This window comes from Candoia aspera, chromosome 2 (genome assembly GCF_035149785.1).
Source record: "Candoia aspera isolate rCanAsp1 chromosome 2, rCanAsp1.hap2, whole genome shotgun sequence".
Lineage (NCBI taxonomy): Eukaryota > Metazoa > Chordata > Lepidosauria > Squamata > Boidae > Candoia > Candoia aspera.
The window spans coordinates 265296490-265422374 of NC_086154.1; the positions used below are offsets into that span (position 1 = coordinate 265296490).

The following is a 125885-nucleotide window of genomic DNA, read 5'->3' on the forward strand; positions in this document are numbered from 1 at the left end:
CGAGAGCCCCTCCGCGGCGCCTCCGGCGCGTCCCTCGGCCTTTCTCCAGCTCAGCCCTGCCGGTCCCCCGTCAGCCCAGCCGAGCCGAGAGTCTCCCGTCCGTCCCGCCCAGAGCGGTTTGCGGCGGGCGGAGCCTGCCGCGGTTCGGCTGCCGCAGGCCTATTTGCGGCGATGATGCATTCCTCGCATGCCAGGGTGGGGCACACCGAGCCCGGCCCTCCTTGGCGCAGCGCAGCGCAGCGCAGCGCAGCGCACACGGCTGCCCGCTCGCTTGCCTGCTTTAGGAGGGCGCGGGTGATCCGCGCGGGCGCCAGCCGGGTCCTCCAGCGCGCGCGCCCAGCTGCGGCGCAGCGTCGGTGCCCGCCGCCAGAGGATGCCCGCACGGTGAGTGAGGGTGGCGGGGGGTGCTCGCCGACCTCGCCTCCCTCCCCGCCTCCCCCGCTTCCCCCCGTGGATTCTCGCCGCGCGCAGGACGTCTTGTGGGAGCCCGGCGGCCTTGAGTCGGGCGGGCAGCAGCTCCGCCTTGCGCTGCTCGGTTGTTGGCCCGTTTGGTGAGGGTGGCCGCCAGGCGGCCCTTGGAAATGGGGCCACTTGCGGGCGGGAGGCGCGGCCCATTCAGACATCTGTAGCGATGAACAAAGGCGTGCGTAATCAGAACGTGGGGGGGGGAGGGCAGCAGTTCCTAGTGCTGAAGGCATTCGCGCTCCTCGCGGGACCCCCAGGCAAAGGGGAACGGCAAAGGGAGCCGCGTTTGTCCCAGGCTGGATCCGAAGGTGGCGATAGGATCCCGGGGAAAGGCGTTGTCCTCGCAGTAGGAGCGCGCGCGAGCGGCGTGAGCAAGAAGCAACCAAGGCGGCTCCCGAAAGCATCTTCTCTGGGTGTGGGAGGTGGGCGAGTCAGGATAACTCATGGAACCTCCATACTCAGAAGCAGTCTATCTGATGCAAGTGTATTGTGAACTTCTGTGGAAGGGCATTCAGCAGCATCAGGATGCCAGAGGCTCAGTGCATGTGATTCAGCGAAGCCAGTTCCTGCATTCCCAAACTTAGCAAGAGGAAGTGACTCAGGCCAGAATATCCTCTGATGCAGCAGTGTGGCCTGCTTGTGCCCCAGGAGCAGCTATAGAGGCACCAAAGGTTTTTTTTCTGTCATTTATTTATTAGCATTATAAACCACCTTTTCTCCTTACAACCCCCTGTGAGGCAGGTTGGAAGAAAAGAGACTGTCCCAAAGTCCCCCGCTGACCTTTCTCACTCGGGAACCTGCCCTTCCCCAGTCTTAGGGGGACCCTTTCATCCACCACAGGCTGCTTGGTGGATGAAATAATCCAGCATGCTGGGGCTGACCAAGCTGTGCCGATGCAGCGTTTCTAAGCGTCTGGCACACACGCAACCCACCAAGCAGGCAACCACAGGGAGCCACTTTCCCAAGGTGTCTGTGGAAGCCCTGAGGAGAGTGCACGGGGTGCCAATGGAAGGACTCATCAGGGCCTTTTCCGTGACCAGGTTGCCCTCTTGTGACGGAACAAGCCAGGAGGGCAGTCTGCCAAGGCCGGGACATGTGTTTGTGGGCATCTGAGGGTGAGAAAGAAGGTGAGCATCTCCTCTTTGATTTCATGCTGGTGCCTCCACCCCAGTACTTCTTGCCAATGCCAGTGGGCACCCAGGAAAGATGCTGCTGGGATGGCAGATTGGACCCCCCCCCCCCCACGAAGGCTCCTCTTTCAGTGGTTGGAGAATCTGAATCAGAGCTGGAAGGCCAATCCTAAAGAAGTTGCTCAGCCTCTTGAAACCTGCATTGTCCAGGACTCAGTAGCCATGCACAGCTAGGCACCTGGTTCATCCAGCAGGTTGAATGCCAGGCACCTGGGGGGGCTTGGGGTTTGCCCTGGGTGTCAAGACCCTAACCCTTTGCTGCCTGTCTCTTTGCCTCCTCTTTGGCCATGTGAGAATTCTGGGGCTGGCTGCGGCTGGGAAGGGCAACGGGGCAAAAGGAATGAGCCTGGTGGAATTAGAGCCCTCTTGGTTCCACGAGCCAGGAGGAGGATCTTCCCTTCTCTTCTTCCCGGCTGGAGATTCTGGGGGAGGCGGAGAGGCCCCCCTGGAAACCAGCTGTTGGGAGGCCCAACTGTCCCTTCTAGAATCCAGGAGGAAGGGAGGGGTGTCATAGCTATGGCAGCCACCTGCCTGCCTCTGGATCAGGGCCTGTGCTTCCCAATTCCTATGAAGCAACACATAAAGCAACAGTTGGGAAATGTCATCAGGGAACCATCAGTGGCAGGACCCTGAGCCCCCCCCGCCCCAGCTCTTTACTCCTCCAGGGAGCCAAGAAGGCCAAGTCGCTGGGGAGGGTGCCGAGCACCAGGAAGTCAGTGCAAGCAGGGCGCTGTGCGGGAACCACCATTCTTCCCTCCAGCAAAGGCACAAAACACGTGGACCCCCCTCCGGCCAGCCTGCATCCCTTGGCTGCCTGAAATGGATGGGCCAGGAATCTTGGCCACCGTCTTTGCATGGGGGGAGTTTATTTATTACATATGCAATTGATACGGAACTCAGTTCCAAAAAAGTCTCTGAGCAGCTTACAAATATGCAAAAGTAAACAATAAAGAATGAAAAATAACCAGCCAAGCCCAGGGCCGTCAACTTCCTCGCCATTGACAAATGAGGAAAACAGACCTCAGGAGGGACCTGCTGCCCCATCAGTCCCCTAAGGCTTTCCGGAGCAGCCCATCTCGGCAGCTTTTCTGGATGCCAGTGGAGTTGGTGTGGTGGGTGGGCGGGCAGGCCGGCAGCTGAGAGAGCAAGCAACTCCCCCTCGGGGTCGACCATCGCAGTCCCAGTGCCATCCCACAGCCTAAACCCCAACTGAACCCAGGCCAGTGTGGCAGACCCACCAGCCTCTCACCCAAGTCCTGTCATGGCCTGGGCCGAATTCACCTGTCCCCTGAGAGAGCCTCCTCCTTGCGAGGCCATGGGGTGTTCTGTCGGCCACTGGCCTTCCTGGGGATGGCCCCATTTTCTGGCAGTACAGGTGGCCCCAACTCCCCCAGCTGGATGGGCTGTCGGCCCAAGGTCACCTTTGGAGGAGCCTCGTTTAGGTCTTTCTGTTTGTTCAGCTCCTGTCAGGGTCTTGGATCTGGCTGCGGCTGGGCAGCCCCTTTCTCCCCTTTCCATGGGGCACTGGGCTCTCCCCTTGGCTGCTCCTCCTTTGCCTGAGCCCCCCGTGGAGCAGGCGCTTCCTTGCTCTGCCCTGGCGAGTGGCAGGACAGAGTGGGGGGCTGCTGAGCTGGCCGGCTGGCTGGAGTGGAAGTGCGATGGCGCCGGGAGAGAACCTGAGCACTGCTCCCTGTTCTGGGGGTAGGTGGGGGGACCCTGAGGGTCGGTGGGATGGCACGTGCTGCAAAGCCTGCTCATCTGGGACTCTGCGGTGTTCCTTTACCGGTTGCCCTTTTCACCCTTCAAGTCATCCACTGTCCCTTCCTCACGTGTCTTTGATTCTGTATCACTCCTCTAGCAGCTGATCCACTTTTGCACTGCCACGCCCCTGACTGGTGGTGCTCCGCCTTTGGCCGTGTTCCGCTTTAGTAGCGTTCTCAGCTTCTGCGAGATCTTCTGCCACCTTTCCTCAGGCTCCCTCGCAGCTGCTTGAGCATTTGGCCTTGTCAGAGAATCATGGAATGATGGAGAGAGTGGATCACGATGATCAACTGGTCTGATCCTCTGCAGGGTGCAGGAAACCAGTTAAACCATTCTTTGAGGTGAGGAATCCAAGCTGTGTAGGCAGTCTATTCCTGGGTTGTACAGATTTTATGTCGTCATGTTTTTCCTTTCCATCGAAATTAAATCCAGGCAGCCGCAACTTGTACCTGTTATTTCTGGTCCTCATTTCTATTGCAGTGGGAAGTAGTGTCTGACCATCTTCCCTGTGGCACCCTTTTAGGTACCTGAACACTGGTATCATGTCTCCCCACGGTCTTCTTTTCTCCAGCTGGACATCCCCAGTCCCTCCAGCTTGTAGGACAGGTCCTCTGTCATGTTCACTGTTTCAATGTGCACTGTACATCGTGACATTTCACATGCCATGGTGCTGACGCGCGTTTATGGTGGGAGCTGCTGTGAAACTTTGTGCCAAGCTCTGTATCTGTGGAATGTGTTTGGGTTATGTGGTCTACTCAAGGACTTTTCCCGCGGACCATCAGGAGCCGTTAGGAGCGCCTGGGATTGTGAGCCTGGGAAGATTCTATGGGGGGAGGGATCTCGTTTGTACCGAGGGTTTTTTAGTTTGCGTTTGGCGCGCTTTTTCCATTCTCAGCTTTCTTTGTGATCCTGCATACTATTCTTTAATAAATCAGATATCTTTATGAACCTGTTCATGAGTCTGATGGTGTTTTAGGATAGGCAATCATTACATCCTCCCGTCTCTGCATCATCTGTCATCCTCCTCTGAGCCCTTCTCCACCCTGTCAACATCCTTCTAGGAATGTGGTGCCCAGGATTGTACAGAGTGCTCCAGGCGTGGTCTCCCAGGGCAAATAGAGAGAAATAATGACTGCATGTGTTTAATGTGCTTCTTCTAACGTAGCCCAGAAATGCATTAGCCCTTCTAGCCACTGTCTCACACTGCTGACTCATGCTCAGCTTGTGGTCAATGACCACGTCCAAGACCTTTTCCAATATTGTGCATCTAAGCCATGAAACCCTGCCTTGTATGTATGCCCTAGTGGTCAGTGTGTTGTGCTGGGAGAGCCAGATTCATGTTGTCACATGTTCAGCTTCTTGTTGGTACCACACCCAAGCCCTTCTCTGACGTAATTCTTCCAAGCCATGAGACTCCCTCTGTGTGTGCGCGTGTCCTATTTTCTCCTCCCTAAATGAATGCCTTACATTCCTCCCTGTTAAAGGACATCTTGTTCCTCTCAACTCAGTCCTTCAACCCATCCAGGTTGTGTTCTGTCATCCTGGGTGTTGGGCAGACCTCCCACTTGTGTCATCCACAAATTTGATAAGCTGCCCATCAACTCTGTTATCCAAGTTAATACCAAAAATGTTAAATAATCAATCTCTGTGGGACTCTGCTGGCTACTGCCCTCCAATTGAGGTAGAGCAATTAAGTGTGGTCTTGCTGAGTGTGGTCACCTAGCCAGCTGTGGACCCACCAAACCACACTTCAACAGCTTGTCAGGCAGAATGTCCTGTGGAACCTTTTCAAAAGCTCCTGTATGTTTGAGTAGATCTATCTGCAACATTCCACTAACCTTTGACAAAGTGTCAAAGAAGGAGATGAAATTTGTCTTATGGGACCTATTTTTGACAAGGCCACATGGGCTCTTTGCAATCCTGGCATTGTCTTCAAGATCCTTACAACCAGCCTGCTTTATTACCTGACCTAATATTTTTCCAGGGTTCAATGGTAGGCTCACAGGGGTCCTCCTTTTCTCCTTTCCTGAAGTGGGGGACCACATCTGCTCTTCTCCAGTCTTCAGGCACCTCCCCAGTTCTCAAGGACTTCTCAGAGATACTGACAGAGATCGTGCCAGCTCTTCAGCCAGCTCTTTCAGTTCTCTGGGGTGGATTTCATCAGGGCCTGGGGACCTGAAGGCCTTCAGCTTTACCACATCCTTACAGACCACCAGCCTCCTCTGCTGTGGTCATTCCCAGTCAGTCCTACTCCAGTCACAATTTCCTTTGGCTGCAAAGACAGAGGCAAATAGGAGTTGGCTTTCTCTTGGTCATCTGTCAAGATCTCTCCATTCAGGATAAGCAGGGAGTCCATCCGCTCCTTTGTCTTCCTCTCACTGTTGACAAAGCTGGAGGACTTTGAAGGACTCCAAGCTGAAGCTTTGTGGGCTTCCCTGGTTGTCAGCCTTCCTTCTATTTCCAACAAGCAGCCTTCCTTAGCTTCAGCAACTTCACGAGCTGCCTGTTGTCTTCTGGTTTCCTTCTGCACTGGTGTTACTTGGGCTGCACTGTCCTTAACCTCTTCTCCAGAAGACCCAGACAGTTGCAATAGCTTTGCCCTTAAAGCTCTCCTCCCCTGGCAGAGTCTCTCTTGCATCTCCTCCCCTTTGGGCCTCAGGACGTCCAGCTCGTCTTGCTTGTTCCCAGACTGTGGGAATTGGTTTAGATGCATGTTAAGATCATGGGTTGGACTCGCTGTATTCAGCCTCCCCTTCCTTAAAGCCTGCATTTCCTTTGTGCTTCGTTTGCCAAAAGCACTTTGCTTTGCTGCTGTATCCAGTCCCTTACTCGCCAGTTTGTTACTCACCGCTGGCCTTACCCTCCTGCTCACCTGACCAGGCTAGCCAGCCATAGATGCACTTGCTAATCCCACCTTTGCAAAGCAGCCTCTCCTCACCAAAGCTTGCAGCCAAACCTCTGTGGCTTCCATCAACATTGCAACCTTGTCCAGTTCATTTCGCAAATGTTTGCAAAGAATCTGGAGTCTGACAGTGCCCAGGAGACATGAAAGACTGGAATGATGAAGGGGAGCTTTGCCTCTCAAGAGCTGCTGTCTCTCACCCCAGCTTTCTTTTCTTCTTGGTGATGGGGGTGGGGTGGACCGTTTCCATGTGGCTTGGGTGATGGTGGGGCATGGCGTGGAGGGAACGTCTTCTGTGGGTCTCTCATTGTGGTGAAAGTTTCTCTGGAGGCCAGAGGCTGGACTGGTTGCTGGGTCCAAGCGGATGACCTGCTTTGTGTTCTTGGTGGGGATGCATTGCCAGCTGCCTTCATTCTGTTCCTTTGCTGAAGTTGTTCGCCTCCGATTACTCTCCTGATTGTGGAGCATAATGGCACCCACGCCACTCTTCAAGAGGTCTCAGTGACAAGTGAGGGGTAGATGTGATTTTCCAGCTTCCAGTTCACCAGCCTTTGCTTTCAGAATTTCCACAGGCTGACCATGTACACAGAGTGGGCCCGTTTGTCTTCTGGGAGAGAGGCAGCGATGGCACTCCTGTGGCTGGTGACTGCCAGAACCCCATCTCTGGCAACGATGCCGTCCCTTCACTCTGGAGAAAGGGGGGGGGAAAGTAGATTTGCTAAGCTGAGAGCATGCAGGCCAGTGGGTTGAGCTGGTCATGCAAAGACTAACTCTGCTGCTTGGGGTGGCTTCCGCTCTCTTCCCAGAACGTATGAGGAATGTAGAGATGATCCTTAATGTGTTTGTTCTAGTTCTGGCCCTTCGTGGCCTTGTTTATTTATTTATTTTATTTATGAAACCAACTTATACAGCTGCCCATCTACCAGAAGGAACTCTGGCCTTGGCAGTTAGTATCTGTTTTGGTTGGAAGACAAATGGCACATCGTGGTGGGGTGCCACAAGCCCCACCCGTTTAGGGCATGCTAGCAAAGTCACAATGTGATGGAAATGGGTGGGGGGTGCTGCATTGGGATGCTAGCAGATGCTTTTGTCCCTCTGATCCACACCCCCGGCCCCGTGGATGCTGCTGTTTGTTCCCTCAGCACTTTGCAGGGACCAGGTGCCGCTCTCTGGTGCTCCTGAGTAAAGGCATTGCTCCGGCTGGGTTGGATGTTAAGGTTGTGATTCCACCACCACTGCTCAGCCTGGCCATGGGCATTTAGGGCTGCAGGCCAGACTGGGGCTCCCTTCAGGGTGGCCATTCAATGAGCTTTGCAAAGCCAGTCCCACGTGGAGGGAATGTCTCCTTCAGTTCCAGCCCAGAGGCCCAGTCCTTGCAGTCCCCTCTGGTCAGGGAGGGAGCGAGTTCTGCTGTTTCGCTACAGGGCCACCTGGAGGGCTCCCAGGAAGTGGAGGGGCAGAGGGGCTGGGCCGGTGGATTCGGTGCAGGCCTGCCGGGACCTCCCCAGGCATTTCTGGGGGTGGGGGGGCCTCTATGCCCCCCCACGCATTTTCCTCCTGCTGAGGACTTACTCTGGGGGGTGGAGGGCCCTCCCTTCCCCCTGCACAGGGGCTGATGGTTTCCTGGGGGAGCTTTGCTGGACCCCCTCTTCCCTCTGCCAGAGAAGAGGTGGTGCTCCTGCACCCCTTGGAGGGCCCCCAAGAAGGAGCTACATACATGGAGTAGTGGACTCTAGGAGAGGGAGGCTGGACCAGGCACAGCCTCGGGACTGTGGTGGGGAGGCTCTGGCTGGGCATTGCCCTCCGTGGCCTTTGGCGCCTCCCCGCTCCTGCTCTACCAGTCTTTGGGGGTGAGATGTTATTTTCACCTTTCTTCCCTAGCAGGGGTCATTTCTGCCCCTTGAGCAGTGAGTTGAGCAATAAGAGGTCTACTCAGGAGAAAGGGTTGCCCCTCCCAGCTGCAGGCTTTCCTTCCTGCAGCCTCGGAATCTGGTCTAAGATGCCCAGGCTGCACGGGCTGTGGGAGATGGGGTCAGCCGGACGCCCGCCAGGATGCAGAGAAGGCCGGCCAGTTTATTTTAAGGCTCCTACCCCCTGGGAACTGCCAGCCAATCCGTGCCTGCCTTGGCAGCCAATAGCCGGGCCAAGTGCCAGGCCAGCCAATCAGTGCCTGTTGCCAGGCGATAAAGGATGCCTTGCCCACCCTTAAGGGATACCTTCCTATTCTCCCCAGCGATGGAGGAATGGTGGCTTTCCTCCCTCCCGCGGGCTTCTGGCGGCCAACAGCCAATGAAGCCATCCTGCCTTGGGCCCCTTTGCTCAATGTGCCAGCTCAGGAGACTGTTTCCCTCAAGCGCAGGGCAGGAATTCTGTGCCGTTTGGGAAGTGGCGTTTCTTGTCTCGAAAGAGCCCCTCCCCATCCTGCTGGCAAATTGCTCCCACCTGTGGTGTTGCCCTCAGCGCACCTGGGGCTGTGCCTCGGATGGGGTGGCCCTCTTGCCCAGGTGCCCCTGCTACCAGTGAAGCAGAAAGTGACACCCTGAAGTCTAACCGTTTTGTTCTCACCGTGAATCACCGTCCACCTCTTTGATGGACTGGTCCTATTCCACAGCTGCACAGATGTGGAGGCTGGGGGGGGTTGATGGTGAGAGGGGAAGCCCCTGCGCTCCATCAACTGTGAGCACAAAGCAGTGACTGGGGGCAATGCAGATACTCTTGCATGGAACACAGGCAGCCTGATAAACGACCTGGGTCTTTGCTCAGTTTGGCATTTTACCTCGTGAAGAATTGAATTTATCCTGCTTTGCCAGGAGGTTGGCCTTTGTAATTCCTTTTCTTGTGGATGGCTAATTTGAGGTCAGCAAGAAATTGTCCTGCAGAATGAAATATCCTCCCTCTAGTTTTTGGATACGGCCAGTTACAATGACTGATTTCGATCAATTTTCTCTTTTGCACAGACATGGGCCGGTTTGCCCATGTCACGTGGAGCAGGGCGTTGCTGAGTGATGGTTGGCCAATGGCAGAGTTATGGCATCCTTTAACAGGGTTGACAGGCAGGGTCCATCCTGGGTTGGCTTCACCTCTTAGGACAGTTACTGGTTTCCATCTGTTCTTCGGTGATGTGCTGTGGGATACCACCGCTGAATCTGATGTGCCCTTATTTTCAGTCCCAAAATGAGAGCTGCTCAGAGTTGTCTTTGTTACTGAGGTGGCATACCAGTTGGCCGACCGGTTAATTCGTTAACTATGGGAGCAGGATCAGTACCTGGATCTGCATCCGTGGCTGGTCTCTCTGAAGGGTGGCCTGTGACTGTTGCGGGTCACGGGGTGGGCAGATCAGCTCCAATTGCTGTTTGAATCATCGGTTCAACTCAGGTCATTAGTCTGCTCTGACTGAGCTATTCAGCTGATTGGGAAAATCAAATGAATTTGATGCTTCACTTTGGAAACATCTCTTTGGATCAGTTTGATTTCCCAGGCTAATTCCAAAAAACTCCAAAACTGAGTTGGAGGAATCCAATTCAGTGACTCTGTTCAGCTTTCCATTTTCGTTCAGAAACTTAATACAGTTTGCTCAGAACTGGAGCTTTGCGCAGCCCTGCCCAAACCCGTTTCAGGGCAGAGGGCTCTCCGCGGGCGAGCAGCCCTGCCTCAGAGGCCTGTGGGAAGAAGGTTATTGGTCACGTGAGCGCTACTAGCTGGGAACTGTGGATGCCGCCACGCAGTGTGCTTTGGAAGGCCTCGGTGGGTTTTTAGATCTGCCCTCCCTTGCTAGCCACCAATTCATGGATCAGTGGCATTTATTTATCTTTTTAAACCGCACAGGCGTTAGTGGCTCCAGGCAGCGTAACTGTAGGTGCCATCGGCGTGTCCACGGCCTTTCTGCTGAGCCCCTTCTCTCATTTGCTGGCTTCCCTGCTTCTCCTCTCCTCAAGCTGCCAGGCACAGTCCTGTTCCCAAGCCCACCTGTGGCTTGCAGCCCGACAGATGCCCAGCGCCTGTGTGTTTCTGCCTGCTCATCGCCGCAAGGGAGCGGCCAGCCTTAATTTCATATCCCGAAGGCTCTTTCTCAAGGTCCGCCTTTCACAACCATGCTTTGTGCCTGGAAAATCCCTGGCCTTCCTCGGCCTCTGGGCCTGGTCTGAGCGAACCTTCCCCCCTAGGATTCCTCCCCTTTCCTTCTCTAGCACGCAGCCACAGCCTGTATCTATTCTGGAATGAGGAGGAGGAGAAGGAAGGGCCTGCCTCCCTGTCCGTTCACTAAGCATGCTGGCTGGCCTTTCCGTATTTAAAATCAGCCTGGATTTTTTGCTTCCCGGGTTTACTTCCGCACGGATATAATTTCCACGCCGTATAGTGTTGGATGGTCCAACAACCATGTAACTTCAGCTGCCTCCTTTCCCATACCTGCCATCCTAATGCTTGTTGAACACATTCAACTCAGGCAGGATGGCAGGCAGCCCTTCTCGTCCCCTCCCCAGTGTGAAGCTCTTTCCAGACCCACTTCCTGCCTTCCCTCAGTAGAGCAAGGAAGAACTTCCTCCTTAGAGGCTCACCTGCTCTCCCCCATGTCATGTTCACTGATTCAATGTAGTTTATACATCCTAACGTTTCCCATGCCATGGCGCTGACAAGCGTTTCTGCATGGGAGGGAGCTGCTGTGAGACCTTGTGCCAAGCTCTGTATGTGAAATCAGTACAATGGAACGAGTTTGGGTTATCTGCTCTGTTCAAGGACTTTTCCCGCAGACCATCAGAAACCGTTAGGAGCGCCTGGGATTGTGGACTTGAGAAGATACTAATGGGGGAGGGATTTCATTTGCACCAAGGGTTTTTAGTTTGAATTTGGCGCGCTTTCATCATTCTCAGCTTTCTCTGTGATCCTGCATGCTGTTCTTTAATAAATCAGATATCTTTGAATTCCTACTCATGAGTCTGATGGTGTTTTAGAATAGGCAACCATTACACCCCAATTATCTGCGGCAGCACCGTGTGGGCAGCACGGCTTGTGGGCAGTGGGAGCAGGAGCAGGGCCGTTTAGTGAGCTTGGGCGCAGCCTCGACAGCCCGCCAGCCGGCCGACCGGGCCGCTCTTCCCGGCCAGGCCAGCGAGCATAGTCGCCGCACCGTACAGCTACGGGCAGGCGCCGGCGCCCCTCTCGGTCCCGTGATCAGCTGAGGAGCCGCGACGCGCCTTTGCGCTGCCGGCCCGGGCCCAGCAGAGCCGCCGTCCGGGGCCGATCGCTCCGCTTCCGAGGTTGCGCGGCGACGGCGGCGGGCTCAGTCCCGGCGGGCAGACTCGGCCGAGCGGTGGGCAGGCCCGCGACGTCACGGCGGCGGCGGCGGGGGCCGGCGGAGCGGGATTGCGCAGCCCCGCCGCATTGCCAGGGATGCGAGGCTGAGCCTGCGAGGCAGAGGCGGCGGCGGCGGCGGCGGCGGAGGAGGAAGAGCCGGACGCACCGCTCACCCCGCGCCGGAGGGAGCCGCCGCAGCCGCGAGCCAAGGTGAGCGGGTCAGGCGGGGATCGCCCGCGTCCCCGAGGCGGTCCGGCCCGGCAGCTGCAGAGCCCGCCGCAACGCCAGGGCGGTCGCCGCTCTGGGAGCTCGGCTGCTGCCGGAGGGGGCTGCGGCGAGGCGGCGTGCCGGGGAGCAGGCGGGGAGCCGGCCGCTGCGGAGGGCTGGCCAGCCGGCCGCCTTTGTGCGTTGCTGCTCAGGGCGTGTCTGCGGCCGCCATTGCGGAGCCGGGCTGTCGGGGGCCGCTGCTGCCGCCGCCGCCTTCGGGCTGGGGGGCTCCGAGCGCGCTCTGCACCGCGGTGGAGGGGCGCTCCCGCTCCCGCTCCCGCCGCCCGAGCCGGGCATCTGCCAGGGGCGAGCGGCGCGGAGACGAAGGAAGATGCTGCGGCAGAGGAACCGCTGCTCCCCCGCGGGGAAGGGAGGCGGCGGGGCTGTGGCCGAGAGGGACGGCTCGGTCCTCCCCGCCGCGCGCCTGGAGGCAGACCTAGCCTCGCTCCGAGCCAGCCCCGGCGCCCGGCGCGCTCTGGCTCCCCGCCTGCGGCGGGAAGGCGGCTCCTTCCCCGGGCCCGCTGGCCGCTCGGAGGTGCCTTCGGCCGAGTAGGGGGGGGCGGGTGGCTCCTGCTCGCCGAGGGGCCTGTTCACTGGACCTTCACCGGAGCAGGGGCCAGGCCCGGGCTACAGCCGCTGAAGCCAGGAGGCTGACGGGGTGGGAGCCGGGGATGGACAGCCGTCAGTCGGCGAGGCTTGGCCTCCGATTTCTGCGGGAGCGTGGGGCTGGAGTAGGTGGCCTCGGGGACCCTGCCGGTGCTCAGCCTCCGGGCCAAAAAGCCCTCCTGCTCAGCAGCCACAGGGGGAACTGATGGGCAAGCGCAGCTTCCTGCAAGCTGAGCAGAGAGGGCTGGGCCGTTGCTGAGGTCTCCTCCCTCTGCATCCTCTTCTGTTGCATCCTCTTCTGTACCCCACTGTCAGGCTGGGTTCGCACAACCCCTAGAGATTTCCTATGGTTATGATTCAGCGTGTTGTGGGAATTAGACCATTAAACCATTCATAGGCCTCATTAATTGGGTCAGAGGCAGCTGTCCTGCTTTATCAGGGTTTGCCTCAGGCAGCAGCGCTTGGCTAGGCTTGCCTGGGCAGGAAACTAAGCAGCGTTGGGCTTGGTTAGGACTTGGATGGGAGACCACCAGGAAAAACCTGTAGACTTGACTAGGAATTTGGAAAAAAATCTCCAAGATGGTGACACACGGTTTCTATTTTTCTACTGAGAAAGTCCACAGATGCATCCAGGAAGGCATCACCAGTTGAGCCCCACGAGGGAACTTCACCTTTTAAGCCAGCTTTGGTGTTCAGTGCATTGTGTGAGCAGAGGCTGCCTGGCAAAGGTCTGCTGATGGGCCCTGAACCTGGAAACCAAACCGCTCTGGCTCTGCTCTCCAACTGTTGGACTGCGTGGCCCTGAGTCCTCCCCAGGAGGGTTTTCTTGGCCTTTGGAAGCTGCATGCAGGGGTATTCGGGTTTGATGCCCCTCTTCCAAGCAGGGCACGGTGCTTGTTTCAGGAGGGCAGGTAGGGCCTGGCAGCAGGCCTGCCGCCATTTGCCAGAGAGGGCCCTTAGGCCTCTCTCCCGCATGTGTATGTGCCAGAGAGTGATTGTATGGGGTGGACTGGCAGGGGGCAGGAGCCCAGCGGCTGCTCCCCATCATCAGCCACGTGCTCAAGGGGGAAACCAGAGATTGCCCCCTGCACATGAGTGCCCTGACTTGGCTGACATTGTACTGCGGTGGGGGGTCTGCTTGTGGCCCAGCGGCGGCCCAGAAGGTGGCCCAGTGGTGGCAGGGCTGGGGGTGGCAGGCGCAGGGGCAGCAGCTCAAGCCCCCCTGAAATCTGGCACCAGGCTTCTTGGGGCTCAGCCCAGTTGGCCCGGCTGGGGGCTGCTCTCCCGGGTTCAGATGGGCTGTGGCCCAGGAATGTGCCGCTGTGCACTGTGCTGCCTGAATGTCCCTGACCCACAAGAGAGGGCTCAGGGGTTCACGCCAGAGAGACTGGCTCGTTCCGTGAGCTGGGGTGGGCGCCTTGCATGGATTAGGAAGGTGTCTGATAGTGCAGGGGCTGTGCCTGGCCGCCCAGCCAGCCTCCCACTCTGAGCAGCCCAGCAGGGGCCCTGAGCTGGACGGGCTTTCCTGCTCAGGGCTCAGAAGAGAGCCAGGGCAGAGTCAGCTTTCCCCCTCAGAAATGCCCCTGGGCTGCCGGAGAGCAAAGGCTGGGTTGGAAGTGGCAGGAGGGGGGAGATGCGAGGAGGAGCCCTCAGCCCGGCCTAGCCCGGCCTTCCCTCGCTTCATTGGTATCTGAGGCATGTCCAGCCTGCGGCCGTTTCTGCCTGATCCCGCAAGGAGGGGCTGCTCCAGAGCTGACTTGTCCACAAAGGTCCTGCGAAGCCTGCCCGCTGCTGTGGAAAGAAAAGGAACAGCTTGTTCGGTGGCCCCAGAGCAGCCTTTAGGGGGCAGGCAGGAAGGCAACAAGGCTGCTCCAAAGCAACCTGCCAGCCCATGGCACCATGATGTTGCTAGCAGCCAGAGGCTGGCTCCCCTCTAGCAGGGGTGGGGGGCAGTTGGGTCATCCTCAGCGGAGCAACAGGCTTGGTCTTGACAGCTCTCCAGCCGCAGCATGGGGGGGGGCTGGCTTTGACTCTCCTTCCCCCTACGTGCACCCATACACTCCTGCACTGGGGGGGAAAGCAGATTCCCCCTTTCCTCCTTGGTGAGCAAACCTTTGGTTGGCTGCACTGAAAGAAAGGCGGCTTTGTGGGGAGGGAGCATTTGTTCTCAGAGCAGCATTAGGCAGGACGGATGTTCCCCATGGCAATTCCCTCCCCCGCTCCCGCTCTGTAGGGTTTGCACTTTCCACATTGACAAAATCAGATGTGAGGAGAGTGTGAACATCCCCAGGGTTTCAGTTGCTTTCTGCTTGAAAACCCCAAGTGATGAGGTTTGATCAGCAACTCCCCCCCCTCCTCCCTTTGCAACCAGGCCTTTTCCAGCTTGGCATGGCAGCCTCCGCCTTCTGGGGCAGGGACACAGGGAAGACAACTAGGTCCTCCCCAGTGGGCGGACTGGCTGGCCCTTTAGCCCTTAAAGCAGATGGATGTGCTTAGCTTTCAAGAGAAGCCTGAGGGGAGAGAGGACCACAGTCTGCAGCAGGTGGAAAAGCTCTGTGTTGAAAGGGAGGGCAGGCCAAGGAGCAGTCGGCTGAAATTAAGAGCAAGGAGATCTGGGCTGAATAGTAGGAGAAGGGATGGTAAGATGGCCTGGCACAGGGCAACAGTCTGTTAGGAATATTAGTGGCCTCCCCCACTCTGGAGGCTTTCTGATGACCCTTTCATGGGATGGATTCCTGCCCCAAGCCCGGCTGGTGGACTGAAAACTTCTAACTTGGATGGGCACAGTTCTGGAGCCCAAACTTAAAAGAAGCTGCAGTGCTAGAACTGGAAGGGGTGCAGAGAAGGGCCACCCAGGGATCCAAGGATCACACCGAAGGATTCAGGGATCACAGCATCCACCTCCCATATCCTGGCATCCTAGAAAGAACACTAGTGGAGGGAAAGGATCCAAAGAAGTTGAATGGGGGGAGATTTTGGACAGAGCAAAGGAAGCTGTTCTATATACTGTGCTTGCTTAAATTTTGGAACTCATTTCCACAAAATGGAGCAATGGCTCCAGATTTGTTAACAAAGATCCCCGAGACTCAGAAAACCCAAACATCCTAGTTGGCTAATGCTTTGTCAGACCCTGTCCAAGCGAGGTCCTGGGGTGTGCAAATCCCAGATGGGCAAGACGGAGAGGCGCAGCCTGCAGAATTATGTCCTTTCCACTGGGCTGGAGGTGAGCTCACTGAGTTGGCAGTCAGTGGCCCAGCATGATTGGGAAGTAGCTATTGCCTGGCCACACCCAACCTGTGTGGTGAAGGAACTCTTCTTGGGTTGCACAGTTCCTGGCTGGGCCCTCTCTTGAGTGACACAAGCAGGAGAGGGTGCAGATCCTCCGGTTGCGCTCAGGGCATCTGGCCAGCGCGGTGCATCCAGGCTCCAGCTGTGGTGCTGCTGAGGCCCATCTCTGCCTCTGTGAAGAGCCTTTTCTTGGCCCCCTCCTTGGGAAAAGGCCCTCCCCATGCCTGGCATCCGCCCTGGTGCTCTTCCCGTGGTGCCAGGTGAGCCCCTTTAATGGGACTTTGCCTGTCTGCTTCTGCACCCCCTGCCTCTCTCTGTGGCCGGGCTGCTCCAGCCAGGGCATTCAGCTGCTGCTGCTCTGGGTTGCCAGGGCCTGAGCCAGAAGGGCCTTTCTGCTGCTGGCAGCCGTGAGCTCTGCAGCCTGGGAAGGAGGGGCGCAGGAATCCCTGGAGCTGGTGGAGCAGGCCTTGTGCTGATAAAGTGGGTGAGGCTGGGTTCTTGCAGCTGCTGCTGAGACAGGAAAGGGCCACTTGGCCTCGCTGTCTGGGGAGCTCCCTGGTGGGCTCCCAGCCAGATGAACTTTGTATGATTGCCCTGTGTAGCAATGGCATCTTGTCAACCCTGACTGCCCTGTTCAATGGGAAGGGAGCCCAAGTGGCCGGAGGATGCCTCGGGTGGGCTGGGCTGGGGGGAGCCTGATATCAGATGGAGCCCGAGTGAACCCAGGAGGGCGCAGAGGCTGGCTCTGCCAGTAGCTCTCATTCTGGGACAGACTGTGGCAACCAAATGGGTACCAAGCCTGGCAGGGCAGATCTCACCATTCCTTCTTGTGAATTTAGAGATGGTCGATGGTGAGACTATATCTTGATGGTGAACCTTGGAGGGGGAGGAATATATGGATTGTTGTCATATCTGCCTGTTTGAGGCCATCCCAGGGGTAAGTTGGCAGGTTTGCTTGTCGTTTCCTGTCATGCTCTATCTCCAGTGGTGTAGTCCTGGGCCTGCTGTGTGCTTTGCCAGCTGCAGCAAAAGTCCAGCCTGAGCAACGGGTGATGCAGGCAGAGCGAGAATGCCACCTGCTTGCTCCTGCCCTAAAAGGGCAGACCAGGAGCCTCTGCTGCTCTCAGTGACAGCTGGGCCAGGCTCTTTCCAGGACAGAGGGCTCTGCCAAGTGCTTGCTTGGGTTTCTTGGTCCTGGCAGTGGCACTTGGAGGAAGTTCCCTCCTCTGTGGTGGTGCTCGTCCTCAAGGATGCTCTGGAGGCCACAGAGAGAACGATGGCACAGTGAATGGCCCCTAAATCAGGGAGCAGGTCTTGCTTTTCTTGGGAAAGGGGCCCTGCCTGCCTTGCCCCAGGCAGCATGGCTGTGCCGCCAGGTTGCCTGACCTTTTCCAGCGCAAAGCACAAGGGCTGGGGGGAGGCTGGAGGGCCCAGGCTTGCACTGCTTCCGCTCAGGATCTTCCTGTGAGGCTGTATAGCACCCCATGAGGACAGCCAGCATGGGGAAGGTACCTCGAAGGCGGGTTTGCCAGTGGTGAGAAAGGAGCCTTCCAGAGCGATCCGCACGCCTTTGACTTGACAGCTCCTGCCCGTCTCTCCTTTGGGGCTTGCTGGGCCAGTGGCTGTGAGCCCCCCATCTGTGCCTCTGGGGGTCTCCTCCTGGAGCCTTCTTAAGTGTCTAACTTCACTCCATACATGTGTATAAACCAATTCTCTGTGTTGTTATTCTTGTGCTGAATGTTATAACTACATAAATCTTGAATTGATGGAGACTGTATAGTTCCTAAAAAATGAAGGGTAATTGCTATCTGTTAGTGCTGCTGCAGCTTGCTTGCTTGCTTGCTTATTTATTTGTTTATTTTCAGGGAGAGAGATTTATGGGCTGGCAGAACAATGCCACTTCCAGTGATACACATGATCATGGAAGAGAGTTGAACAGCTCCCCAGGCCCCACAATCTTCATCCAATGGGTCAATGGGTCAGTGCTGACTTGGGGTTACAGTTCATTTCCAAAATATCTGAAGGGAAGAAGGTTGAAGAGGCTGGCATAGTAAATTTTGGGGGGTAGGGATGTTGTATTTATTTGCCATCAAGTTGTGGTCGACCCGTAGCTGCCACATAGATAGATTTTCTCAGTGACAGAAAGGAAACCTGGGAGGGGTAAGTCCGTGGGAATTGTAGCCTCACTCCAGAGCGGTCCTCCTCTTTTTCAAAAGGTGGCAACTCATATCCTGCTGCTCGTTGTTCACGTGTGATCAGGAGTCTGGCGGCCTGTTTTCTGGCTCGCAGACATAAGCTTTTGTGAGCTGCAGCTGGCTTCATGAGATGCCTGGCTTGCCAGATGCATCTGGTGGAGGGAGCTGTAGCTCACAAAGGCTGCTGCTTTTTAATGAAATTTAGGTGTTGGAAAAGGGGCTACCAGACTCCTCCTGATTTTTTGCCGCCATAGATTAACACGGCACTCCTCCTACATGGTTTGCATGTGTTTTGTTTCTTGAAAAGAGACTTTCCAAGGCTCTGGTGATTTATTTTTGAAGTAGGTGTTTCTAGGAGAAAGTCTGAGCTGGAGAGCCAAATTCAAGGAATTATTTTTGGCAAAGAGAAGAAATCGTTGAAAGCCTTTGGGGAGGCATCACCCCATGGGGCAGTAGCCTAGCTGGACGGCGGAAACCCTTAACTAACCTGGACGTTTATAGGTGGGAATGGAAGACATCCTATCCCCAAAAGGTTCAGAGGTGAAAGAATTAAAGAAAGTGGGGTCCAGCCTCTGAGGAACCCAAGGCTAATTTGGAGTGGAATATTCCCCAGGCAGTTTGGCTTTTGAAAAGAGGAAGGAAGAGCTCCATTTTGGCCTTTTTGGGGAATGGCACGGGGGATGCTTGGCCTCTTTTCCTGAACTGGGATGGGAGGCCTGGGAGGCAGAGAAAGCACGACCCAGTGGAGAGCCGAGTCAGGTGCTGGCAAGCGTCGGTCCCAGGTGGATGTGTTGGCTCTTCCCCTGGGCCGGCCGGGTCTGCCTCGGTGTGATGTGTGAGCTCCTGTTGAGAGACCTCCAGCAGGCGGGCTTGTCTTGTTCTCTCCTATTTCCTTTCTTCCTTTTGGCTGTGGAACCCTCGGCTGCTGTGAATCGCTGGCCTCTGTGAAACGGTACAGGCTCTCTTTAAATGTGTCAAGAGAAAGGCATTGCCCCTGCCTGTGGCAATGAGTTCCACAAGCACATTCTGTCATGCCCAGTGGGCTTCCGTGCCGCATTGCCTCCGCGTTACTGAGTGGGACTGGAACACGCCACTTTTGCTCCCTCCGTGAGAATGCCAAGACTGCAGCCACATCAGGGTTTGCCTGCTTGTGCGAGGGGAGGCCAGCTCCCTTCTCTCCACACATCTCTTGTGGAGGCCATGGCCAGCCGTGTGGGCAGACGTACTGGGCCACGATCGGCTTGCTGCCTAGCCCACGCCAGTTTGGAAGGACCCGCTTGTGCCTCTTCCTGAGCCAGGGCCTTCCTGGTCAGGTCATAAACCGGAATAGCCAGAGGAGGATGTGAGAATCCCTTGTGGGTCCCCCACTGTGTGTGGCACGAAGCAGGGCAGGGTACAGAGCTGCCTGCGCTGCCTGATAAGGCTCCCGTAGGTGGAGCTGTGAGAGGCGCCCCTGCAGAAGAAGCGCCTCCGGGTTTTCCTCTGGGGTGGAGTCCTCGATAGACTAATCAGAATCCTGGAAGGGGCTGCCGGAGCCTCCTCTGAGGTGCGGGGGGTGGGTGGGGGAGGGAGCCAGAAGCTGGCCTTGCCCTTGGTGATTCTGGATGTGGTTTCTCTCTCTGCCAGGTCTTGGGCGGCCTTGAGGAGACCTCTTCTGCCAGCCCTGCCTGTTCCCCAGGGCCCTTCCATGGGTAGCTTTAATGCCACAGGCGCCCTTGCGAGCGGGACTGAGGATGGATAGCCCCCCCAAGCTGACTGGAGAAACGTTGATCGTCCACCACATTCCACTGGTGCACTGCCAGGTCCCGGACCTGCAGTGCGGCAGTGCTCGCCAGCAGACCAACCCTTTCCTCCCTTCCGACTTGGGGGTCCGGCAGACCAGCTCGCTCCCCGAGGGGAACCCTTTACAGCAGGACTTGCCGGTCTACGGCAGCTTCCTCCGGGCATCTGACGGGGCTCTGGAAGAGGAGCCCGTGGGCAGGCAAAGCCCTCCCCCCACCCTGGCTGCCCCGGCGGCCCCCCAGCGGCAGAACCCCTTCCTGCTGAGGGACGGCGGCGAGGCCCGGGACCTCTGTGAAGACGACCCGGGGCAGACGTCCTTCCACCTGCACCACGGCCAGCCCGCCTTCCGCCTGCACGAGCTGGTGCTTCCCCCCTTCCACTTGCATGGCAGCAGTCGCCCTGCCGTGCAGCCATGGTGCAGCAGCAGCCGGGGGGACGTTGTTGAAGGCCGTGTGGGCCTGCCAGCCAACGAGGAGGCCCAGGAAAAGAGCCGCCTGGCAGCAGAATGCATGGAGCTGGATGAGTATGGCTGCCACCGCGGGGACCCCCCCAGTTTCTCCCTGGAGCAGGAGTGGGCCAGTGAGTCGGATGAACCGATGAACCCCCCGGAGGCCACCCACAGCCGGGCATGCAGCTGCTCTGGTTCCGAGCCGCAGCGCTGCCGGTGCTGCAGCCTCTCGAGCCAGTCAGAGCCTCTGGACCAGCAGATGGGCTACATCAGCGACTCCTCCTGCAACAGTTCCGACGGGGTCCTGGTGAACTTCAGCACCCTCTACCAGAGAAGGAACGGCCACCCTCACACCAACCTGAACTCGGGCAACTTGTCCTGCGACTCCTCTTCTGGCAGCCAGTCGGATGTTGCGGCCTTTTACCTTGATTTGCACTCCCCGTCCCAGGAGTCGAAGATGCCCCAAGGGCTGCGTGACCTGGAGGGGCCAGGGAAGGCCTGCGGGTGCCATCGCCCCTCTTCCCCAGTCTTGGATGCCAACTGCAACTCCTACCCACCGCTCTGCGATCCGTGCCCATCCGATGGCTCTGACCTCACTGCCTGCTTCCAAAGCCAAGCGCGGCTAGTGGTGGCCACCCAGAACTACTATAAGCTGGTGACATGTGACTTGTCCTCTCAGTCCTCTCCCAGTCCGCCTGGCTCTTCCATTACCAGCTGCTCTGAGGAGCAGACCAGGGGCAGCCCGGTCCAGCCAACCGAATATTACCTCTTCCAGAGGCCTGAGGAGAGTGACACGGACGGTTCCCGGGACGAGTCGCGGGAGGAGCCAGGGAAGAAGACTGTCGAGGGACAGGTCTACATCAACGCCTCCCCCCCCAGCCTTGTGGGGGGTAGGCAGCGCTCCCGGAGCTACGACCGCCACCTTAATCGCAGTCCCGCCGGCCGGCCAGGCTCATTGGAACGCATGCTGAGCTGCCCGGTCAAGCTGGGTGACAGCTCCTCCTTGGCCCTCCAGGGGTCCCCTCCCAAGCGCGTCACCTCCTTCGCGGAGCTGGCCAAGGGCCGGAAGAAGAACGGCTCCTCACCAACCGTTCGGACTGGCCGGGACTCGTCCCTGGAGTTCTCACCGATCCCAGAGGGCCAGAAAGACAGCTCCGTCTTTCTGGAGAATCAGGAGCAGCACAGCCAGAGCCTCCCGCCCTTGCCACCAGAACGCTCCCTCGGCCACAGCTCCGAAGGTGAACTCAGGGCTGCCGGAAAAGTCTCCAGCTCCAGGGAGGTGCCTTCCTGGAGGCAAGATGGGGCTGAGCAGCTCTTTTTCCCAGCAGCGGCAGAGATGGGGGCTGGTGCCGCAGGTGTCCTTGGCCAGAAAGACATTCGAGCCCAAGCTGATGGTAGGTTCCCCCCCCCCCCCCAGATGAATCCCCAGCGGCCTCCTTTCCATGGCTGGCTGAGGGAGAGCAAAGGTTGTTGTGGCTGTTGGGCCAGGAGAGGCCCCTCTCAGTTAATAAAGGGGCCCCAATACCCCTGCCAGGACAGGGCCCAGAGATACCCCATGCCAGTTGGCAGGGAAGAGCATGGAAGTTGCTGCTGGGAGCTGTGGCTGGCTGTCCTGGCCAGGGCCCAGTGCGCATCCCCAGGCAAAGAGCCTGGCTGTGCCCTTCAGCTCAGGTGTTGGAGTGAGTGCCACCAAGCGGGCAAGTTGAAAAGGAGGTTAGACAGATTCGCCGAGGAGGATGGTGGAGCTCCCCTCTGGCAGCGCCACAGTGTCCTTTGTTATGGCCGATTCAGTCGGTTGGACCTCTGTCCCATGTTTCCTCGGGGAGCTCAAGGTGGCAAAATTGCTTCCTCCTTGTGAAGGTGTTACCCAGGGAGCTTCCATGGTGGGCGTGGGGTGTGTGTGCAGAATTGAACCTCAGTGTCCCATTCCTACTCCACTCTTGCCCTGGCCGAGTACTCCTAAACTGCCCAGTGCACCTTCCTTGGGGCCTCAAGGCAGTCTTGTGAGAGTGGCCTGTGCTTGGCCCCTGAGCCTGATCCAGCTGCAGGGCTTTCTGGCATTCAGGATCCAGCCTTCTTGGTCTGTACGATACCTGCTTGGTCGACACCCCTCTGGGTCTGTGCTGGGACAAGGGCATGGGCAGGAGAGGTGGAAGGAAGTGCAAACGGCTGTTGTGAGTTTTGTGGGCAACGCAGTAAGTCCCCATGGCTGCAGCTGTGATGGCAGTATGCCCCGTGGGACTGGCTGGACAAAGAGGCACTCTGCAGCACATGGGGAGGGGCTGGAGTCATAGTGTGGGGAGAACATCTCAGGAGGCTTCTGATGGTACTTGGGCACCCGGAGAACAAGGGCAGAAAGTAGTTTAAAAAAGCAAGCATCTAAATTTCCAAAGAGATGATAGAAGAAGTTCATATAGAATGCCCATAGTTTTGATTTATTTTAAAACGAACTATTTGAATTTGGGTGGAAAAGCTAGCATCCTAGGGCACAGAATTAAAATTCAAATCAGTTTTATTAGGATAGAGAACTGAACGGAAATAATGACATGCAACGGGGACAAATGCAGAGTTCTTCAATTAAGAAAATGCACGTCCTAAGGTGTGGGATCTTCGAAGAGGTTCAGAGAAGGGCAGTGAGGACGAAGGGGATTAGAAATCCAGGACTCATCTTGGCTTGCTGCAGTGTGAAGTCACTCGGCAAGCTGTTGGCCAGGACATATCTGCACATCCTCCTGACACTAAGGTGGGAGGAACGCAGCACAGATGGATGGGTGGACGAGCCTGAGAGAGTGAAGGGCCAGGCCCAGTCTTGAGAATCACAGAGGGGGGGCCCTGATGCCCCCTAAAAGTCCTGAACAGAGGTTACACAGAAGATGATCAAGATCTGTTTTCTCTTGTTCCCAAGTGCAGGACATGGAGGAACCACTTTAAGTGGCAGGGGGGCTAAATGTTAGAAAGCACTTCCCAACTGGAAGAATGGTGGAACCAGGAATTGCAAAGAGGTGATGGGTTCACACATCCTAGTCCACACTTAGGACTTGCCCTACCTCGTTGAAGGGTGCTGAGAGAAGTGTGCAGTCCAGCTTCCTTTCCTCCCAGACGTTTCTGCCAAGGCAGGCCCCTGTTCCTGCATTTGGGGAGAAAGCAACCTTTAGCCTTGCAGGGGCTCCGGGATGGCCAGATCTGCAGCGTCCTCTGCCAAGCAGAGAGGGGCTGTCCTGCAGGACCCTCCTGGCTTGTGTGTTTTTTCACAAGGGCTGTGTGTGTGTGGCAGAGAGCGCTTCCGATGCAGAGAGGGCTAAGTGGGAGAGCCGGGCTTTGAGTGAGAACAGGCAAGCAGAGCTCCTCCTGCTGTTTGGGGCCTTTGGGATCAAATGGTTGTGGCGGGGCCTGATCAGCCCTGGACTCCCCGTTTCCCCTCGTTTGCTGGCTGCACTCACCCTGCCTGCTGAACCTGAATTCTCATCCTGAATCAAAACTCACCCAAGTGGCTGGAGTTGCCCAACATTCTAAGCGAGACCTAACCCTAACCACCCCTGCCAGCTTGGCCTGCTGGGTAGCCAAATCTTTGTGGCCAAATCTTCAGCCAAACTGGCTAAGCAGGTTATGCAAACTTGGCCAGTGATGGGGAATAAGCAGCAAGAGGCTCTCCTTGCACAGTAGGGGGGGGGCGGGGGGGGGGAGAGGCCTAAGAGAGGATGTAATCCGCTGGTCTGGGGGAGAGTAAAGTGTCACCTTTCCTCTGCATTCCCCGCAAGAATGTCACCCTGTCAGGCAGAACAATGGAGAAGGGCTGGCGAGCCTCACTTGTCTGGAGGCTGTGCAACCTGTTTCTCCTTCCCTTCCGCAGGCGGCGCAGCGGATGGCAAGGTCGTGCGCTACAGCAAGGACCAGCGTCCCACCACGCTGCCCATCCAGCCCTTCGTCTTCCAGCACCACTTTCCCAAGCCGGCAAAGGGCCGGGCCCTGCACAGCCACTTGGCCTCCAGCCTCTCCCAGCTCTACGGCCTCTCTGCTGCCGCAGCTGCTGGTCGCCCGGCGAGCCGGCCCCTCTCTTCTGCTTCCCAGTCCTCCACCTCCACCGAGGGGCCTCTGGGGCAGGGCCAGCGTTCTGCCGATGGAGCGGCTTCCCTCAGCGATGGCCGCACCAAGAGGGGGCCGGGGCCGGAGACCACCCGCCCATCCCCGCTGGGCAGTTACTCTCCGGTGCGCAACAACGTGCCTTTCTTCCAAAGTGTGGAGTCCTCCTGCTCGCCCACCCCGGAGACTCAGCCACCCCGCAGCAAGTCCTGCCCGGTCTCTGCCAACCTCTTGCCCAGCACCAAACCTTCCCCAGCTGCTGGCAGCTGTGCCACCCAGGGTGGTCCTGGTGCCAGTGTCTTGCACGAGGGCCCCTCGCCGATGGCCAAGAAGGATGACCCCACAGGCCCCACTGTATCACTGGCCAAGGACAAGCTCCTCAGCGGCTCCCTCCTGCCGTTGTTGTCTGGTGGCTGGGGCTTGGCCAGGACAGGGAGCCACAGTGAACCCCCCTGGAAGATGGGGTGCAGTGAGGCTGTCAGCATCGGCTCCTTGGGCATTGGCATTCCCCGGCCCCTCAATGGTAGGTGGGTGTTGTGGGGAAAGAACTTTGCATGCCCAGAATGTGAAAGTGCCTGGGGTAAATATGTCTGTGTGCTTGCATTCTGCCCCTTGTGGTTGGGGGTTTGGGGGGAGGGCCTGAAATACTATCTGTCAGTTCCGAGCCACAGAGGGGGCAGACCCTCAAAATGGTTGTGCCCACAAGGTAGCCCTCCCTCAAGGCCAGGCCAGCCTTTGTATTAGGAAGCCCTGAAGCAGTCTCTGGGCCCTGCCGGTCTGGGTGGCCATCCTGGCCAGCACCTGAGAAGGGGAAGGCTCCTCATGGCGGATCAGGCACCCTGAGGGGTCCACACAGACATGCCCAGTTCTGTGCGGTGGGTCGTCTCAGACCAGCATCTGGGGGGCTGAGCAACACCAGCAGTGCTCTGGGACGGCCCATTTGTCCCTCAAGTTGCCCTTCTGACCTGAGACAGGGCTGGGGGGTGAAAGGCCTCTGCTTGGCAAGCGGTCCAGGCCATTGGCATCTCCTTTGCCAGGCACCCTCCCCCACCTCGTCTCCACCGTGTCGCTGGCCAGGTTGGTCCCTGTGTGCATGAGTCTCCTGGCACGTGTTCCGCTGACTTGCCGCTCACTGCCCGTCTGTCCTTTTCCTCTGTCTTCCCCCCTTGTTCGGTTCCTCGGCCTTTTGTCCCCGACTGGCCTGCTGCTGCCACAGCCAACCACCTCTCTCTGCAAGCCCTGAAGTGGCGGGAGTATCGGCGAAGGAACCCGTTGGGGCTGGACCGCATCTCGGACCCGGCGGGGCTGACTGGCAACCTAGACTGGAAGCAGCCGGAGAGCAGGCTCCCCTGGAGAAACCCACTGCTTGAGGTCCCGGGGGCCTTGCCCGGTGGCCGCGCCAGCCTCAGACTCCACGGTAGGCTTGGCTGTCCTGGGCCTCCCCTTCCCTGGTCCTCTTGGCTGGTGGGCTGGTGGGCCTGGGGGGGAGGCTTCTAAGTGGCCAAGGGCAAAGGGGGCCACAGGTTTGGCTCGTGGCTCTCCGGAAGGTGGGGCTGCTTGTGGCGCCTTGCCATGGGGCTGCGAGAGGCCCCTTCTGGCTGGAGCCTCTGTGTCCTTCTGTGTGAGCTCCTCCAAATGCTTGGGGTGGGCGGTCCAGGCCCAGGCCAGAAAAGCAGCCTGTGGTGACTCATGGGCATGGAAGCTGGTGGCCCTCAAGCATTTTTACAGCTCCGTGGGCGCAGGGCTGGAAATTGGGAGCCTGAACTGGGTGCGGGCAGCACTTTTGTGGCCTCCAATGGCCGTTGGACACTGGGACCCTCCTGGCTGGCATCTGCAGGCCTGGCTGCTGCTTCTGCAGGGCGGGAGTTAGCGTGCAGCAGGGAGCAAGGCCCTCTTTCGCCCAGTGAGCCTTGAGGGCTATCTGGCCTCCAGGCTGCGCAGCCTTCAGCCTTCGGTGCCTCCAAGCCCAGCGGGGTGTAGGACTGGTCATCCTGGGAAAGTGGGTAGGCATTCCTGGAAACTGCAGGGATGCCTGGCCACCTTGGGATGGGGGACAGCAAAGAAGGAACCCTCCTTCTGCCTGCTGTGGCCTTTTCCTGCCTAGCTTGGCCATCATCCCAAATGCTATATTTTTGCAGTGGAAACTCGGTTGTTCCCTGTTCTTTCTGCAGTGTTAAGCCTTTGGAGATGCCCTCTTTTAAGGCTGGGAGTGGCAGGGGAAAGCCCTACCCAGGGCTTCTGGGGTGGGAGGGAGCAGCGAAGGCTACCAGCTGCTGCTTCCTTGGAACCCCACAAGATGCTGGCTGGCCGAGGGGGCTCTTCCTGCCCGAGCTCTCTGGCCAGGGACTCAGCAGGGGGAGCAGCGCCCCTCTCTGCCCAGCCCCTCCCCACAAGAGGCTCTCCTCTGGGGACTCTGGCTGGAGACCACGTCCCCTGCCCTCCATCTGCTCTGTTCCCACACCTGGGGTTGGGGTGTCAGTGGAGCCTGTCACATTTTTTCGTGGATGTGATCTACTGTATGTGGCACGTTTCTCTAAACCATACATTCCTTTCAGTGCTCTAAGCTGCCCAGAGTCTCTCTGGAGTCAGCAGCCTCAAAGCCCGATAAATAAAGTCCCCTGGGCATGACGTGGCCTCCCTTCCCCAATGCCTTGCAGGGCCGGCAGTGAAACAGCCACACCAGAGCTGCCCAGACTTCTTCCCTGACTATTTCTCCTTGGCTGAGAAACCGCCAGCTGAATTTTGCCTCTCCCCCGATGGCAACGCAGAGTCCATCTCCATTGATCTGCTGCAGAAGAAGGGTAAGTGGAGGGGGGGGGATGAGGAAGAAAGAGGGCCCGGAATGCTTATTTGTAGGGGCTGCTCTTGCCCAGGGTCTTTGTGCCCCTAAAGGCACCCCCCCTCCTGACTTTTCCTCTTGTATTTCCATGGAATGAGCAAGACGCGGCTTGGAGGGAGGGAGGGAGGGAGGGAGGGAGGGAGGGAGAAATGGGGGGGGCTCCCAACTGAGCCCTGTTGCCAGGACGGATCTGGGAGCAGGACTGTTCTCTTCCCAGGAGCAATCCCTCTCCGTCCCCTGTCAAAAGCACCGATTCTACCTGCGGTTTCTTACTGTCCAGGTGAAGGGAATCGTTTCCACAGGGGGGCTCGTTAAGGGAGGGCGGCTCCTCCTCCAGGAGAGCTTCCCAGCAAAAACAGCCACTGCTTGCTGAGGAGGAGGAGGGATGGTGGGAAAGGGGGCGTGGGACATCTCAGCTACCCTTGCAAAGGGCGGGTGCCATGGCATCCCCCAGCCGGGCACCTGGTGCAGCTGGGTTCCCTTTGGACCGCTTGCCAAGCTCCAGAGGATCGAAAGGGTTGCGGCCATTGCCTGGAGAGGGCCGTCCCTTGAGGGGGCCTGGAGGGATGGGACCCTTCGGGCAGGACAGGAATCCAGTGCGGTCAGGAGAGGAGGCACTAACCCCTCCCAGCTCTTTCCCAATTTAAGCCCCACACAAACATGTCCCCAGTCAGAACACGTGACTGTTCGGTGTGGAGGGGTGTGTTCACGAGTGGGACAGACAAGTTGCTGTGGAAGTCTTTGGCCTCTGTGGCAAGTGGCCCGTATTTGAGGAGTTCCCCGAGAGGAGGGGTGGAGTCTTCCCCAGGACCCACTTTGGAAGAAGGGATACGGGTCCCCGGGGTCTCCCACAGCTGGTCTGCACCCCTACATTTTTGGCCACCTCCCTTAAGACAAGAGAGAGAGAGAGAGAGAGAGGAGTTGGCTTGACCAAGCAGACCTTCTCCAGAGCCAGACGCGGGAGCACTCAGGAATGGTTGGAGCCAGGACAGGCCCTTCCAGAGTATCTGGATAGTAAGGGGGGGTGGGTGGGAACGTGAGGGGTCTGCTTGGCTGGGCAGCAAGTTCAGCCTCTCCTCTCCTCTCCACCAGGTCTTGTCAAAGCAATCAACATGTCTGTGGACCTCATTGTGGCCCATTTTGGGACCAGCAGGGATCCCGGCGTGAAGGTGAGCCAGCTTTCCTCTTGGCCCCTTCTCCCTTTAGTCCCTAGATCATTCCAGCGAGAGGTCTTCCCTGGCATGGCTCTTTAAAATATTGCCACCCATTGGCACTGCCAGCATTCCTGCCACTTCTTGGAGCAGTTGAAGGAGGCAGGGAGGGGATGGCCTTGAAAAAGGTGTGTGGCAGCTTATGTAAGCGTGAGCTCAGCCCCAAAAGAGAGGAGCAGGTGAGGAAGAAACTTGAGAGGGCCCCTCCTTGATTTTCTTTGTTGTAAGAGCTGCCAGGCTTTCAAGATTCTGTTATTATAACGTGCAACAATAAAGTAGCATTCCAGAAGTTCGTGTGGCCAACCTTTGAAGCCTGACGGGCAACCAGACCAGAATGTTGGGCCAGGAGCATGCCCCCTCCCCCTGCTCTTACTGCTGTCCTGGGGAGAGTGCTGAGAGGAAGGGCCTGGAATCTCCTGATTCCCCATCCAGGACCAGGGAATCTTGAGATGAAATCACAGCTCTTCTCTGATGGTCAGCTGCTGCCCCCAGCCCCATCAGGGACACTCTCCCAATGGGAACATGGGGGGCCAGCTTTGGTGCCTAGTCTGCTCTGTGGGTCAACCCAGCCTGTTCTGAGAGATGCCCTTCCACCCAGATTTTGGCTTCTACTTATAGTATTCCTGAGATTTGCATTTCTTGAGTGTCTTTGAACACCACCACCCGCTGAGGCCTCCAGCTTTACCTAGTTTCCTTGATCGCATTCAGGACTACATATTTCTCGTTTTACACTTAACACCCTGTCTTGCCTTTAAAAGGCTGGAACTGAGCAACCCATCCCAGCTCCCGCTTCAGCTGGGCCTTTCATGAGAACTCCCCTTTGACCCACCCCACTTGCAAGGAAAGCTTTTACCCCCCCACCCCCACCAAACCTTTCAGGTTTGGCCTGGGGGGTGGCCATGCCCAGGGTCCCACGCTCCGCTGGATTACACACTTCACAACAGAGGCAACCCAAAAGCCCCAGCTCAGCTGGGGGGGCTCCAGCCAGCAGATGTGTGGGGAAGGGGGGCTATTGCTGCTGGGAAGTCTGTCTGCTTCCTTGTTTTCCTTTCGGGAAGGAACGTGGGCAGCCTTTGTCTCCCCAACAGCCCGACCGCCTGCCCTCCTTCCTTCCGTGTGTTTCTCCTGCTGAAGTCTCTGGAAACTCTGTGGGAGGGAGGAGGGGGAGGGAGGGGCATGTGACGAGTACACAGGACCCAGGAGCTGCGTGCAGGACTGGGGGAGCAAAGGAAAAGAGGAGGTGTGGCCCGAACAGCTCTGACCGTTCCCCTCCTCCCCTCTGCTCTCCAGGCCAAGCTGGGGAACAGCTCGGTGAGCCCCAACGTGGGGCACCTCATCCTGAAATACCTGTGTCCGGCCATCCGGGATATCCTGAGCGACGGGCTCAAAGCTTACGTGCTGGATGTGATCGTTGGCCAGAGGCGGAACATCCCCTGGAGCATCGTGGAGGCCTCCACCCAGCTGGGTAGGAAGCCCTTGAGCCTGGCCTTCCCATCAGTCTGGATCTGCAGGAGCAGAATTGCCCCTTCAGGCGGAACAGGCCACCTGAGCAGACCCCGTCTGGGGCTTTGCCCTGCCCTTTGCCCCGGCCTAGGCTACAGCTCTGGGATTGCCCCGGTCTCCTAGCCGGGCCTCGCCTGCTTAGCTTCTGAGGCCAGCCAAGGTTGAGCAGGGCCTGCTGCCTGCTGGGACAGACCCTCACGGGCAAGAGAAGCTGGTGGTCCGTTTCAGAGAGGGCCATTGTCTGCCCAGGTTGGGGGTGAGGGCTGTCTAGGTGGCGAGTGGAGGAGACTGGAGTGAGATTATTGGCCTGGAGGACTTGCAAGGAACGCCAGGAAGGAAGGGGTCCGGGATCAACCTCTCCCTTCAGCTGCTTCAAAGAGAAATGCCTCCAGTCAGAGGCAATGGGGAGAAGCAGGTGGCATTTCTCAGCCTCTCCCCAAAAACCCTGGCTTGGAGGGGCAGTGTGGGGCTCCCCTTTTGGAACCCTGCTCCTGGGTGCTTGGGGGCTCCTTTATCTGAGCCCAAGTCAGAGCCCTTCATAGGGTCCTCCTGCAGGTCACCTTGCGCCAGACGCCCAGGGTAGGGTCGACTACCTGGGTAAGCGGGGATAGCCGGGCTGAGGGGTGGGTCTTTGGTGGGCCCTCCCTGGCTAGTTACTGCCAGTAGGGGCTTTCGGCACAGAGTGTCCTCAGTCCAGTCTTCCTCAGGGTGCCTCCTCACCCAGCTGAAAGAGAGACGTCCCGGGGTGTGGTGGAGGGCGAGAAGCCCTGGATGTTCCTCTCCTGGCTGATGGTTGGGGTGGCCTTTGAAAGAGAGAGAGGCCTTTGCCTCTGTCCGGTCTCCTGGAGGGAGAGGGAGCCCCATTCCTCCTCCTGGGATGCCCAGAGGCTACCCCTGGCCAGACCTGGAACTCGGGGGGGGGGGCAATATGTGATCTTTGGAGTGAGCTTTACATCTGGGGTACTTGGGGAGGCGTGAGTTCCTCTGGTTTTGTATGGTAAAGGCGGATAGGCTTTTCTCCGTCATTTGGAGAGCGCAGAGGAGCAGAAGGGAAGGGCGTCCTTTCTTTCAGGGCTGCTGGGTCCAAGCCACCGGAGGGGTTTTGAGTCCAGAGGCTTCTCTGGCTGAGCTTTGACAGCTGAGGGGAGGCTGCAAAACCCAGGAGGAAGACCCTCCCTGGTGTGGTTCAGCCCTGCCTGCAGCATCTGTCCCAGCTGCTGACCTCTGCTCACGGGCCAGGTGCCATCGGAGTAGAGGGTCTGCCCAGGGGTGGGGTTGGAGCCTGTGGAGGGCCTCGGGAGACACTGATTTAACCCTTGTGGACTGGAGTCCACTCTTCAGAAGTGGTGTCTATATTTGGGGACGTCTGGATGTGGACTGCGTGGGAAGAGCCTCCCTTGGCCTGAGGCTGAATGAATGGCCAAGGACCGGAGGTGAGCCGGAAAAGGTTCTTCCACTGAAGGCAGGAGACCGTCCCGCAGAGCTGCTGCAGTTGCCCCAAGTAGCCACTGGGTTGCTGCCATAGTCCTGAGCCTTGAGACGCCGAGCTGCAGGGCTGCTAAGCCCCCAGTGCCAGGCAGCCTCCCTGGGAGGGGAGGGACCTTCGTGCCCACAGGTGGCCTTCCCCGTTCTCTGATCCCCTTCCTCTGTTGCAGGCCCCTCGACTAAGGTCCTGCACAGTCTCTACAGCCGAGTCAGCCAGTACCCGGAGCTCACCAGCCACAGCATGCGCTTCAATGCCTTCATTTTTGGTCTCCTCAAGTAAGTGAGGCTGTTTCCACCTGCCCCACTGTTGGGATTGGGGGAGATGTTGCCTTTGCCTCTGGGAAGGAGGAAGCACGAGGGAGGGGTCCTCCCTAGAGGATCCCACGTCATTGGGCGAAGAGAGGGCCAGAACGCCTGAGAAAGAGAAAAGCTTGGCACCGGGCACCGGGAATGAGAGAGCCTCCCTATAGCAAGGAGTGTTCTCCTAACCCTAATGGTGAAGTGGGATTTTGTGCCGATATGAGGCAGGCAAATAAAAGGGCCAAACCTGCCGCAACTCTGGTGCTGTCTTGCTCCAAGGCTGGCTGTTCCCCCTGCACCTCTCTCTGCCTCCTGCCAGCTTCCCTGGCCGACTGACCGACTGGCAGGGCTGAGAGTTGCTGCGGCAGTGAAAGAAAACTAGAAAGCAGTTAGGACCACCAGGTGAATGAGGCTTATGTGGCGCATCAACATGTGTCAAGCACTCTGTTTAAGAGAGAACACGCCCAGGAAGTTTCCAGTTTAGGGTGTGTGCTGTGCGACCATCTGTTCTTACGCCAGACTAATCCTCCTCAAACTATGCTGTGTTTAGTAAAAGTGCAACGGGATTCTCTATCCTTAAGCAGGGATGCAGGACTATATTTAAGTTTGTTCTTCAACGTACCAAGATGCTTCTTTATTCTTAAGCAAGCGTGCAGTTGCACATGTAGTTACATACATACATAGTTTAGGCTGTGGTGGTGGTTATTGTTATATTATTAGATTCTTATCCCACTTTTTTTTCATATATATTTTGGTCAACTCAAGGCAGCAAACATTCCTAGCACTCCTGACACCTATTTCCCCCACAACAGCAACCCTGCGAGGTGGGTTGGGCTGAGAGAGAGGGGCCAGCCCAAGGGCACCCAGCCGGCTCTCGTGCCTCAGGCGGGACCAGAACTCTCATACCACGCCTGGTTGGCTCTTGGGCTGAGAGAGAAGGACTGGCCCAAGGTCACCCAGCTGGCTTTCATGCCTCAGGCAGGACTAGAACTCGCAGCCTCCCGGTTTCTAGGCCAGCACCTTCGCCGTGACACCAGCTGGCCTGGGGCATGCCATTCAGCATCCAGAGCGGACCAGAACGGCTTTGAATCCCGGAACGGCTCTTCTTGCACCCTGGCGTTCCCATGCGCTGCCTCCCTGTCCTCACCCCCCTCTCCACTTTCTCCCCCCACAGCATCCGGTCCCTGGAGTTCTGGTTCAACCACCTCTACAACCATGAGGGTAGGTCCATTCGCTCCTGATCGGGGGGGGGGGGCTGTGCTTGGGAAAGGCGCAGGGGTGTCCCTGCCATCTGGAGGCTCATCTGCTCTTGGCATACAGACAGCACCCCCCGTGCTGGTGGAGGTGGCACTGTGTCCCCTCCCGAAAGGAGGCAGGCTTTGGGTGGGGGGAGCTGAGGAGCCCAGAGCCTTGGTCTCTCTGTCGAGCCTTTGGTTCGGTGGGCTATGGCTCGGGACAGGTGGAGTGACGTGCCCTTCTCTCTCCCACCCACAGAGATCCTCCAGGCGCACTACCAGCCGACGGGCTTCCTCTCACTTTCACACAGGGCCTGCCAGGGCCTCTTTGAGGAGCTGCTGCTGCTCCTGCAGCCGCTCTCCTTGCTGCCCTTCGGCCTGGACCTGCTTTTTGAGCACCACCTGCTGCAGCTGGGCAAGCGGCAGCAGCAGCAGAAGGAGCTCCTCCGTGGCCAGCAGGGCCTGCTGCTCTCCTCCCACTCCACCCTGCAGCTGATGCGCACCCGCGGCGGGGGCAGCGCCCAGAGGACCAATGACGGCTCTCAGGGACTGGCCTGTGGGGCCCTTCCGGAGAGGACGGGGGTGGTGGTGGTGGAGCCTGTCAAGGGCGCCGAAAGGGGCAGGCAGGAGGGCCGTAGGGAAGGTGGCCCCGGGCAGAAGAAGGACAGGCAGGCCAGCTGGTGGCTGCAGCTCACGCAGAGCTCCCGGGTCTACATCCAGGGCTCTGCAGAGGGCGCCTGCCTGGCCCAGCACAAGCAGAAGAAGAAGGTGGGGGCGGCGGCCAGGTCGGCAGAGGCTGGGAGGGCTCCTCCCCCAAGGGAGGGGGTGGTGGAGGGCGCAGAGGCTTGCCCCCCCACAGAAGTCCCGCTCGTCATGGAGAGGCCCCTAGCCGAGGAGGCGAAGTCCCCCTGGAGACAGGGGTCTCCTGCCGGGGAGGAAGCCAAGGAGGAGGGCCGGCCCTTCTGGACAGGCAGCCCGCCGGACGCAGTGCTGACGGAGCTGAAGCGCAGCCGGGAGCAGGACCGCGGGACGGCCCCAGGGGAGGAGCAGCGTGTTGCCCTCAGCCCTGGCAGCAGCAAGCCCAGGTGGGCTCACCTGTTTGGTTCCCGCCAGGCACCCAAGGACCCCAGACAGGCCAACAGGTAGGGAGTCCCCAGCAGTTGGGCTCTGGCTCGGGGGGCCTTGAAGGCGTTGCTTTGGGGGTGCTGGCAGCCTGGGGCCCCCAAGAGGGACAAGCCGAGGACAGGTGGCTGCTGGTCCGAGAGCTGCCCCTGTGACCTTCAGGCTTCCGCAGTCAAAAGAATGGCAGCCCTTAGGAGGAGGCCGCGTGGCGGAGGAGGGAGGATGGGAGGATTGGAATGAGAAGGGGCTGGTTTCTAACCCCACCCCTCATGAGTGGGGCAGGGGTCGGGTAGCGGGCTCTCCATGGCCAGCTGTAAGAGGGAAGGCAGCAAGGCATGCTGCAGTTCCCCACCACCGGTAAGGAGACAGGTGGTGCCCCGCCGAGGCTTGTTTTGTGGGCATCCTCGTCCTCCTCTCTGGGGCTGGGGCGGGCCAGCCAGGGCCCCTCTGGAGCCACAGGTGGGTCAGAGGCATCTCTTGCCTGGCTGGTCCCCGGAAGAGCCTGGGGGTGGGGGGTGCAGCTGCCCATCCCATCTTTGCTGACAGGAGATGTGCTGGAGGGCCTCCGTTGGGTGCCCCGTGCCAAGCTGTGGTGCTGGCTCTGCTCAGGCCTGACAGCTGCCCCTCTTCCCAGGCTGCCATCTGGCTGGTTGAGCTTGGATCGCTCCGTCTTCCAGCTGATGGCACAGACGGTGGGGGCCGGTGTGTGGCGCGAGGCCGAGACGGTGCCCAAGCAGCTGCCAGCAGCCCTTCCCCCTTCGCACCCTGAAGGGCAGCCTTCCAACGGGAGGGCCTCCCCTGGGGCGCCATGGTGAGTGCAGTGGGGCCACCCCACCCCCACCCGGCTCTGCTCTGGGGCTGGCAGACCCTCGGCAAGCTCCCTCCTGCTGTGGACCCTGGCATGGGGCTGGGGCCATGGGCAGCACGCCAACCTTGGCCTAGGCTGGCCCTCCCAAACGCTTTGTGCATCGCTGTCCCCGGAGGCGGATTTGCATGAGAGGATGGCTGCCCGGCCCTCGTGCCGCCCTGGGCCTGTGGAGGAGCAGGAGTCGGGGAGCCCCTCCGCTTCCCCCAGGAGTCTGCTGGCTGGCCCTCTTTTCTCGTCAACTCCGTACGCACCTGAATGGCTGTGATCCTGGGCTGGGGTCGTTTCCAGTGTTTGGGGCAGCTCAGTGCTGCCACAGCGTCCTGCCTGTCCCCCTGACAGAAGGGATTGGGCATGGTGGGCATGCGGGCTTTTCCATGGGGGGCTACTCTGAGCAGCCTGATTCCTGGAGAAAGGTGCAGTTAGAACCTGATAACCAGTGGAGCAAGCGAGGGGGGATGGTCCCAGACCATGGCTGGGGTGGGGGATCCATTTGCTCCCCTGGGCTCAGCAAGACCCTTGAGGGCAGCTTATGAAAATGCAGTAAAAGCTTTAGGTGCAAACCTAAAATCCCCCCTACCAAATCCCCTGCACACTTTCCTTCTCCTCAGGGCGGTGAAGGCACTCTGCCACCACCTTGCCACCGAGGCTGGGCAACTGAGTTTCAAGAAAGGAGACGTCCTGCGTGTGCTGGGCCGGGTGGACGCCGACTGGCTCCGCTGCAGCCACAGGGGAGGAGCCGAGAGCGGGCTGGTGCCCATCATGTACGTCACCCACCTGGAGGACACGGATTATTGATGGGTGGGCGGCCACCAGTGAAGCCCAGAGCCGTGTGGACAGACGGGCTACTCGAGGAGGCCCGGCCAAGGACCTGGCTCCTCTTCCTGCCCCTGGAGGCCTCCTCTCTCCCAGGGATCTCCTGCAGCCAGACTTTCCCATGCATGCGCCTCTTCCCCTCCCTCTTCTCCCCAGTGCCCGTGCCTTGCCCGAACGAGAGTGCCCCCCCCCCGTGAGATGGCATGCATCGTGCCCCTGCCACTCGCTCAGGGTGTGCAAGGCTCCTCTCTGCCACGGGCCACCGGGGCCTTGGAAGGCCCGCTCCAGACTTTGGGGACTGCGTGCTAACCTGTATTAATGCTAGACAGAGAGAGGGAGGGAGGGAGGGAGGGAGGGAGGGGAAGGCGAGGCTGCTGGTGGGGAGTGGTGCAGCCTCTGTGCATGTGTGTGGATGGGGGGTGATGGTCAGGTCAGCCTCCATGGGAGGGGCTGCCCAGTCAGGAGAGTTGTGTGTGACTGGCTGCCTCTCCCATGGGGCAGAGGCTTGGAGCTCTGCAGGGGTGCTGTAGCAGAAGGGCCCTGAGGCTTAAGCAGGGGGTTGTTGGTGGAACCTCTTGCCACTAGATGGAGAGGGGATTTGCGTGGGAGGGGGTTGGAGCCCTCGCTGCTCTTCCTGGGCTGCATTCTGACCAACAGGGAGGAAGGGGGCTCCCCCTCCCCACGGCCAGTGGACAGTGCCAGTCAGTATTCGGGGCTCGGCAGGGCCCTTGCCTGCCTGCCTCGCCTACCCCGAGGACACGGACGAGGTTGCAGGATTCGCTCCTGCTGGTGTGGTGAGAGTGGCGCCACATTCAATTTATACTTCCTGCGTTAGGACAGGGTGTATTGCCTTTATTTATTTCTTTATTTATGACACATATTAATAAAAAGGTGCTGATTGAGAGCTCCCCCGGCAGCCGTGCCTGGTGGTTCCCCCGACTTCTTTGCAGAGCCAGGATACTGGCTGCCCCCCAGCACAAGGCCCTCTCCCTTCTGCAGAGAGCTGTCCTGGTGCTTAATTCAGAACAGTCACAGCTGGGTTGGTGGCCCTTTTGGGGAGCCACTTGATGAACCCCAAGGAGGGCAGGCCAGCTGTTGTGCTTCCTGAATGCGGTGTGGGCCAGCCTGCTGCAAAGCCGGCACGGACAAAGGAGCACCACAGCAGGGGGAGGAGGAGAGGGGTATCTGCTGCCAGCAGGGCAGAATCCGCACCCGGTGGGATGGCGCAACAGGCTGGCCATGCAACTGAATCCACTCCTTTTCCAGGCTGTGGGAATCCCAGGTGCCTTAAACTAACACGGTGGGCTGTGTGTGCACAAAACTCGCCAGGGTTGGCAGGTTGAGTGGGTGTAGTAGCCTGGTGTCTTTGTCTGACCAGGTTAGGCTTGTGTGAACCTGGCCAACTGGCTCTGGCTTACGTCAGTGTTGTTTTTTTTTATTGTATGGCATAGCAGTTTGGTGTTCATGCTGCTTTCATGCTGCTTTTTCTTGCTGGGAAATCCTTGTGAGGTCCAGCAGCCAGATGTGTAGACTGTTTAGCCGTGACAAGTCACGTTGCCCAGGGTGCACCACGAGGAGTCTACATTGGACCGAGTTGGGCTGAGAGAAAGTGACTGGCCCAAAGTCACCCAGCCGGCTTTCATGCCTAAGGTGGGACTAGAACTCACAGACTCCTGGTTTCTAGCCCAGAACCTTAACCACTAGACCAAACTGGCTCTTATGCCCTCGCCCAGGTCAGTGGAAGAGGCAACAAGCCCTTTCTTCCCTTGGTGCCCACCCCCGGCCACCACCAGCGCTGTAAAGGGTTCCCTTTCCATTGGGCAGAGCTGGAGGAACAGCAGAGGTGCCAGGGATCAGCTGGTGGAGAACTGGCAGGGTGCCCACGGGGAAGTAGGACAAGCTGCCTCTGTCCCTGGGCACCGGGGGTGGTGTGCTCTCAGCTGCCACCAGAGGAGGGGGGATGAAGCCCGCAGCTCGTGATGATGCAGGTGCCGGCAGCTTGGGTGGCTTCTCATGCCCCCATTGTGGCCCAGAGTCCTGGAAGCCATGGTTTGAGCTGTAGTTGAATTGTGCCCTTCCAACGAGCCCTCTGTGCTGGAGGGATGTCCATTCTGGGACAAGAGAGCTGTGCCACCAGGATAGAACCCTGGCAGTCACCGGCCCTGGGCACACCCTTGCCCGCAACATCCTAATGGCAGCAACTGAAGTGGGTTCCAGTCGCCATCAAGGGCAGCCCCACATGTAACGGGTTGTAGTTACCAAGGCAGGGATTAATGCTGCAAGGAGGGTTTTCGCCAGTGCATGCACCGAAGCTGGTGAAAGGTCCTTGCGCCACCGGATGTCAGAGGTGCATCAAGAGGCCACCCAAGCTGCAAATCTCATCCTTGAGGGGAGAGATGAACCCACTGTGGTGACAGGCATAGCTAGCCTCTGGCCTAACATGCTCTGCTTCCACATCGTTATAGAAGTGAGCTTGAAGACTGAACCCTCCAGAGACCGCACAGTGTTCCCATCGACTCAGCCAGGCCGTTTCTGCACCTTGCTCAGGATGCTCAGAAGCAGCCGGCAGCCCCTCTCCAGCAGAGGGTACCCTGGGTAAATAAAAATGCTTGCAATTCTGCCTCTCCCAACCAGGAAATCTGGGCTCCCGGGAACAACTCCGTGTCTTTCGGGAATGCCGTGGATTTCCCATCCGCCCCGCATCTGGAAGACTGACAGCTCAGGAGCCCCAGAAATGGCATCTGCCAGGAAGTAGCAGCCGAAGCCGACTGGGCTGAGGCCCCAGCTGCCCAGGACTTCCCACCCAGCCGCCCCCGGTTGCCCTGGTCCATCTGGAGAGCCTCTGGCTCCGGCTCCCTCGCGGCCTCCTTTACGTGGACACAGCCTGGCGGCGGAGGGTGAGGCGGCCCTTGGGGGAGCCACGGACCCCCTACTGCGTGACGGCCAGCGCCTGCTTCTCCAGAGTGGTTTGGCCCAGGGCGTTACAGGTGAGGTGGCCGTAGGTGTGGCCAAACTGGAACTTGTAACCTACGTGCAGAGAGGAAGGATGGAAAGAGTGGCATCGTGGCAAATCCACAGCTGCAGTTAATGTCAAGATTGCCCGGGGCTCTGCAAGGGAAGCCCTGAGGGAGGCAGGGGTGTTGGAGGGCAGGGAGCATCTAGAGCAGGAAATGGAAGCCAAAGGAGGCTGGCAGGTTGGCATAATTGCGGCAAGTGATCAGCAGCCAGCCCTGGGTGCAGCCAGGCACTACACTGAGGCACAGTTCCCAGTCGGTGAGCCGGGAGAACTGCAGGCAGGCAGAAACACTGTGGCCTCCTGCCCTCCCTGCCATTCTGCCTTGGGAACTAGGCCAGGGAGGGGCACTTACTGACTGGATATGGGATTGGGGGATTCCCCACCTGTTTCCCCCTCTCCTGAGCAACACCTGCTGGGGGAAGAAACCCACCTCCCATCCCACTCTGGATGAGGGCAGCCGGATGCTTGGAACAGCCTGTTTGGACACCTGTCAGCTGCTGACTAAGAGGTGGCAGGTGTGAGGTGCCCTGTGACTGCTAGGGGCTAATCGGACTACTTCTGAACGGTTTAGCACTCTTCTGAAAGAGCCCCAAACCTCTGTCCAGGAACAGGCCAGCCAAGAGGCTGCAGGCACAGCGAGGGGCCCTGGGATGGAGCACTGGGGAGCAAGCGAGCACAGGTGACCAATGCTGTGAGGGAGTGGCTGTGCTGGTCGCAGGCGGCTGTGGCTGGGAGCGCCTGGAAGTAGCCCCTGCAGCAGGCAAAATGACACACACGTCCCCAACAGTAAAAAGTTCAGCTGCGCAAATCCCTTGCTGGCAGAAGCGATGGAAAACGTCTGGTGACAGACCTAGCATCACGTTGTGGGCAGAACCTGCCTCCCTCTCTTGGTTTAAGTCAACCTTCTGTACCACGCAGGACTAGCGTTATCACAGGAGTGCCACTCCTGTTTCTGAAACGCGGGCAACCATTTAAATTCGGCTTCTATGGCAAGAGCTTATCCACACAACCAGGTTGCCCCAGTGCGAGCTCAGGGCCCTAAGGGGTTTTTGAGGGACTGGAACCCACAGCGCTCTCCTCTACGTGCCTCCAGCCCACCAGGGAGAGGACCTCCACCTGTTCTGTGGCACACCCAGAACAACATTGTGCAAGCAGAAGCAGAGCTCTGGCGCTCGTGTGTTACATTTTGTTTTGTGGACGTCAAGCACCTCCAATTGCTTTTATATCCTGTGCAATGAACACCCCTCCCCTCTAGTCACTGGCCCTGTCTTGCATGACCAGGTCATCCTGGATGCCGGACCAATAAACCTTTCCTTCCTTCCTTCCTTCCTTCCGAAGCCACATGACCGTAGACCCCTCCCAAGGGGAGGAAAGCAACTGAAGCCTGCTTTCCTGGCAGGGAGGGAGGGGGCATAGCGCCCTCCTCTGGACAGAATTCAAGGCCACCACTGTGGGGTTGAAATCCAGAGAGAGATGCCTTAAAGCGGCTTCATTTCCTCTGGCTTATGAACAGCAGACAAGCCCTGTGTGTGTGGGCGAAGCCTCATTTTCTGTGGGGCATCCACACAAGGCTGTCATCCAACCATCACCATCCTGTTTTCACCCAGGATTCTTCCTGTCTTTTTCAAACTGCAAAACATCATCCATGAAAACCAAGAAGAGTCCCAGCTCCACAATAAAGACTTGAGCCACTTGGTCTGTGACCTCTCACTGCATTCACACATCACCCTCGACTGCTTTTCTGGGTAAGCCACAATGATTGGGCCACATGATGCTAATCTGGCTACTATAACAAAGTGCCTGAGGTCAACCAACCTGTTTAATTGGTCAATAATCAGGCAAAGGTGTTGTGAGAAATCACCAGCAGTGCAGCAGTGTCAGTTCTCATCCAGAACAATCTACGGTTGGTTTGGGGTTAAACTGCCCAAACCCAGTTAGCGGCATTTTGTGAACACTGTCAGTCCGTTGGAAATGGGCAGCCCTCAGGTGCTGCTTATTCAGGCCTCTGAGAAAAAGGGCTGAAGATGGCGGCCGAAAAGGCAAAGCTCTTCACGATATGCCTGTGCGGTTGCTGCCTGCCCATGGGGGAAGGGGCTACTGAGTCAGTGGGCCTTTGCTGGGGCTGCTTCACTGCAAGGGCTTGAGGGACCCCAGGCACCTTCTGGAGGCAAAGGACAGGGACTCTCGGTCCTGCAAGGGGGGATCTTCATGCTGAGCCTCGTGAAGCAAGCTGTGGGCTGTGGCCATGGAGGGTGAGGTGGGGAGGTGTGATCTGAGAGGCAGGGGAGGGGAGGGGAGGTGGCATACTCACCTGGCACGTAACCTCTGTAGTGCGGCAGGAGGCCCCTGTCTGTGGGATATGTCTTGGCCAGCGGTGGAAGGGTTTCCCCCCCCCGTGAAAAGGCTTGCCCTGTTTTGCGAAGCATCTGATCAAACTCTGCCATTGCCTGGTGGGCGAGGATGGGGTAGCTTGCTCCAATCAGGAACTGGATGCGAGGCACAAAGCCAGTGAAGCCTGCATGACGGGAGTCATGGGGTTTAAAGGCCATCAGCGTTTCTTGCAGGGGAGTGCAGCCCCTGCCTTCCTGCTGGTGGGGAAGCCGGCTGCTTCCCGCCAGTCGGATGTTTCTGAACCTGGTGGGGTCAGGTGTCAGGCTCCCATAGGCAGGAGGCTCCCTTTTGCTTCTGAGCCCCAAAACGCTCACAGCCAGACCCACAATTTTTCATGGTAATCAGACCCCCTCTGTCTCAGAAGGCAAGCCAGCACATTTCCACAAATCCCCTCAAACTGAAATTCTCTAAAGTAACTGGTAGGTAAAGGTAAAGGTTTCCCTTGACATTAAGTCCAGTCGTGTCCGACTCTAGGGGGCGGTGCTCATCTCCGTTTCAAAGCCGAAGAGCCGGCGTTTGTCCGTAGACACTTCCGTGGTCGTGGCCGGCATGACTAAACGGAACGCCGTTACCTGCCCGCCGAAGCGGTACCTATTAATCTACTCACATTGGCATGTTTTCGAACTGCTAGGTTGGCAGGAGCTGGGACTAGCAACGGGAGCTCACCCCGTCAACGCGGATTCGAACCGCCGACCTTCTGGTTAGCAAGCTCAGCAGCTCAGCGGTTTAACCCGCAGTGCCACCACGTCCCAAAAGTAACTGGTACCTCCAGATTAACCCTCCCTCCACAGGCGTCTTTTCTGGAAGCCCACTTTTCTCCTTTCCCGCTGCGTCTCCAGCCAGGGTGCCTTTGGCCTCTCTGTCTGCAGAGCCACCAGCCCTGGCATCCCTGTGCCCTGCCTGCTTCCCTAGTGCCAGCAAGCAGCTGCCAAACCCTGAAGCCCCAGAGCGGGATTGTGGCTTGCTGCCAAACAGGCCCTGGTTCTCTGGGACAGTGAGGAAGGGGTGCAGCAGCAGCCACAGCTGGTGCCATGCCAGAGTGAGGGCCTGGTGCCCTGGAGGGGAGGAAGAGGCCGGGGAGCCCTAAGGGGCACAGATGTGGGACAAGCCCCTTGGCTGCTTCTGGGCTGGTGGGAAGGGGACCCGTGTGGGGGTCCAAGAGTGGTCAGTAGCCCTGGGGTGGTTGGTGGTTTGAGGACGCTCTCTCTGCCACCTTTTCTCTCTTAACTTTGTATTTTTTATAATGGTGTTTTATGACCTTTTATTTGTAAGATGCCCAGAGTCGCTTATATAGTGAGATGGGTGGTGTATAAATTTGATCAAATGAAAAAAATCCATCTTGCCCTCTCCCCCCTGCCCCTGTGGGCTCCCAAGCCCTCTGCAGCCTGACCTGAAACGAAGGTTGCCTGGGGGCCACACCTCTCCAGCGCAAGAGGCGATCCTGGGGGCCGGAAAGCTGGAGTGGCAGCGGCAGCAGACCTGGCCTCGGGCCTGGCAGGGAGAGGCTGGGAGCGGAGCAGAGCAGAGCCCACTGTGAGTCTGAGAGGCGCCTGGGAGCTGTGCGTCAAGGCCCTGGCTTGCTCCTCCCCCTGGATCAGCACCTGGCAGAAGGCCAAGAACCCCCCCCCCCCAGGAGCTGTGGAAGACCTGCAGCTGTGGCCTGGTGCGCTGACTGCCTGTGGAATTTTCTCGGGGTGGGGGGCATCTGTGGCCCTGCACACGTGGAGGAGGTGGTCCCCCAAGGGCACTCATAGCTCAGGTCTCCTTCCTCGAGTGCCCTTGATCCATAGCAGCCAACCGGAGCCCCAGATCCACCCCCCATCTCAAGCCTTGACACACCTGGGGGGCCTCCGAGGAGTTGGTCATGCTGGGCGCAGAGTAGAGCAGAGGGGAAGCCCTCCTCTGCGCAGGCCTGGGGGCAGCAGCACTCAGATCAGCCCCCTTTTGCCACTCCTTCTGCTCCAGGTGCCTCCTGAGCGGGGAAGGGCAGGCGCACCATGGACCTCCCCTCCTCCCTCTGTGGCCGAGGCCAGCAGGGCTGGCTCAGCAAGGGGGTCCTGCCTCTCTCCAAGAGGCGCTCGGGAAGCCCCCAGCCCCTGCCTGCACTTGGCTCATGGCTGTCCATCCTGCCACTTACTCTCACATCCAGCCGGGGGGCTCCCATCGCCTCCCACACTTGGTCCCGGCCACGGGCATCCTGCTCCTGGTGTGGCGCAAAGTCCTGCCAGGCCCGCCTGCAGACTTCCCCATAGGTCTTGGCAAAGTGGTTCTGTGCCCTGGGAATGAACCCTGCCACGAAACACAGGAGGGCAGGAGAGAGGTGGGGCCCCAGGAAGGAGAAGGCCCCGACCCCGTTCCCGGACCTGGATGCCAGCCAGCTTCTTCTGCTCAGTGGTTGCTGCCATGCCCTGTTCCAGCCTATTCCATTCACCTTTTTACTTTGGTTTTTGTCTAACCTGATCAGTCCTATCGCTGTGGGGTGTAAGGGCCCTCTTTGCCCTGTTTCTGTTTCTGAAAATCCTGGGGGTCCTCCAGGGGGTCTCAGAGGCAGCCAAGGTGGGCTGGGCACTGAGGCCGGGCTCAGCTAGGAACTGGTAGCTGGGTCCTCTGATCTGCACAGTGCCACCACCATGTGGCATGGCTCTTCATCCCCTGAGATCAAGAGCGAAGAGTGGCCTGCTAGCCCCGGGGACTGTGGGCTCCGTCTGCAAAGGGGTTGCTAAGAAGTATTCAAAAGGGGAGGCTGCTCCTAGGCTACCCCCCACTAGGATAGCCAATGCAATCTTCCCCCCAGGGCCAAGGTGGGTGCCTGAGGGGTCCTGCAGCCCCTCCACGTTTTTGCTGGCAGTCCAGACCACCCTCCCCTGCTCTCCAGATGGGAATTCTGGGAGGTGTAGTCTGAACACATCGAGAGGGTGCCAGGTGGGGGGCAGCCGGGCCTAGGACCCCTCCTGCAAGTGGCCGAGGAAAGCCCAGCCTGCCCCCCCCGCCTCACCCCCCCCCGCTCCGCTTTATGCAGGTGGTCGCCTGGCCCTCAAAGCTGCAGGGGAGCCTGGCCTCTCCAGCGCCGCTTACCGGTATACCCTGGGATGGCGCCGCAGCCTCCGCCCCGGCCCCCCGGCCCCGGCCGCTCCTCTGGGGTGCCGGGGGAGCAGTTGGGCAGCAGGAGCAGCCGGCCAGGGCGGCTGGGGGCGGCCAGCAGCTGCGACGTGAGCTTCCCGTACGTCTGGCCCAGGGTGAATTTGTAGCGGGGACAGTATCCGCAGTAGCTGCAAGGACAGGAGTTGAAGAGCCGGACCTCGCTGCCCTCCAGGCCCAGCCAGGCGGTCGGGGCGAGAGCCTCGCGGCCACCGATGTTTCGCCGCCCGGCCCATGGATGGCATTTCTGGCCCACCTCCCCCCCCCCTTCTCTGGCGCAGCTACCCCGAGGGGCCGGCCAGGCTCAGAAGACCCCCGCCCAAAGCCACCGCGAGCTCCCCTCGCCGTAAGCGCTCCCCGGCTCCGCGCGCCACCACGCTAAGCTCAGCCGCTGGGCTAATACTGGCCCGGCTGAGCGGGTCCTGGAATCCAGTGAGGAGGGGGTGCCGGAGCCTGGCGGCCGCCGCAGCCCGCACAACCTCGTACGGCCGGGCTCTTGGCTCCGCGGCGCCTGCGAAAGCTCCAGCCAGAGGGGATTCGGGGAGGCCGGCGCGGGCGGCTTGGCGGATCCCCGCTGCCTTAAAGCGTCTTCGCGGTGGTCCACAGGAGGGAGCAGAAGAGGCGGCGCTGCTCCTTGGCCATTCGGTACCCCGCTCCTGGCCAGCTCCGGTCCTCCGCCACTCCCGCACGCCTGTGGGAAACCGCCACCCTCCCCGGACTTGCACACTCAGCTTCCCCCTGTGGTTGCTATGGAGGCCATGTACACAGGCGGCGAGGCAGAGAACGGTAGGGGTTGTGTTTGTATGCACTGTAAGGGAGAGAGATGCCCTCCGGCGCGCCTGTGGGAATTCCCGCCCGCCGCTCCCCCCCCCCCCACGCCCCGCGTTGCAGTCCTACCCAAGGGCTTCGTCCCGCTCGCTCCTCTGCCCAAGAGGTTGCCAAAGCCGGGGTGGTGCTGAGGAGCAGGGGGGCCTCAGCTCCTGCCCCTCCGGGGATTGCCAGGAAAAGGGGGCGAGCTCTTACCCAGGAAGGTAGTGTGGCTCTGGGGTCATCAGGACCGGGCTGAGTTTGGGGGCAAACGCCGGGGCCATGATCTGCAGAGCTGCTGGTGGGGCTGGAGTGAGCCTGGCTGGGAAGGGCTTTGCACATGAGCCCCGCTGGGGAGGAGGAGCCGGAACTGGAGCTGCTGCCCAGGGAAACCGTTGCCATGCAGACACCTTGCCAGCCTTGCCAGGCAGGGGGACAAAAGCAGGTGATTGGGGCACAGGTGCTAAATGCACACATGGCGCCTGGCACCCTGCTTTGGGAGTGGGGAGGAGGAGCAGAGGAGAGATCTTGGCCGCCTGCAGTGCTGGGGGAATCCGATTCCTTCTCTCCTGCCAAGCTGCTTTTCACGCCTCAGAATGCGCCTCTCAGGAAAGACCAGATGGCCCAGAGAGCCCCTGGCATGAGTGCCCTCAGCCCAAGAGAGCTGGACGTGCCCTGGGGCTGCTGGCTCAGGGGCCTGCATGGCGCTGGTGGTGGAAAGGCCCGGGACTGGGCCCAGGGAGAAGGCAGTCCTGCGGGGACAGGCTGGAGGGCCCGTTGTGGCAGGGCAGAGGAGGGGAGCCCCCATCTGCTGTCTGGGAGGCACATGTCAGGCTGGAGAAGGCAGCCCAGAGAGAGGAGCCCAGACTCTCTGTAGTGAAATCAGTCCCCTGGTGGGGAGGGTCTCCTATGTCGAGTGGGCTGCTCGAGACAAAGCCTCTGAGGCCATCTGTCCAGGCTGGGAGAAGTGCCTGAGCCCTTGTAGGGTGCAGCAGGCAGAGGAGAGGGCAGCAGTTTGGGCCTCAGAGTCCCAGAGCAGCTGCTTTGGAAGTAAGGAGGACCCACCAAAGTTCAGGACAAAGGTTGGGTTTTTTGGTAATAGTTTGCAGCGCTTACTCCAAGACCCCTCACCTATCTTCAGCTCCTTTCCCCACGAATTGGCCATGGATTCCTGTTTGGTTTCCTGGTGGGAGGAGATGGGTGGTGACAAATGTGATAAAAATAAACAAACATCTGTTTTGGGGGGTCCAGGTATGGGTTTTTCCAATGGCATCTGTAACACCGCAGGGACATCAACCTGACCCCCCTCATGTGATGAGGCCCTCATAGGAAAAATTCTTGGTGTGTTTGCCTAGAGGCCAGCATGCGTGTCGTCCTGTGCCAGCGTCCTGGGTCCATTCGCATTGTCAACTCTGTGCCCTCCTTCCCCCCCCCCCCCATGTCTCTTAGAGAGGAATTTCCCAACATTCCTGCTGCTTTGGCACTTCCTTCCCCTCTTCCAGGTTGAGGTGACATCGGAAGGCCTGGGCAGCAAATCTCTCTCCAGCCTGTGGTTTCAACCAGGAGCTCAATTGCCACATACGGACCTGTTGGCCCAACCCCAAGGCCTCTTCCTGAGGCAAAGTCTCTGATGAGTCAAATAGGAAGAAAATGGAGACCATCAGGGGTGATAAAACATGCATTCATTTGAAAAGAAAAGCCGTGGGTTTTAGTTGGGAGTGTTCTTTTAATCAGAGCGCCTAATATTGACTCTTTATCCCTTCTTGAGTTTGCAGGTTAGCTGAATGTGCTAACTTTGCCCTGGGGGGAATGCTTGCCAGGGCCCCCTCCGGTCGCTTGCCTTGCCTGCTGGCTCCCTCAGCCCCTTCACCCAGCTCCGTGTGGGCCCAACACAGCACCCTTGTTAGGGTCCTCCTCCTGAAGGGAGGGAGCAGAGGGGTCCCAGTGGTTTTTCATCGCTGTGTGATGTGGGGGCTCTAGATGGAATGGCGTGTCCCCAGAGTCTCGGCCAGGCTGCTCTGCTTCCTATCAGGCTACAGGAGGTCAGGCAATGCGCTGGAAGAGCTGCAGAGGCTTCAGAGCACTGCACTGAAAGGGCAGGTCATCTGGAGAAGCAGGGCCCTGCCCAGGAAAAGCATTCGGCACTTGACAAACACACGCTTAACAAGGGAAGTATCGGTCAAAGAAGGGGCAGGTCCTGTATCCACAGGCAGGTGATGTTGTCTTCTGTGACTCCTTGGCAGCCAAGTCACATGCAGTGGGGGTGTTTCTGCAGCCCACAGCCCCCAGGTTCCCCCCGAGCACTAACCAGGCCCAGGCCTGCTGGTTTTCCTGCCAGGCAGGGTTGAGACCCAGCCAGCACCCTGGCTCAGGACAAATGCTCCCCCCCGTGCCATTTCTGAACTCAGTGGCTCCCCAGTCAAGCCAGAGGTCCTGAGACATTGTGGGGCCCAAATCCCACAGGAACAGGAAGAGAGAGAGGACTGTAAGCATTTAATAGAATAAATAAGTCTAAATTCCAAGATGGCAACCGAGAGCAGACGCTGGCTGCTGCTCCCTGGGGAGACGCTTATTTTTTCTGCATTTCTGACGCCCCCCACCTCCCAACCCCACTGGTTAATCCTGGGGTTTTGGAGATGATTTGAGGGGGGCTGTCCTGGTACCTCATGGGCTGGGGGTTGCATGGAGCCCCAGAATGGAGCAGAACAGAGTGGCGAAGTGCAGCGAGCTTGGTTGGGCCCTTGCGGGGCAGCAAGCTGTGTGGCAGACCTTGCTGGTGAGGAGTGGGGAGTTTGGGAATAAGAACCTGCCCATCTCCTCCCAACTGCCCCTGAGACAACAGGAAGTGGTTAGGGCCCCTCCAGAGTGAGTGAAAGATCCTTCCCAGGGGTGAGAGATGAGGTGGGGGGAGTCTAGGAGTGGGTGATTGTATAAAAGAGCACTCGCCTCCTGAGTGAGAGACAGGGTGGGTGAGGAATGAATGAGTGCCCCCCTGTCGAGCAGTGAGAGAGTTCAAAGGGGGGCATAGTGAATGGGGGGGGTGAGGCTTATGGTTCTGGGGGACTTCAACCTGCTGTCCCTGGGGCGGGCCTTGGAGATGGCTTGGGAGTTCATGGTCACCATTGCGGCCATGGGCCTGTCCCCAATTATTCGGGACCCGACTCGAGACAGTGGCCTCACCCTGGACTTGGTTTTCTTATTGGAGCAGTGGCAATGTGATCTGAGGGGGGAGTTACAGCTGTCCCCATTGTCATGGTCAGAACACGCCCTGGTGGCCCTGAGATTCTCTTGTGCCGCCCTCCTCCGCAGGGAGGGAGGAGCCATTCGGTTGGTCCGCCCCCGGCAACTGATGGACCCGGTAGGGTTTCAGAGGGAACTGGGGGCTATACCCGAGTCTCTCCTGCACAGTCCAGCGGAGGCCCTGGCTGCTGCCTGGAATAGCGAGGTGGCCGGAGCCTTGGACAGGATCACGCCTGTGCGGCCTCTCTTGCCTCATCCAACCTGACACTCCCTGTGGTTTACAGAGGAGTTGAGGGTTCTAAAGAGGGTTAAGAGATGCCTAGAGCGTCGCTGGAGGAAGACAAAGACCGAATTCAACTGAACACAGGTAAGAGCCGCTATTAAGGCCTACCTTGTGGCACTAAGAGTGGCGAAGCATCAATACTTCTCCGCTCTTACTGTGTCCGCAGAATGCCGCCCAACAGCCCTGTTTAAGATCACTCGATCCCTTCTGGGGAAGGTGGGTTCAGTGACCCACCTACAGGGCCATGCAGAGAAATTTGCTGAGCAGCTGCAGGACAAAATTGCTCAGATCCGCTCGAAGTTAGACTCCAGGCGTGAGTCATGGTTTGGAGAGATACCAGGGGAATGTGCTTACCCAGTTACCTGGGAACAGTTTGATCCTGTTGGACCTGAGGAAGTGGACAGAATCCTACGGACAGTAAACACCACCACATGTAACCTAGACGCGTGCCCCTCCTGGCTGGTAAAAGCAGCCCCGGAGGTGACATGTGATTGGGTCTTTGAGCAGGAGCCATGAGTCCAAGAGGACCCCCAGATTATGCGCCGGGTCTGTCTGGGGCAGTGCAACCCCATCCAGAACCAAAGATGACAAAGTCCCAGATACGGAACAGCTTATGTTAATACACCTTTGGGAGAAGGGGTGTTCTCAGCTGCCTTTAAAGAGGCGTTGGTGCATGCCCTCCTCAAGAAGCCATTGTTGGACCCTACTGTTCTGGACAATTTTTGTCCAGTCTCCCACCTCCCCTTTTTGGGGAAAGTGGTTGAAAAAGTGGTGGCTTTGCAGCTCCAGAGGGTCCTGGACCTGGACCTGGACCTGGTCCTTGACCCTCTGGAGGAAACGGATTATCTAGACCCCTTTCAGTCAGGTTTCAGGCCCAGTTATGGAACAGAAACAGCATTGGTCACACTTAAGGATGATCTATGGTGGGAACAGGATGGTGGCAGTCATCCATCCTCGCTCTTCTTGATCTCTCAGTGGCTTTCGATACATCAATCATGGTATCCTTTTAGGGCAGCTCAGAGAATTGGGGGTGGGTGGCGTGACCACCCCCTCCTTTGTGGGGTGCCACAAGGTTCAGTACTCTCTCCACTCCTTTTCAACATCTACATGAAACTGCTGGGTGAGATCATCTGTCACCATGGGATGAGGTATCAGTATGCTGATGATACCCAATTATACATCTCTGTCCCAGGTGGGGTAAGTGATGCTGTGACCGCCCTCTCTCAGTGCCTGGGGGCTGTGGGGGTCTGGATAGGGAGCAACAGGCTTCAACTGAACCCTGGGAAGAAGGAGTGGATGTGGGTTAATGGCTGTTCCGTATCTGGGACTTTGTCATCTTTGGTTCTGGATGGGGTTGGACTGCCCCAGACAGACCTGGTGCGTAAACTGGGGGTCCTCTTGGACTCATGGCTCCTGCTCAAAGAGCAGGCAGCAGCCATGGCCAGGAGAGCCTTTGCGCAGCTACATGCTGTGCACCAGTTACACCCCTTCCTGGATCGGGAGGCCCTTCGAGCAGTCACTCATGCCCTTGTTATCTCTCATATAGACTATTGCAATGCGCTGTACATGGGGCTACGCTTGGAAAGTATCCATAAGCTACAGCTGGTGCAAAATGCAGCTGCTCAGGTTATTTTTGGCACCCCTAGAAGGGTGCATATAACACCCCTACTATGCGAGCTGCACTGGGTTCCAGTCTGCTTCTGGGTCCAATTCAAGGTGTTGGTTATTGTCACCTTTAAAGCCCTACATGGCATGAGGCCAGGCTGCCTGAGGGACTGTCTCTTCCCCATGACATCAGACCGTCCCACCCAATTGTGCAGAGAGGGCATGCTGCGGACCCCGTCTCTAAGACAACTTCGTTTGGTGGGGTCCAGGAAGCGGGCCTTCTCTGCAGTAGCTCCCGCCCTGTGGAACATTCTTCCCCCAGAGGTGAGATTGGCCCCATCGCTCCTGGCCTTCCGGAGGAGTCTGAAGACCTGGTTCTGCCACCTTGCCTGGGGCGGAGAGGGGAATAGAGCTACGTGGGGATGGCTGCTATCTTAGACCATTCCTCCCACATATGGACTGTATCAGATTTTCCTGCCACTTGGACTTTTTTACTTTTTTACCCTTATTTATATTTATTTATTAGAGTAATTTTATATTTGTATATTTTATTTATATGGTATGGTTGTTGTTTTAATCGATTATTGTAAACTGCCCAGAGTCCCCCAATGGGAGGAGATGGGTGGGGACAAATTAAATAAATAAATAAATAAAATTTTAGGTCCTCCATCAGCCACAGCCCCCAAGTTAAGGAAGGCAGGCTGGTGATGGTCCTCCCAGAACCCAGGAAGGTGGCCAGTGGCCGTGTCACTGAGGAGACCGGCTGGGAATGTCTGTGGGAGAGGCAGGCTGGGGATCCTACTTGTGGGCCACCCGCTCTGCTGCACAGCAGGATCCTTTTCTGAGCTCCTGCACCTGATTGCTGGGCGGGCTTGGGGAATTTCCCCAGGTGTGGATGCTGGGAGACCCACCTCTCCATGCCCCGGGAGAGAGCCAAGGAAGGCTCAGCAGTTCATGGCCATGATAGCGATGATGGGCTTCTCCAAGTAGCTTCTAGCCTGACCCACGCAGGTGGTCACATGTTCAACCCATTTTTACCCCAGGGCAATCGGAACGTGATCTGAAACCGAAGGTGGTAATGCTCAGTCCTTCACTGTGACCTGACACCCCCCAGATCCAAATGAGGCTTCCTCCCACCGAGGACCTCCCAGGCAGGCCAGTTAGGGTGGTCTGCCCTGATCTTCCTAAGGGCCTCTGAGAGCGGTTTGTGCGACGATTCGCTGATTAAAATAAAATAACTTGGTTTGGCTCAGGTCTGCCCTCTGATGAAGTGGCTTTCGCAGGGTTATCTGGGTTGGCGTGGAGAAGATAGTCGGTGGAACGGGCAGCCAGAGTGTATTTGCAGATGGATAAGGGAGGTAGCAACCACTATGGAAACACTATCCAGGTGCAAGTTGGCTCATGTTTGGCAGAGAACCACCGGATGACCTTGGCAAAGGTGAGTGGGGAGGCTTGGCAAAATGTGCCTCAAGCCCAGGAAGGGAAGACGGTGTTGGAGAGGGCAGAAAAAAGTGGCTCTGCCTTGACTGTCTGGAGGATTAGAATGAGGAAAAGGGAGACGCTGCCAGGCTGCTGCATCCAAGATCAATAAGGCAGAGTGCTGGGAGGGATTTTTCAAGGAGCCTGTTTCTGGCCTGGCCACCTCGGGGGCCTGGCCCATTCCTGGAAGGGAGAGGCAAAAGGCTGCACCCCACTTTGCTGAAGAGGAGGAAGAGGTAGATGTTACCTGCTTTGATTGACCTCTCTCTCTCTCTCTCTCTCTGACTCACGTTTGAAAGCAAAGGAACCGAGTGGAATTACAGCGGGGTCACCTTAGCCTTTTCTTCAATAATTGAAATAAGCCCAAAGACCCTTGCTTTGTACTCTGCTGCTGTGTCAGCAGAGGAGACACCATCACAGGCAGAGTCCTTAGCCATTCACACACACACACACACGCACACACACACACGCCCGGCCTTGGCATAAAGGCTGCTGGAGGACCTGAAACCTGGGAGGGCAAACCTCAGAGAGGAGGACATGGCCAACCCTGCCCACAAGCTCTTGGTCATACACAAGGAGGCAGCTGCGCTATGGCAGCCAAATCGGGGAGTGAGGCTCGTTGCTGGCAGCCCCCTCCGCCCTGGCACCTCCCTCCCCCCTTCAGCCAGCACAAGTGCCTTGTCCCCAACTGGTTCCCTCCCCACCATGCACCACCTGGACTGGACTGTCTCCTCCCCGTCTTCATGCTAGCCAGCACGCAGAACTGCTTGGCAATGGTGGCCCCCCAGACTAGCTCGCCGTTCCTCTCCCCTTTAACTCCTCAGACCTTCTTTCCCAAATCTTGCCAAGAACTGAGCAGCTCCCGCTAATGGCTGCAACCCCCTTCTTGAGCTGACTGACCTCTGCCACTTCTGCCACTGGCTCTGTGGAAAATCCCACCGGACGCTAGGCCCCCCTCCCAGGCCAGGATGGAGGAGCCCCCCACACCCAGCTCTGCCAGGCTCCCTGGCCAGGCAAGGTGCCTTTAAATCCGCCAACCCCACTCGGGCCACTCAGTGAGGGGTGCCATCCACAGCCCCCGCCCCCGCCTCACCTTTTGTGGGACACTGCCCGCCGTTGCTTTGGAGCTCTCCTGGGCGTACGTGTCTTAAGTCAGAGGCACCTTGTGTTGCAGAATGCTGGGAAAGCCTTTAGCCCAGGAGAGGTCAAAAAAGTCACACACCAAGCATTTCTATAAAAATAATTTATTTACAGAAAACAAAAACAAAAGCAAAACATTTAAAGGACCTAGCTCCCTTTTTGGAGCAAGCCTTGCTGAGCTACATTTCCAGCAGAGAGAAAAAAAGGAAGTGAAGAACAAGTCCGGGCAGGTCCTCCCCCCAGGCTATTTTGCATGAAGCACGTGAGAGGAGACAATCACTTGCAACCTTTCACCCGGCCAAATGATTAGGTATAATAGTAGCTTAATCTATTAGTAGGAAAACCTCAACACCTTGTACCCGCTGTCCCCTCCTCTGCCAGTGTTTTCGTGGCCTGTGTGGCAGATAAGCTGCATGGTGGAGATTCCAAGCCCTTCAAGAGGTTTGGCCATAGACCTGCAGCCTCCACTGGCCGCCCCAGGGGACTGGTCCCTTTCTCCCCTGAGCCTCTTGCTCTGCCTCTCCACCCACTTCCTCCCTTTGTGGCTTGGGCAAGGCAGCTGTGCTTCAGCGTGGGCATCATGGCCCAAGTCCCCTTGCACTGGGGCGCAACTCTCGGGGTCCCTTCTGCCTCCGCAGCAGTTGCACCCCCCCCAGCTCCAATCTCTGCTTTCGGAGTAAACTTTCCCTCCTGCAAAGCCTGCTCCCACCCGCCTCTTGCAGCTGCCCAACTGCTGCCTGCTTGCCTGGGGGTCTTTTCAAATTCCTAAATCCTCATGGCACACGTCCCTCCTGCCAGCCTCTCAACGTGTAACACCGTGCGGCCCTGCCAAGCGTGCCCTCTTGCTTCGAGGGGCCTTCCTGCCAGAAGCATCGCTGGAGGGGCGCTCTGCGGGGACACCAGCAACCCTGCAAAGGACAGAGCAGAGCGGTCAAGCCTGAAGTATGCTCAGGAGCGGCACGTCACTAAGGGGAACCGGCGTCTGATTTCGTGCCATGTGCCTGGCGCCCAGCAGGGGGCAGCGGTCGCCCCCCTTGAGCAGCCGGATCCTCTGCCCGTCTCCGGGGGCGCGCGGGCGCTCCTGGCTCGCTCGGGTGACCCTCCTTAATCAGCCCGGCGGGCGGGGCAGCAAAACGGTCCTGTAGCGCCGCGACGAGCCCTGTCCCGCCCGCTCCCCAAAGGGTCGGCTCTGCCTCCCGCGTGGCTCGAGCGGGGATCGTTGTCGGACATTCAGGCTAAGGTGGACCGAGGGCGGCTGAGGGTGCGAAGAGCAACGGCTGCTTTGTCCAGCCGGGGGCTGCTGAAAAGAGCGTGACCGAGCATCGCCGTCGGGCACCGCAGGGACGGCCTCGCCCCGCAGCCGACGCTCCTTGGGGAGGGCGGGGGTGGGGACGGCTTTTTCCGCCACTCTTTCTTTCCCCCTCTTTTTCTTGGGGGACTATGTAGGAGGACCGGTCTACCGACTAGGCTTTGGGGTTCTCCCAAGAGGGCTGACTGGAGGGATGGTTTAACCCTGTGCATAACCAGGCCTGATGACCCCTTGAGGTTATCTGACTGGACCAGTGGACAATTTTGCGGGGTGTCTGTTGATCCGATCAAGCCCTGTGTGGGATCAGGGCCCCAGAGGAGCTGCACCAGGGATGTATGATGACACAGAGGTACCGGCAGATTTTCAATGCCTTTCCTAAGGATGACAAATACACAACTTGCCTTTTTACCAAGCCATTGCACCTGGAGTTGAAGTTTCACGGAGCTGTCTCTAAATTATTGATTAGCGGAGGGATGTCCTCCATCTTGTAGCTCAACTTAGCTTACCCATCTGCCTAATTTCACTTTATCTTGACATTTGACCACAGGGGCATCTCTTGGATCCAGCTATTTTTTTAAAAACAAACCTCATGAAGGTCAAAACGGCCACACGGCAAGACAGGTTGTTTAACCGACTGTAGAGTCAGGGACCTCAAAAACGTCTCCCTGGAGGGAAATCAAAGGGCGGAGTTGTGCTACTTGCAGCTGACCCCAGAAACCTGAAGCCGAGAAGATGCTCAGGATGGAATTCAGTCTTTGATGAGCTTCAGGTCCCCCTCTGAACTGAAGATGGGGGGGTGGGAGGGAGAGATTTGACACCACTTGATTCCAGACGCTCCTCTTTCTGCTGTATCTTGCATTCAGTTGAGGAGTTTTGGCTGATGTCTTGTGTAATCACTTGGCAAACAGTTAGCGGTGATCTTACATGTAATCATATGTATAATACGATACAACATAACGTAACTGAGTAGGAAGGGGGAGAACCCACCAGGCAGACACTTCCTGATTTTCCAATTTTTTTGGAGAATCCCTGCCCAGAGACGGAGGGGAGCAACCAGAGTCCTCACATCCACAATGGGGGAAGGGCAAGACCTGGGAGACCCCAGAGTAGGGGGCCCATAGCTGTGCCAGGCAAGGAGCCTGTCAAGCGGCTGGGCTGAGACCGTGGGGAAAGAAGGACATGCAGGGCTGTGGGGAACAAGTAGTGTCAGGCCCCCCTCCTCTCTTGGGGATGGAGGGTGAGTCTGGGGGTTTGCAGGAATGCGGTAGATTAGTAGATATAGAAGTCAGTATCTGTCACCTGTGATTTCTGGAAAATTATGTAAATGGCCCTGAGATATCTCCTTCAAGACTCTCAGTTGCAATTGGTCTGAGCCTGGAGAAACTCATTCATGGCAGCTGGGCAGGGGCTCCCGCAGCACCTCTTCATTTCCAAGGCAGAAGCAGGAAGCTTTGCCCCCTCGGTTACCTGTTCCACTTTTTCCAAGCAATGGACCTACCCCTTCCTTTATTTTCCCTTGACTATGGACATTGCCCAACCCTCCCTGCTTTTCCTTTGTTTAGCTTTCCTTGCAGGCCTCGGTTTGCTTTGTGCTTTCACCTCCCCCACTTTCTTTCAGAGCAGCCCCCTCTCCCTGTTTGCTCTCTTGGGCCCCTGCAAGGTCAGCAACACTCGGCCGGGTCTCTCCACATATTCAGCCCTTCCTCCCTCTGGGGTTCCCCTCTTCTTACCCAATGCTTCTGCCAATGGCTTGGCTTTTCCTCACCCCACCCCCTGCCCCAGCTGCCTGAGCAGCAATTGGGGAAGTGGCCGTGGTTTCTTCCTGCCACGCTCCTCCCAGGCCCGTGAGAGAACCCGCCAGGTTGGGCCATTGGTGCTCCCACAAGGGGCGACAGGGCTGGGCCCTCTCCCCACTGTCCCGATACCTGTATGAAGCTGCAGGCAAAGGCAACTGACTACTTCAGCGAGTGACGTCCTCAGTATGCTGATGATACTCAACTCTCCATTGCGAAGTGGAGATGCTGTGGGAGGCCCATCTTGTTTCTGGTGGCTGGCCTAGTCTGGATACACACAAACAACTCCCTCCCTCCAAGATGGAACTCCTGTCTGTCAATAAGCAGACTGGCTCCACCATGGAGGTCGTGCCTTAAAGGAGCTGAATTGCACCCTGAGGATCCTCCTAGACTCATGCTGGAGCAGCCAGTGGAAACTGGCCTGGGATGGGGGCTGTGAGAGTGCGGCATTGGCTGCGGCCTTACCAGAGTGGGCCACTCTAATGGCAGTGGCTTGGACCCTGACCAAGTACTGTAACACAGTCTATGTGGGGCTCCCTTCAGAAGCCCCGTTGGCACAGAACGCAACACCTGGCCTCAAGCTGGCAAGAGCTGCCAGGTGTGTATGGCCTGGCTTCTGATTCCAGCTGGAAGTCCCACATTGACTTTCAATGCCCCCCATGGTGTGCAACCAGGATTTTAAGGACCTCCTTCCCCAGGTGGCATCTACCTGGCCTGGCACACATGCAGGGAGGAAGTGCTGAGGATCCTGATCCTGCATGAGGAGAACGGAGCCTGCACTTGGAGCCCATCCTGCTTGGTGGTGGCCCAAAGCTGGGCAATGCCTCACCCCTGAGGTTCATCTGGCACCTCCCCTTTGAGCTTCCTCCATTTGGCTAAGACAGGGTTACCCGAGTGGGCATTCATGGTTAGAAGTTACCAGAGCGTGTGTGCAGTGCTGGGTTGCTTTGCTTGGTCCCTGTTGTTCCGAAATCTTAATTTCTGTCTTGGTTGTGAACTGCCTCAAGGATCTGACCAAGCACTGAAATATAACAGCGCTCTGAAACAAAACGGACCTAACGATGAGGGCAGGGTCCCAGCTCCAACTTCAGGCACTGGGCAGGGGAGGGAGGATCAGGACATGGTGGCGGCTGATAAGGACCTCCACACTTCCCATCAGCACGCCTCTTGGGGAGTTCCACAGGTTAACAAACAAACCTGCTCAGCCACAGCGCCCACGAGGCCGCTGTGCGAATGTCCACGTGCAGAAGCAGCTTTGCTCTGCGTAACACCCGGGTTAAAACAAGGGAAGGGGCCGAAGCTGCTCTGAGTTACTTGCTGAATGAATGAACGAACGAACGAATGAATATGCCTCCTTGTTATTAATAAATAGTACAGCAGCCTCCCACACTGCAACGGTCGTTGATACGCAGGACGTCCCGTGGAAGGTCCAGACTCTTCAGAAGGGGCTCGGTTAAGGATTCAGAAGGTCCGTTTCCCACGCCTCTTCCCGGGATCAGGGCGGCTCTCCGTGTGCGCCGGGCTCCGGCCCCGAGTGTCAACATCTGGAGGGCGCCGGGCCGGCTGAGCAGACCCGGAGGCCAAAGGCACCCACCTCCCGGATTCACGCGGAGGCGGGGACCGAGTCTCCTCTAGCAACGCCGCGCTAAACTGGCCGGCCGGGCCGAGCCGAGCCGCCGGGGACTCGCGGGCCGGGGCCGTGGCGGGCAAGGAGGCGGGGGCGAAGCCGGGGCAGCCGCGGCCGACCGAAGGGCGCCCCCGGAGGAAAGCGGCAGGTGCGGGCGAGGGCTGGGCGCCGGTCGCGCCCCCGAGCCGCTCCCGGGGCACCGGGAGCAGCCAGACGCCACCGCGTTCCGCTCCAGCCGCGGCAGGCGAGGAGTTAAGGCTCGCTCCGCCCGACGCGGCTCCGCCTCCGACGGGCGGCCGCTGGCGGGCCGCAGAGAAGCCGAGCTCTCCGGAGGCCGAAGCCCGCGGCGTCCGGGGGCGCAGCGGAGCCCGCCAGCGCCCGCGCCCCCCGCGCTCCTCCGTCCACCGCGCCCCCGCCGGGCGGACGCCCGTGGATGGCCCTGGGGCGCTGCCGGCGTTCCGGGCATGGACCGGGAGAAGCTGCCGCGGCGGCCCGGGCTCTCCCTGCGGCTGGACGAGGCCGAGGGGGAGACGCCGGGCCCAGGGGGCTGGCAGGCGGGCGCGCGCCTGCGGCCTTCCTCCTATCGGGCGCTGCGCAGCGCTGTCTCCACCTTGGCGCGCCTGGACGACTTCTACTGCGAGAAGATCGGCGCCGGCTTCTTCTCGGAGGTCTTCAAGGTGAGCCCCCGCGCGGGCCTCCCGCCGCCTCCGCGCCCGCCTGCCCCTTTGCCGCCCGCCTGCCCGGCCCCCTGGCATCACGGGGCGCTTCGCCGCGCGGCCCTGGCTGGCCCGGCCGAGCCTCGGCCTCCGCCCGGCCGGCCCGCGTCCCGCCGGCGGCTCCCCTCCCGCCTGGGTGAGTGAGGGGACGCGGCCCACTGGCAGTGCCAGCGCCAGACGCGCTGCGCCGCGAAGGTGGGCCGCCGCCGGGACCGGCGACGCGCGCGCGGCTGAGAGGAGCAGGCAGGCCTGGGCGCTGGAAGCCTGGCCGGCCCCGAGCAGCCGGAGCTCCTCCCCCGTCGCAGCTCTGCTCCCCCCCCCCCCACGGGCGAGTGGGAGGGTCGGGTCTGTTTACTGCTTGCAGCCTCTCGGGCCGGGCCGGGCAGGGGAGCGGGAGCGCGGGGTGGGCTTGGCCGCAGGGAGGCGAAGGAGCCGCGCGGGGACCCCCGAGCCGGGCCGGTTTCCTTTGGTGGGCCGGGTGGCGGGTTCCCCCGCGCTCTGAGCCCGCGGCGGGGAGGGTCGCCGCCGCCTGCCTTCCCCCCGGGAGCGGGGCGTTCCCAGTGGCCCCGGCTCCAGCCGCCTCCCGCGAAGGAAGGGGCCCCGCAGCCCGGCAGCCTTGGCAAAGGCTCAAGACGCTGCGGCCGGAACCCGCCCGATGCTGGAAACTCACCCCCGATCTTGCCAGGAAGTGCCTGAGGTCTGAGAAGGCAGTGGCGTTGTTGTTGTTGTTGTTGTTGTTGTTGTTGTTGTTGTTGTTATACACAACCACGTGAAATCACAGCTGCCGGTTCTTTAGCCGGGGCTGGCTTTCATTCACATCCAGTTCTTCCCAAGAACCTCAGAGGTCGTTGTAATGTGTGGGGCAGTACATGTGCTGATCCAGGCAGAGTGGCCTTTTGGAATTGGCAGCTGGGAATTTTGTCAATGTGCAGACTTTCTAAGTGCCGTCCAAGGCTTTTTGAGAAGGCTTAGTAATTACCAGTGGCATCATCATCATCATCTATTATGAATGGGCAGGGCTGAGGACTGTGCCAGCTGGGATGCATTGGCTGGGCATGCTTCTGTGGGTGCTTTGGCAGAGGTGCCACTCTGCCCTCCTGCTCTTCCAGGGGGGAGAGCTCTGCTGGACCCCAGAAGGCCAAAGCCAGAGGGGGCTGAGGCAAATCCATTCAGCTCCACTTGCTCTTTGGCGCAGGCCACTTCTGATCTGCCCTGTTCTGGAGTGCGGCAGTGGCTGTTGAGCCAAGGAGCCCTAAGCTGGGGTGGCATGCTGGGAAACACTCTCTCCCCAGTGCTTGCCCAGAACGGCTGTGCGCCTCCCCACCAAAGGGAAGGGGACTGGATTCTCTCTTTGAAACAGTTGTTTGCCAGTTTTGTTGCTCAGCCTGGAACAGCTGGCCTTAGTGTCAGCTTACATGTATTGTGTATGTAACCTGTGCCCCTCTGGCCTCTGCCAGCTGCCTGGCCCTCTGTCCGCATGCAGAGTTAACAAGGGGAACCCGCATCCCAAGACAGCTGCTTAACAGTGTTGGCAGAGTTAAAGCCCTTGGCTTGCCGACCAGTGGGCAGAGTGCCCGCTGTGGCTGGTTGGCCAAAGATGCCTTGTTTTGAAGAGGCACCCTGGAGAGGAGGTGCCCCATTCCTGGGTGGGGTGTGCGGAAGCCCCTGGTTTGGACAGTCGCCCTAGTCGTCACAGCCGACCTTGGTGGCACGAAGGACCCAACGGCTGGAAAAGTGCTGGACCAATTGCCAGCTTCAAGAGGGTTGTCAAAACCAGAGAGTCCCTGGTGCCAGGAAGGGTGGGGGGCGTTCCCTTAGATTTGCTGACCTGGGTGAAGGAGCAGCTCTGGGGCCAGGCGCGCTCTGTTCCAGAGGGGGCAGTGGCCTGGAAAGGTCTGAGTCCCCAGGCGGCTGCACCAAGAGGCCTTGGCTGGCTAGCCGTTCCATCTCTTGTGGGAGACGGTCCATCTCTTCTTCGGGGGGGTGCGTCTCCCAACTCGGGCAAAGGATGGCATGCGGACCGAGGCTGGCCCAAGCACTGGGCACCTGGCCAGAATCGTTCTGGCTTTGGCAGGGAGGGGACTTGTGTGGAAGGAAAGGGGTCGGCGCGCCAGGCCTGGGCTCCAGCCAATTTCTGGCCAGCTGGAGGAGCAGAGGTGGGACCGGGAGGCTTCGGCAGAAGAAGGGCCAGTCCGCTTTGTGGACTTGTGGTCTGGGGGTGGGGGGCTCTTCTCCAAAGAGTGAGTTCTCTGGGATCCCTGGGGTGGGGGTTGACTCTCTTTGATCCTCTAGTTTCCTGGGGAGAAGTGTGTCCTGATGACAGCTGGGCAAACTAAATCCTAGCGTCCAGCTGGCCTCAACCTAGCTGCCCGAGGTGCCCTCGCTCTCTCTCTCTTTCTCCAGTTACTGACAGCCCTCGCAGGCATGCTCCGTCCCCTCAATTCAGTGGTGTCTCCTGCTGCGGCCCAGGAAGTGGGCCTTCTCCCCAGAGATTGTATCTGACTCTTTTGAAAAAGCCTTTCCCCAGGCTTTGTGTGTTGCGGTGTGTGTGTGTGTGAGAGAGAGCGAGAGCGTATGCCTCTTTTAGGATGTTTCATATGTCGGTGGAGTGTTTTCTTTAAAAACTTATACTGCTCTTCTCCACTACTTCGGCTTCTATTGCTTTTGGCCCTGTGAGCCACCCAAAGGCTTAGAATTGGGTGGGTGCTACGCTGAGAGGAGAAATGAGCGGTGATGCTCCCGGGCGGCTTCTGTGAGCCCAGCCAGAAGTGACTGGTGTGGGGAGTGTGGTGTTTGGGCAGCAGGGTGGTGGGGGGGGGCGGGGTGTCTGTCTTCCATCTCGCTCTGGAACAGGCCTTTCCCAGTCCTCCCCCGGCCTGGCCCAGTGGGGGCCTCTTCAGCACTGCTGCTCTCCTGGGGAGGCATCCGAGGGGCCCTGCGGGTCCTCTCTGGGCCAGCCAGATGGCCCCTGCCAGCTCATTCAGGCAGCCCTTCCCTGCTACTGGCAGGAATCCAGATGGGGAGGTCAGTTGGGCGCTTGGCTGGATCCTCCTGGACCTCCCCTTTGCAAGGACCCTCCTCAGCCCCTCCCTGAACTGGCCCTTTGCCTGGCCAGCCACCGTTGCTAGGAGACGCCCCGTAGCCTCTTCCTGCCGTGTCTCGGGGTGGCCAGGGGCCTTCCGGCATTGTGGGGGGGATTGACCAGGTGGCTGCTGCTGAATTCAGGTAGGGGGGGGCTGAAAGGCCTTGGAGTCTGGCAGGCCCAGTGCATGTGGCTGGTCTTCCTGGCCCGGCTTCCCACAACACACACTTAACCAGGTCTGTCAAAGCCCAGTAGCTGCAGTGGCACAGGGCACTGAGCTTGGCTGGTGGCAGCCTCAGTTGGTTTCTGTGCTGGCGTTGATGCCCCTTGCTGAGCGGGCCTGAGAGCCCAGTTTGTTTGGCTTTTTTCTCGTTTAGGATGATGTGTGAATCAGAAAATGGGTTAATGTTCAGGAACCGAGTTAGTTGTGTTGTGCGAACACAGCCCTGTTGCTTTGCCAAGGAGCCCAGATCCCCCTGAAGACCTGGAAACTCTGCCGCCTCTTAGTGGTTGCTGAGAGTTGTGCGGCCTCCTGGTGCCCTCCGAGAGATGCGCCTGCAGCCCGCATGGCTCAAGTGGTGCTTCCGCTCCTGCTCCAGCTGCGTCCTCCGCAGAATCCCAGCCAGTTCAGCCAGGAAAAAAGCCTTTGGGCTGGGGGGGCTTTGTACTAAAGGGAGAGTCGTCCATCAGGCCACTGCTTGCTCCGCGGGGGGGCTGCTTGCTCCCAGCTGGAGGGGGGTGGCCTCTTGGCAGGAAAGCCCCATCCTGCACTTTCCAGGGGGAGCCCCCCCGTGTCAGCATTGGGGGTGTCAGGGCAGGCGCTGATGCGTCCAGAAATGATGTGCTGAACCCTTGTGGGCGGACTTTAATCGCAAAGGGGGGCTGTCAACCAAGCCTGACCTCAGGATGTGGGCTCTGCGCTTGGCTTGCGCAGGCCCAGGCTCAGGCGAGAGTCCAGCTGTGTGCGTGTGCAGCTGGGGAGGGGCCTGGCTTGGCGCCTTGGCCTGACTCGCGGACTGGCTGGAGTACAGCTTGTGTCGCCCCTGCAAGGAGCTCCACCACTCTCTGAGCCAAGGGCCCCCGGGCAGCCATGTGGGCAGGGAGCCTGGCGGGAAGGGCCGGGCCCCCTTGGGGAGCAGGGGGTAGGCCTGGCTGTGCTGTAGCGGGCTGCCCGTGGAGGTGGGCGAGTGGCTCTTGTGGAGCTCGGCGCTAAGAATGTGCTTGGATTCTAGGCCGGGTGCCAGGGCGGGCATGATATGCGGGTGGGGGCGGGTGGCCTGGAGGGGCTGCTTTCTCCTTTGCTGAGCCTGTGGAGTCGGGCTGGTGCCTGGAGACTGTCCTCCCTTGGAAGGCTGGCTGGAGGCCTGGGGCTGCATGTGGGCTGAAGGCGGTGTTGAGGAGGATGGAGCCCTGCCCCCTGTCCTCCCTGGGGGTCTTCGGACCGCCTCCTGGGCATGCCAGCTGAGGTTATTTATTGCTCAGCTCCCACCCTGCCTTTCCTCCAGGGCTTGCCAGATGGGCACTCCCTTCTCCGGTCCCTTCCGTGAAGTGGTTAGGCTGTGCCAGAGCAACCGGCCCCCCGCCCCAGGGGCCTCTGTGCTGGGAGGGGAGGAGACCAGGCAGCCGGGTCTCTGCTGCTCCTCGGGTTGGCTGGCACAGGGCTTGCCCAAGGGCTCCGGACTGGACCTTTGCTGCTGCCTGGCCTGGGGGCTTGCCTTCTGGGATGCTTGGGCGGTGGCTGGTGCAGGAGGGGGCCAAACAGTGCTTTGTGCTTGGGGCTGAGTGCCTCCTGGGTGTGGGGGCTCTTAGGGCTTTGGCAGGCAGAGGACAGTGAGCAAAGCTGGCAAGTGGGCCATGTCGGAAGCCCATCTCTGCACCCTCCATCCCTGCTTGCCCCTTGGTGGGGCTGTGGCCTGGGCGGAAGGGGGCTCAGCCGGAGCCCCACAGGCTGGAGCAGCTGATGGCCCTGAGGCTGGCAGGGCTGCCACTGCTGAGTCTTGGGACTGGGGCCACTCCTAGCCGGCTGGCCTCCCTGCCTCCTCATTGGGCCGGCTTCTCTGCTAGCCACTTTCGGTCTTTGCGAGCACGCGGCGTCCTGAATGGACCAAATAGGCTGGATTCTTCCAACGTGCAAGAGAGCGTTTCACCTGGGCCGATGGAGCACGCGGTGTGAAAGCCGTTGTGTGAATGTGCCTGGGTGAAAGCAGGATGGGGAGATTCAGAGGGTTTGAACAGCGGGGTTTGAGGGGCTGCGAGCTCAGTAGCCCAGGGTCGGCGGTGAGAAGAGCAGTGAACTCTGGTAGGCCCAGAGGTGCGGAGCCCGTCATCTTCTGGGACGGCTCTGCCCGGTGCTCTCCAGTGCCAGAGCTATGCCGGGGCTCAGGCCTTCCCTGGGCTGCTTCCTCCTGAAGACAGCCGTTGGTCGCTTCGGGGCAGTGGCACTTCGCGGCGGGTTGCAGGGCAGTGAGTGTGGCGTTCCCCAGAGCATTCGTGCTTTTGCAAGTAGAAATACAGTCTCTGTGCTGTAGCGAACGAACAGGCGAGGACTGAGCTCTCCCAGCCGTTTTAGGACTCTCAGTCTGCAGGAAGAGACTCGTCCTTGTGTGGCGCCGCAGTTGCATTGCTGGCTGTTGCAAGTTCAGCAGCCCTCCTCGATGTCTTTGGGCAGAAAGCTCTCCTGCCTGCTCCTCCTCGCTGCCTGGGGGGACCTTGCTGGCAATGGGGCCCATCCTTGCCCTTCTTGCCTGTAAAATGGGGTGGCAGAGATTGCTGGGGGGTCAGCGGGGTGGTGAGGCTCCAAACATTAAAGGCGTCTCAGGAAAGAGGCAGGAGGGACGACCAAGGGCTGGGTCTGTTCTCCGCCGGGGAGCAGGTTCTGTGCCGGAAAGGCACCATGGAGGAGGCGTTGGCTGGCAGTGCTGCCCCACTATGGTGGTGGTTCCTGGCATGCAGCAGTTCTCCAGCCGTGGGCTCTGGGCTGGCCGGTATGGGGTCCAAAGGGAAAGCCTGCTGTCTGTGCAGGAGGGGGCCCTCTAAACAGGGGAGGCCCAGAAAGTGGGGGCCGTGATGAGCTGCCCGTGTTGCACCATGTGTTCCTGGCCTTGCGGGAGCCTTTACCGGGCAGTCTCAGGCCAGATCTCAGCCCTGCTCAAGAACGGAAGAGCTTTGTGGAAGGATGAACCGATGAACGTGGCAGGAACATTGCTTTCTGTGGGTCAAAGCCTCATGGGGAGAGGGGCAGGAGACATGCCAAGGAGTTGGCATCCCCCCTTCAGAGGCCCCGCCTGTATCTCTGCTACGGGGTGCAGTCCCACAAGGGCAGCTCCGGGGCAGCCAGAGGATGGTGTCCACGTCTGGGCAATCTGAGCCAGGTGGCATGACCCTGTCTGGCCCCGGGGCCTCACCCGCCAGCCCAGCTTGGATGCTCAGCCTTGAGCCCCACAGATCCTCCTCGGGGGCGTGAGACAGATAGTTTAGCCAGGCACTGTGAGGGTGGGCCAGGTGCTTCTCATGCGTGGTATGGGCTTCTTGGATAGAGGAGGCGTCTGGAGCACCTCTGGGGGCCTACTCCCTTTTTGGCATGGATGCCAGTCCTGGAGGGAAGAGCGCCCCCTCCTTCTCTGAGAGAGGGAGCCAGATGAGCTCCTTCTGAAGAGGAGGGTGTGCCCCTCACACCTGCCCCCCATGAAACGGGGGACCTCTCCGCTTGGGCTCCTCCCAGGTTGCACAACCTAGAGTGGGGGTGGGGGTGATCTGCAGCCTGGGAGAGGATGGGGGTGGGCAGGCACAGTGGAGGGAGGAAGTGCATGGACTAAAAAGGGCAGGAATTGTCTCCTGCTGCAGAGCCCAGGAATTTGAGAGGGAGGCTTGCGCGCGGGGGGGGGGGGGCAGGCTGCTGGGCATGCCCAGGCAGCTGTTCAGCAGGCCTGCCCTGCCCTGGGGGTGAGGGGCTGCAGGCTCCTACCTGGCACTGTGAGGGCTGATGCTGCAGGGGCTGTTGCAGATTTGGTTTCTGACCGTGCTGTGGGGGAGGCAGCCCAGCCCCCCAGGGAGGGAGATTGCAGCAGCTGGAGGGGCAGGTCTGTGTCCTCGCCTGGGATGTTCCTGGTGACTCCCCTGGGCTTGCCTTGGCTGGTCCGAGTTGAGGAAAGGTCTGACCTTCTGCTGTGGGGAAAATGTGCCCCAAAGTCCGTGCTCTGGGGGGCTGTCTCTGTGTTAATATTGTAATGTTATGACTTTATTACATGCCACCCAGAGTCACGTTCTGTGAGATGGGCGGCCATATACATATGATTTATAAATAAATAAAGGGGCCCCCTTTAGCCCCCAAACCTGGCAGCAGCCTGTTGGGGCTTTTCCCCTATGCGCAACGAACCTGGTGAGTCTTGCACTGTGCCAGGGGGTGCTGTTCATGCAGCTGCTCAGAGGTGCCAGGGGAGGGGGTTGCTGGAGGCAGCCGTGGGGGTTGCCTCCACCTGGTAGCCCTGTGGCAGCAGGGGCCCCCTGGCCCTGAGAAAGACGGGGGTGCCGCCCTGGGCAAGTGCCCCTTTGCTTGCCAGGTTGATGGCAGCGTTGGGGGAAAAGACTGCTGAGCATTCGCTTGCGGGGAGGCTGAGCTGGCCTGCCCCTCCTTGTCCTGCTCCATTAGCCCCTTGTTTGGGTGTTGGCATGGGGGGACGGGGTGCTAGAAGCTGTACAGGTACGCCTGAATGCCTGTCCAAAAGGAGAGGCCGCTGGGGGGTCAGGGGAGGGAGGGAAGTGGGTAGCATGGAGGGCTGGCACAGGAGTTATGGGTGGGGGTCTCCTGCGGGACCTTTTAATGTGTCCGGCTTTGTGAGCCTCCTGAGGCCCCCCAGAAGCCCTGAGGCCTGTTGCACTGCCAGCTTTCTGCTGTAGCTGGGCCAGCCCTGCCCCCTCTTTGCGCTCTGCCCTGACCTTCTGTTTGCAAGCCTTCAGGCAGGGAATGCAGCGTTCTTCATCTCTGTTCGACATTGGACCATGGCTGGTGCAAGAGTAATAAATCAATAAAAAATACAGCTGCTCAGCAATTTCCACTTCAAATCTGCAATTAGGTCAGAATGTGAAGCCTTTGGAACGAGAAGGTTGTGGAGAAGCCATCGGGATGGGCGAGGGGAGGGCATTCATGCTTAACAACAGGTCCCACATTGTGTTTTCTGGGTTCCCCTCCTCTCTGCTGCCCCCCCTCTTACTCCATACTTTGCACTTCCCTAGCACTGTGCTCTTTGTAAGTCATTTTTTTCAGCACCATTATAAGTCTGAACCATCATTAAATGAATGGTCATTAAGTGAGGACTACCTGTATTTGGCTGGGCTGTTTAGAGCAGCGTTTCTCAACCGTGGCAGCTTGAAGATGTGTGGACTTCAACTCCCAGAATTCCCCAGCCAGCGTGCTGACTGAGGATGGGACTGAGACCATGCTGGCTGGGGAATTCTGGGAGTTGAAGTCCATGCATCTTCAAGCTGCCACGGTTGAGAAAGACTGGTTTTGAGGCAGTTGGCAGTTTAGTGGCTCTGGATGTGTTGGGGGAGGGATTGACACCATGCCCTCACGTAGTTCCAGAGCTTTGGGTCTCTCTGGCTGGTTGGCTGTTTTGGTAGCTCTGGCAGATTCAGAAGCTGGCACTTGGTACTCCCTTGGTGTGTTCGACTTGTTCCCATGATTCCCAGCCTATGGTCAGAATGGGTGGGCATTTGAGATATTTCATCTGGCACATGCGGAGGCTGGAAGAGCAACGCCACCCAGGGCCTTTTGGCACTGACTGCCAGCAACTCAGAGCAGAGTCACGATGCCCACAGGGTGTTCCACAGGGTGCCAGCCAGGTGGGGCTTCCCCTCTGCCTCAGCTGTGGGACCAGTGTGACATGGGGGCTCCCCCTGCTGGAATTAATGTCTGGCCATCCCTGCAGGTAAGGCACCGCCAGTCGGGGCAGGTCCTGGTGCTGAAGATGAATAAGCTGACCAGCAACCGCGGGAACATGCTGCGCGAGGTGCAGCTGATGAACCGGCTCTCCCACCCCAACATCCTCCGGTAAGGCGGGGGCCACGGCGGGGCTCTGGGGGTCTCCCTGCTCAGGAAGAGAGGAAGTGGCTGCGATGGAAGCTCGAGCACGTCTGGGAACGTGGAGGAGGGAGCAGGCCGGTCCCAGAAACCGTTCCGCAGTCCGAGGGTGCGGATGCTGGGCTGATGGGCGGTCCCTTTTGGGAAGGGCCAGGCGAAAAGTTCAAGGGGCCTCGCAGAAGAATGGCTGGGAGGCTCAACCACGTCCTGGCCCCTTCCTCCCGGGGTCCCCTGTCCCCCCAAACGGGATGGGAAAACCACCCTGTTTGGAACTGCCCCCCAGGTGCTTTAGCTCCTTACACGCGGAGCATCTTCTTTCCTCTGGCAACCTGGGGGTGGGTGGTCAGCGGAGCACCTGGTGCCCACAGCAGAGCAGGGGTTTGGTCCTGCCCCTTTTTCTCCAAGGTTGGTGGTGACAGAGGGAAGCTCCTGGGCCCCAGCGGGGTGGTGGTCTCGCTCCTGATGGGCTCCTCTCTCTCTGCCTAGGTTCATGGGTGTCTGTGTTCACCAGGGCCAGCTGCATGCGCTGACAGAGGTGAGAGTTGCACATCTGTTGAGGGACCGGGGGTGCTGGGGCAGAGCCAAAGGCCCAGCTGTTTGGGAGGGCCCTGTGACGCGTTTGTCTTTCTTTCCCCGCAGTACATTAACGGGGGGAACCTGGAGCAGCTGCTCGACAGCTCCACCCCCCTGCCCTGGCCCGTCCGCCTCAGGCTGGCCCTGGACATCGCCCGCGGGCTGTGCTACCTCCACAGCAAGGGCATCTTCCACCGCGACCTGACGTCCAAGGTAGGGGGCGAGGCTCAGCAGCGTTCCCCTCTGCCTGGGCAGAGGCTGTCAGCAGGGGAATCCCCAACTTGATCTGGGGTGAGTGGTGAGGCAGCTTAACATCCAGAGTTGTGCTCACCGGGGCGGGGGGCAAACAAGAACACTGCCAAGATTGCAAGAACTTGATCAAAACATCTGCCGGGGGTCTGTGGGAGGAGTCCATCCCAGCAACTTGCGTCGGGGCTGGCGATAGACTCCTCCCCACTCTCTAGCATGCGTTTGGTTTCCTTGCAAGGGGCACAGAGGTCAAAGAGGCACTTACGTGCAGGGGGTGGGTTCTTGTTCGGCGGCACTGCTGGTTGCAATGGAGCAGTCAGCCTGGGGATGCGATGGCTAGTTGGCTCTGGCAGCTGGCCATTCAGGGCTCCTTGACCTTTGCTCCCCCTCTGGGGCATGGCCTGATCTCGCCCCCTTGCACTAACACACCTCCCTGAAGGAGAGCACAGTAGAAAAGACCTTATTGCAACTGGAAGGAGGCACGTCTGTGCAGAAATCAGCTGCAAGTTGGCCAAGGAGAAGGAGTTCAAGGGGTCAGTTGAAAACAAATGCAGGCTGCCTTGGGTTGAAGCCGCCTGCCCCGAATCTCTGAGGCAGACTTGGTTGAGGGCTTCCTGCTACGCCCCAACGCAGCGAACCCCATTGCGTTGGCCCCCAACTGGGATCCGCCCTTCTAGGGGGCAGAGAACGCGTGGCAGAGCTTCTTGGCACCTGGCTGGGGCTGTGGGGAGGGGCTGCCCTGCTGGAGTAAGGGAGCCTTTGCTGTGATCCCACCCCCAAGGCCTCTCTTTATTCCCTTGGGGGGTGCTGGGCAGGGATGCTCATCCTGTGAGCTGCCTTTTACCTCGAACAGCCCCTCAGCCTGCCCCTCTCCCCCCCCCCCCAGAACTGCCTGGTCAGGTGTGAGGATAACGGCTACACCGCGGTGGTGGCTGACTTTGGCCTGGCAGAGAAGATCCCCACCTACAGGTGAGTGAGGCGGTGGCTCCTCCTGTCTCCCCCGCCCCCCGCCCCCCGTTCCCGATCCTGGCAGCCCACTTTGCATTCACACTGGCCTCTCCTCCTTCCAGTGAGGGCGGCGAGAAAGAGCCCCTGGCTGTGGTGGGCTCTCCCTACTGGATGGCCCCCGAGGTCCTGCGTGGGGAGCTCTACAATGAGAAGGTAAGGCCTGGGGAGAAAGCCCAGCAATGGGGTGACAACAGGAGGGAGACCGAGGGGAGGACAAGAGCATACGCTTGCACCCCAGCCCGGTTCTCCCTGGCACCCCCCCTGCACTTCTCCCGTCTGCCCCCCAGCCCTCCGAGACCTCCTCACTGCTCTCTCTCCCCCCAGGCGGACGTCTTTGCCTATGGCATCATCCTCTGCGAGACCATCGCACGAGTGCCGGCCGACCCCGACTACCTGCCCCGCACTGAGGTAAGCTTGCCCGCTTGTGTCCGTCGGCAGCCCTGGCTTTGCCCATCTTGGCATGAGGCAAGACTGCAGGGTGGAACCGGGGGCCCTCGGGGCTGGGGTCTGCCCCCCAGCTGGTTTCATGGAGAGCTTAACACAAGGCCTCAGATGTGAGTGGTATAAAACTGCAGATGAAGGTCCCGCGCCCAGCTGGTGGATTGGCAAGGGTGGAGCCAGTCCTGCGGCAGAGGCCTCCTTCCTCTGGGCAGGAGGAGCTCAGCGGGGGCTGGAGCGTGAGGAAGTGGGGTGCTTCTCTCCCACTGTGAGAGCCCCACCCTCGCTCTCCAGGGGGCTCAGCGGGGGCTCCTTTCTCCAGTCAATTCATGAATGGTTGCGATTCCTTGGCGAGAGGGGTGGGGGGATGAACTAATGCGCCATGAGGTGCCGTGAACAAGTGCTCAACCCCAGCGCCATTTGGCTCCCCAGCTGTTGGTGTCAGCAGCCCCAAGAAGCAGGAAGCATCGTCAGCTTCACACACTGGCCAGTTTTGCACCAGAGTTAAACCAGGCTGGTTACAGAGCCACCAGTGGCATTTATGCGATATCTGACTGAGATGTCACATGAACCCAGCTTGTTCGTTAGCTTACGGGTTGGTGGATTGCATGGGTTGATGGAATCAGTGGGTTCACACACCGTGAGACCCCAGGGCGGATGTCAGGGCCAGGCGGCTTGGCCATGGGGCGGTGGGGAGGGGGGCTGACTGTGCCCGGTCTTCATGCAAGGGGGTTCGCAGTTCCTGGCATTCAGCTTGACTGGGAGTTCTGGAAGCCACAGGGGGCTGCATTCACTGAAATGTGCCGCTTGCCTGCACCCTGTTTGTGTTTACTCCTGCTGAATTATCCTTTGCCTCCCATAGCGCTAAAAGACACAGCATGGTTACTATGAGCTGGCCATGATGCTAGAATGGTCAGGTGGTCCCTTTTAAAAGCCCCAAGAACCGCTGGCTGCCCTCAAACAAACGAGGCCTTCTTCCTGCGGAGGAGCCGCTGCTTCCTCTGCTGGCCTGCTGCCCTGCCTGGCGGCTTCTCGGAGGCTCTTAAGCTCTCCCCCTGAATCTTGGGGGGGGGGGACATGACTGCAAATGGGGGCGCCCAGGCAGCGCAGCAGCCTGGCTCCCTGGTTCTGCTTCCCAAAACAGAGTGACCCGTGGAGCACCTCAGGCAGAACCTTTCGTCAGAGCTGGGGGTCATCTCCCCCAGCCCCTTCCCTTCCCTTCCCTCCCTTCCTTCACCCTTTCTCTCCGCAGGACTTTGGACTTGACGTGGCTGCATTCTGCAACCTCATGGGAGCTGACTGTCCAGCGGCTTTTCTCCATCTCGCCTTCCACTGCTGCAAGGTGGGTCCTGGTGCCCCCTCCCCCCTCCCCAGAGCTGCCCTCTAGGAAGGCGGGGTACTGCTGGAGCGGTGGGGTAAGTGAAGCTCCCAGAGGATGCGTTCTGGGAGGCTGGCTTGCCTGGGCCTCTCTTGGCGGGAGGCCCAAGTGGGCTCCCTTCCAAAGCTGCTTGTTCTGCTGTGGCAGCGGGAATGACTGGTTCTCACAAGGGCGTGGCAGCGGAGCTTTGGGATTACCCACGGGCTGCAGCTTTACCGTCCGGGTGCAAAGTGACCTGGCAGCCTTGAGAGTTCTGCCTGTCTTTGTGGGGAATTCCTGAGCGCAGCTGAACTGCAGAGAGTGTGCTAAGCTGGATGAGACGTGTCCTGCCTGGGTGGGAGGGGTCTCCTAAGGATAAAAGGAGGGGAGGCCTGCTCTTCTCCACAGAAAAAGGTGGAATGCCAAGGCTGGCACTAAATAAGAAAGTCCACAGTGACTGAGACCAGTCAGAGGACTAGTCTTGGCCACGCAGCCATGCGCTTGGTTGTTGCCATAAACTGGATCTGCAGCTTCCCGTGGGATCCGGAAGAGACGAGCCGCTGCTGCGCTTTCCTTCCCTGCCCTCCAGATGGAGCCCGCGGCCCGGCCCTCCTTCCTGGAGGTCACCCAGCGCCTGGAGGCAATGCTGACAGCCGGAGACCCCACTTCGGGCCGGCCCAGCGATGGGAGCACCATCCCTGCAAACTCCACCGCCACGCTGAACGGTAGCCCCTCTCAGGGCAGAGGTTTCGATGCTGGGATGGGGATGGGCGAGATCCAGAGATGGTTGCCACCCTTTAAAGTGTTCATTGTGTGGCTGGATTTTTTTTTTTATAGAGTTGAGGTTGTGTGAACTATCTTGGGTGCTGGGGATGGGCGATGGCGGTGAATCCTTTTAAAGAAAACTGGTGGAAATGGGACTCTCCCTGCCTTTGAGCAACCTTATCCGCAGGGGGGCGCTGATGAGGGCTTTTCTCCTGGGCCTCCTGCCTCTGAGCACAGGGGGTGCGGGGGGGGGGAGGAATGTGCACAGTTTTCCGTGTTTGCCAGGGCAGGTAGCCCCCGGCCCTTTGGAATGTAGCACAGCTGAGCTGGTCACTGTTTCCAGGACTGGATTTAGCTTCCGCAGGGCACAGGGCGCTACGAGGCACAACCGGGTCTCCTCTGAAGCCCTCCCCTTTCCTTTTGCACCCAGGTCAAGCGGCCCAGCAGCTCTCCTTCCCTGGTGCCCTGCCTGGCCTGCTCGGCCAGCAGCTCCTCACCCCGGAGCAGCACCTCTCCCGCAGCCAGTCGGACAGGTTTCCCCCTCGCTCGCCCACCTTGCCTCCCATCCAGGACACTCCGCAGCGAGTCAACCCCTTTTCCCATCGCCAGGACCTCAAAGGGGGCCGGATCAAGCTCTTTGATACGCCCAGCAAGTCCTTGATCTCCCTAACCTTCAACCTCCCGCCCCCCTCGCCTCTTCCGCCCGGCACCCCGATTACGCCGGAGCCCGCTGTGGAGATGCAGTGTGACTTTGCTGAACCCGTTGCCATCCTACGGAGGTGCCACTCTCTGCCAGCCTCCCCAGAGCTGCCTTGCCGGGGGCAGCCGTCCCGCAGACCCCTCCAGGCCCCAGACCGCACCGGCCTGGACTGTCCCAGTTCCCCTGCCAGCAAGCTGATGGACTGCAGCCCGGACAGCCCGGTCTTGGCGCCTGCCATCTTGTCGCCCCCCCTGACCAACGGCAGCTTCATCAACACGGCCGTGTCAGTGGCCCAGCCATGGTCTCCCAATGGGCTGCTCCTGAACAATAACAGCAAGCCGCATGGCTGGGGCGGGGGCTTCTCCGAGCTGAGCGTGCCCCCCACAGCGGATGGAGTGCAGACGGAGCGCCCGGGGGCAGCTCTGCCGCTGAGCACCTCCAGCAGCAGCTGTGTGATGGAGCAGGACGAGGTGCTGGCCTGCCCCGCCTGCTGCCTCGGTCCCTTCAGCTTCAGCTTCGCCTCTGTCTGCCACCGGCCAGCTGCCAGCACCCCCCGCTACCAGAACCTGAACTGTGAGGCCAAGAGCCTGCAGTGCCCGGAGAGGCATCCCCAGCACTGCAAGGCCCTGGCTCCTGGCCTGGCAGAACCCAGCCTCAAGTTGCCAGAAGCGCAGTCCTGAGGCTGGCCCTGCGGCTGTTGGTCGAGGAGCGCCTGGGGTCCACCTGGGACCACTTGGCTGCCCTTCAGACCTCAGGGAGCTGGTGTGGGTCGAGGGGGCTGGCAATCTGCTGCTGGGGCAGGCCTGTACGAGGGGCAATGAGGAGTGCCGACTCTGTTTGGCCAGTGCTGTTGGAAAGCAGGAGGGGCCCTCTTGCCCCAGCCTGGTTTCAGTGCAGTAAGGAGCTGCTTTCTGTTCTTCCCTGCTGGCCCCAGGGCAGGCTTGAGGGATGTGCTCCACCCATTTCTCCTCGGCCTGCTTCGGTCCAGCACTTGGCTCTCTAGCCTCTTGCCCAGGTGGGGTGATGCCCCTCCAGCATGGGAGGGTGCAGAGGTAGAACAATGGGCACAAGCAGGGCTGGGATGAAAGTGGATGATGGCTTGTGTGCGCCATTGTGAGTCTGGGAAGTGAAGGCACTGGTTCATTCTACCATCTGGGAGGGACTGGCATGCCCTGGGCATGGCACCATGGTGTCGGATGGGTGGGTGGGTGGGGCAGGGAGAGGGCCACCATCCATTCCTGGCCCCTCGCGCCTCCTTTCCTGCCCTGTGCAGTGTGGCGGTGTGGGTGTGCCGGGTGTTTTGGGCCTGCTCTTCTAGGCCCCTCTCCCTTGGGCACCAGCAGGGAAGAGAACGCAGCTGCATTTTTAATAATGGAAAATACTTGTTAATATATTCAGCTTATTTAATGTGTTGAAAAAATAAAACCTGATGTCAGTCCTGCTGTTCTAGCCTGGAGTGGTCCTTGCTGAGAAGTCAGAAGACAAGAAACTGGGAATCCCCTCTTGGGACTGGCAAGTTGTGTGTGCATGGCAGGGGGGCAGTTCTGTCTTCTGGATATTGGCCCTGTCCCTAAACCACAAAGAGAGTTGTTGCATCTGCTTGGATTCTGTGTGTTTCTGGGGTGAGAAATGGTTCCCCAAAACCCAGATGGGAGGGAACAGCAACTTGGAAAAGTCATTTAGAAAGAAGATAAAAAAGCATCTTCTGGAAATTGGTTTTTATTCTGTGTGACAAGCGACTTGTGGACTAGGGGCCACATACATGTAAAGAAGAACAAAGAATAAAAGGGAATTATATCATGAAAGATTTTTTTAAAATCTCAGGATTACGATAAGCAGATATATATGCTCTGAACAGTTTAATATGATGTACAGATTAATTTCTAGTAATATTTCAAATTTCTAGGGAAAAGTCAGAATATATCCACTGGCCTTTGCTTTATCTTTTCAAATAACATAGAATGAGGAGAACATTTTTCTGTTGGCAGAGTGCTGGAAAGCATTTGGCCCAGGAGAGATCAGAAAAGTCACACACCAGGCATTTCTATAAAAATAAATTTATTTACAGAAAGCACAAAAACATATTTACAGGCTTTGTGCATTTGCACACGCTCAGAGAGGAGCAATCTGCTCACTCAGGCTGCAAGGCTACAAACCAAGTAACAAGCAAGCTGCCGTTGCCTCAGGCAATGTAACTATTATCACCTAAAAAGAGGACAATTAAATTCAACCTCTTCACCCAGCCAGAATGATTAGTTACCATAGTAACTTTAATCTGTAGCAGAAAACAATATACCAATATTTTCCTGCCCCCATCAATAATGCAAAATCAAACATTTATAGCTTTCAGTGTGAAAAGGTTCCCACTGCTGCAGATGCGGCAACAGCTGTGTGAGGAAAGCCCTCTTGGCTCCTTGGGGCCAAAAGACTCCAGCCTTTCCTAATGGGGATGCCTTGAGCTGCAGGCAAGCAGGGCGCCTTCAGCAGAGGACGTGGCTGATGGGCAAGCTCTTTTGGACGGATCAACCATCCTGACTGGACAGTCCCTTCAGCGGAAGCAACACAGGTACATTGAGCATTTGCACAATAGCGAGCATCCATAGTTGGGTCCCTGAGGAGTTCGTGTCACACCATGCCTGGGATGCCACCTTTGGTAACTCTCCCAGAATGATACTTTCCCCTCTCTCGCCCACATGGAAGAAAACCTGGTCTGCTGCTAATTAATGGCCAGTTCCCACCTGCTCCTTCCTCCACTGCCTTCACCTGCACTGGACCCAGCAACAGACAAAGCCACCTGGGCCAACTCTGGGCACGTTGCGTGCTTGGCAGATGGGGAGAAGCATCCTAACTGGAGGGCAGTTTCCCAATGATGTGCCTCCCGCCAAGACATCGCTTTGACTCCCACACATGAAGGCGTGAACATGGCTGTCTGAGGCGTCAGGACTTGTACAGCATACAAGAAAAGGAAGGACATCTGTCTGGTGCAGTGGAAGGGAGGGTTGGGTGTGTCAGAAGCAGGTAACACAGCTCCACTCAGCTGAAGGCAATGGGAATGGGTTCAATGTGTGTGGTGAAACAAGAGGCAAGGTCAAGAATAGATGGGTGCTGAAGGAACCCGTTAACTTCTAAGGAAGTGAGTGACCCAGAACAAAGATCATTTGAGATGGTTTGGTCATAGAGAATGAACAAGAATTTAAATGGCAAAACAAATCTGTGAAGGAAAGATGGATGAACCAGCAGGGTCCTGAAGAGATCTGTCGTTCAACATTTTTATTAAGGACCTGGATAAAGCGACTTACAGGCTGCATTTCAAATTTGCAGATGATCCAAAAGAGGGAGGTCTGGCCAATCCCAGGAAGACAGAGCAGGACTGCAATCTAATCTGGGCTTGTTAGAAGGCTGGCTGCGAGGAACAAGATGTTCTTTGATGGGGAAAAATTGAGGAGAAAATAGGGCACACATACAAAGATGGTGGGGGCAGTCGGGGCTTGGAAAAATTACATTGGAGAAGCACTTGGGCTTGGTCACTGATAAACAGAATGTGAACCAGCTGTTAGAAGGGCTAACACAGTTCTGGGCTGCATTAAGAAACATTTAAGAGACGTGAAGTCGTCTGCTCTTGCTGCTTTGGTGAGACCACATCTGGAGGACTGTGTGTGATTCTGGGCATCACATTTTCAGAGGGATATTGACAGGTTCAGAGGAAGGTGACAAATACGTTACGAGAACTTGAGGACATGCCCGGTGAGGACAAGCTGAAGGAACCTCGGGTGCTCTGCCTGGAGAGAAGAAGGCTGAAAGGAGACATGATGCCAGTGTTCAGGTACCTAAAAAGGTGTATGGAGAAGGTGATCCAGAACGACTTTCTGTTGTCACAGGATATGGGATCAGAAGTGACGGTATAAGATCTGTGCATCGGTGGAGGAGTCTCTTTGGAGGTCGTGGGTTCTCCATTTCTGGAGGCTTTAAGAAGAGGCTAGACAGCCAGCTCCCAATGAGGGTTTAATTGGTTTTCCTGACAATAGAAAGAGTTGGATGAAATGATCCTTGCAATTCTCTCCAACTCCACAATTCTATGACTGTGAGAAAAGGGAAAAGACTTGAGAAAGCCTAAGCTGGAACCGAGGAGATTGTCATGAGTGCCGTTGAGCTGAAGACATCAGCGCAATGGCACACATGACAATAACAAGGAAACAGGAGAAGGGGCTCAAGATAAGTAGCCATCAACTTACAAAGACTAAAGGACAGGAGACAATGGCTAAGCGGATCGCGAGGCACACCCAAGCTGTTAGCGCTAGCGCAACGAAGATCGCCCAGCTGACAGCAATCACCGGAGGAATAGGGAAACCGATGATGGGCGATCCCGGAGCGCCAGCGGGGCCTCGCAACCCCTCACCTACCGGCAAGACCGCGTGTTGGACAAAGGGGGGGTGACGTAACCGCGAGTGAGGGGGCACTGACCGGCGCGGGGTATTTAAACTCCGCACCGGCACGCTCCTGTCACTCTCAGCTTTTTTCTATCACTGTATCTACACTGCGAATAAACCAGAGCCTGCTTTATCGGAATCAGCGTCTGTGTATTACTCGGAGGTAGGCAGCGCATGACATAAAGCTGAGAGTCATAAACTCAGCCTCGCCGAGCCCCACCGGACGACAACGATCCGCGGGAGGAGTAGACGGCGAGAAGACCAGGAACGATGAGGCCGGCGCGACGCGGACAAGGGGGGCGAGCCGCACGGCAAGAAGCAGAGGAGGACCGATCGAGGCCAGAGGCACCGCGGACTCCCGGAGCCATGGACGCCCACCCGGCCCAACCCGAGCCTCAGCTCCAACCCCAAGGGGAGATGGCGACGGAGGCAACCCGGCCACGGGAGGGAGCAACATACCTCCCGAAACCAGCGGAGAACCCCACGCCCCACTTCGCACCCCAGCCACGGGCGTGGAGCGGCAGCCCAACGGCGGTAAGCACGGGGGAGGATGAAGAAGCAACCCAGCCGACGACGGAAGAAGCGGACCAACGGTCGGGAGGGCCTGAACCCCACCGGCGACCCACCCCCGCTGACACACCGACGGAACCGGCCCCAGCGGCGGCGCGGATCGCGGACGAGGACGCACAAGCTAGACTCGCGGCCATGGAGACCCAACTGAAGGAACTCTGGACCATGCTTCAGTCGTTGATGCCCCCCGCGCTGCCCAACGACGTCCCCGCACAGGTCCACACCCCGAGCGAAGCGCCGAACTCCCACGAGCCAGATGAAGGTCAACAAATGGCCCAGGCGGACGACGCCACAGGCCGGGAAGCGAGAGGAAGGGGTTCACAAAACGCCCGGGCCCCAAAGGACTTCCCCATCTTCTTTGATGGGAACCCCGCGAAACTGTCGTTCTTCATCACGAACGCCAGGGAGTACATGGGGAGGCACGGACACTCCTACGACTCCGAAGCGGACAAGATCGCAGCCGTGGCGATCAAACTACAAGACCGGGCGGCGGACTGGTACGTCCAACTGTACGAGTCCAGCTCCCCTGCCCTCGCCAACTTCCCCGCCTTCATCAACGAGATGAAGAGCTACTTTGAGGACCCACTAGCCAAAGTGAGGGCGAAAAGCGCACTCCAAAGACTTAAACAGGGCGCACGCACTGTCCCGGACTACGCCCTCGAGTTCAAAGCCCTCGCGGGGAAGGTCAACGACTGGTCCGAGACCACCCTGCTGGAAATGTTCAAAAGGGGGCTCAACCGCGACGTACTTCAATGGGCCCTCTACCGCGACGACCCAGAGACTCTACACGGGTGGATCCACCTCGCGGGGAAAGCAGAACACGCGCACCGCACCTTCCTCATGACAACTACGGAAGACACGACCAACACCTGCACAAAGGTACACGCACCACACGTGGGGACGGCTGGCCCCACATACCCAAGGAAGAAATTTAATCGTGGGCCCTGCGGGAGGTGCGGGAAACTGGGGCACAAGACGGCAGATTGCTTCGCCAACCGACCGTCGACCAGTGTGCCTAAACCCGCCCCGAAAACTAGCCCCAAACCACCTAACCCGCCGCCGCCCCCTCACCGCTGAATGACCGGAGCCACAGCGACACCAGAGGAAGGCTGGGACGCCTACTGGGGGGAAGAGGACGCCGTAGACCCAGACCAGCCGGTGGGAAACGCTCCCCGCCTGCCCTGAAATGCGTTGCGAGGCAGGCGGTGGGACAGCAGCGTGGACCACCTCGACGGAACGGCGACAGCTCCGTTATAATGGCGGCAATCAAACTCTCTGCCGGCAACGGAGCCACCACAGCCGCGGCACTAGTGGACTCGGGGTGCTCAAAAAACCTCATCCACCCCGACCTAGTCGCCAAACTCGACCTCCGCTGCTCCCCCCTCCCCACGCCGCTGGCATTCCACCAGCTGGACGGCTCAACAGCGGGAGGGAAACCAGCCACGATGCAAACCGAGCCGGTCACCCTGCAAATGGGCACTCACACCGAACGCACATCGTTCGTCGTCACCCACATCGGACGACCCATTGCAGTCCTGGGAATGCCATGGCTCGCGACAAACAACCCGCGCATCGACTGGGAGACCCGCACCTTCACATTTGGTGACGGCGAGTATCGGGCACCAGTTCCGGCGGGCAGAACCAACCCCACTGTGGGACGAGCAGAGGCGACCACACAGGACAACGCAGCTACCACAGCAGACCTACCGGAACAATACACCGACTTCTCCGAGGTCTTCGGAGAGGCGGAAGCTGACCAACTACCCCCCCACCGCAAGACGGACTGTCGGATCGACCTGCTGCCCGACGTCCCCTTACCTAGACCGAAGATCTACTCGATGACCCCGAAGGAGATGGCAACCCTCCGGGAGTTCATCGATAAAAACCTAGAGAGGGGATTCATAGAGCCAGCATGCTCACCGGTCGGAGCCCCCGTCTTATTCCGGGAGAAGAAAGACGGCACCCTACGGCTCTGCACCGACTACCGGGGCCTAAACGCGGCTTCCCTGTCCAACAAATACCCCTTACCCCTGGTGAAAGACATGCTCGCCCACCTGTCCACGGGCAAGGTCTTCTCCAAACTGGACCTGCGCGAGGCGTACTACCGCATCCGAATCAGGGAGGGGGACGAATGGAAGACTGCGTTCAACTGCCCCCTAGGCGCCTTCCAGTACAAAGTGCTGCCGTTCGGACTCGCGGGGGCCCCGGGGGTGTTTATGCAGCTCATCAATGAGGTCCTGCATGAACACCTGTTCAAAGGGGTCCTCGTCTACATAGACGACGTCCTTATCTACACTAAAATGCACGAGGAACATGTGACCCTAGTCAGGCAAGTCCTCGATAAGCTCAGAAGGGTGCAGCTCTATGCCAAACCCACAAAGTGCGAATTCCATAAAGCGCGCCTAGACTACCTGGGGTACCGAATCTCCGGAGACGGCATAGAAATGGACCCCGCAAAAGTCGAGGCAGTGCTGAACTGGGAACGCCCCCGCAACAGACGCCAACTCCAGAGCTTCCTCGGCTTTGCGAATTTTTACAGGTCATTCGCCCGGGGGTTCGCAGAGATAGCCCTCCCCCCAACGGACCTCCTCAAAACCAAAGGGGTGGGGGACACCCGACGTGCCAAGAACCCAGGCACAGTATTGAATTGGACTCCCGCATGCCAGACCGCATTCAACAAGTTGAAAGCGCTGTTCACCACGGAGCCAATCCTCACGCACCCGGACCCAGAACGGCCATTCATGGTCCAAGCCGACGCCTCAGACTTCTCCCTGGGGGCCATCCTACTCCAAAACGACCCCACAGGACTCCTGAAACCATGCGCCTACCTGTCGAGGAAATTCTCCGAGACAGAAAGGCGATGGCACGTCTGGGAGAAAGAAGCCTTCGCGGTAAAATCGGCGCTAGAAACATGGAGACACCTACTCGAGGGAGCCACCCAACCATTCGAGGTCTGGACCGACCACCGGAACCTCGAGGCCCTCCGAACGCCCAGACGCCTCAGCCCAAAACAGGTCCGATGGGCCCAATTCTTCAGCCGCTTCAACTTCCAACTGAAGTTCATGCCGGGTAAAAAGAACTTCCTGGCCGACGCCCTTTCCCGACTGCCCCAAGACGAAGAGCCTGCCCCAGACACCATTGGGACGGTCCTATCCGCTTCTCAACTGGGGATGGCCGTGACCACCCGGAGCGGCGCCCGGAGGCAGCTCGACTCTACGGCGCAACCGACGGCGGGACAACCTGTGACCAGACGACGCCAACCGCAACTACCAGGGGGGATACGCACGGACCTCGCCGCCGCCCTCAAAACCGACCCCTGGTTCCTGGCAAACCCCGACAAGGTAACGATGGCACAGGACCTGGCATGGGGGGAAGGCAGAATCTATGTCCCGGACTCGCAACGCCAAGCGATCTTGCATAGATCCCACGACGCCAAGCAAGCGGGGCACTTTGGGTTCCTTAAGACCCTGCACCTAACAAGGCGTCAATTCTGGTGGCCCACGCTAAGACGGGACGTGAAAGCTTACGTAGCGTCCTGCCCAACGTGCGCCAGAGCCAAACGGGCACCAGGCAAACCCGCGGGGCTTTTACAACAGGTGGCAGAACCCTCCCGCCCATGGGAGGAAATCTCCATGGATTTTATAGTGGACCTCCTACCCAGCCAGAAGAAAACGGCCATTTGGGTGGTGAAGGACTATTTCTCGAAACAGGCCCACTTCATCCCCTGCACGTCGGTCCCGTCCGCACAACAACTAGCCAAACTCTTCCTCATCCACGTGTACAGGTTACACGGATGTCCCGCACGTGTGGTGACCGACAGGGGCACACAATTCACTTCTAAATTCTGGCGGGCCTTCCTAAAGCTGACGGGGACCCAACAGGCCCTATCCACTGCCTGGCACCCCCAGACGGACGGAGCCACAGAGGTCCTCAATGCCACCCTAGAACAATTCATACGCTCATACACCAACTATCATCAAGACGACTGGGCCGAACTGCTCCCGTTCGCCGAAGTCGCATACAACAACGCCGTTCACACGAGCACGGGGAAAACTCCGTTCGAGGTAGTCTCGGGGCGCGACTTCGTCCCCATACCGGAGCTACCACAGCCCCCGGAACCCCACGTGGACGCTAGCGACTGGGGACGGAAGATTGCGGAATCGTGGCCAATAATCACGGCAGCGCTGAAGGATGCACAGGCGGCCTACAAAGAGCAGGCCGACAAGCACCGGCGCCAACAGCCGACGTTCCAGGCGGGGGATATGGTCTACCTATCCACCAAATTCCTAAAGTCACCCCAACCCTCGAAAAAACTGGGGCCTAAGTACATCGGGCCGTTCCGAGTCACGCAGATAGTGAACCCGGTGGCAATACGCTTGGACCTGCCACACAACCTACGGAGACTCCACCCGGTGTTCCACACCAGCCTCCTGAAACCGGCAACCACCTCCCGATGGCACCCAAGCACGCCACTGCCCTCACCGGTGATGATCGACGGGCAACATCACTTTGACGTAAGGGACATACTCGACTCTCGCAGGCAACGGGGAACTTTACACTATTTGGTCAGGTGGAAACACTTCCCCCACCCAGAATGGGTGGCGGCGCACAACGTTAACGCGCCTGACCTGACCCGGGCTTTTCACCGGGCGTACCCCGACAAGCCTAAAGCAAGACTAGCAAACCGACACCTGCATAACCTCTCCCCCGCGGGCCCCCCCCGCCTACCGTGCCCCAAGGGAAAGGGCCCCCCCAAGCCGCGACTTGGGTGGACCTCCCCCCCCCGGGACTCACCCCCCCCGCCCCGGGCCCACGAGGCAGTAACAAGCGGTCGCCAGCACCCTCCCCCCACCCCGGGCCCACGGGGGAGTGGCAAGCAAGTCAACAGTGCATCCTGGGGGCAACGCCCAGGAGCACACATAACAAAGGCGACGCACTTAGAACAAAAAATAAGGGCCCTACCTGGAGCTGATAAGCACCCGACCAGCCACGCCTCTCTCCTCGTCGAACTGAGCTGAACAAACAGGGTGTGGCCAGAGCATGCGCACGCCCAGGGTGTGACCGGGGCATGTGCACTAAGAACACACCCTAGAGGGACACGTGGTAGAGAGTGGAACAAAGGGAGGGGCGAAAACACTCCGGCGGGAAATTCAAAAAAAAAAAAAACCATTTTGACAGCTCTCCTGGAAGAAAAACCGGAAAGCCGGGGGGGGGCACTATTCGGACAGGGGGCAGTATGTCATGAGTGCCGTTGAGCTGAAGACATCAGCGCAATGGCACACATGACAATAACAAGGAAACAGGAGAAGGGGCTCAAGATAAGTAGCCATCAACTTACAAAGACTAAAGGACAAGAGACAATGGCTAAGCGGATCGCGAGGCACACCCAAGCTGTTAGCGCTAGCGCAACGAAGATCGCCCAGCTGACAGCAATCACCGGAGGAATAGGGAAACCGATGATGGGCGATCCCGGAGCGCCAGCGGGGCCTCGCAACCCCTCACCTACCGGCAAGACCGCGTGTTGGACAAAGGGGGGTGACGTAACCGCAAGTGAGGGGGCGCTGACCGGCGCGGGGTATTTAAACTCCGCACCAGCGCGCTCCTGTCACTCTCAGCTTTTTTCTATCACTGTATCTACACTGCGAATAAACCAGAGCCTGCTTCATCGGAATCAGCGTCTGTGTATTACTCGGAGGTAGGCAGCGCATGACAGAGATCCTGAAAAAAAGACAGGTGGTGTGAGAAGTTTAAAGAACAAGGCAATGCATGTTTGTGGAAGCCAGGCTGGCTTGCAAGGATAGAAAGGCATGGAGAAGGACCAGGCAGGACGTTTGCATAAATTACACTTAGATATTTTTGTTTTCTGTCATCCCCTGCTTTCACTTTGACTTTATTTTCTTTTCTTGGACTAATGTTGTTTTCCTCCAAAAGGAATGTGATAGGGAGGGAAGCACCAGTGAAATGCAAGAAACACCCTGCCATACAACCGAGGGCAGTGCCCTTTTCTCTCTCTTTTGTCCCATCATCTTCTACTCAATTCTCTTCTTTCCTGGTTCAGTATCTCCAGCCTTCTGACATCAAAGCAGACTTGAGTGGTCATGGACATCCTGAGAAGAAGAGTGGAGAAAGCCTCATGGGCCAAGCCTCGGCAGCTCAGGGTGTCGTTTGCCATTCCGGTACCCGGCAGAGCGAATCCTGAAATACTCCCGGGATGGCAGCGCTCGCCACTCCCAGGCACAACGCAGCTCTCTTGAGGAGGAGGAAGTCCCTGCCTCTTGCTGTTTCCACCAGGGCCCTGGTCCCACTCTCAGCTTGCACTTTCTGCACATGGCCTTTCAGACTTTGGAAGACCGCTGCCTGTCCCCCCTGCCCACTCTGTGTGAAGGGGTGGTGGCGGCATGCATTTTAGAGAAGGTCTCTCCTGCCCATCCCTTGTTCAGAGAGGTCCTCTCATTTTGGGGGTGGGGGGAATGTGCCTGAAAGTGGAACATCAGTCTGGCCAGTTAAAAGCACCATACCTCCAAGGCACGAGGGTTTCTCGGGAGCTTGAAAAACCAAGATCGTTTGAGCCACCAGGACCATCCTGGGCAAAACAGAGCAATGCCAGGGCAATTGTTTCAAGATAGGATAGTGGGCTGTCATGGCGTGCTCAACCTCCATCCAGACTGAGCACATAGGAAATGCGTACGTTGTTCCTCCTTACCTCCCAGCCCTTCATAATATCGCTCCTGCTGTAACCCAGAGGCTGGTCTTATGTTTGGGCATTGAACCCCCAGGGATTTTCCCAGGAGGATCATCTCCCGCTCTTATTTTAATCCACTCTTGTTGTCAAATCTTATGCCAGGAAAGTGGCTCTAAATGACTATTTCCCTGCCTTCTGGGTTGTCTAATAAGATAAAAAATCCCAGCTCCATTTGTGAATGTTTAACAGCTTTACTTATATCATTAGGAAGCAGAGACACACAGGCACAATAGTAACTTCAAATGACTCTAAGCAATTGAACTCAATGGGCAAATCAATGTCCCTTAGGCAGGAGTGCTCCCAGTTAACAATCCTGCCTCACAGAGAACAGGCTGAGCAGTCTCCTCAAAGACCAGTACCTTTCAAAAACACTGGACGTGCTTAAAACAGCCCAGCTCTCCCTGCCACACCCTTGCCCCCTTGACCAATGTGCTCCCTCTGGCTATCCTTGCAGTGCCTTCTGTGGAACTCTCCTCCCACTCCCTTCATCTGGATTAGACCTCCCATCTGTGCTGCTCCAAAGCTCCCCCAGCAAACCCACGGGGTAATTTCTGTACTGGTGAAACTTGCCAGTCTCTCTCCCTGCTCACCTCGGCCAAGCTGCCAACTCACCTCTTCAGTCCTTTGCAAGGCCCACGCTCCCTTCCCGAGCTACCTGCAGGGATGAAGCCCCTAGGCTTTCTCCCATCACTGCTTGCTTGCCTGTAAGCAGCTGTTTGGAGAGCAGGCTTCCCACTCGACTGATTCCCAACATCTTTCCTTCCTTCTTTCTTCTTCCCCTTCTCCCTCTTCTGTCTTGATGCACCCAAATAGGCTTCTCAGCTGGCACTCTCCAGTCTCTCTGCCTCCCACCTCCTGACTGACTGAGCAGCTGGTTAAATTGTAACCTGGGCACCAGAAAGTCCCTAGTCTCTACAGGAGGTCCTATTTCCTGCATCCTGCTATTTAACCTAACATACCAAATTTCCCGCAACCAGTGGGTTGCGTTCACATGTCATGAGCCATTGACCCAAACCCAGGTCTGTTTCTCCAGAACCATAGGTCATTCCATCCAATTTGGAACTCCTTCAACTGCAGAAAATACTACGGTACAAAAAGGGAATAGTACATTGGCTTAAACGTGGAGTTGGGGTGTTTCAAGGAGAGCCTGTTTTCTGTTACAATCTGCATCAGTCTCTTCCCCAAACTGGCACCTTCGGAATGAGTTGAGACAACAGGGCACAGCATTCCCAGCCAATGTAGCCAAAAGCCAGTGTATCAATGCCCTAATTTATGATACCTAAAGCATTTGGTATGTTGATTCCCATGACAAGAGACCTCAGTAAATGGAATTCATTTTCTGTTTCTGAATAAAGTCTCTCTGGCATAATCCCATTTATCCAGTGACACAACCATTGAAAAACAGACTGTGCCTTTCTCATTCCACAAGGGTCATTAGGAAGGTGGGTTTAGCTACAGATCATTCTTCAGTTGCTGACAGGACATCAGCAACTGTCAGTCTTGTCAAAGAGGCTGGCTTTCAGTTATTCTCCATCAAAAATGAAGAAGAGAAAGAGAAAGAGAAAGAAAAAGAGGTGAAGGAGCAAGAAATGCCTTGCCTACTGTGATGATTGCCTTTATCCAAATAAAACTCTCAGACTCAAAATCACAATTCAGGTTCTGGGTTTATTTAGAAAAGAGTGCAAACAGGTAAAAAGCTGAGAATGAGAAAAGTGTGCCTAAACTCAAACTAAATAGCGCCTTTGCAACCAGCAGCCCAACCCCTCCTTCACATACAGCTCACCCCACATTCCCAGGTGCTCCTAACGAGCTCTGCTGATCAATGGGTAAAAAGACCTTGGCATTTAAGAGAGAGCCCAAACACATTCCTCCCTGGCACAGTCCAGCATGTCTTGAGTACAAGGCTCTCAGCAGCACCCTCCCAGCCAGGACACGTATCAGCACCTTGGCAAGTAAACCATTACGATGCATAAACACCACAATGGTGAACATGACATACCCCCCCCCCCCAAAAAAAAACAAGCATCAAGCAGAGGGCTTGGAAGGATAGGCAACGTGAAAATCACGCAATAAATCAGGAGCTAGAATATCACGGGCAGCAACCCATTCAGTATGAGGAAAGTGCTTCCATCGGACAAGGTACTGAAGAGATCCACGAAGCTGGCGAGAGTCAAGCACCTCCTTACCTTTGAAGTGCTGCTGCCCATCAATCATGATTGGAGGAGGGGGAGGCGGGCACGGATGCCAGCGAGATGAGTCCTGAGCAGGCTTGAGCAAGCTGCAGTGAAAAACAGGGTGCAAGCGCTTCAAATTATGAGGCAAATCCAAACGAACAGTGACAGGATTGAGCACTGAAGTAATAGGGAAAGGTCCAATAAACTTAGGAGCCAGTTTCTTAGAGGGCTGAGGAGACTTTATAAATCTTGTAGAGAGATAGACCAAATCCCCCACCTTAAAAGCGGGCTGCCTCCTCCGGTGCTTATCAGCGTGCCGCTTATAGGTGGCTTGAGCCTCTCGAAGAGCGGTCTGAATGACGGGCCAGGAATCAGCCAGCTTAGAGCCCCAATCACAGGCGGTAACAGCCACAGCGGGAGGTTGGGGAAGTTCCGGAATGGGAACAAAATCCCTACCAGAAACAATGCAAAAAGGTGTTTGCCCAGTGCTCTGGTGAACAGCATTATTGTAAGCGACCTCAGCGAAAGGGAGCAGATCAACCCAATCATCCTGGTGATAGTTGATGTACGATCTGAGAAATTGCTCCAATGTGGCATTAAGGACCTCAGTAGATCCGTCCGTCTGGGGATGCCAAGAGGTTGACAACGCCTGCTCAGTGCCAATGAGCTTCAAAAAAGCCCGCCAAAACCTCGAGGTAAATTGTGTGCCCCTATCAGTCACCAAACGAGAGGGGCAGCCATGGGGACGGTACACATGAACCAAGAAAAGCTTGGCCAGCTGTTGTGCCGAGGGAATGGAAGCGCAGGGAACAAAATGAGCTTGTTTGGAAAAATAGTCTTTGATCACCCAAACGACAGTCTTCTTTTGACTGGGGGGTAAGTCAACAATAAAATCCATGGAGATCACTTCCCAAGGGTGGGTGAGGTCAGCCACAGGCTGCAGCAGCCCCTGCGGTTTACCAGCAGAATGCTTAGACATAGCGCAGACAGGGCAGGAAGCCACATAGGCTTTGACATCCTTCCAGAGGGTGGGCCACCAGAATTGCCTCCTGACCAAATGGAGGGACTTGAGAAAACCAAAGTGACCAGCCTGCTTACTGTCATGAGAACGTGCCAGTATAGCAGAATGTTGAGAGTCAGGCACATACAAACGTCCTCCAACCCAGGCGAGGTCGTGCTCAAAGGACACCTTGTCAGGATTAGCGAGAAGCCAGGGGTCAGACCGCAGTGCCGAAACAAAAGCAGAGCGCAATCCACCCGACAATGGAGGTGGCTTGCGAACTGAAGGGTGGAGCGGCGGAATCGGAGAAGAAGGAGATGACGGCTGGTCCCGAGTCCTGCTACGCGTAACAGCCACAAGACCCAATTGCGGACCCGAGAGGACAGTGCCAATCACATCAAAAACTGGGCCCTCGTCTTGCGGCAATCTAGAAAGGGCATCAGCCAAAAAATTCTTTTTCCCTGTGATAAATTTAAGTTGGAAATTAAAACGGCTGAAAAACTGAGCCCAACGAATTTGCTTCGGGCTGAGGCGTCTGGGTGTATGGAGTGCCTCGAGGTTGCGGTGATCCGTCCAAACCTCGAAAGGGGAAGAAGCCCCCTCTAAGAGGTGCCTCCAAGTCTCCAGGGCAGCTTTAACAGCAAAAGCCTCCTTTTCCCAAACATGCCAGCACCTCTCCGTTTCAGAAAACTTCCGAGAGAGATAGGCACAAGGCTTCAAAAGACCAGCAGAATCCTTTTGCAACAAAATAGCGCCAACAGAAAAATCAGAAGCATCGACCTGAACAACGAACAGAAGATCTGGATCAGGGTGGGAAAGGATGGGCTCTTCAGTGAAAAGCGCCTTTAAGTGGTCAAAAGCAGCCTGACAGGCAGGAGTCCAATTGAGCACGGCCCCCGGGTTCTTAACCTTGCGAGTTTCCCCCACCCCCTTTGTGCACAATAAATCCATTAGGGGTAGGGCAATCTCCACGAACCCCCTGACAAAGGATCTATAAAAATTGGCGAACCCCAGGAAACTTTGAAGTTGGTGCCGGGTTCGAGGCCGTTCCCAAGTAAGCACAGCCTGAACCTTAACAGGATCCATTTCAATGCCCTTGTCTGAAATCCTGTAACCCAGGTAATCCAAGCGAGACTTATGGAATTCACATTTAGAAAGCTTAGCATAAAGCTTGGCATTCCGAAGCTTGGTGAGCACTTTTTAGAAAGTTGCTCGTGCTCTGCTAAAGACTTAGTATAAATTAAGACATCATCCAAATACACCAAAGATTGGGAAAGGAGTACGGCAGGGCTGTATACTCTCACCCTACCTATTCAACTTGTATGCAGAACACATCATGCGACATGCTGGGCTTGAGGAATCCAAGGCTGGAGTTAAAATCTCTGGAAGAAACATTAACAATCTCAGATATGCAGATGATACCACTTTGATGGCTGAAAGTGAAGAGGAACTGAGGAGCCTTATGATGAAGGTGAAAGAAGAAAGTGCAAAAGCTGGCTTGCAGCTAAACCTCAAAAAAACCAAGATTATGGCAACCAGCTTGATTGATACTGGCAAATAGAGGGAGAAAATGTAGAAGCAGTGAAAGACTTTGTATTCCTAGGTGCAAAGATTATTGCAGATGCTGACTGCAGTCAGGAAATCAGAAGACGCTTAATCCTTGGGAGAAGAGCAATGACAAATCTCGATAAAATAGTTAAGAGCAGAGACATCACACTGACAACAAAGGCCCGCATAGTTAAAGCAATGGTGTTCCCTGTAGTAACATATGGCTGCGAGAGTTGGACCATAAGGAAGGCTGAGCGAAGGAAGATTGATGCTTTTGAACTGTGGTGTTGGAGGAAAATTCTGAGAGTGCCTTGGACTGCAAGAAGATCAAACCAGTCCATCCTCCAGGAAATAAAGCCAGACTGCTCACTTGAGGGAATATTAAAGGCAAAACTGAAATACTTTGGCCACATAATGAGAAGACAGGACACCCTGGAGAAGATGCTGATGCTAGGGAGAGTGGAAGGCAAAAGGAAGAGGGGCCGACCAAGGGCAAGATGGATGGATGATATTCTAGAGGTGACGGACTCGTCCCTGGGGGAGCTGGGGGTGTTGACGACTGACAGGAAGCTCTGGCGTGGGCTGGTCCATGAAGTCACGAAGAGTCGGAAGCGACTAAACGAATAAACAACAACAACAAATACACCAAAACGCCCTTAAACAAGTGATCATGTAAAACCTCATTGATAAGCTGCATGAACACTCCCGGAGCCCCTGCAAGACCAAAAGGGAGAACTTTGTACTGGAAAGAACCCAATGGGCAATTAAAAGCCATTTTCCATTCATCTCCCTCCCAAATGCGAATGCGATAATAAGCTTCGTGGAGGTCCAACTTTGAAAAAACTCTGCTGGTGGACAGATGTGTGAGCATGTCTTTGACGAGAGGCAGAGGGTACTTGTTGGAAAGGGAGGCGGAATTTAACCTGCGGTGGTCCGTGCAAAGTCTGAGGGTGCCATCCTTCTTCTCCCGGAACAAAACAGGGGCTCCCACAGGCGAATTCGCTGGCTCAATGAAACCGTGAGCCAGGTTTTTATCAATGAACTCCCACAAGGCGGCAAGCTCCTTTTTAGTCATAGGGTAAATCTTCGGCTTTGGTAAAGGAACATCAGGAAGGAGCTCAATAGAATAGTTCGTTTTACGATGGGGGGGCAATTGGTCGGCCTCCTCCTCCCCAAAAACATCAGCAAAGTCTGAGTACATAGGTGGCAGACCCTCTAAGGAGGACAGAGCAGCTACAGCCTCAACAATTTCTGCCCACCCCGCCATCATAGGCATGGAACGTCCCAAAAGAGGAGCTTGATAGAAGCCATCCTCAAAGGTAATAGAGCGGGACCACCAATTAATGTAACGATTATGAGTGGTGAACCATGGAATCCCTAACACAACTAAAGGATTCCCCACCGGTGTTACGATGAAGTGGAGGAGCTCAAAATGAGAGCCCATACGCAAAGTGACCTCCCCAGTAAATTGTGTGGCAGCCCCCCCCCCCTCCCGCCGTGGAGCTGTTGAGCTGCTGAAAAAGCAGCGGCTTGGGAAGAGGGAAGCAGGGCAAATTCAATGCCTTGACTAAGTCAGGATGGATCAAACATCTGGAACAGCCCGAGTCCAGTAAAGCCCAGACCTCGACGGAGTTGGATTGAAATCCCAATTCAATTTTGACTGCGAGGATAGGGCAATCAGCACTCACCAGCTCAGAATTGCACCCGGATTCTACCACCTGCCCCGCGGCGCCAGTTAAGGCAGGTGGAAAGCATTTTCCGCCGGCTGGTCAAGGGCCGTTAATTCGTCTTCCGGAGTGTAGACATCCTTGTTGTCAGCAGCAGCCATTGCCACCGTCAATCTGCGAGGAGGGTTGAGGGGTTTCTTAGTCGGCTTTTGCGGTACCTTGGATGGACGATCCAGTGCCTTAGCCTTAGGGCAGTCGATGGCGTGGTGACCCGGCTTTCCACATGTGATGCATTGTGCCCGGACAAAATGACATTGTTTCTCTGTGTCCCATCTCGAGGTCGATGGTAGAAAGGGCGCTCGGGTAGTGGCAGCAGGCTTGTCTTCTTTGGTGGCCATCATAAAGGTGCGCTGGGCATGTTCAGCTTTACCAGCGAGGCAGATCCAGTCATGTAAAGAGTTCGGATTGTCTCGCCCAAGTGCCCAGCGCAGAACTTCGCGATTGAGGCCATCCTTAAAGCGATCAATCAAGGTGGCCTCGGACCACTCAGGAACTTTACCTGCCAAAACCTTGAACTCAAGAGCATAATCAGCCACAGGCTTCTGCCCTTGGACTAGTTCCTTAAGAGTGCCCTTAGCACTTTCTTTAGCCAAGGGATCTTCAAAATAGCGCTTCAGCGCAGCCAAAAAGGCATCGAAAGTGGCCAGGGCAGGCGCTTCAATCTCTGCCAGCTGGACATACCAGTCAGCCACCCTGCCTTTCAATTTCGTGGCCACCACCAAGATCTTTTCTTCCTCTGAAGGAAAGAGGTGGCCAAGGCGTCTCATGTAACTGGCGGCATTGGTAAGAAAGAACGAGAGGTTAGCGGGGTCACCATCAAACTTCACCAGGAAATCCCGGGGACTGCGTGCAAGCTGTGGGACCCCAGCGGATGGACGACTAGGGGCGCCTCCAACAGGAGTGGACCCTCGCGGACCTGATGGAAAGTCCTGTGGTTGGCTTCTCCTCTCAGCAGTCTGCGACGGTGAGGGCGGGAGGCTAGGCAGGCCGCTTGCTCCCGGACCTCGGACAATTTTCACTAGGTCACCAAAGGCAGCCAACATAGAGCGCAAGACATGTTCCATGGATTCGATTTTGGATTCCAGGACCCTGATTCTATCCGGTGTGGCGGAGTCCTCCAGCCCCGGCCCCTCAGGTAGCGGGCTCCCTGACACATCTGGGCGCGCCACCCTCGGAGTGTCTGGCCAGTGGAGCTTCCAGGTGGAGCGTGATGTGCCGGGCTGGGGGTCCATCAGGGCATCCCACAAAAATTGTTCCTGTCCCGTCACATCGTCCGCCGGGGGTTTCTTCGATCCTGTGGTAGAGTTGGAGTCCCCTGACTGGGGTGGGGTGGGTTGGGACAGGGCTCGGGTCCCTGCTCGGAAACGTCGACTCTGGAAGTTGTCCTGTTTCCTCCTCGAACTCCATAGGATCCTTTCCCCCTTCTGCCATCGCTAGTTCCCCTTTCACAAGGAAATTTCCCGGTAAAGAGAGCGAGGCTAGTTTGCAATAATGATTCTCAGCTTTATGTGATGATTGCCTTTATCCAAATAAAACTCTCAGACTCAAAATCACAATTCAGGTTCTGGGTTTATTTAGAAAAGAGTGCAAACAGGTAAAAAGCTGAGAATGAGAAAAGCGTGCCTAAACTCAAACTAAATATCATCATTTCAAACATCAGCCCACCCCCTCCCTCGCATACAGTACAGCCCCACATTCCCAGGTGCTCCTAACGAGCTCTGCTGATCAACGGGTAAAAAGACCTTGGCATTTAAGAGAGAGCCCAAACACATTCCTCCCTGGCACAGTCCAGCACGTCTTGAGTACAAGGCTCTCAGCAGCACCCTCCCAGCCAGGACACGTATCAGCACCTTGGCAAGTAAACCATTATGATGCATAAGCACTGCAACGGTGAACTTGACACCTACCAACATTCAAGCAGGAAGCCCAGATGCCTCATCCACAATATCTTGTGAATTTGTGCTAAAATCCAAAGTTTTATTCAAGCATATAATAATTTGTAACTCATTTAGCTAGTCTGCTTGTATTGATTTTTTGGGAATTCTATGGATGTATCTTTGCTTCACTTTTACAATAAATGAATTTGTATATCTAGGGATTTGGCTTTATTGATTTAATAAAGATGTTTCTCTTTAAAGCCTTCCTCATGTGCAAGGCGGGACATTTGCCCAGGTATCCACTGTATTTCCGGATGGGCACCTGGGTTCTCAGCCCCCGTATTGCCGGGCTTTGGGCCGGAAGGTCTACGGCACCCTTCTCTGTTTCTCTCTGTGCTGCCAGGGGAGTCCTTGGCTGAGAGCAAAAGGCTCCCCAGCTGGGCAAACTAGGAGGTGCCAGGAGTCCAGCCTGATGGCTGCCGGCTGTTCATGGTTCTCTTTCCGTGGGGAACCCCTGGAGGAGGGGGCTGGCCAGGGGTTCAGTTATTCCCCTCCCAGTTTGTAGCTACTGGGAATTCTGGTATTGGTCACCTCAGCATATTTGAAAGGCACCAAGCTGTGGAAGGGCGGAGCTGACACCAGTAGCTGCATGGACAACACTGTCCCCATGAACTCCCCAGAACAATGAGGACAAAGCCGCCTAAAACTGCAAAGCACTTTCCTTGAAGTTGAAAATCAGGGGAGTAGAGACCAGGGGCAAAGAGGCTGTTTGGTTCTTCTGGACCGGAGAGTCAGAAGACTGACGGGAGTCCCATCATCTCAGTCAGGTTGGACAAGGCTACGCGGAGCTGGCCTCCAAGCCCTCCCACAGGGCTGGCTGGGAAAAGTCGTGCTGCAGCTGCTAGGCCTGATGGGACAGGACGCGCCCTCCCGCTCCCTCTGCCCAGAGACAGGTTGCAGACGGTCTGGGGGAGGCACCGTCTGAGGGCAGTCAGGCTTCCTCTGAGGGCCGGAAGGAACGCCAACGCTTTGTTACCTTCGAAGCATCGGCACGGCCTCCGGCTTTAGATCCAGCTTTCTTTGGCCTTCTCTTCTTGCTGAGATGGGATTTCAAGGCTGTTGGTGCAAGGGGGAATCTCCTGATGGTGTGTGGGGCGCATGTGCTCGTTTGGTGAAGAGTGCAAATGCCGCCGCTCTGTGCAGTTCACACTCACACTGCTCCTTCCTTGGATTTGGGGGCTTTCACTTGGACGGCCTTGGTGCCTGAGTACAGGGTGGGGGAGCATCATGTGCCACAGTGTGTGCAGAAAGGATCTAGGAGAGTTGGTGGCTTGCAAGCTGAAGATGAGCCAACAGTGATGCAGCTGCAGAAAGGAAAAAAAAAAGGCAAATGCAGTCCTGGAGGGAAAAAACATTAGAAATTGTTGGAGCCATTAAGTTCATGCAGCCTGGAGAAAAGACAGCAAAGTGGGTGGCAGATGCTATCTAATCAGTGCGGGGAAAACGAAAAGGGATTGCGAGGAACCTCTTTCAGCTGGGAGAACCGTTGACTGATTTGCGAATGCAATTCATTGGGGAACACACACGTGCGCATGCGCACCCCCCCCCCCCAGCTATGCACATATATGGGGAATCCCCTGCTGGGAGTCATTAGGAGATGGATCGAAAATAACCTGGCAATGCTGCAATGGCCTCATACAGTTCTTTGGGACATCCACATCTGGGGTGCTAGATACAGCTCTGGTCACCCCACTTGAAAAGGGCATCAACACATCTGGAGAAAGTAGAGGAGGGGGCGATCAAACTGAACAACGCCTTCCCTCCCAGAAAAGGCCAAGATGCCTGGGGCTCTTTCATTTGGAGAAAAAGGCGGGGGGTGGGGGGGATGGCATGGCATGGCATGTCAAGCATGGGCAGAGATAAGGTTTCTCTCTCTCTCAAAACCCTTGGATCAGGGCCCACCAGTGAAGCTGTCTGGGAGGAGATCTAGGGCAGACCAAGGGAAGCCCTTGTTCACAGACAGAACTTTTGCAATTCACTGCCACATGGTATGGTGGTGGCTACTGAAGTAGCTATTTATCCAGTTTGTATAGTTGCCCATCTAACCAGTGGGGATTCATGGGGGACATTCCAGTCAAGGGTCACTGGTCCTTTGCGCAGCATAAAAACGCAAGAGGCGCCATGCTGGATGAGGCCTAGGCCTGTCTTAGTCCAGCAGTTAGCATCCACAGAGGCTTCCAGTTGGCCACATTAAGAAACAAAGTGCTGGACTACGTCAGACTGGGTTCAGCAGGGCTCCTCTGAAGTTGGATGCTGTGCAAAGATTATTTTGGGTGGGGGAGCCCAGCAGGGATATGCCAAACTGGGCCCCAGCCCTTGCTCCTTGCTGGAGCACTGGTCTCTACCAGAAAACCGTCCACGCACCTCCTTTCGCCCTTCTAAAGATGCTCGCAGGCTGTTTTCATTGTCAGACGTCTCAGGGAAGGGACCAAGGGTGGGTTGGCTGTGCGGACCTTGTGCTTTTCTAGCTAGCAAGCCTTCAGACTTGTTCTTCGGTGGAGATCTAAACCTGGAGTCTTCTTGTATGGATCAAGCCCTTCGCTGCCTCTGGCCACTCCTCCTGCAGGGGCCATCACTGGGCTTCTGGGCTCTGCCTGGCAGAGGTGGTCAAGGGCAGACACTGGCCAGTCATTTCCACCTCTGAATGCTGGCTACTCCGGCTGAGCCACCCACCTCCCACTGAGTTAAGTGGCCTGACTCATGACAACTTTGTACACATATGCTGGAAAATAAGAATGTCCATGACTTAATGCTTAACAGCTCAAGGCAACCTTCCCCAATCTGGTAAATGGGTAACAATGTGGGAAAGGCAGCTCTAATAATTGCAGCAAAGCAAAACCGAACCAGGGGAGTTGGGCTCACTTGTGCATTTCATGGCCGTCCATCCACCCGCCAAGGGCTGGCTGGCTTCTCGCAGATATATTTCTTCCAATTATAACAGGAATAGAAATTCAAAGTTCCCTCATGCAGGTCGATGCAGGCTTCCTGATACCGATTTCCCGTCCTGAAAACAGTACATAAGGAAAAAGAAAGCAAGCAGAGAATATTGCTTCTGGCCTCTGCTGCTCTGGCATGAGAGGTGCTCAAATCCTGGGGGTGCAGAAGCAGCCCTTGCTGCCTCCGCAGAGCCCCCCCCTGCTTCAAGGGCCTGCTTGGCCCAGCTGTAGCTGGCTGCAGAAGAGTCAGACTCCCTGGCATACGTGGGTGGTGGGAAGCCCAGCCCGAGGCAAGGGAGCTGCTGTGCTGCCCAAGGCAGCTCAGAAACCCTTGTTGGGCAGGAGGCACCGCGGCGGTGTTGAATCCTGCCCCAAAACAAGGATGGCCCTTAACCAAGGATTCACTCCCTTTCGGACTTCAAGGATTTTGGCATACTTTGCCACTGAATCTAGCGGATTCTACTGATACACTATATGAACAGAATAGGAAGAATGACACCAACCTTTGGGGCTTCTTTTATTTGTTTCATAAATGAAGTCGTCCCACTTGTGGCAATGAAAAATCAGTCCCCACCCCGCGATTCAGTGGCAGGTTCACGGACCTGCCAGGCATCTCCCAGTGCAATGGCCGGAGAGCCCGTCCCACTGGCAGTCTTTCCGTCAGATCCCGGGAAGAACGGGCAGGCGGGCTGGCCATGCCTCAGTCGGTCCAGCCCGCCCTCCTCAGCTTCTCCAGCATGGTCAGGGCAGGAATGCCAGCCTGATCCTGCTCACTGCACGGGGCCCAGCATCCGAGCCCCCCACCCTCCGGGTAAGCCACGTTGCCCAAAGTGGAGGACGAGAGTGGGAAGGAGGGAGCAGAAGACGCAGAGGAAAGGGAAGGACCTCTGGCTGGCCCTGATGGTGGCAGGGAAGGGGAGAGCCCTGGAAATGGGTCGGGTATCAAACCTACGGAGCCAGGAATTGTGGGAATAGGCAGCTTGGTTCAGGGGGAGAGACAGCATGCCATGGAAAGTGACCCCAGATTCTCACCAGACTGAGTGCTCCTCTGTGTTACTGGTTCCATCAACCCATAAGAAGCCATCCTGTGATACTTTTAGGCCAACCCAGTAATGATTTGATTGTTCAGGGCTCTAAAACAAAAAAGGAGACGTTGAGTGAAGATATGCATGCTGTGTTTCTTTCAGCACAAGGTCACTGGAAATTTATTTATTTATTTATTTATTTTCTCAAATTTGTGCTAACGCCTATCTCTCCCCAAAGAGGGACTCTGAGCAGTTTACAGTAAATTAATCAATTAAACATTAAAAACAATAATCGTAATGGAACATAAAATATAATACAATACAAAATAAAAAAATAAAAATAAAAATCCAGATGGCTACAAATGATCATAATACAGGGGGAGCCCTCTAAGATGCCAGCCATCCCCAAGAATTACTCCCCCCCTCCCCACCCCAGGCATGGTGGCAGAGCCAGGTCTTCAGGGACTTCTGGAAGGGATGGACCCTAACCCTGACCTCTGTTGGCAGGATGTTCCAGAGGGCAGGTGCCACTGCAGAGAAGGCCCACTTCCTGGACCCTGCCAGATGGAATTCTCACAGACGGGGTCTGCAGCATGCACGATTGGGTGGGACGGGTTGATGTCATGGGGAAGAGACAGTCCCTCAGGTAGCCTGGCCCCATGCCATGTAGGGCTTTAAAGGTGATGATAACCAGCACCTTGAATTGGACCCGGAAGCAAACTGGAATCCAGTGCAGCTCGCGCAGTAGGGGTGTTATATGCACCCTTCTAGAGGCGCAAAAGATAACCTGAGGAGCTGCATTCTGGACCAACTGAAACTTCCGGATACTCTTCAAGGGTAGCCCCATGTGGAACACATTGCAGTAGTCTATATGGGAGATGACGAGGGTATGAGTGACTGTTCGGAGGGCTTCCCGATCCAGGAAGGGGCATAACTGGCACACAACACAGAGTTGTGCAAAGGCCCTCCTGGCCACAACTGTCACCTGCTCTTCAAGCAGGAGTTGTGAGTCCAGAAGGCCCCCAAGTTATGCACCGGGTCTGTCTGGGGCAGTGCAACCCCATCCAGAACTTTGTTGTTGTTTATTCGTTCAGTCACTTCTGACTCTGTGACATCATGGACCAGCCCACGCCAGAGCTTCCTGCTGGTCACCACCACCCCCAGCTCCCCCAAGGATGAGTCCATCACCTCTAGAATGTCATCTATCCATCTTGCCCTTGCTCTTCCTTTTGCCCTCCACTCTCCCCAGCATCAGCATCTTCTCCAGGGTGTCCTGTCTTCTCATTATGGGGCCAAAGTACTTCAGTTTTGCCTTTAATATCATTCCCTCAAGTGAGCAGTCTGGCTTTATTGCCTGGAGTATGGACTGGTTTGATCTTCACTCTCAGAATTTTCCTCCAACACCACAGTTCAAAAGCATCGATCTTCCTTCGCTCAGCCTTCCTTATGGTCCAGCTCTTGCAGCCATACGTTACTACAGGGAACACCATTGCTTTAACTATGTGGGCCTTTGTTGTCAGTGTGATGTCTCTGCTCTTAACTATTTTATCGAGATTTGTCATTGCTCTTCTTCCAAGGATTAAGCGTCTTCTGATTTCCTTTCTGCAGTCAGCATCTGCAGTAATCTTCGCACCTAGAAATACAGTCTTTCACTGCTTCTACATTTTCTCCCTCTATTTGCCAGTTAGCAATCAAGCTGGTTGCCGTAATCTTGGTTTTTTTGAGGTTTAGCTGCAAGCCAGCTTTTGCACTTTCTTCTTTCACCTTGATCATAAGGCTCCTCAGTTCCTCTTCGCTTTCAGCCATCAAAGTGGTATCATCTGCATATCTGAGATTGTTAATGTTTCTTCCAGAGATTTTAACTCCAGCCTTGGATTCCTCAAGCCCAGCATGTCGCATGATGTGTTCTGAGTACAAGTTGAATAGGTAGGGTGAGAGTATACAACTCTGCCGTACTCCTTTCCCAATCTTAAACCAGTCCGTTGTTCCGTGGTCTGTTCTTACTGTTGCTACTTGGTCGTTATACAGATTCCTCAGGAGGCAGACAAGATGACTTGGTATCCCCATACCGCTAAGAACTTGCCACAATTTGTTACGGTCCACACAGTCCAAGGCTTTAGAGTAGTCAATAAAACAGAAATAGATGTTTTTCTGAAACTCCCTGGCTTTTTCCATTATCCAGCGGATATTGGCAATTTGGTCCCTAGTTCCTCTGCCTTTTCTAAACCCAGCTTGTACATCTGGCAATTCTCGCTCCATGAATTGCTGAAGTCTACCTTGCAGGACCTTGAGCATTACCTTACTGGCATGTGAAATGAGTGCCACTGTTCGATAGTTTGAACATTCTTTAGTGTTTCCCTTTTTGGGTATGGGGATAGAAGTTGATTTTTTCCAATCTGATGGCCATTCTTGTGTTTTCCAAATTTGCTGGCATATAGCATGCATCCAGATGACAATTTCCCGGATACAGAGGAGCCATTAACCCACAGCCACTCCGTCTTACCAGGGTTCAGCTGAAGCCTGTTGTTCCCCATCCAGACCCCCACAGCCCCCAGGCACCGAGAAAGGGCAGTCACAGCATCACTTACCCCACCCGGGATGGAGATGCATAATTGGGTATCATCAGCATACTGATGATACCTCATCCCGTGGTGATGGAAGATCTCACCCAGTGGTTTCATGTAGATGTTGAATAGGAGAGGAGAGAGAATTGAACCCTGCGGCACCCCACAATGGAGGGGCTGAGGGCTGGATCTCTCCTCTCCCATCACCACTGACTGGGACCAGCCCTGGTGGAAGGAGGTGAACCAGCGCAGAACTATGCCACCCACCCCGAACTCCCTGAGCAGCCCCAAAAGGATATCATGGTTGATGGTATCGAAAGCCACTGAGAGGTCAAGAAGAGCAAAGATGGATGCACTGCCTCCATCCCGCTCCCACCAGAGGTCATCCGTAGGTGTGACTGATGCCATTTCTGTCCCATATCTGGGCCTGAAACCTGACTGGAAGGGGTCCAGATAATCCGTTTCATCCAGCATCCCCCAGAGCTGCAACACCACCGCTTTCTCAACCACTTTCCCCAAAAAGGGGAGGTGGGAGTCAGGATGAAAATTGTCCAACACAGTATTGCCCAGGGATGGTTTCTTGAGGAGGGGGTGCACCAGCGCCTCCTTAAAGGCAGCCAGGAACACCCCCTCTCCCAAAGATGTATTAACCATCGCCTGAGCCCAACCACATGTAACCTCCTGGGCTGCCTTCACCAGCCAGGAGGGTCACGGGTCAAGATGACAAGTGGTGGCATTGACAGTCCGGAGGATCCTGTCCACTTCCTCGGGTCCAACAGGAACAAACTGTTCCCAGATAACTGGGTAAGTACATTCCCTCGGCATCTCCTCAGACTGTGCCTTGCGCATAGAGTCCAACTTCGAATGGGTGTGAGCGATTTTATCCTGGTGGCCATGAACTCCCAAGCCACTTCTGAGGCATGTCCCAGGATGGCAGATTGAAATCATAGGAAAGAAGCCCCCCCCTGAAAAGCAGAGATGGAAGCCCAATGCCCCTATGGTGGTGGTGGGGACCCTCGAACCCAGCTCTTGCACCCATGGCCCACAAGGCTGAGCAGGGGGGTTGGAAATCACACACCGTTTGCACAGGAACTGCCAAGCAGAAGAGCTGCTACTGCTTTGAGGAAGGGGCTTCTCTGTGGGGCCAGGATGGGGCTGGAGATGCACAGCTAAGACCCCTTGGATTGTTGGGAGGTGGGCTGAGAGAAGCACTCCTGGAAGCCATGACCAAAAGTGTACTTTTAACACTGATTTCATATTAGATATTTGATCTAAATAAGTGTTTAATTACACTATTAAGAATGGAAACCGATGAGCAGGACTTTCTCATGCCCAGCAGTTGCATCTCCACCTCCATCCCAGAGAAGAACCTCCCCTTGTCCCTCGGAAATGGCTCGTGGATCTCTCTTCCTCACCCCAAAATCCCAGTGCTGAATGGCTGAGACAGGATGAGCGGGCTAGAGCCACCATTATCCTGGGAGTTGAGGACAATCAGCTAGTCCACGTGCCAGGCATGCAGTCTGCAAAGCAACTTTGGGACGCTTTGAGAGACTTCTATGTAAAGGCTGTTGAGGTTTTCCTACTAACGATTAAACTGCTATTGTGCCTAGTCATTTTGGCCGGGTGAAAAGGTTGTATTAGATTGTCTCCTCTCACGTGCTTCATGCAAAATAGCCTGGGGGGAGGAAACCTGCCTGGACTTGTTCTTACTTCCTTTTTTTTTTTCTCTGCCAGCAATGTAGCCAAGCAAGGCTTGCTCCAAAGGGAGCTAAGTCCTTTAAATATGTTTTGCTTTTGTTTTTGCTTTCTGTAAATAAATTATTTTTATAGAAATGCTTGGTGTGTGACTTTTTTGACCTCTCCTGGGCTAAAGGCTTTCCCAGCATCTGCCAACAGGTTATGGGCCCAGTAAGCCCAGTAAAACCCAGAGAGATCAGCTCCACACCTCATGCACAATTTAAAGGCAGGTAGCAAAGACCTGTGAAGATTTTCTTTGGAGCCACCTGGAGATTTTCCAGCAACTGCCGGTCTACAGGACTTAGAAGCCAGCTGAGGTGACTTGCAAAAGAAGGAAGAAGCCATGGCTACCTCCCAGCCCTCAGCGATGCCTCTGGAGCACCTATCAGAGACCAACTATTTGAATTGGGCCCTGAAGATGGAGATGTATCTTCGCAGAGAGAATCTTTGGCTGCCAATTGGTGAGCAAAACCCCCCAAATCCCAGTGCTGAATGGCTGAGACAGGATGAGTGGGCTAGAGCCACCATTATCTTGGGAGTTGAGGACAATCAGCTAGTCCACGTGCAAGGCATGCAGTCTGCAAAGCAACTTTGGGACGCTTTGAGAGACTTATATGTAAAGGCAACAGCAGGGAGTAAAGTTACTCTGACAAAAAAGCTGTACAGAGCCTACCTTGCAGAAGGAGATAGCCTTCCTGAGCACCTGCATCATATTCAGCAGCTGTTTGTTGAGTTGCAGGAGAGAGGAATGGAATTTACACCTCTCACAAAATCATATATCCTCCTGTCCTCACTAAATGAAACGTGGGACATGCTGATTTGTACCCTGGAGGCTATGCCTGAAGCAGACCTCACCCCATCATATGTTACACAGCGCTTACTCGCTGAATGGGAGAAGAGAGAGGAAAGATCCCCCCCATCTCTTCTGGAAAGCTGCAATACCAGAAAATGAGGGAAAAGAAGGGAAAGGAACCTGAGGCCACAGCGCTAGCCAGCCAGCGATGCTTCACTTGTGGTTCAGCTGGACATTTGCAAAGAGACTGTGCCATGAGACCCAAGAGTAGAAAGACAGAGAAGAAGAACACAAGGGCAACACAGAAGAAGGCTCTTCAGACAACCCAAATTGCACAGGTTGCTGAGAAGGGTAATTCTGATGTATGGGTGTTAGATTCTGGGGCCAATTGTCATTTATGTAATTGTAAAAGCTCTTTTGTGTCACTGTCTAAAACTGAAAGACAAAGTGTATCTTTGGCTGATGGGTCTGTGACCAGAATTATGGGACAAGGTGACTTGTATTTATCCTGCTTGGGAGAAAATGTAAAAGGTGTGTTGTATATGCCAAATTTACAATCAAACCTTTTATCTGTGGCACAATTGGCTGCAACAGGGTATATCATAACATTTAAGAAAAATGGTTGTGAGATACGTAAAAATGGGAAATTGTGTGCTACTGGTATGTTAAAAGACTCCTTGTACATTGTGCAAAATGCAAGGAAGCCAAGCTGCAAGGCTGCAGTTGGCAACACGCCATATCATGACCAATGTGTACACCTGATGCACAGGAGATTTGGTCATGCTAATTTCAAGTATATAGCACAAATGCCCCAGCTGTGTGCTGACCTAAAGATAAAACCCTGTGATAAATACTTAGACTGTGTAGTTTGCAAAGAATGCAAAACACTTAAAGCTCCTGTGAGTAAGCACAGTGACAGAGTTGCAACTAGACCTTTGGAAATTGTACACTCTGACATTATTGGTCCTTTTGCTCCAAGTCTTGGACAAGCAAGGTATGCAATGACCAGCATTGATGATTTCTCAAGATACACATTTATCTACATCTTAAAACATAAAGATGAGGCATTTGAGAAATTTAAAAGTTTTGTGACATGGGCAAATGGAAAATTCCCTAGGCCTGTATCTGCACTCCAATGTGACAGAGGAGGAGAATACCTTTCTCACAAATTCAGAAGGTTCCTAGTGGAAAAGGGGATAGAACAAATTCTTTCTAACCCTTACACCCCTCAGCAAAATGGTGTTGCTGAAAGAAAGGGCAGAACCTTGCAAAATGCGATGGAATGCATGTTAAAAGATTCACGATTATGTTTTAAGTACTGGGGAGAGGCAATATCTACTGCCACTTATGTACAGAACAGGTTGTATAACTCTGTGATTCAGGACACTCCATTCCATTTGTTTTATGGTGTGAAACCAAAGGTAAACCATCTTAGAGTGTTTGGTAGCACTGCATGGGTTCACATTCCAAAACAGCAGAGAAGGAAAGGAGGCCCCACAACAAAGAAAGCCACCTTTGTTGGATATGAACAAAGCCAAAGGAGCTACAGGTTCATAATGGGAGAGAAATTAATAATTAGCAAAAGCACTTCTTTTGCAGAACAAAACTGGGGGAGATTAAATTCTAGCTCTCCAGTTGATCGAACTACAAGGGAACAGCAAGGACTTGCTGACAATATTCTGCCTGATGAGGACATTAAACCAGAAAAGCAAACTGAAGATCTGTCTGATGAGACAGATTCTTCTCAGGAAAGTGATAGGAGTCAAAATTTAAGCCCTGTATTACCCCGCAGATCTCAGAGGAGTAATAAAGGCGTTCCTCCATCACGTTTTCAGGCTGAAACAGTAAAGGCTTTTCACATATTCACAGAACCTCTTAGAACAAGTGAATGCTTTACCACCTGAGATTGCACAAAATTGGCATTCTGCCATGCAACAGGAGCTAGCATCCTTGAAAGAAAATAAAACATGGAAACTGGTAAATCTACCTCCCAATGAATGCTGTCTAGGTTGTAGGCAGTTTTTCAAACTGAAAAGGGATGCTGATGGCAAAATCCAGCATATATATATATATATATATATATATATATATATATATATATATATATATATATATATATATAAAGCAAGGTTGGTTGCAAAAGGGTTCACTCAAAGGAAAGATTTAGACTTTTTTCAAACTGAAAAGGGATGCTGATGGCAAAATCCAGCATATATATATATATATATATATATATATATATATATATATATATATATAAAGCAAGGTTGGTTGCAAAAGGGTTCACTCAAAGGAAAGATTTAGACTTTGACGAGACTTTTGCACCAGTTACTAAAGGTGAATCAATTACATTACTGTTAAAAATTGCTGCACTCAAAGGAATGTCAGTTCATCACTATGACATTCAAACTGCATTTCTCTATGGTGATTTAGACCACAAATTATATATGCAGCAACCTCCTGGCTATGAAAAAGGGGAGAATCTGGTCTGTGAACTGCAGAAGTCAATCTATGGGTTAAAACAGGCTGCTAGATCCTGGAACCAAAAATTAGATGAAAAACTGCAGAATTTTGGTTTTGAAAAAGGAAAAGCAGATCCATGTGTATATGTAAAGAAAGACAAACAAGGCTGTATGTATCTGCATTTATGTTGATGATCTGCTGCTGTTATCAACAGAAAAACAAAGGCTTGAATTTGAAGCCTGCATGAAAAGCCATTTCACATTAAAAAGCCTTGGAACAGTAACAAATTACGTAGGCTTGGAAATACACAGGGAGAAGGATGGTAGCTTTTTGTTAAGCCAACGTAGTAAAATTCAAAAGCTCCTAGAGGATTTTAACATTCAAGACTGTAAACCAGTCTCTACTCCAATGATAACAGATTTTCGGAAAGATATAGGAGAAACTCAATTAACTGAGGCAGAGAAATATAGATCTGCAATTGGAAGTTTACTGTACATTGCCAATCACTCTCGCCCAGATATCTCAAATTCTGTGGCCATTTTAAGTAGACAGGTAGAGAAGCCTACATCTACTGGAAAAGCATCATTGAAGAGGTTAATGAGGTATTTGCAAGGAACAAAGAATTATTGCCTGAAGCTAAATGCCTGTGGAACAGAGAAATTGCAGGCTTTTGCCGATTCTGACTGGGGAGCAGATGTCAGTGACAGGAAATCCACTTCTGGGATTTTAATTCAATTTGCTGGGTCAAGCTTAGGCTGGCATTCTAGAAAGCAAACACTTGTTGCTCTTTCCACTGCAGAGCAGAGTTTTATTCTCTAGCATAAACCTGTAATGAGGTTATATGGTTTAAACATTTGTTAAAAGACATAGGCATGGAAGTGAACCAGCCTATAACTGTTTATGAGGATAATCAAGCTTGCATTGCAATGGCAAAATCTGAAGCCTGCAAGGATAGGACAAAACATATCGATATTAGATATCAATATATCAAAGATACGATAGCCAAAGGAGAAATAATGTTAAAATATTGTGAATCAAAAGATATGATGGCTGACATTTTAACCAAACCTTTTGCTCTACCAAGACATACAGAGTTGAGAAAGAAAATTCGTCTGCATCTCATTCCGTAGCATAAAAAGGGGAGTGTTGGTATATTGTTTTCTGCTACAGAAATTAAGGTTACTATGGTAACAAATTATTCTGGCCAGGTGAAGAGGTTGAATTTAATTGTCCTCAGTTTAGGTGTTAATAGTTACATTGCCTGAGGGGAGGGCAACTTGCTTGGTTAGTTGCTTTCTTTTGGCCTTGTAGTGAGTAAGCAGCTCTCTGAGAGAGCTCTCTCCTCTCTGAGCATGTGTGAATGCACAAGCTGTAAATATGTTTTTGAGCTTTCTGTAAATAAATTTATTTTTATAGAAATGCCTGGTGTGTGATTTTTCTGATCTCTCTGGGCCAAATGCTTTCCAGCACTCTGCAACAAGCGCCACCTATTGGGACCTCAGAGATGTGCTTTTTCAGACACAGTGCCTTCCCCCTGGAACAGCACCCCCCTCCCTCCGCCCCCCAGGATCCATATGGCTCCGGCCCTGATGGCACTCAGAAAGTCACTGAAAACTTGTCAGGATGAAGCAATCCAGAAGCAATAGTTAATGGCATCTGGATGCCACACCTGAACATGGGTTAAGTAGTATGAGAGAAGTAGGGCTTAGACACATGTATAGATTAACACTTGTAGCTTTGGGCACTAGAGAATAAAGGAGGAGGAAGGAGGTACGCATTCCATTCACTGCCGTTAGAAAAATGTTTAGTTGAAGACTGCATCTCTAGGTTGGGCCTGGTACTGTTTGGAATGCCTGAAGATGAAAGGGAATTTCACCAGATAATTACTTACAGAAGAAAGGAGGGGGGAAGTAGGAGAGTAACTGTAATGCTTTTAAGAGGAGTTTTGACTCCAAAACTCATTTGTGGCTTTGAAAGAGTTTGGAATCATATCCTAATAAATAACTTTTCATATATCCTATATGGCGTGTATTGAGAGTTACTGCTGTTAGGATTGCAAGGACCAAAAACCTCACAACCTGGCTCTTCCCCCAGGCCTTGGGGCAGGGTGTAGGTTGTTTCATTGCAATTCAGAGTCTGTCTTTGGGGTGATTATGATTTGTCTTCTCTTTTAATTGCTGCCCAGAGTCATCTGGAACCAGGCAGTCTCTAAATTATATCAAACAAACACATATTTGTGTAACATGCCACAGAAGGTTATCGTGCATAGTCCTAGACTATCAATCAATCAGTCAGTCAATCAACCAATCTTGTGTCTTCATGACCACCCTCCAGAGCAAATTAAAACAGAAGGAAGGAATGGTGGGGGACTTGGTCAAATCCTGTCATGTTACCCATTTCAATGTTCTGTTAACATTGTAATGTTTCACATGTCATCTTCTTTTCCGTGTTTCTTCGCCCATCCAGGCTTTTTCCATTCCTCCACCCTCCGTTGTTTTGAGGGCTTGGAATGTATGTTTGGGTTTGCGCTCCTGCTCAAGGTTACTTTCCCAGGCGCGTCTAACGGTTCCTAGCACCTGGGAGGGGGTGCGCACTGATGAGGGATTGAGGCGGGACTTGCTCACAGGCAATGCTTTTAAGTTTGTATTTGGCGCGCTTTTGCTCATTCTCAGCTTTCTCTGTATTTGCATACTATTCCTTTAATAAATCAGTTATCTTTAAGCCCGGGTTTGTGAGACTGAGTATTTGGGATTAGGCAACCATTACATAAAGCTGAGAATCATTTCAATCATCTTCCGCTAGCCCCATCCAAATGTTGGATAAGGGGGAACGCTAGCGATGACCGACCATCAACTTCGCGCGAGTGAAGGGAGCGAGGAAGAGCTGGAGGCGGCAAGGACCCGGCCAGCTCTAACTTCGAGAGCGCAAAGAGCAGCACGTCGGGAGATGCGGGATGTCCAATTAGATGAGTTGCTGATATCCATGCAGGAGAGCCTCAGGAGTGAACACAAAACCGTAATGGAGAGGACAACGGGGAGGGGGTCTCCACAACTATCCTGGGAGCCTGAAATCCCCTTGTCACCGAGGGTGGTGGTAACCAACCAAACCCTAGAAGAGCCGGTCACTCCTGCTCGTATGAAAGCAATAGAGGACAAAATGAATCTAATAGTGACAATCCTTAAAGATCTCCCCAGGGGTGCAGAGCCAACCCAGGAAGATTGGGAGGAAGAGCCGTCACAGTACCCAAGGCATAGCACCCTACCACCCAGGGGAAGAAGCAAGACTCGAGCATCCCGTCAGGTGGGGGGGCGAGAGGCAAGACCTCCCAGGGATCGGCCACCCATGGGGGCTCGGCGTACGCTGACATTTACGGAGCTGCCACAGCCAGCTGAGCCGGTAAGAAACTTCCCACCATTTGGAGTGAAGTTCGATGGGGATCCCACTACACTCTCCTTTTTTATCACTAACGCTAAGCATTATATGGAGGATTGGGGCCGAAACTTTCATTCAGAACACAGCAAAATCAATTTTATTGCCAACAAACTGAGAGGGAGGGCAGCTGATTGGTATGTACAACTGTGTCAAACCGAGGCAACGGAGTTAGAGGACTTCGATGACTTTTTGTGGGCACGTAAACAGCATTTCGAAGACCCTCTAGCCCAAGAGACAGCCAAAAATGCCCTGAGGAAACTCTACCAAGGGTCCCTCTCAGTTGCCAATTATGCGCTGGAATTTAAAGCTTTATCAGGGAAGGTGGAAGACTGGTCTGAGCCCACTTTAATTGAAATGTTTAAGCAGGGGCTAGAACCAGAAATCCTCCATTGGGCACTAGGAAGAGACGATCCTAAGACGCTATACGGATGGATTCAGTTGGCGGGCAGCGCAGAAAATGCCCTGCAGACCTATGCCCATACTAAAGAGCTTAGACAATCCCGACTTGCCAGAGGAGCGCGCACGACTGGACTTGCCAGCCGCCCCAAACCAAAAGCCTGGGAAGAGGAAAGGGAACGACAGTTTTCCAAAGGTCAATGCCTGAGATTTGGAAAAGAAGGGCATCGCGCCACTTCGTGCCCTAGACGCAGTCCAGAAGAACGGCAGACGAAACCTGCAGTGAAGTTGCCTGCTCTGCCGCGGAAACTGAAAGCTGCCGTCGCAGAGTTGGACCCACCAGAACTACCATTCGGGGAAGAGGAGGAAGAATTGCAATTTGAACAGCCGGCGGGAAAAGGCTACCACCTGCCCTGAAGGGCGCCCTAGGGCAGGTGGAAGAAACCGGGTGTGACCACGATTCGGTGAGTGGAAACTTCCCTACACTGACTGTAAAAGTTAAACTGGGATCAAAAACCAAAACTGTGGAAGTTTGGGCCATGCTCGACTCGGGCTGCTCCCGTTCCCTTATGCACCCTGATGTCGTAGCAGCACTGGAACTGCCCACGTTTCCTTTGCCAAGACCTATGATCTTCACCCAATTGGATGGAACTATGGCGGGAGGGAAAGCAGTCACTCATTCCACGGGACTGGTCGCCTTGCAGATGGGCTCCCATCGGGAAAAATTGCCATTTGTTGTATCTCCAGTGGGGGGTCCTCTGGTTATTTTAGGCATGCCCTGGTTTGTACAACAAAATCCTTTCATCAACTGGCTACATAGAACTGTGACTTTTGTGGATGGATTTTACAAAGTACCCAAAAAAGATCTTCTAGAAGACATGGAGGATAGAGGGGTAGCGTACACTACTGTACAAACGCTTCAACCTCTTGAGGGACTACCCAGTCAATATCAGGATCTTGCTGAGGTATTTGGGGAAAAGGAAGCAGATCGCTTGCCACCCCACCGAAAAACAGACTGTGCCATTGAATTCTTACCTAATGTAAAGTTACCTCACCCAAAAATATACCCCATGTCTCCCAAAGAGCTCACTACGCTAAGGGAGTTCATTGACAAAAACCTGGCTAGGGGTTTCATTGAGCCGGCTAATTCCCCGGTAGGAGCTCCTGTCCTATTCAGACCAAAAAAGGATGGGTCATTGAGGCTTTGTACCGATTTTCGCGGGCTCAATGCGGTCTCAATATTAAATAAATATCCTTTGCCCCTGATCAAAGATATGTTATCACATCTGGCCAGAGGCAAAATCTTCTCAAAACTGGATCTGAGAGAAGCCTATTTTCGTATTCGCATAAGGGAAGGGGATGAGTGGAAAACAGCATTTAACTGTCCTCTCGGGGCTTTCCAATATAAAGTCTTACCCTTTGGTTTGTCGGGGGCACCTGGGGTTTTTATGCAACTAATCAATGAGGTCTTGCATGACCACCTATTTAAGGGGGTACTGGTGTATTTGGATGATGTATTGATTTATACTGAAACCATGTCAGAACATATTCACTTGGTGCGTCAGGTGCTGGCTAAATTGAAAAAAGCAGAGTTGTATGCTAAATTGTCCAAATGTGCCTTCCATCAGTCACAAATTGATTATCTAGGCTATAGAATTTCCGCTAAGGGCATTGAAATGGACCCTGCAAAAGTGGAAGCTATAGTGGCATGGGAGCCTCCCCGTACCAGGAGACAATTACAAAGTTTCCTCGGATTCGCCAATTTCTATCGGGCATTTGCCCAAAATTTTGCTGAAATCGCCCTCCCCCTCACTGAACTGTTAAAAACCAAAGCGCAGGGGGATACGCGACGCTCAAAAAACCCAGGAGCGCTCCTTAAATGGACTCCAACCTGTCAACAGGCGTTCGAAGCGCTCAAACAAATCTTCACCACAGAGCCAATTTTACAGCATCCAGACCCCTCTAAACCGTTCATTGTACAAGTGGATGCTTCTGATTTCTCCATCGGAGCACTCTTGCTGCAATCTGACCACTCTGGCGCCTTAAAACCCTGTGCTTACCTCTCGCACAAATTCACCGAAACAGAGAGGAGATGGCATGTTTGGGAAAAAGAGGCTTTTGCTGTAAAAACTGCTTTAGAAACGTGGAGACACTTATTGGAAGGGACTTCCAGCCCTTTTGAAGTCTGGACTGACCATAAAAACCTGGAGGCTCTAAGCACCAGTCGCAAACTCAGCCCCAAACAGCTTCGCTGGGCTGAGTTTTTCAGCCGCTTTGACTTCACCCTTAAATTCATACCAGGCAAGAAAAACTTTTTGGCTGATGCGCTCTCCCGCCAACCCCAAGATGCTGGCCCAGGGCCAACGGTCCAAGGAACCGTCTGGACCGAAAAACAATTAAGTTTGGCAGCGGTAACGCGCAGTCAGACGCGAGCGCAGCAAACGCAATCTCCAGCCGCTCCGCCTCCCAGCCACTCGCCACGCTTGTCAATTCCATCAGATTTGCAACAACAGTTGCTTCTCCACCTTAAAACAGATACTTGGTTGCAAACTAATCGAAACAATCTAACTTTCACCGACGATCTTGCCTGGCACAACGATCGTCTCTATGTACCCGATGCTTTGCGAAAAACAATACTCCAGCGCTGCCACGATGACAAGCTGGCTGGACATTTTGGCTATTTAAAAACTCTTCACCTTGTTCGCCGACAATTCTGGTGGCCAACGTTGCTTAAAGACCTTAAAGCTTATGTCACATCGTGCCCTGTTTGTGCAGCAACAAAGCACAAAACGGGCAAACCTCAGGGTCTCCTTCAACCCGTTGCCACCCCATCTGTCTCCTGGCAGGACATATCCATGGACTTTATCGTTGATCTGCCCCCTAGTCAACGTAAAACCGTCATTTGGGTGGTCAAAGATTTTTTCTCGAAGCAAGCCCATTTCATTCCATGCGCTTCTATCCCCACCACACAACAGCTGGCACGCCTCTTCCTCGTCCACGTGTACCGCCTCCACGGTATCCCCGCCCGTTTGGTGAGTGACAGAGGCACACAATTTACGTCACAATTCTGGCGGGCATTTTTAAAACTTCTAGGCACCAAGCAAGCCCTCTCCACCGCGTGGCATCCGGAGACGGACGGCTCTACAGAGGCGGTTAACTCTACACTAGAACAATATCTCAGAGCTTTTGTCAATTACCAACAAGACGACTGGGTCGACTTACTCCCTTTTGCAGAAGTCGCCTATAACAATGCTGTTCATCAGAGCACTGGTCAAGTTCCTTTTAAAACTGTTTTTGGGCGCGACTTCGTTCCTATTCCTGAACTTCCCCATCCACAACCTCTACCAGCCTCACTCACTGACTGGGCTGACTCTCTCAAACACTCATGGCTCAACATTCAACAAGCTCTCCACCATGCCCAGGCCACTTACAAACGCCATGCTGATGCAAAGCGCTCACCTGAACCAGCTTTTACTGTAGGGGATAAAGTCTACTTATCAGCTAAATTTCTCAAGTCCCCACAACCTTCCAAAAAACTTGGCCCTAAGTTTGTGGGTTCTTTTCCAATTGTGGCACAAATTAACCCTGTTACTTTTAAACTTGCTTTGCCTCACAACCTCAAACGTTTACATCCTGTTTTCCATTGTAGTTTACTCAAGCCCTACCTGCCGTCGGACCGCTGGCATCCCCAACCCGTTCCACCACCTCCTCTCATGATTGATAACCAGCAACATTTCGAGGTGACATCCATCCTGGACTCTCGCCGCCAGCGCTCCACTTTGCAGTACCTCGTTCGTTGGAAACATTTCCCTCATCCTGAATGGGTCGCTGCTCCTGACGTCCTCTCGCCTCGTCTAGTGGCCCAATTTCACTCTGCCTATCCTGACAAACCTGCCCCATAGCATTCTTTTGGGGAGGGGGCGATATGTCATGTTACCCATTTCAATGTTCTGTTAACATTGTAACGTTTCACATGTCATCTTCTTTTCCGTGTTCCTTCGCCCATCCAGGCTTTTTCCATTCCTCCGCCCTCCGTTGTTTTGAGGGCTTGGAATGTATGTTTGGGTTTGCGCTCCTGCTCAAGGTTACTTTCCCAGGCGCGTCTAACGGTTCCTAGCACCTGGGAGGGGGTGCGCACTGATGAGGGATTGAGGCGGGACTTGCTCACAGGCAATGCTTTTAAGTTTGTATTTGGCGCGCTTTTGCTCATTCTCAGCTTTCTCTGTATTTGCATACTATTCCTATAATAAATCAGTTATCTTTAAGCCCGAGCTTGTGAGACTGAGTATTTGGGATTAGGCAACCATTACAAATCCCCTGCTTTTGGGCCCACGGGCTGCCCTACCACCTTTATCCTGCACCTGAGGAACGGTTGCTCACCCCAGCATCCCACACATCAGCAGGGTCCCAGGGCTTCTTCAGAATCAGCAGCTGAGATGAAAGGCCTCGGCAGTCCTCCTTGCTCTTCTCCCACCAGGCCTCTGCCAGCGAAGTCCACAGACACTTCCATCGAAAGAGCTTCCATCCCTGGGGACAGCAGCCTGGAGGAGGAGAAGGAGGCAGCGAGAGGTCAGAGAGACACCGCTCTAGTCCTGCCTCATGCATCTCCAGAAGCTTTGCTCACAGCCAGGCCAACAGAGAAGCTGGCTCCCCCTGGCCGCTACAGCCAGAGGTCCCTGAATCCCCCAGGTCCCTGGTCTTCCATGGAGACCTTTTCAGACACACTCCTTCCTTTATTCCATCTTCTGGAGAAGAGTTGAGGAATGTGGGCTTCCCTAGAAGGTGGTTCTTGGCTTCTGGCATTGGGCCATATTAATCAATGCACAAATAGCTCCTGAGATGCAGCTTTACAGCAGCTTTCAGATGAAGCTGTATCTTCTGCCTGCGGTTGGATTTGGAGGAGAGCCACAGCCCCTGCAATTCTTGGAGAGGGGATTTCGGTGCTTGGAGTTGCTTTCATAAATGGCCTGTTTTATTCCTTGCATCATCGCAGTCTTATCCCACTTCCCTTCATTGTGAGCAGGGATACCCATCTTTAGGGCCCTCTCTGCCCTTGTGAACAGGGTATCCCTGCTGTAAGGATGGAAAATCCAGAGGCAATGGTCAATTGCATCTGCATGCTCCAACCTTAGATGGATTTGATAAAAGGAATGTAAAGAATGAAGAGCAATAGGAAGCTGGGGGGATGCATGAACCTGCAAGACAGCAGAAAATGATCAGACAGTGATTAACACCTCCGGGACAAGCAGCACGAAAGCCCATGGAACCCTAACCCTAAAGCCACTGGCACTGGCCGACATGGAGCAGGAAGGGGGAGATCAGCCGGAAGTGACATTGAATCACAAAGAAGAGAAATAGAAATGAAAGGGGGAGGGCAGGACTAAGAGAAGACTGAGTGTTTAAGGAAGGGATCTGAGCAAAGGGGGATTATTCATGGCTTTAATGGAGAGTGATGCTTAATTCAATAAACTCAATAAAGAGCTTCACATATCTCTTATGGCTTGTGTTGGAGGCTACTTCATCTGAGCTTTAAAGATCGCAACCCTTACACCTGCAAGAGATGTGGGAACCCCAGCCATGGGTGCCGGTTCCCCTGCTAGGTGCAGGACACCCTGCACGACCACAGAGGCATTTCCCCTGCAGGTCACCCCTTGGACCAGGTGCCCTCCTTGGACCCATGAGCCAGGAAGGGCGTGGCACAAGCTGGCGAGGCTGTTGCAGGGGAGAAAAACACAGCAGCAGCAGCAGCAAGAAGACATTTGTCTTCCAAGGGAAAGGAAGGGTCAGGGTGGGCAAACAGTTTGCCGTTTTTAGGGAGGGTGCCATCCCTCCCTCTCCTGCAGGCTGGGGTGACAAAGGAGTCTGCAGCCCAGAGGACCGTCTCATGCCAGCTGGAGAATGCCTGGCTCTCCAGAGGCCTTCCTGACCCCATCCACACCCCCACCCCACGGCCCCCAACATTTTCCTTGCACAAAACGAGGACACAAAGCTGAGTAACTGAAGGATGGCAGATAATAGGAGCGAAAGAAGGGAAACAGCGAAGAGCCAGGAAGGAAAGGGAGGCAGAGGAGACAAGGACAGAGGGACACAGGCCCTGGACTCTCTTTTGGCGAGAGAAGGAGATTCCTCCAGAGGGAAGGGAGGGGCCTGAGCATCTTTTCCTAATGCCAAATCTCTCTGATGGACTCAGTCCCTGGAAGGAGGTGGAATGGGATCAGCCATCCAACGTTGCAAGAGATGGTTGCTGTGACAGCTGATGCCGAAAGGTTGCGCTCACACAAGATGCCACAACCAGTTCCAGAACTAACCCATTTTCAGAGTTTGCACAATACTTCAAACTAACTGAAGAGCTGATTCCCACAAGATGCCACACCACAAGTAACGAACTTCATTGGTGGCCTGTCTTTCTGCTCTAACTTCAGTGGAGCTGGTTAAGCAAGTGGTTAGACAATGAGGACTCACAGCTTGGGCTTCCAGATGTTTGTCATGTCCCCAGTCTCTCCCCAAGGAATGCAAGGACTCGGCTAGCCATCCTGTTTCCTCTGGAATTGGCAATTTTCACACAACCACACTCTAGCCTAGCATGGTGCCCAGCTCCAGCCAGCAGGGTTAATGGAAGGTTCAGGATGTCCCCAGAAGGAGCTCAATCTCGTTCAGAGAACTGTGACTACGCCTGGCCTGTGTGTACAGTGGGACTGGTTCCAGGTAAGAGAGGCCAGAACTGGAGTCTGAGCTTAGAAAAGACCTGATTATTATAGATCGAAAATAAGGGAACAGAGACGGTGAAAGGCTCGGAGGCCAAATCTTATAAGAACCACCTAAGAACGGCGCATGTTCAGCCGGCAGAAGAGGAGGCGGAGACCGGATAGCCGTCTTCCTATACCTGCAGGGCTGCCTCTGAGAGGAGGACAGGAATAGGACAAGGACCAGTGGGTGGAAGCCTTACAGAGGGAGATCCAAACCCCAAATAAGAAGGAATTTCCTGACTACAAGAGCTCTGAAGAAGAGGAACAGCCCCCTCCAGCAGTTGTGGGTCTCCATCCCTGGAGGTCATCAAGCAAAGATTGGGCAGCTATTTGTCTGGGTGGTGAGAGGATCCCTGTGGTGGGCAAGACGTTGGACTAGAAGATCTCCAAGGGCCTTCAGTCCTGTGATTCTGGTCATGCTCCCCATTTTCAGTCAAGAAACACATGAAAACTGTCACATGAGCCTAAATATGATTTTGAAGATCTTTCAAAGTAAAAAAAGAGAGAGAGAGAGAGAGAGAGAGAGAGAGAGAAACCTGACCCCACCCTCTATTAGGATGCAGCCCCACCCACTTTGCAATGCTGCCACCCCCAACCACTACCTCCCCACATGAAATACTTGCTCGTCACCTTGCAGACTGCGATCACTCCCCCCACCCCCTGGCTGGTGCTGGGTTTTCCCCCCGTGTGGCTACGGGAGAGCCAAGCTGTACCTTGCAGGGCACCCCAGCCACTTTCCTGTTGTTTTGTGCTCACACATGCAAACAAGAAAGGGGCTGTGGAGGCTCCCCCAGCCCAGCAGGCTCTTGAAAGCCAGGGCCAGGAACGTACCGATCTGCCAGCAGGAGGTGGCCTGGCTGAGATGGGCCTCCAGGCTCCTCCGCTCCACCCGCAGGACAGCCAGGCTGAGGTTGGCTTGGCTCAGTGATTGCTCCTGCCGCCGCAGCTGCTGATGGGTCCGGTTCGCAGCCACCCAGCACTCCCCCAGGGCCACTGCACTCTCCCCCAGGGCTGCCACGGTGGAGTTGAGCTCCCCCTGGGCCTGGTGAAGCAGCTGCTGACTCTCCTCCCGGCTGACCTGCAGGGCGTGGAGTTCTTCACCCAGGACATGGTGCTCGGCCGTGTGGTCTTGGGATGCTTGTTGGAGCTGCTGCAAGGCCTGCAAGTCTGCAGAGAGGAAGCAGCTAGGGAACCAGAATCCTTTTGTAGGGTGGGGGGAGGAAGGTAAAGGAACAATTGCTGAGCAGGTGGCCAGCCAGCTCTGAGCTCAGGAGATGCCGGCCCAAGGCATGGGAGAAAGCAATCCATGCCACCTTCAGCTGGCATGGCACCCCTTTGTCTCAAGGAAGCTGCAGGGAGAGGGCAGGCTAAGGCTGAGTTTGTCTGGGGCGTCTGCGACTCACATTGCACCCCAAGGCTGATCATGACGGTGAGAAGAGAGAGGTTGATGCCCAGCATTCCCAAGGCTGTATACCTGGTTCGACGGCTCCACTCTGAAGGGGAAACACGCAGGTCAGAACATCCTGGGAAAACAAGGATTGGGGGTTGACTCACAGGGCAGCTGGTGGCCGTGGAGATATGTCCCCTGCAGCTGCCTCTCTTGTGGGGAAAGGAGCAGAATTTTGGGGGACTCGGAAGGACCATCCGCCAAGGTTGGCAACGAAGCTTGAGAGGTTCAGGGGCAGCTTTGCTACCTTTGAAGATTGGCATGAGTGAACCTGGTGAGAACCAATCAGCATCCTGCGCGTGTCTCAGTGGTAAATTGCATGTCCCTCCCGTTTCGGATGCCTTATGTTGCCTTGTGCGCAGAATTGGAGGCTTTTCTCAAAATGACAAAAGCTGCCTTGCATTACAGTGATGCAGCCTCCACCCCCTTCATACCCATCTGCGATGCCCTGGTGCACCCAGGAAAGGAGGGTCTGTGTCCTGAGAACAGGTTGCTACTTCCGAGACTTGAACCACTGGTTGGCCACTGCAGACCCCTCTGCCTGCAAGGGGGTCACCAGATAAAGACTCTGCCCTGTGGAGAATAACCTGGATGAAGCCGGGCTGGGGCTGCCCTTGTGACTGAAATGCAGAAAAACATGTGATTGGGATGCATGTGCAAGCGGCCGCAAATACTATTCTGCCCCCTCTTAAAGTCCTCCAAATTAGAGGCTGGGTAGCAGGGAAGTCCATGTGTGAACAAGGGCTTCCCTTGGTCTGCCCTAGATCTCCTCCCAGACAGCTTCACTGGTGGGCCCTGATCCAAGGGTTTTGAGAGAAAGAGAAACCTTATCTCTGCCCATGTTTGACATGCCATGCCATGCCATGCCATCCCCCCCCCACCCCCCGCCTTTTTCTCCAAATGAAAGAGCCCCAGGCATCTTGGCCTTTTCTGGGAGGGAAGGCATTGTTCAGTTTGATCGCCCCCTCCTCTACTTTCTCCAGATGTGTTGATGCCCTTTTCAAGTGGGATGACCAGAGCTGTATCTAGCACCCCAGATGTGGATGTCCCAAAGAACTCTATGAGGCCATTGCAGCATTGCCAGGTTATTTTCGATCCATCTCCTAATGACTCCCAGCAGGGGATTTCCCTATGTATATATTCATAGCTGTGTGTGTGTGTTCCCCAGTATGGATCACTTCGCTTAGTTAAAGTGAATTGCATTCACTAATCATTTGATGATTCTCCCAGCTGAAAGAGGTCCTTCTAGAGTTCCTCACAATCCCTTTTCTTCTTCCCCACCCTGATTAGGTAGTGTCACCTGCCCACCCACCTGCTTCACCTCCTCACTCTCCCCACACAGACCCTCAGTGGACTTCCCTCTTGCTTCCCTCCACTGAGAAAATTCCCCATTTATTTCTGTTTTCAAACAAGTTAGTGATATCTAAAGCACAATAAACACCCCAAGGCCCTGTAGATTTGCTACTGTGGGGTCTCTTAGGGTGTCTGGAATCCACAGCAGGGCACCCACTCGCTGCCTCGCCTTCTCCTGCCCCTGAGAATTGGGTGCAGCCTTGGGGGCATCTTCTGAAGTCGAGAGTGAGGGCAGGGTTCACCCATTCCTCCCATCTCTGGAGGGCCCCTTCCCTTCCTTGGTTATCTCAGGGCCCAACTGCCTCCTCAGCTTGTTTTTGGCTCTACAGATATTTATGGAAATGCTAATTGTTCCCCTTCGTGGTTTGGCCCCTGCCCAAGTTCCCCTTGGTTTCCCTATTTCATCTTCTGGCTTTGTTTGGGCTCCTGTTTGCTCCCCTCCTTGGAGGGGCCCTCAGCTGCCCTAGGAAAGAAAGGTCTTTCTTCCAGGACTTTACAGAAGAGCTGCCTTTTTCTGGTCTCTTCCTGGGCCCGCTTGACCCTGTCTTACACTGTGCACCGCCTCCAAGTGCTTGAGCGTCCACTGTGGTGGCTCTGAATAGCACCCAGACTCCATGAAGAGCCCACAGCCTTCTTCCCCTCCCCTTTCCCCTTCCTCCTCCTCCTCCTCCTCCTCCTCCCCTTGTTTCTGGGAAGCTTCCCCTTTTGGAGTCAGTTGGAGGCTGCTTCACTGTAGGCTCACTGCTGTGGGCTCACTGTCCTGGGAGGGGGGGCCGCTTCTGCTGGCAACGCAGGCCCCTCCTGCGTGAGGCTGAGGGACTTTAAAAGGGGGCAGAGTAGGTTTCACCTTGCATGTGCGTCCCAATCCCATGGTTTTTGTGCATTCCGGTCACAAGGGCAGCCCAAGCCCGGCTTCATCCCAGCTGTTCTCCGCAGGGCAGAGGCTCTGGTCCGCTCCGAAGCACAGTGTGCGTCCACCTCACCCCTTGAAAGGAGCAGCAGAAGAGGGGCTCTACCAGCCGGGTGACCCCAGAGTGGCCCCTGTTGGGACCCGAGGGAAAATGTCTGCCTGGGGCCTCTCACACCCGGAGGGCCTCGCTGGAAACAGCCTGTCTTTAAATGGAGCGGAGCTGAGAGCAGCACCTCCCGGCTTTCTCCCTGCTCTGTGCCCGACTGCCTGACCCTGTTCTTGTATTGTTTTTTCCCTTTTCCCCGCTTCGCAGAATTTTCCCCCTTGCAGAGGGGAGAGAGAGATGGCTTAAACAAGCCACCTCTTCCTAAACTGCTTTCCTCCGCAGCGCAGCACTTCCTAAAAGGGGCTCAGGCAGGTTAAGGCTGCAGCCTTCCTTGTTAATCAGCGCCCCGCGGCTTTTGCTCGCTGAAATTGGCAAGACCCGAGTCAGTTTCGCCCCAAAGGCTTCCTTCGGCTTCCTAAGCCGCGGGCGGGCGGAGAGCAGGCTAAGCCGGCAGCCGGCGCTAAGGCGTTCCTTTCCATGGGCATTCCCCGTTGTGTGCCCGCGGGCTCTCTCGCAATCTCCTCCTCTCCCGCGAGCGTCAATACCGCCCTTGATTTCCTCTCGCTAGCTCTCCCAGAACCGAGGCGAGGATTCCAAAGGGCGGGGCAGGGGTCGGTGGGAAGGGGCTGTAAGATGTACCCCCGTTACCCAGCTTCCTCGTGAGTCAAGTTCCGAAACCTTCCCCGCCGTTTGGGCTCACCCGGCTGCTTGGGTCGCATCCTTCTGACTCTGTAATTGTGTCCAGGGGGATTTCTTAATAAACCCTGTCCAAGATTTATCACCGCTCTGGCGTCTCCCTTAGTGTTCTCGTTCTTTGGTATCTGTCTTGTACCTTCTAAATTAAGCGTGAACACACAGATTAACGGGTCTCTACTGGGACCCCTGCTAGTCTCAACACCTTTGCCTCTAGAAAGCCCTTAATACCTTGGTTCAGACAACACACTTAACCAGATTTGGCGCTGCATCCACGCAACATGTTAAGCTCAATAGGTGAACCATGGTTACCTTTTTGTCACTTATCCTGTTGTCAAGTATCTGATCCAATAGATGTGAAAACCCAGAAAACTGGTGATTTAGTAAACAGATTGGACCCAGCTCTCTAGAGAAGGCTCCAATGCTGGGAAAGGTGGAAGGAAAGGAAGAAGAGGACGACCTGCAGCCGGGGGAGGGATTTGGCTAGGGTGGCGACAGTAGCACCATTGGGAGACCAGGTTGGGGACAGTTTGTCATGGAGAAAAACTATCTATCTGGTCACCAGGAGTGTAATGGTTGCCTAATCCCAAATACTCAGTCTCACAAGCTCGAGCTTAAAGATAACTGATTTATTAAAGGAATAGTATGCAAATACAGAGAAAGCTGAGAATGAGCAAAAGCGCGCCAAATACAAACTTAAAAGCTTTGCCTGCAAGCTAGTCCCGCCCCAAGCACCCGTCAGGGCGCACCCCCTCCCAGGTGCTAGGAACCGTTACACACGCCTGGGAAAGTAACCTTGAACAGGATCGCAAACCCAAACACACATTCCAAGGCTCCAAAACAACGGAGGGCGGAGGAATGGAAAAACCCTGAACGAGCGAATGAACACGGGAAAGAACTTGACATGTGAAACGTTACAATGTTAACAGAACATTGAAATGGGGAACATGACAGGAGTCGAAAATCACTTGATGGCACATAACCAAAGGGAACGGATGAAACCGTTTTGAGAACCGAAGCAAGCCCACGGGGACCTTGCAGTTCCACACGCACAGGCCAAGGGGCTCCCGCCCTCGCTTCTTGAGGAATGAAGGGCCAGGCACTCACCTTTGGCTCCCTTCGGGGCTCTGGGAATCTCCTCCTGTGCCTGGGCTCCCTGGATGTTCTCATAGGTGAGCTCCCCCTCTCTGGGCTCTGGAAGACAAGCCAGGGTCAGGCGGGAGTGGGTGGGCGGGGAGAGCCCCAGGAGGGCTGGTCAGGCTGCCCCTACCTTCCAGATAGCTTTTCGCACACCACAGGTCAGCACAAATCACACCCTCAGACAGCGGGGCGGGTGTGTTTGTGTGTGTGTGTGGCCTGTTGTCCTCTTGGAGTGGCAGAGAAAAAGGAACTGCCGGCAGGGTCTGGTAAGAGGCCAACGCAGATGTTTGGCCAGGAGGTGGGCATCGAAAGCGGAAGTTGAGGGATGCGTGGGGGCAGCCAACCAAGTACAGCACGGGGTTCCCCAGAGGGGAAACAGCAAAGTGCAGATGCATCTCCAGTGTGGAAAACCCAGAAGCATAGAGCACAACACCGAGGAGAAGAAAGCATGTTTACTGTGTGCCTGCTTTGTGAGAAAGAGGAACCCCCAACAATGGGAAAGCAAAGAGGTTATAGAAGTTGAGGGCTGCAAGGCAGGAGATCCTCGGGATCTGATTGGCTGGCCAGTTTGGGGTTGCTGGGCAGGTCCTTGTCCCTGCACCTGGCATGGGTTCTGTCATTGGGCAAAGTGGGCCTTTCAGGAGGGCAGCATTGCTGGGGAAGCCCCTGTGAAGGAGGCAGAGTCAGGGGGTGTCCTGGATGAAGGATGGAAGTTTGGGGGTTCTACCTGGTTACTATGTTGCAATCCCCTTGTTAGGGCTCCCCCGGGGGCGGGTGGGGAGGCTGCTATTCCTTGGTTAGGTGGGAGTGTGGGGCAGGGTTGTCTGGAGCAGGGAGGGTCAACCGGGGCCTGATGGGAAGAGGCAAAAAGGAGCTGGGGTTGATCCTGGTCACCTCTGAAAGACAGGGCGGGGGGGAGAAGGGTGCAGAATCCGAGCAACCCTGCTTGCTTTAAGACCCAAGCATTACGGCCTGGAGCATTTGCGTGCATGTGACTTAGCTTCCTCTTCTCTGAAATGGGCCCTTGCGCCCTGCCTGACTTGCAAATGAAGCTTGCACCAATTTTGCTACCCATCTACTACACAGCAAGTATTTCTGGATCACAGCAGCATTTCAGAGCTGATGCTGGAACCCTGCGCCCTGGAGGATGCCACGCTGGTCAAATGGGTTCAGCTCAGCACACACGCCCGGCTTGCCCTGGCTAGATGCAGGTCTAGATTCTCAGTGGAAGAGTTGGTGACCTAGACAGCGGGACAATGGGATTGCTTGGTGGACAGCATGCATCGAAAGGGCACGATGCTGTGCATCTGTCTTGGGATCCGACCCAGCAGGGACTGACAAGGAAAGAGATTTTGGAGTAATGGTAAGCAGTGCAAGGACAGTGTGCATATGTGTACACATGTACACACACCTTCCTACTCCCAGGTTGTGGTCTGTGTGGTTCCCTCACACTTCCTCCCCAGAAGGCCTGATGCTGGACCCAGGGATGGCCTTGGACAGGAATGCCTGGCAGACCCAAGGCTAGGTCCAGCTTGGCCTCTGCCCATCCTGTGAGCAGGCAGTGGGCACTGCTGACCCACATTCTTTGAGGAGTTCATAAAGAGGCCTTCTGGCTGTGCCACTGCCCCATCCTCACCCACTTTCACTTCTTCCAGCCCCGGAGGCTCACAGCAAAGAGGGCCCAGCTGCCAGCCCATTTGGCAGAAAAGCAGTGCCCACAGAACTCCCCTCCAGATGCAGTGGACTCATAATGCCTGGCCAGCAGGAGGAAGTGCCAGTGAATCAGGGGCAGTCCTCATCCCTGTTGCCAGGGCTGGGCAGGAAAGAGGGGCTAGGAACGCTGTTTGTCCTATGTAAAACCTGGGGGGGGGCACTGCTGCGGATGTTGGCCTATTTCACTGTAGAGCGAGGGCATGGGAAGACGCCCCTGATCTTGCGGGTGATGTTGCTGGGGCCCATGATGGTGCTGCTGGTGAAAATGGGAGGGGGACACAGGAGACTTCAGGCCTGTTGCAGAGTCTGGTTCCTGGGGTTGGTGTCATTGTCCTGTGGCTTCCTGACAAACAGGACACACACTGCGCAAAAGATTTCATGGGCACAAGTTTGGCATTACGAACCCAACGAAGGAGAAAGTGGTATCAGAGCACCCCATCCTCCGTGGGTGCTCCATGGCAGGCCTCAAAGGGACTGTTTGGGCTGTTTTAATTCTATTCCTGAACGAGAGGTTGCTCAAAAGGTTTCAGGCCACCTCAGAAGGTCTCAACAAGCACGAAGGCTTTTTAACACCCTGCACTACCTTGTTGAACTGATTTATCGGATTCACGGAGCCGCCTGTCTCACGCAGGTGACTCTGGGCGGCTTGCAACGCTGGATCGACCAGATCCCTGTCGTCCAGCTCACACGCGACCTGCATCTACCCAACACCCCTCCTTCCCCTCCATCCTAAATCCGATGCCAGCCCAGCCACTCCATCCATCTGGCAAAGGGAGTGGCTTCAGGCAAGAGCGGAGGCCTTTGGGTGAAGCCAGCGTGTCGGAAGAGGGGCTGCCGGACTCCTCCTGGCCTCTGCCCCCTGGGCGGAGGGCACTCTTCCTGGTGGGCATTTGCTGAGGGGGTTGAGCAGCGGTGGCAGCTGCTTCAGTGGTGACAGACAGGGGCAGAAGCCTGTCCTGGCCAGCCAGGGGTCCCTCCTGCTCTTCTGGCCCCAGGTCTCCATCATGGCCAGAGATGGGTCAGTATTGCCCTCAAGAAGCTGTAGGAGCCCCAAAAGTATTCCGTTTATTTTTACATTTATATGCCACCCATTCCAATATATAGGATGGATGGATGGATGTAGATATATATAAGACATACAATTCTAAAAATCATTGACAGTTCTAAAACTGCATTAAAATGGGACAAAAAATCCCTTCAACTCCAAAAAGGTCTTGGTCAAGAGGTAGGATTTAAGCCCCCTCCTAAACTGTCACACAGAGGGGGCTGGCCATTTCTTCCACCCCGTGAGCCCCGCCGTGCAAAATGTTGAATTGCTTCTTGGTGGAAAATGCGGCTGTGGTGGTCCTGGGAAAGCCCCCCGCGAGGCCTACGAGCGCAGGCAGTTACAGAGGTGGCAGCGAATCGCTGGGCAAAAGTCACGTCAGGCGCTGAAGTGAAGATGTGCACCTTGAATTGTGCTCAGGCAGCACTTGTGATTAATTAGCTGCTTCAACCTGGAGGAGATCTGGCACCTCCTACAGTGCCAGTCAGCACCCATGCCACAGTGCCGGACCAGAGGTAATTTCCAGACCATCTTCAAAGGCCGTTCCATGCAGAGCATTTTGTAGTAATCCAACTTTGAGGTTACTAGTGCATATATCTCTGGAACAAGGTGTTTTTCTCCTCTGGGTAAAGCTGAGAAAAACTTCCCCTTGCCACTGCTGTTCAGGGGCTACCTAGGGGTATCTACACGGGCCATCAACAATGTCAAAATTGTGGGCATGAGCAGGTAATTGAGATGCACATTGCATGCATCCAAGCACATAAAAAGCCCATTTTGACATTGTTCACAGCCCCTGTGGACACCTCTGCCAGCTATCCATGATCAGTCTGGGTAAAGCAAGATTCCCTGGCTGCGAACTTGCTCCTTACTGGAGGCAGCGACCCCCTTCGGAACAGGGACTTCATCCTAGCTCTGGAGCCCAGTCGCCTGAATCAGCAGCAACTCCATATTGTCCGAATTCTGTTTCAGCTTGTTCTCCCACATCGCATTGTTTATGGTCTAAAGAAATGCAGAGCCTCTCATATGTCCAACCCTAAACATGAAGGAAGAAAGCAGAAATTGTGTCAATGGGAATGATTTGGTTTCTGGGACCATGGTCTGAGGTAACTCTGAGTGAGATGGGTGGTGACTAAATTTGAAGCATAACTAACTAACTAACTAACTAACTAACTAACTAACTAACTAACTAGTTGAAGGATTGCTGACAGAGATGGGTTGCATTTCTAAGGACAAATGTCAGCTTTTGGTACAGGAGGAAGGCAAATACGATTCAGAATGCATAGCCTGTTGGGACAAGTCCCATGACTGTAATATAGGAATAAAAACAGAGTTGGAAGGGAGCTCAGAGGACACCTAGCCCAGTCCCTGCTGGGTGCATGGTCTCGAAAGCATTTTGGGCAGAGAACTCTGCTATCTCTGCTTGAAGGCCTCCTGGGAAGGGGAACAGACCACGAGGAGGCCCATTCCCTTGGTTGACAGCTTGCAACCTCAGGAAATTCCTCATCATTTCTGACTTGATTCTACTTCTGTGTATTTTCAACTCACTAGTTCTTGTCCTGCTCTGCAAGGTGGCAGAAAACTAGTCTGGTGCCCCCTCTGTATGACCACCCTTTAGGTATCTGAAGACTGCAATATGGGCATATAAAAAATAAATAATGCCAAACCAACCTGATCTCTTTTTTTGGCAGAGTGACAAGATATTGGATCAAGGGAATGGAGCAGACATGCTGTAATGTACCATAATATGACCTCAGAAAAGTGTCTGACAAAATCTCACATGAGATTCTAGTACAGAAGATGGCAAAGTGTGGGCTTCAGTACGCTACCACTTGATGGATTCTAATTGGTTGGGCAGTCATACCCAGCGGCAAGTGTACATCAGTGGCTCCAGGCCAAGTGGGAGGATGCCATATGGTTTAATATATTCACAAATGACTTGGAAGAGGGGATAGAAAATATTATAGGCAAATTTGCAGATAACACAAAGTTAGGAAGAGATAGGAAATATCTGAGAGGACAGTATCAAGATTCAGGAAGGTCTTGATAAGTTAGAAAAATAAGAAGAAAATAACAAGATGAAATTGAATTGGGGCAAATGTGAAATCCTTCTTTTCAATAGGATAAATCAAAGCCATAAACTATGCCACCAGTCCATCTTTTCCTCATGGGAACCCTCTTGAGTAGGGCTGGGTGCAGGGATGTCTCCTGCAGGCTTTGGCCCAGGAACACCTCCCCACTCCCCCAGCGCTGCCTGACTCAGGCACGGAATGTTTTGTACCTTCCTAGAATGGGTCTGTTGGCTCCATGAAGAGAGTTGCATACCTATTTCCTGCTCCTCAGGACTGGCTGCCTTCTCGCAGATGAAATGATACCGTAGTGAAGACCCCATCTCGTGCAGCTCTCCATTGTGCATGGCCGCGAACTGATAACCCCTGTACTGTGGGGGTTTACTTCTGGAATGTTTAAAAGACACTTATGAAGACCCCCCAAAATAAAAACCTTCACAGCATTTCTTTCTCTACAGAATGTGAAACACAAATTCTGCAGCAGCCACATTTCCAAAGTGGGCTATAACTACATGCAGATAAACGACAGCAGAAACGGTGGCAAGAGAGCGTAACTCTGCTACAAAGACGGGAGTCAGGTTCCACATGCTGTGCAAAAGTGGAACCTACGTAAAACATTGTGCATCTGCAGCCCCTTCTGCAGGCATCGTGCTTCTGTTAAAATACAACAAGCTTATCGCTGCAGCCCCTGTTTTGGTGCCTTTGAGCCAGTCTTGACTTGGACACATCCCTGCAGTTTTCTTCTGCA

At 55.7% G+C, this 125885-nt stretch overlaps 3 protein-coding genes across 4 annotated transcripts; 2 read left to right on the forward strand and 1 right to left on the reverse strand.

Annotated features, from left to right (window-relative positions):
• The first annotated feature begins 279 nt into the window (after positions 1-279).
• Positions 280-35677, forward strand: RUSC2 (RUN and SH3 domain containing 2). Of its 2 annotated transcripts, XM_063295940.1 has the most exons (12): positions 280-384; positions 19593-21590; positions 24047-24799; positions 25493-25693; positions 26934-27077; positions 28208-28284; positions 29617-29791; positions 31485-31590; positions 32789-32835; positions 33109-33991; positions 34606-34782; positions 35448-35676. In XM_063295940.1, the coding sequence occupies exons 2-12, from the start codon at positions 19667-19669 to the stop codon at positions 35632-35634; spliced, it is 4674 nt and encodes a 1557-aa protein (XP_063152010.1). In that variant the 5' UTR covers positions 280-384; positions 19593-19666; the 3' UTR covers positions 35635-35676. The 2 variants fall into 2 exon arrangements, with proteins under 2 accessions (XP_063152010.1, XP_063152011.1); XM_063295941.1 differs by lacking the exon at positions 34606-34782 and having other exon boundaries at positions 35448-35677.
• A 2904-nt stretch (positions 35678-38581) lies between these two features.
• On the reverse strand, positions 38582-45288 carry CIMIP2B (ciliary microtubule inner protein 2B). The gene is made up of 6 exons (XM_063293198.1): positions 45221-45288; positions 44135-44328; positions 43197-43348; positions 42450-42660; positions 40980-41183; positions 38582-38679 (listed from the first exon to the last, which is right to left on the reverse strand). Exons 1-6 carry the CDS (start codon positions 45286-45288, stop codon positions 38582-38584), a joined length of 927 nt encoding a protein of 308 aa, XP_063149268.1.
• An 11685-nt stretch (positions 45289-56973) lies between these two features.
• On the forward strand, positions 56974-73637 carry TESK1 (testis associated actin remodelling kinase 1). Its single transcript, XM_063293200.1, has 11 exons — positions 56974-57036; positions 57489-58157; positions 67206-67327; positions 67844-67892; positions 67997-68143; positions 69066-69148; positions 69250-69340; positions 69512-69595; positions 70878-70967; positions 71572-71707; positions 72178-73637. Exons 1-11 carry the CDS (start codon positions 56974-56976, stop codon positions 73125-73127), a joined length of 2484 nt encoding a protein of 827 aa, XP_063149270.1. The 3' UTR covers positions 73128-73637.
• The last annotated feature ends 52248 nt before the right edge of the window (positions 73638-125885 follow it).

Excerpts from the sequence above, each read along its gene's own strand:
- CIMIP2B (XM_063293198.1), bottom strand. The coding sequence starts at position 45,288 with ATGGCCCCGGCGTTTGCCCCCAAACTCAGCCCGGTCCTGATGACCCCA. Across the intron at positions 42,661-43,196 it reads CCCCCCGGCTGGATGTGAGA|GTGCTGATCCAGGGGGAGGA; the intron begins GTAAGTGGCAGG and ends GCCTTCTGCCAG. Across the intron at positions 38,680-40,979 it reads CTACAGAGGTTACGTGCCAG|GTTACAAGTTCCAGTTTGGC; the intron begins GTGAGTATGCCA and ends CTCTGCACGTAG.
- TESK1 (XM_063293200.1), top strand. The coding sequence starts at position 56,974 with ATGGTGGCGGCTGATAAGGACCTCCACACTTCCCATCAGCACGCCTCT. Across the intron at positions 69,596-70,877 it reads ACTACCTGCCCCGCACTGAG|GACTTTGGACTTGACGTGGC; the intron begins GTAAGCTTGCCC and ends TTCTCTCCGCAG. Across the intron at positions 70,968-71,571 it reads TCGCCTTCCACTGCTGCAAG|ATGGAGCCCGCGGCCCGGCC; the intron begins GTGGGTCCTGGT and ends CCTGCCCTCCAG.
- RUSC2 (XM_063295940.1), top strand. The coding sequence starts at position 19,667 with ATGCCACAGGCGCCCTTGCGAGCGGGACTGAGGATGGATAGCCCCCCC. Across the intron at positions 24,800-25,492 it reads CATTCCCCGGCCCCTCAATG|CCAACCACCTCTCTCTGCAA; the intron begins GTAGGTGGGTGT and ends CTGCTGCCACAG. Across the intron at positions 33,992-34,605 it reads GACCCCAGACAGGCCAACAG|GCTGCCATCTGGCTGGTTGA; the intron begins GTAGGGAGTCCC and ends CCCTCTTCCCAG.